The sequence below is a fragment of the Mytilus edulis genome, chromosome 5 (assembly GCF_963676685.1).
Source record: "Mytilus edulis chromosome 5, xbMytEdul2.2, whole genome shotgun sequence".
Lineage (NCBI taxonomy): Eukaryota > Metazoa > Mollusca > Bivalvia > Mytilida > Mytilidae > Mytilus > Mytilus edulis.
Window position 1 is genome coordinate 61560994 of NC_092348.1, and position 144179 is coordinate 61705172.

Genomic DNA, 144179 nt, shown 5'->3' on the forward strand with positions numbered 1-144179 from the left:
TCACAGGTACCAGAGAAGTAACCAGTTGTTACTGACTATATATTTCGTTCTTGTATAAAGTTGTAGATAAAACATAGTATCGTTATAACAGTTATTTGTTAAACTATTGTTATATAAATCGTATAAATATGTAATGCTGAATAACTCGTCAGTCTAACTTATTAAATTACACATATTAAGTTCGAGATACGACTTTGTATTTATTGAAACGCCAAACCGCCATTTATACAGCTAGTTAGGCTACCTACCCCACCCCCTTTTTGCTATCGTAACCTATACAAACAAGACTACGGCGGCAGTTGAGCTGAATATTGGTTGATAAGTGAGACAACTGTTTACCAGAAGTCTAGCAGTATATATTGACCTCCGCATAGCAGTCACAGTATCAGATATACCAGGCAACAGACAATAAAGAAACGCTACCAACCCTCGACCCGCTACAATATATTATGTCAATAGTTTCAATACATGAATTGATTTGGTCGTTTGGAACCTATTGATTTTGTTAATGCATTAATATAAAACATTAGTTATTTACTTATGTAGATATCTTTCGGCCATTAAAAGCAGGTTAACAACTAATACCATATAAATTGACAACAATATGGAATGTTCAAGATCGTGTGTACTAAATATACATATCTCATTAACCCTTTAAAAGATTTTTATTTAAAGGTTGTGTAACGTTACGTTTGTCATATAAAATTTTTCGAAACAAATCAGTTCTTTGAAAACATTATTTTCAAGGAGAAACACGAAGGATTGGTCTATTCAGGAATTAATATGATCGTTTAAAGAAAAAAAATATAAGATAACCGAAATGTAGTGAACAGATACTAGTAGGTATCAATTATTTTATCAATAAAATATACGTCATACATTTGTACTACATGATGTTAATTATAGGGGAGATACAAGGAAGATATTTTAAACATTCAAAAGTAAAAGGAAGTCAGGCAGCATTATGGCAAACTGATAAAGACGAATAGACAATCAAAAGCCAACAGAACTCAAAGTTGAACATAAAAGATTTGTCAACACAAAGCCCACTAAATATCGAGAGGGAATAGAGATTCTGGGTCAGGATATATACAATTAGCACCTGTTCTACTTGTGAAAATGGGAAAAGGGGACAAGCGCTTTTTATTTGAGGGTTAAAAAGATAAAAAAAAAGATTGAAGCGGGAAAAAGCAAAGAAAGAAACAGGTTTTGGGAAAGAAAAACCCTCGTGTCATCTCCTCTTACCAAACCACAACCACACCACGGACGCACACATTACTGATATCCGTCGTGCTTTTTTTCGCAGCCATTTTACAAATCTGCTGACTAGTTATACCAGAAAAGAATAGGAAGAAAAGAGTCAGGAATACGGCTTAAATAAGTGGAACTTATAAATTGTCGTCTGTGATAACGGTCGACCAAATCAAGAAAAAAAAATCAAAGAAAAGTAAATGTCTCCAACCATTTAGAACCATTTTACAATAGTTTCTTCGTAAACAGCGACATTTTTTAAGCAAATCGTGACAGGAAATATAGGCCCTTTTGAATGTTGTAGCACATGTCCGAGTGCTGCTGTTAGGGTGGTGTTATAAATGAATTTAGGTAAGCTATAATGCATAAACACTTTGTCTTGATATAAAAGAAGAGTAGCAGCCACAAAACAGCTGCACATATAAAAGAGTAGATTAGCGCAAGCATAGAGAATTGAGCGGCACATACATAAGAGGAGAGTAGCGAGCGGCACATACAAAGGAGTAGAGCAGCGAGCAGCACATTCAAAAGAGCAGAATAGAGAACGGCACATACAAAAGATGACAGCGTGGTATTTATAAACTTTATTCAGTACAATATATTGTCTTTGTAATAGCGACAGAACATAAAACATGGAGGTCACAACATATTTATACTAACTTACTGCATCTACATGTTTACTTTTTAAATATATATTTATGATGTTCGGCTTATTCAAACAAAACATTACATTCAAAATTCTAACACTTGGTGCACTTGAAACACCGTCAGTTTAAAAAAGTTGTGTGTTTAATATCAAATTGCCTAGCTGGACTAATTAAGTTAAGGTTTATTACATGTATTTCAATCTTCATAATGTAAACGCGTTGGGCTCATATTTTATGTTGCATTTTAATTTAAAATTTTATTCTAGAGATGTTGTCATTCTATACCAATAAAAGTAATTTTGAATCGGTATTTTATAGACTGAGATACATACATTGTATAACGATCACAGGCACTTGTCTAAAAAAAAATCAAGAATGTGTCCCAAGTACACGGATGCCCCACTCGCACTATCATTTTCTGTGTTCAGTGGACCTTGAATTGGGTTAACAACTCTAATTTGGCATTACAATTAGAAAGATCATATCATAGGGAACATGTGTACTAAGTTTCAAGTTGATTGGACTTCAACTTTATCAAAAACTATCTTGATCAAAAACTGTAACCTGAAGCGGGAAGAACGCACGGACGAACGAACGGGTGGACGAACGGACCCACAGACCAGAAAAACATACTGCCCCTCTACTATCGAAGTGCATGGGGCATTAAAATCCTATATACCTTTAGTGTTATATTATGTATATAGGATTATTTTTTTTGAGACAAGTGCCTGTGATAACGATGTATAATATCACCGCGGCTGCGAGACGAGAAAGTATAAATAAACACTAAAAAGACATCTTATTTTCATGTCATGTTGACATTATGTACTACGTATGAATATTGTATTATAGTAGATTATCTATCATACAACAATAGGATATCCTTCATAATACATTGTAGTTTGTATTGCGTACGTCTACGACCCTGCAGGCACACTTTGTTGAATCAACGTTGAATCTTTGTTGATTTTAGGTTATACATTGATCAACAAATATTCAACATTGATTCAACGTTGACAATGCAACGTTGAACTTAGTACATTGTTTCAACGTTGAATTGACATTGTGTTGAAATACCAACACTGAATCAACGTTGGCTAAACAATATATAAAACCCAGTAGTTGTGGATACCAGAATTGTCAAAAAAGAAGTATTTGACACATCACAATTATTTTCAAATTGAAAACGATATTCACATTAAATAAAATATTTAGTAGATTTATCAGTAATTGTTGTGGTGATTATAGAATAACACATAAAACAATCGCAGTGTATATGTTACAGGCATTTTCTAAATTTAGGCATTTTGTAAAATGACTGAAATTTTTAGGCATTTTCTAAAATGCCTGGATGATTTAGGCATTTTACAAATTGACTATTTTTTTCAGGCATTTTATAAAATGCCTGAAAAAATTGTAAGGCATTTTACAAAATGCCTAAAAGACTAAAACTGAATTGGATGTACTCAAAATTTAACAACTAGAAATATCAAATAGATAATTTTATTCTATCATTAAATATTGCATGAAATTTAAACAGTAAAAGTTTTATAATTGTAATTAAATCATTCACATTAACACTGAAGATGACAATTATTTGTTGCTACATGTAATGTTTGGATGACAGCGACTGTTACACATTTGTCCTGACTTTTTGCAAAGACAACGTTTAGTGTTACATCTAGTCTTACCACTAGCACTACAGCCACAGGAAAAAACATTACTGACAGCTTTTCTTAAGGATATTTCATTATAATAATTTACACATTGAATAGCAATAAAGTTACTGTCAGATAGTTCAAACTGATTCCTGGTGTAAAGTCCACGTAGAATTCCATCTTTCATTCCAAGTTTATAACCATGCACTTCTTTTCCAGTAACAACAGCAATAAGGTTACACGGATCTCCATTGTATCTTTTCCACCATGTCCAGTGTTCAAATGTGCTCTCATTATAATGCTGTATATTTCCTCTGCATATGCATAAAATAGGATAGGATCTGTCAATGACTGTCGCTTTTTAATCAATTTTTCTACATCACCACAGTGTAACACATCAAATCTGCAATTTCAAAGTATATAAATTTGTTAGTTTGTAACTTTTAAATAGTGGCCTTATACAATTAGCATAAGAGAATAATTTAGTAGCAGAAAAAAAGAAAGAAAAACAAAAAGTCTCAATGTTTTGATGTTTTGTCAATAAATTGGTGCATGCTAAATTTCCAGTGGCAAATATTTTATTCATAGTCAATAGGCCTATGAGGCAATCTAATGAGAGTTGTCTCATTGGCAATCATACCACATCTTCGTATTTATAATTAATGTTATTAGAAGTTTTCATATGTGATCATGTACTTTTTTTTACTTTTTTAAGTTATAGCTCAACAGAAGAAATGCACCTACCTTTGCATATGATAATAATCCGAAGAATGTCCTTTTAATCCATTCTTAATTTTGTTCAAAATAGTTTCATATTTTTCTCTGTTCCATATAATACTTTTCTGATTAGAATCAGAGTTTTCAATTAACTGGTTTGTAAATCTTTGTTCTGGTGTAAGAACAACATACCCTTCTGTCATGATGAAAAGAATATCATTAATGAAATACAGAGTGAGTACTTACTCAAAGTTGTTGCTCTATGGAGTTTCTAATTATAGACACTAAAGCTAGTAAAACATAAAAACTGAACCTGCAGGCTACATTTTTAAAGAATAATCTTAAATTTATTTTAATCAACACTTTTTTTGTAGCTTTACAATATATTTTTATCATCTAATTCATGTATTGCATATTTACACAATTTGCCTGAAACAGATCAGGCATTTTGTGAAATTTTCATTAAAAATTTCAGGCATTTTACAAAATGGCTAGGTTTTTTTAGGCATTTTACAAAATGCCTGTCAACTTTAGGCATTTTAGAAAATGCCTAAAAATGCAGTCATTTTACAAAATGCCTAAATTTAGAAAATGCCTGTAACATATATATAAGCATTACTAATTAATCATGAACTTCGCACCCCAAATATTGAAATAATAGAAAATTCAAAAATTCCCCCCACCCCAAAACATAATAAAAGAAGCATTGGTATAAAGGATCATACAGTAAATATAAAATTAAATATTTGTGAATATCTCCTTCCTCTTAAAAGATCCCTCCACCTTTTTCCTTGACTTCTGATGTCAAATATCTTGTTTTCATTTCTTTTTTTTCTATTCTTTTTATTAATTCCAAGAGAAAGACGTATACATCAGTACATAAACAATGGTTAACAACTTGAAATATAAACAACGGATAGATCTATTTAAATAACGATTTAAATTTTCGCGGCATTGTAACATTTCTATTTTAAGACTTCAGGTATGCGCATGCGCAGTTGTTTTTGTTGCCAAAGTTTGAATATCCGCCAACGAAACCACAAGTGATTTGTGCAGAGTTTTTATCAATATCTTTCCTCTATACAGCTTTTACATTTTTATCGTAAGTATTTATATTAATTGTTGTGATTACGTTATCGTATTTTAGAAATGTGAACATATCATGTTGTTATGAAACTGTACAGTACTGAAAAGTTGAAATTTTACACGTGAAAAAGGGGGATGTTTAGGACAATCTATGGATTGACCTTAGGATCAGGATCAGGATAGCATGTTACCATTCCCAAGATATCTTGCAACGTCTCATGAATTTTTATCATTGCCTATTTGAAATCATATGATTGAATCAAAAGTGAAAAGAAATTTTAATCGCATAAAAAGGGGGGCTTGTTTACAACTTTGGGATGGAAAGGTCAGAAGCTATATATGACTCACCAAGTTGAACCTTTCATTTTACTGTCAAAATTGAGGTAGAGTTTGGACAAGGTAATTAAACATAAAGGTTATATGAGGGTGGTAAAAAGTTATTTGCATTTATGGCCTTTTTATTTCACATGTTTTAGGGTTTATTTCTCGTAATTGGTTTCGACATGCATTATTTTTGTTTCCTATTATGTATTTTCCGTGTTTCGTCTGGGTACTCTTTAATTTCTCGTGCTAGTCCAACATTCAAGATAAAAAAAAAAAGTAAACCAGGACTAAATTCGAAGTCCAGTCGGGAGATTGTTTTAAATTATGTGTTCCCAGGATATTAATTGCGATCAAGTTATCTTTTCCACGATTCCGATGCAACAAGCGGAAGCGAAAAGGTGACTGCAGGGTATTCGTGTCCATTATCATGACTGTGTGATCTCCAATAATGACTGAGTATTAACTTCTAGTACTTTTTTCTTTAATAATATTCATGATTTAATTTTTCGTGCTTCCTTTATCCAAATTTTTATTTTCAGTGCAGTGGTTTTTTTTTTATTTTTATTTCACGTGTTTCCGTGTTAAGAACCCCCTTTACCATCCTCGAATATGTCAATTAGTCAGATATCCATGCCGCAGCACAAGTAATACAGAAAAAGACATAAGTGGATAAACCTTCAATTTGTTCAAATTAAAATGTAGTAGTTAGGATTTTCTTGCAGATTATACCTAAGTCCTTCTAGTCTATCTAAAAGGAAATGTAGTTGAGACTTCAAAGGACAACTGTTATTTACTTTATGCTTTTTATTTATACTTTAAAGTAATATCATTATGAAGTTAAAATAGTTAAATGTGTTGAACAGAATACAACTTTACAATGTTATAACTTTTGATTTTGTAGATGTTATCATGAAGACCTAGATGGAATCACGGAACAGCAATTCAAGTGTCTGAAAAAACAATAAACTTTCTAAAACGGGCTCCAAAAAGACAAGGTGTGAGAAAAAAGAAGTTGAAATTTCACTATTAATAAATAAATTTATTTTAATTTTATCGTATTGAATATTTCTCTATAATCAGTGGTTGGACATTAGAATACATAGGATAAGAAGTGTCCGAACAGAAAACTTTGTTTTATATTTTGACCACTCAGATATATTTCAAATAGACATTGAGCAAAATTTGTGTATTAAGGGTTGTGCACTTTCAAAATCAATAATTCTCTTGGATGATAATTTGTGTTGTTGTAAGCATGTTGTTAAATGTTAAAAAAATCTTGGTGGTTAAATTATGGTTCGTAGGATATCCCTCAACACCCATATTTGTTATTCAGTTGATTGCTGTTATCATCATCATTGTCAAGCCATGCTCTCATCACACGAATGTGGTCACTCAGTTTTATTGTTGAAAATTACTGATATTTTACAAGTAATTGGCAGTCAATGGCATCTACATTGTATCAAAAGTTTTGTGCACCCAAACACTTTTTTATTGTTGTACCTATTGTTAACAAGACAACCATCAACCAAAGAACATTATTTATATATCTTTGCGTTACCATACAGTCTTCAACAATGAGCTAAAGAACACACCATGTCAAATATAACCAGACAATGACTTTATTTAAAGATAATCAATTTTGTTTTGAGATTATTTTTCAAACTTGGGTCTAATGGAGCAGTTATTGGATCAGGTTTCCTGAGGCAGAATGTTGCTATGGCGTTTTGCATATTGAGCGCCTAGAGAAGACAATAGCTTGAACATTGCTACAGTATAAAATTATGGACTGCAAGACAAAGAAAATACAGGATGAATGAAACATATTAGTTTAGGTGGAAACACAGTTGAACACAATCACTAACCAATTTTGATTCCGTGTTGAATACTAGTATTGTATTCACCCTGAATTTAATCTGAATTCAAATTAAGCTATTGGTTGAAACAATGTTGAAGCAACTATTATTCTATATAGATTCAATGTTGAAAATCAACGTTGATTCAACATAGGATTTCAACGTTGATACAAATTTGCAAAATCTAATAATAATTCAACATTGATTCAACATAGAAAATAAACATTGATTCAATGTTAAATCAACGTTGTGTGCCTGCTGGGGAGGGTCTGGTTGCGGGATTTTAATATTTTCAGTTATTTTTCTGTAGTTTTTTTAATGTTTCTCAATTTTTCTCTATTCCTCATATCTAAGCAATCAATTATTCCATTTTCCTTTATTTTTTTGCCAAAAACTGGATCCAGACTATTTTGTTAACCCCACCAGACCCTCATCCATATAAAATGATTAACTCAACTGATTTATAATAAGAAAAGACTCACATAACAAATCAAACATAGTTTGGCCCCAATTAAAAATCGCAACAAGTGTAGTAATATCTTTTTAAATTTAATATCTATTTATACGTACATTAGTTAATACAGGATGTTTCTTACATAGGATTGAATCAATGTTAAACACTCCTGTGACTCAAGGGATGGTACTTATTACATTACTTAAAGCACATACATGTAGATTCTAAATTACGAAACACAGATTTCAATCTGTTTTTTTGTGAATTAAAATAATGTTGTAGAAAAGGTATATGAAGCGTTCTGTAAAATATGTTATACAAACGAAAGAACAAACAATTTCATAACACATTTTTGCAAGTTTTGTTTATCAAAAATTGATTTTCATATTGGTCAATATTTTTTTTCCCAATTTAAGTTAAGAGGGGTGTTAGGTCAATGAAAAAACTATGTGAAAAACTTGAGTTTTTTTATTCTACATTGAACTTTTGATGTCGTCCTTAAGTCCGAGCAATATCGATTGTAGGTCGTACGCCTGCCAAATTTGACCCTTCCTTACACAAAGACAGCAAAGTAAAGTTTAAAAACTACATATACCCAATTAAGGAATATAACGAACCCTTATTCTTACGCAACTATAAGCTAGGAAAGTTATTTTGAGAACATATTTTCATAACCGAACCTGGATGACGAACCTCCCTCATGTATGCGCACCACAGGCAAACATAGATATTAATAAAGCCAAAACTATAAGAGTGAATTACATTCCATAAAAATATCAATTTAAAGGAAGCTGAACGGATAACAATTTGTTTCAAAATAAGCGAACGCCCCAGCCTTTAAAAAATTACTTTAAAACGGCGTTTCGCATTTATCTTTATATGAATAAAAATAAAAATGTGAGTTTGCATTTAAAATTCAAATTAAGTGTAAATATACAAAGAAAATAAAAGCAAATATAAGCTCTGAAGATATTGATTTCTAATAGAAGAATACTGACCCATTGTGAGAGGTATTTAAAATAAAAGTGAACGGTCTAGTTTCATGACGTAGCTCCACTGAAGAGGGAAGATATTATTGATCTTTCGTGGTAAACGTCACTCTTGCATATCCTGATTTATCACTCCGTAAGATTATTGACTGCGGAGTTAATATCATACATTTCAAGGATTTACAAACCTGAGGAAGAAAACAATCATCCAGGTAAAATGAAAATAATATAATATATTTCTTTACATAAATATGTAATAACTAATTATTGTTCTGTGTTGAATGATATCGATGTAGCATTTTTTTTCTTCAAATGTCTAATTTAGATTAATGTCGGTGATAGCTAAATGGATTTAAAGTGAAATAAAAATCTATAATGAAGATAACTAATAGTAATGGCTTAAATGAATATTGAAATAGAGATGTGTTTCAACATATGAGGGTGAAAAAGGAATAGAAAAAAAATATTCAACTGTACATATCGTTCAACCTTTTTCATCTATTTTGATATATATGTAACGTATAAGAAACCAATAGGAATAGCTTTCTTTAATTGTTGTATAAATCAGAACTTTGATTTGTAGCAAGAATAAATATACTTTTCTATTTTTTCATGGATTTTTAAAAGACAGAAACAAATTTTTATCATTAATTTATACATAAAATTGAGAATGGAAAATACTGACGAATGATAAAATTCTTGACGGGTATCATTATTCGGAACAAAACAAATGGAAACCAAATACCTAAAAGGGTCTTTTAGACAACGAAAAAACTTTCACTAAAATCTAAAAACGTTTGAGACCCATTTAAGTCAGAAGCCGGTAATACAGTAGTCGTCTTTGGTTCAAGTCTAGATCTGTCATATTTATTTTTCGTTAATATCAGGACGTTTGTTTTTCTCGACATTGGTGGATTAGCAAACGTACACCATCTTATTATTTTTACGTTTTAATGTATTGATACCAAGAAAAAATGTTTTCAAGATGCCATTTTCATATCATTGATATTTGAAACAGCTAGTAACAGAAAAACTTTATCCGTGCCTATAAATCCTTATGAAAAAAGTATGTCCCCGTGCTCGGTATTTATACACAGGGATTCGGATTCGGATTGAACTTCGGAATCCTTGGTTGTTTCCATTTACCCACAAATCTGACGTTGAAAGCATAGCCGCTAGATAGAAAATTGCAAATTAAACGTTGAAATTGTGTTTGTTTTACATTTTCTTTCGAAACCGTATTTATAAAGATAAAATGATTTCAAACAGATACCTTATATCAGTCAAAATTAAAATCACGAACATAAATATTAGAAATGATTAAAGTTCAAATGTATACAAATTAAAGTATATTTATCGGAAATAGAGATAATACTGGCTTTGGTAAGTTTTAATTTTGAAATTGAAAAAAAACTTGGATGTTGAAACTTATTAGAATTTATTAAAAATCAACATCAATATATGCATGTGTTTAGAATTTGAATTTTGATAAAGGTTATATATAAGTGCTACATGATTGACTTCTCGAAGGACAAACTCTGATATACTGCACTGGGATGTTTGAATCGGATCGTTTAAATTCTTCTCAAAATAATTCAATTAACTCTTATATCAAGTTTAAATTACCATTAAGAATTAAGAACGGTCTTAAAGAGTCCATAGAAATTGATTGAAAAGGTACAATTTATTTTTGTTAAAGAATCACTTTATTTTGACAACAAACTGACGGCACAGGTTAATTATTCGCGCTAGGTTTTTTATTACATTATATTAAGGCGTCAATTACAAATAATTGTAAAAAAATGTGACTATCTTTAAAAGGTTTATTTTGCATGAAAATGATTAATTAAATATTAAATTCTATAAATAAAATCGGTCGCATCCAATGTTATGAGACCCGTTTTTCTATTTTGATTGTATACATCATAGAAGTTAAAAATCCCAATATGATTCTACATGTAGCTTATGAAAACCAGGTGTTGCTTTGTGCAAGCAGAATCGAAAAAAATAGCAAAAAAAAGGAAAGAATAGAGACAAATGGGCAAACAAAAATATTGTATAGACAAAATTGGGGTGCTAAAATATATATGAACAAGAATGTGTCCATAGTACACGGATGCCCCACTCGCATTATAATTTTCTGTGTTCATTAGACCGTGAAATTGGGGTCAAAAGTATAATTTGGCAATTAAATTAGAAAGATCATATCATAGGGAACTTCAACTTCATCAAAAACTACCTTGACCAAAAACTTTAACCTGAACGAACGGACGGACAGACGGAAGGACAGACGGAAGGAAGGACGGAAGGACGGAAGGACGGACGGACGGACGCACAGACCAGAAAACATAATGCCCCTCTACTATCGTAGGTAGTGCATAAAAAAGACAATAAAGGGCAAACAGTATAAAGAATAGAGAAACTACATAATTAAAATGTACCTCTATCCAGACCCTCCTTAGTTTTGTGTATTTTGATAAATCCTTTATTTCTATGACTGTCTAGTGGAACACTAACTGTTTTGAGTATTGCTGGAATTATAGGATTTATTAATGTTTGGAGTTATCGCAATCCTGCGGCATATATAGTGCTAGTGCACTTCTGTCACGATCACAAAGAAAACAATATGATTTGACATTTATTGTGTTTGAGTAGTCAACCAGTGAACTAATTTCATTAAAATATTAAACATTCATTGCCTTCACATTCTGTTAACACATTACTATATTGGTATTTTTAGCACATATTAATTATACAACTCCTCGTCTTATAGCTTTCAATAACCGCAAGTGCTCTTAATTCGTTGCTTCTTGTCTATTTGTATATTCGTTGTTTTGTGCCTCGTACCCAGGGGCGGATGCAGGAATTTTCGAAAGGGGGGGTGCTAACCCAGGGCAAAGGGGGGGTGCAGGGGGTGCAAAACATATGTCCCGATACAAATGCATTGATCGGCAAAAATAAAGGGGGTGCGCACCCCCGGAACCCCCCCCCCCCCCCCTGGATCCGCCACTGGTACCAATCTTTTGAGTAAAGCCAATTACAACTGCGTTTTACAGATTGTTCTTATATTGTGCTGTTACACCACTTTACCAGATAAGGTTGAGGTTTGAAAGCTCATAAACATGCTTATTCCACCACCCTATTCTGCATGTACCTGTCCCAATAAAGTCAAGAGCCTGTAGTTCTGCTTCGATGGTTGTTGTTCCATGGTTCATTTCTGTTATATTAAATTTTCGTAAATTCGTTTTGTTTTTAATTTAGGCCGTGCATGGTTTTTCTAGTTTGAATTGTGTCATATCGGCACATTTTATGGCTGACTATACGTTATGGATTTTCTCTACGTCGAATGCCGAACAGTGGCATATATAACTGCTTACATTCACTTCATTTGAACTTTGGTTTATAGTATTCTCATTGCCAATTATACCACATCTCCTTATTTTATTATAGAAATAAAAAAAAATGTGGTATAAGTGCCCCCGAGACAACTCTTCATCCAAGTCGCAATATGTACAATGCAAACAATTATAGGTCAAAGTACGACCTGTAACACGGAGCCTTGTCTAACACCCAACAGCAAACTATAAAAGGCCCAAAAATGACAAGTGTAAACTATGCAAACAGCAAAACCTTCGGTAAAACCTAATAAAAAAGAGAAACAAAAAACACTTATGAATCACATCAACAAACGAAAACCACTGAATAGGCTCCTGACTTAGGACAAGTGCATAAAAATGCAGCAAGTTTAAACGTTTTACAGGCGCCAACCTTTACCCTAACATGAAACAGTAATGTAACATTACAACATAAATATTTGCCAGTAGAGTAATGCGGTGCTTTGCTTTTGCGCCAATTGGCATTTCATTTGCGCAAAAAAAATCTTTCATTTGCGCCACAACCCATATTTCATCTTGCTGCAAGACTATGTGCACTCGTGTCACAATCATGAAGTAAACAATATAATTTGACATTTATTATGTGTGAGTTGTCAACCAGTGAATGAATTTCATTCAAATATAAAACATTGCCTTCACATTCTTATAAATACAATCATAATCAAAAACTATATTGATATATAACCCGTCTCAAATTTAGAAACTAAACCCAAAACCATATTGATATATATAGGTATAAAATTCGTCTCAAATTTAGCGCAACAATTTTGCATTCTTAAATTCTTGTTCTCCCCTCAGCGAGATTCAAACCATTGCGTCTGTGACATCGTGGCAAAACATCGCGTGCGCCATGAATATGGGGCTTTGTGCCTGATACTCCCACGCGATAGTGGTCAGTACATTTCCACAAAAGTCATTGTTTATTCCAAACTATATATCTACATGTATTTTCAGTAAAATCTAGGAAAAAATAATAAGAAAAGATGTAAAAAAGACTAAGTGGTACATACTAGTAACCAACTGAGGAAGCAATTTAGACTTCCTTCTTTAACATTTGTATCATGTTATCAACAGATTATATTTGTAAGATTATCAGCATTCTTTCTCTTTATCGTAAGTTTAACATTTGACCTGTTTCAAACATATTTCTTTCACCACAAATATAGCTGTATTGTCGTTAAATTTCCTGTTTACCTATTTGAAGTTCAGCCTTTACAATGGTTTTATTATTCTGCTTCCTTATTTTGCTTGAAATTTGATTATATTCTAACAACAACAAAAAGTTTTTTACATTTGACCCTAGTATTTGTGGATAAAAGTTTCCTTGTTTAGAATGATTCAGCCGTTTTACCGTTTATACCCCCACCTTTCTTTCTTTCATCTTAATTTCATTTTTTTTTCGTGTTAAAATATTTAACCCTTCAATGTGAATTCGATTCAGCTTGTTATTTTTAGAGCTATGTTTTCGATTTGCTATCTCCTTAATGTATTTTTTATCCAAATTATTTGGATCTTCTGTTTCTCTTCAAAATGAAAATAAAAGTTTTTTTTAATCTTGAAGATTTGATTAACAAACAAAAACAAACCCCAAATTAATCAAAACTTTAGACAGAAAAGTATATTATTCAGACTATGACAATAGGGTTACTCTTTGGTTAAATAAACACAAAAAGTTTATATATGAAATTATGCACGCATAAAATGAAAATTGGAATGTACTAGGTAAAAGGTAAACGTTAAAGAATTGAGACATTCTTACAAATTTATAAATAATTTTGATTTTATTTTTGATTTTACGAGTTCAGTTCAACGCACATGAATCAAATTTCATTGTTTTCATAAAATGATCCGATATTTGTTACTTACGGGCCAAATATAGTTTTGAACTTAATACACATTTAGCACATTTACAATTCTTTGTCCAATTAAAGTGTTAGTATTCACCATCTTAGTTCATTAGTACTTATTTTTTTTCTACATACTTAGTAACTATGCATACATTACCACAAGGGACAGACCTTTGCATTAAATTTCATAGAACATAACTTTCTATTAACTAACCGTTACTAAAACTAATTGAAGTTCATTCAGTTGTAACATATATGAATGAATGAATGAATGAATATTTTATTTGCAAAAGCATATAACATATATATATTAAGATTAAGATTTTTTTGAATTTTTTTATCTTATTGTTCTGTGATTACAAAATGTAACTGATTATGCTATTTATATATTTAGAATAATGGTTCATCAAAAAGAAAAGTGGTGTTTTGGTAGACATCTAATAAATTTGTTTCAAAATACTCAAAACTAAAAGTTATAATTCCGACATCTCAGTGTTATCATATCCTTAAAGCCAATTGTAATTACCGCGCGGGTATCTGATTTATCATGGATCTTACGATTTTGACAATTCTGTTTGGTTTCGGAATGTTTTGCTTTCGATTCTTTTCTCAAACGTATATACTAGTATCTAATGAAGGCTTTTCCAGAAATATAATTATGCTTTGAGCACGGAAATAGCTTTACCCGAATAACTCAAATAATATATTATCTGGACTCCCAAATCCTCTTTGATCACCTCAACTTTCAGAATAAAATTGGAAATGGGGTAATATGTCAAAGAGACAACAACCCACTCAAAGGGCAGACTACAAATATTTTAAACTTTGTTATTAAAATTGTCATTGAAAATTGCTGTTTAAAGACTTAAACATTTTTTTTAAATTTAAAAATGATCTCCCTCATGTATGTGCATATCTCATATTCCTTGTCGAGGTAATGCTTTATACGTTTGGTTCATAGTTTGGGGGAAGGGTGAATTTCGATAAAGAGGATTTTTTATCGATTTTTATTTTCGAATGTTTTGACCTTGACCATCACCACAGTGTCTTAACTGCCAAACGTGTGTCTCGTTATCAAAGATTGCAAATTTCTTGAGGTGATTCAAGTATGACTTCTAAATTGTGTAATATAAGTCCGCTTAGATGGTACACTTTCTAGAACGCATTTACCAGTTGTACGGCACACACACTTCCAACTTGTATGCAGTCTAGTGCGTCTACATACAAGAAGTCAACTGGCACATATTTTCGACCCAAAAGCATTACATGATACGAACCCCTGTGATATGGCGCGGTAAACATTAACTCTATGTAATGGTATTAAATATTTTAAACCATGTAAATTGCGAAAAAACAATCTGTAACTGTTCGCCGTGTGGTCGAAACACTCAGACATGCGTGAGAAATGATGGTTATCGATGATATGTAATTGTATTGATAAATTATTGATAACAACGGCTACGCTTGAAGGATGTTTGATAGTATTTAATTAATTGAAGGAGAAAAAAAAAAATTTCACGAATGAAAATAGTTATGTAATTATAACTACTAAAGGGGATCATTAAAATGAGTGATTCGAATGGCATATATTTAGTAATATAACAAAATATCGTAAGAGTAAGATTCTTTTTATAACAAGACAGTACTAAAATAAAAGCACTGTGTCTTTGCTTGTGTTTTTTGTTGTACTGAATTTGTGTCATGGATGTATACTCTTTATCCTTTGTTTTCTTTCATTTTACCCTCAATGTTCTTCAAATTCGTCCTTTATTTGGCCTTTTAACTTTCATTGAGCGCCACTGATGGTTTTATATGGTAAACGGAACGCCTGTTATTATCTTTGATATCGTTTTTAACGAGAAAAAATGAATTCTATTGCGGATGTGCCCGATTTTCACTGTTTTATATGATGTGGGTTATTTTTTCACACCGGTGCCGCTCAGTTTTTAAACGAATATTATTATTTAAAAATAGAATGAAATGAATGAATTGTACAAATCAACTGCGATTGGTTTTCTCTTGGTACTACGCTGTCCTCCACCAATGAGAACTGACCACTACAAGATAACACAATAGTGATAAAAGTGGCGTTAAACAATCAATCAATAAGGTGCATTAGCTACGAGATATAAAAGAAAAAGAAAATAATATGTTTATCTTTCTGTTCAATCATTAATCATGTTAATGAACGTGAAAAGTGGAATAATAGTTTGCTTTTAGCAGATATGTATATTTTGTTTCTTTTTTGTCACACTGAGCTAAGAAACTTCGCTTGTAAGTGAATAATTCAATCAATCTAATAGCTACTATAAGTTAACCCCTCAACTAGAGATGGGTAACAATTTCAACACATGAATTGTAATTTATTAAAAGGAAAAGAAATGTCAACATTGAAAGTCAAACAAGATTAAAACATTTCATTGACTGATTTTTTCGACAAAAACTCATTCAATATGAAATCAAACAAACCTAGAAATATCCAATTGCACGAGTTCGTTATCTATATATATGTTTGTATCGGGAAACATGACCGGCATCAGTCTTTAAAGGTCAGGTCGATGGTTATTGAGTTGACCTCTGGACTAAAAAAACTCGAGAAATGCTGATACATATTATCATTTGGATATACGTTTTAGGGTGTTAACCAAATATGAGAATTTGAGTCAAACCAGTGAGCCGGAATTTGACAGGTAATGACCGTTTAAACAGCTCAAGCAATAATAATAGCAATCTTTTTTGGGAGTATTTCATTTACAAAATGCTTTTGTATGTATAACATCCTTTTAATCAAAAATGTATAATAAATCAATGATAATATGATCTCATCCAAACCTCATTCTTGGATGCGAAGGATACTATACGTTATATGGTTCGCTACTGATCCCCTACGGATCCATAGAGGGTTAGTAAAACCCATAGGGGTGAGGCCGAATGGATCCGTAGGGGGTCAGTAGTTAACCGTTTAACGAATTTATCGTACGCTAGACTTTTTCTGCTGCGTTTTGTTGAAAAATAAACAATGAAACACAGCAACATTAATAGATGACGTCACCCTTAACGCGTCATGAACCCCCTATGAAATTTACTATCCCCTTACGGTCCCATAGGGGGTCACCACGTGACAGCGTTAAACCAATCACAACGTGATAATTTACCCGCGGTGCGATACATAACTTTATTCCCCTGCTTACAGTAATATGTCTTCTTTGTCACGAACTCCACTTTTAGATGATCTTGAAAATAGACAAAGAGATGCATGTACAGTAGCCTGCATGGGATCTCGTCCGCGGCTTCCCGCCGCACTGCTCCCCTCCCCCCGGGCGCATAGAAGTATGAAGCAGACATAATAGTCTCACATAAAAAATTAAGAGATTATATTCGATTTATAATAAACTCAATTTTAGCGAATACATAAGGAGAATTTCTGAGCAATTGCTGAACTTAATTTGTCTCATTCAATGATGTGTATAGAATTATATCAAAATTAATGATATGGACAGTTTAAACGTTAATGAATATCCCAGGATGATTTCTAAGCACTTTGCTCAACTTGTTCCATCCAATGACGTGCATAGTAGATGTAATCTTTCTACACAAATCCTTGTTCTAATGAATTAATAGCAATACTATCTCAAATTCTCAGTTGTTAGTTTTTAATATGTTGTATTCAGTTAATGAAGCTTCAGTGTAACTTAAAGACATGATTAGAATTACAATTGATCTGTTCATAACCAACATGGCAGTGTGGATGGGTTCTACAGAATAGCGAATGATGGACAAAAAGTGCAGAATAGTTAAGGGCATAACAATTTAAAGAATCGAGAAACATAGGCAAACATATAGAAAGTAATTATGGGTTGTTGAAATATAAATAACCGAAGCTATATGGCAACATTTATAAAGTGTAATGAAAAACGACTGAAAAATAAAAGAATACATTGAAGGGCCCGCCATTCAGACCCCCAATCATTGATCGTCTGTACCATGCAAAAAGATGTTTGTTAGTATTGCTATCAACACGCTCACCTGACGAAAGGTAAATTGATTATGTCTCAGCATTCTGTTTATTTCATTTGAATAAAGTCTTGTGCATTTCTAAAAGAGATCTTACAAGAGATTGATTTTTTGCAGTTTGATAAAGACATTAAGATAGCTGGAGTCGAACTTACTTGTTTTGTGTTCTTAAAGATAACAATAATTATCGATTGGGAATTGACCAGAGAAATAAAAAATAAAAGACATTGGGTCTTTGACTGTTAAAGATATTATTAGTTTATAAACATCATGGTATATTTATTAGTTGAAATTGGACTTTGAACTAATGTAGCTTTTTATGAGTGCGAGTTTTTTTTTATATATCTCGTAGCTAATGCCTCTTTAAGTAAATGCCCATGTGCACGTTGTTTAAGTCTATATTTATGACATAATAAGAATCTATGACTGCTGTACTATTGCTCTATTCTCACAGTAGCAGCAAAGGTACTATACTAGAGCATAGCAGTGTGAGAATCTTGACTTCTTATATCTGGCAGTGAAAATTAGGTTGAAGAGTGCGTCTGTTTTTTTTTTGGTACCTAACGTTCGGATTAGGAATAAGGTCGTGTTACAAAGCAAAACAAAAATATCCTCTTTTCCTTTTGCATTCCAAATTTCCTGGTTTTACCCCAGTTGACCTACTTTTCAGATTCTACCAGTATCAAAAGCTGTTGTTGCAGCTTCAAAAGCTGGTGTTTCAGCTGCCAAAAATGTTGTTGCAGTTTAAAAAGCTATTGTTTTTAATTCCATACTTATTTTGTTGTTAACTTAATGAAATATTTTCCACTAGACGTTCAGCAAACACCAAAAAGTTCTCTCAATGTTTTCACGATTTCTTCCTACATATGAATACATGTAACCTGGTATCAATTTAGAGAAATACTACTTTGCGGTGAATATAAGACTAAATAAACTGTCATTTTAAGTATATATATTAAGACTTTAGGGATACGTCCATGTTCACTGAACTAGTAAACAATTTTATTGAGGGGCCAGTTGAGGACCACCTCTGCATGGGTGCGGGATTTTCTCGCTGCGTTGCAGACCCTTAGGTGGCCTTCGGCTGTTGTTGTCTCTTTGCATATTTCCCATTTCCATTCTCAATTTTATTGACTCGTAAAATTGTGTTTAAATTTTGCATTGATCTTATCACACTAATTTTCCGTGTAGTATCCAGCTTATTAGATGAAAACGTTTGAGCTTTTTTAATTTAATTTCATCTAGCATATTCAAAGTAATATTACGTACAAAATTAGCTAACAGTTTATGTCAATAAAACGTATTTAGATAAAGTCTTATTATTCACCTTTCTGATAATGAATATTGCGAGAGTTGATTTTTTCAATCATGATTTTGCATGTATGGGATTGTTGATGCATGCCGCATATTTATTTCATTTACTAGATATTAAATTTGATACAGTTCAACTTCAGTTCACCGTTAATTCATTTTCAATAGAGTAATATGTGGGAATATTTCGTACACTGAGAGTCCTAGATAAATTAAATTGATGTTTCATAATATATTAAATATTAGGAGCTGCGTAAGGTTATACCTTACTAGTTGAATATCATGTTCATAACATAATAAAACCGTACACCAGGTCGACAAACGGGCCTTTTCATCTTTTAAGTATGCACACTTACCTATATCATGTATATATACTTATATAAAACAAAAACCCAGAACCTTCAGTTGAGGTATAGATAGATAGATAGATATTTTTATTTTAAAGTACTACTTGGTAAATATACATGAAATAAAATATATTACAAATTTAAACTTATATATATCTTTCTTTATCCTTTCTCACGGAGTACAAATAATAAAATAAATTTTATAATTTCCAATTAGTATTTTTTTCGTATTATATTCTCAATTAGTTGAACATGTTATTACATGTTATAAACATGATATATATCTTTTTGAAATGTGTTTGTTATACGTCGTTCTTACGTCAGGAAGTTTTTTCAATGATAGATATTTAATCCATTTATCTATACTATATACTTGAGATATTTTGAATATTTTTTTTCAAGAGAAACACAATTGAATTTCGAAATAACTCGCTATATATAGTGTAGAGATACCATCTACGGTGTGTGTTAAAACAAAAACATAATATATATGTTTAGAGGAATAGTATCAGTTTGGGGATCGTTGGATACAAACAATGTAAGTTGATTCTTTTTTTTTTGAAAAGTTTAAAATTTAAAACATTTTCAACATTTTACTACGTTCCACAATTTGTATTTTAGTTGTTTTTAATAGTTTGTATAGTTGTATAGAATGATATAGTGGCTCATACACCTGTTTAGGCTTGATATCTGTCATATTTTATAATTGTGCAATGTACATTGTATATCCTAAAAACTTATTAGACGAATATCACATTTTTAGTGCCTTTCTCCCTCCCCAAATCAAAATAAAAGGCGCAAATTACTGGATATCCGTTTTATATATAATCAATCACATGTTGAAGGGTTTTAAACAGAGAATATATTTATCTTTGATGAATCATGGAAATATTTTGTCACAAAGTTCGTTTTTATACTGAAATTATAGAGATGTGACGTCACTACAAAAATATAAGCTAGTGATTTGCAAACTCACAGACAAAACATAATAGTGAAAAGCAAGCGCTACCTATATCAGTCTAACTGTTTATATGCAGCTCAAATCAGAAAGGTACATACAAATGTATGTAATATAACAGTTTCTATGAACAAGTATTTTGAAGCTTTAAAATTTTCTCGGTTTCAATTTAACCAATTGTGTTAAAAGTTTAAAGGCGAGTAAAAGTACTTTTACAGTATGTGTATATGTTTTCTTGTCCTTTGTTTCTATATTTACATTAACGATTGATACTTAATGATCTCCTTAAAATCATGACTACCGGACAAATACAAATATTAGCACAAACTAAAATATATGACATCTTTATTGAAACCAATTCTAAGGACACATTTAGTTATGATTGTTAGTTCGATTGATAAACTACCGAATGCATCACTTTAATGAGTTAATACCCAGTGCCCTTGTCTGCAGTTCATAAAATACAGAATAATAAGAAAAAAAACTTAATTTCTTGGAATTCAATTGTAATAATTATTGCAATAAACTGTTTTCTGTAGAACGAATATCAATGCAGAGATAAATTAAATATTTTGTTAAACATATATATATATATGTAGTACCATCATACTCGAATAGAACGAAAATGGTGGTGAAAATCTTGACCTGGCTGCTGGTGTATAAAAAAGGGGCAGCGTGAAATTCAATCTTGTTAAAAACCGTACTGAAACCTACACCAGTATAAAAGCTGTTCATCCTTTATGATATATAAGTAAACATTAAACGTCCAAGGAAGTGCAAATCAATTGATTTAAACTTTTATGGATTCTATCTAAACTAAAATCTAGCTGACATATCCTTTTAAGAACAACAAAATATTTATTTGATTTGTTAGAATTGCCATTTTTCGAAGTTTTTGCAGATGTCATGGAAATGTGAATGAGAATTGAAATATATATCTTCTATCATGCTGTCTTGTTTCAATGCGTGTCAAAAGTAATGTCAAGTATAACGTGTTAATTGTGTAGTAGAAAGCGACATTAAATGCTGTGTATTGAATGCGAAAGCCTATTAGCCACAAAATCTATGTCAATTCATTACTTATGACTTTTCATTGCGTACATTTAAAAAATCTTGTAAAAATTTCACGATGGTCGTTCATTTTGTCCCAAAAGTAAATTTGAAAAAATAATATTTTTAAAATCACATTAAATTCGTTCGTCAACTTGTGTCAACATTACATACATGAAATCCGGTGACCAATGTATTCATACTGTAATCAGATATGTAAATATTTTGTTACATATTTTTAGACATTTAATCTTTCAGATGTCAATTTCATATTTGTTACTTGTAAAAAAACATAAGAAAAATAAGGAAATGAAATTATTAAAAAACCCAATATAAGTAGACTGACAAACAAACCGTCTCTAAACATATATGTTTCAAACCGAGGCCAAACATGCTGGCTAGAGGTTAATTACTGTTAAATGTAAATTCATTTGTTAAAAAATAGATTACTCAATAAGTGAAAAACAAAAATTGAATTAAAAACATTACAAATTAAGACAAAAAAAAAAAAGAAGAAAAGGGGGATTGTATCATAACAAGAGGCATGTACGTAACAGAAAAAAACCCAACAAACACCAACCAAATAATCAAACAAAAACAAACAATTTTGATAAAAAGAATGCCGTGAAAACTAGCAAATACCAAAGAAACAAAACAATGTAAAACTTCCTGGTGGAAAGAGTATTCAATATATGTTTAAACAAGATCATCGGGAAGTGAAATAGGACCATATTGTCTAGATTTATCTGATCATGAATACACATAGGCCATTGGTAAATCCAAACTAAGTCAAAATTAGGCTTTAATAGATCTGCATCTAACACTGAAAGGTTTGGATAATTAAAACTCCGATAAATAATGAAATATTAGTATCTTGGGTAATTTGAATTGTACCGTTTCGTTAGTTTAAAATACGACATATGGCATGTACAAAATAGCTAAAACATTTATTAATGTTAAATTGAAAAAATACTGTGCAACAAGGGAAAAATAGCGTTTTGTATATAGTCTGATGCAGGAAGTTGACACAAATCGATTTAACCAATCAACAAAGAAGATTAAAATCTATGGAAAATATATGTCGTCCATGAGTTCTTACACTTTTACATTCTATCAAATACCAATAAAGTTATCTTTACGATTATATATCACGAAACTGACTTTTTGATTGAAGGTACAAGTCAGTCCATGTATATATTTTTGTCTTTTCATAAAACCATTAAGCGAGGTTAAGTCAAGTGCAGGATGTCATGATTTTAATGAGACATCGTGTGGAAACCCTGTGTTTAGAAATACAAATTAATTTTCAAATATCTATTTTTTTAAGACATAATCATCATCACAAAAAGCTTAAGTATTACTATTTTTTTTTTCAATTGGTAAAGTCAAGTGCTGGATGACACGATTTTAACGAGACCTCATGTGTTAAAAAATAAGAACTAAATTTCAAATGTCTACGTTTTTTTTTTTTTTAATTTGACATCAACATCAGCAGAAATCGTAACACTTGGTATAGGCTACCAATTTTTATACGCCCGTCTTTTAGACGGGACGTATAATGGTATACCGTTGTCCGTCCGTCCGTCCGTTCGTCCGTCGTCCACACTTCGGACAATAACTCAAAAACACTTTCACCAATTTCCATGAAACTTAAGTGAATTGTTTATATCTATTGACGTAAGCTCCCTTTCGTTTTTTTTTAATTTCAGATTTTAAGTTTTGGATTTATGGGGCTTTATTCATAAAAAAAGGGGGGATTTTTAACACTTCGGACAATAACTCAAAAAGGCTTTCACCAATGTCCATGAAACTTTGATGAATTGTTTATATCTATTGATGTAAGCTCCCTTTCAATTTTTATTAATTTGAGATTTTAAGTTTTGGATTTATGGGGCTATATTCATAAAAAAGGGGTATTTTTAACACTTCGGACAATAACTCAAAAAGGCTTTCACCAATGTCCATGAAACTTTGGTGAATTGTTTATATCTATTGATGTAACAAATAATACTTAATAAAATCTGATGAAAACATAAAATTTGTAAAATCTTTAGTTCAATTTAAAACATTAAATTTCTTGTAAAAAATAGGTTCCATGACTGTCATACGTTTGTACTATTATTGAATGGTTGCAAGGATGAAAGCACATTAGCAGTCCCTGAGATACTAACTGTTCCCTGAGGCATATATCATTTTATGATAACATTTTTACTGTCTAAGCTATGGATAAAAATCAAATACTGTTTTTGCATATAGGATGTTTTACTCTTATTAAAATTGGTTGCAATTGAAATCACAAATGATACCTTAGCATTGCAGCTTTTTTATAGAGTTCGGTTTCGGTGGAAGGGTTGAGCGCAATAATAAATGTTATAAAACATAACTAGTCTACAATAGCACATAAAAAGTAAACAAGTGACAACATGAAAATCCTAACATGTGACTAAATATTCCTTAAATGTTAAAGGGTGTCATTTTATGAAAAAAAATAAGGAAATCAAGTCTCCTAAACATTTATCAATATGATAATCTTGTGAATATTCTAAACAATAAAAAGGTAATAATCATTATCCACCATATTAAGCACCATTTGAACAACGTTTGCATACATCTTTGTATTATAATTTAGTATGGATTCCTTACTGTGTTCAACAGAATCTAACTATGAGCAATATACCCCAAGAAAATTACCTTCTTTCAAACTACTATAAAATTTGGAAATCAGCCATAGAAATACTAAAACCCATAATCATATATCACTTTCCTTATATTGCATTGAAGACTTCTATGTTATATGCCAATGTTAATGATATTTGTTTTTTATGCTAAATATTGAAAAGCTGAACTAGGTTTAATCATCAGTGTCTTCTTCACTGTAATCACTGTCCTCTTCATCAGGAAAATCCTCATTTTCATTCTCAGAAGAGGCCTCCTCATCATCAATGAAATCTTTATCTTCATCATCAATGAAATCCTTACCTTCATCACCTACTTCCTCATTTAGATCATAACTTTCAGTAGAGTCACTTTCACCATCTTCACTTTCCCTGTTATCTTCTTGCTGCTCCTCATTATCATTGTAGTCTTTAATGCCATTTTTATACGCCCGTCGTCAATGAAATCCTTACTTTCATCACCTACTTCCTCATTTAGATCATAACTTTCAGTAGAGTCACTTTCACCATCTTCACTATCCCTGTTATATTCTTGCTGCTCCTCATTGTCATTGTAGTCTTTTTTGCCATTTTTATACGCCCGTCGTCTTTCAAACAACGGGCGTATCATGCGCTAAAGCGCAGCCCTTTATTATATTTGTCTTTATCAGAAATTCTGTGAATGATTATGAAATCGAGATCGATTGCTAATGTAGCTATATCTTTTGTTATACACCTGTAATTGGTATTGAACAGTTAATTTTCCACAGGAATCAATAATTCCAAAGTTGGCAAATATTCTATTGATAAGCCATTTTTATTTGTTCGTCGATCTGGAACTAGACCAGAGTTAAAACTCGATATTTTCTAAAGTTATACAATTCAGGAAGACCAATGTAAAGTGTAAAGAAGCATCAGCCATGTAAGATTACATTAAATTTGTTGTATGCAGTTGCAGCAAGGCGATAGCGATAAAGTTGGTTTCACGCTTTTTTGCCGACCAGACAAGACAGAATAATTGACGTGCGAAAAATAATAGTGAACGTTTAATGTTTAATAATTTGTAAATGTGAATATATAATTTTACACTATATAATTGTGCAATTAAGTAATTGTATTTCACATGTTTTTTTTTCTTCAGAAATAATAAAACGGATTAAGCCTAGACGAAGACGATGGGTTGTTTACTTACAGTCGGTCGAATATTTTGTGTTATAGTCAATTTATTGTTTTTGGTAAGTACACACATTTATTATTTAGATTTAGATGTTCATTTACGTAGTTACAACTAATATCAACGTTTGAATCATGACACTAGTTTAAACTGTTTTGTCAGCTTCAAAAGCTATTGTCTGTGAAGCCAACTAAGGCAAGTGTATACCGAACCTCAGGTTGATACCGGATTCCACCAATATAGAGGGGAGGTACTAATATTATATGCCCAAAAGTTGTTTTTGGCATCTGATTCCGGATATTTACTAATTAATTGATATATTGACTACTTGATATAGGAAAATGTGGTATGAGTGTCAATGAGACAAATCTCCATCCAAGTCACAATTTGTAAAAAGTAAAACTAGTATCTATAGGTCAAAGTACGAGCTTGAAGACGGAGCTCACACAGAAGAGCTCCCAAAATGTTTGTTTAACGTCAAGTAGCAAATATGTAATGTGTTTTCAAAATGAAGGACGAAAAACCCGGATTGCTACTAGCAAAACAAGGGTTAAAAAACTTTGCTGGATAGGGGTAGAAGTTTTGCCTTGTAGCAAATAACCTTAAGGTTCATCAAAAAGTCGTTGCCAGGGTCTTTATTAATTAATCACAAAATTCCCATTCAACCATGCACACTTTTGTCGAGTCAAACAAAGTTTTCTGACGCTTCATCGTCATTTTTATATCAAATGAAATTGACTTGTGTTGCTGATAAAACAGACACGCATACGTTATATTAACACTATACAGTTTTTAATATTCGTCAATGAACCATAAAAAATAGGTCGAGGACATCTGACTTATGCGGGACAAAAATCTCGGACCATCTTAATGCGAAATATAAGAATTCTCTAGCACTTATACCTTCTGAAATAAAATGTTTGGTTGCGCCTGTCCTAGGTCAGGAGCCTCTGACCTTTGTTAGTCATGTATGATTATTAATTTTAGTTTCTTTTATATATTTCGGACCTCTAAATTGATACATTGTATTTAAGCGTCTTTTAAACAACAGCTTATAATTCGACCAAAGACAGTAATATATATATACAGGTATATACATACGTCAATATTTGATTTTAAATGTTGCACAGTAGTCAATGCCATGTATAAGGCTCTTTACTTTAAGCAATAGTAAAATTACAAAAACACTCAACTCCGAGGAAAATTCAAAATGGAATCAAAGTCCCTAACCAAATAGCAAAATCAAATGATAAAACCAATCAAACGAATGGACAACAACTGTCATATTCCTGACTTGGTACAGGCATTTCAAATGTAGAAAGTTTTCAAATGTAAATTTATGAAGTTTGAATGGGGTCAATTACTATAAAACAAATAGTTCGGTTGGCGTATTATGAGTTTTCTATATACAGATCAGTATTGTGATTAAAATGAGCATAAATTATTGTCAAAAATATTAGATGCAGTCAAAGTATATAACTGTAATCTTGAAGCATTTTATTTCGAATTCTTCAGATAATTGGACTAATACTATTTGCTGTTGGAATTATTGTAAAGTTTGGGGACAGTTTACTCAAATCATATTATCAACCAATCATAGACAGTCTAGAACAGTCTTTGAATGATGCAGGATATTCAAATGTAACCCTCGACTTCAGTTTATCTGACATTGTTGGAAACCTTGCTCTTGCGTTTATTCTCACTGGATTATTTTTATTGATACTGACTATATTCGGACTTGGTGGAGCATGCTGTAAAGTAAAGTGTATGCTGATTATTTACGTTGTGATGCTGTCAGTCGTTCTTGCAGGACAAATTGTATTCATCATAATCTTTTATGCGAAACAAGAATTGGTAAGTCTTTTAGAAATATGCAGCTCTTTAAAAGCTATTGTTGCAGTATCAAAAGCTGTTGTTGTAGTATCAAAAGCTGTTGTTGCAGTATCAAAAGCTATTGTTGCAGTATCAAAATCTGTTGTTGCAGATTCAAAAGCTGTTGTAGCAGCTTTTGATCAATATGATTGATTAATGTTGGAAAAAATCAACATTTATTCACTTACATAAATCCTTACATTAGCATCATTGGAAGCATTGTTATCCCTTCTCATAGCCCATATCTTTAATAAACCGCGAGTCGACAATGCATTTAAGCTCCAGCATTCCATTAGTGATCTTGAATTTACATGACTTCTAATGAGTCGATATTAATGATAATGAATCTATTCATTATAAAAAAAAGTAAGATTTCATCAAAAGTATTACGCTATTATGTATGAAATTAAGCACATTATACCTTTCAGCAACTTGCATTGGCCATTAGCGTACTACTAATATAGTCATAGCATTTGATCTCGACGTTCTCAATGAATTCGAGCATAACAAAGTTCTAATACAAAATTTTTGATAAAAATTATGTGTATGAAAATCTATTGAATGAATCTTTTATTGCAAAAGCATAGACATGCTATGGCAAAATTAACAACATATATTACATAATATAAAACACATATTGATTCGATCATAATCTAATGGAATAATTTCGTGTTGAAATCAAAACGAGGTTGTTCAATAAATCTTGTCTATGTCTATGACAACATTGTGAGCATAGCTATAATGATTCTACCAAAGAATAGATAAAAGGCGCCAGATGCCAAAATTCTTTAAGGAGATTAAAAATTCCTTTTTAATCACTAAATTACTAACTGAAATACCAAATGCAACAAGTAATGCATGTAATATATGTACAAGGAATTTTAAAGATGTTTATGTACACGCTTGCTGCCATTGCCCAAGTACTAATGCACAGCGCGAAGTATGGTGGGACATTTTAAGTGACAATTTTTCAGTGCAGCTTTTATTACTGTAATTTAAGCATGTATGACGACGAAATCCTGTTTCAAATGTTACTCGGTCGAAAATCACTGACAACTTTTTCAAGCATAGATGAATCGGTTCAATTTCTCAAGCTGTGTCATGCAAATGTCATCCAGTGTGTAGCAGAATATAGTTGATCTCTTGGACAATGTTATTAGATGTGCCAATCCATGATGTTCACTGCATCAGTATTTTAAATATTGCTTGTACAAACAGTCATGTTGTTTTGTATTTACTTTATATTTTGCTCTTATACTAATATTTTGTGTGTAATTATGTTGTAACGTTTACTTATATTCATGTATTGTATCATTGAATCTCATTTATGAGTAATTAAAGATATGAATGAATGAATGAATGAATGAATGAATGAATGAGTGGATGAATGAATGAATATTGTATTCCATTCGTTCTGTTGGTTGATATAGTCTAACGTTCGTTTAATTAAGTTTTTTCTGGACTTCCCATTTTTGAATTTTCTTTTGAAATGGATATTTTTGTTAATATATTTTTATTCATACAATTTCAGGTAACTGATAAAATAAAGGACAATTTGAAACCCGCTATCCAGACAGATTTCCAGGGTTTAAATGGAACCAATGTCGTATCTTTAAGTTGGAATTTTGTTAACCAGCAGGTATGACTCATGTATTGCATAATTAATCTCGAAACTGGGAAACATCAAGTTATTTATAGATTATCGTTAGTCATCTCAACGAGTTTGATTCCTCGCTTGAGTCGTCAGGGCGAAGTTAGAAAAGCAATCGAGTTGAGATGACCAATGGTACTGTTATTTCAACTATTAAAACGTTGTTAATTTCATTGACAATAGCGCGTGCGCCTTTAAATTCTAGCGATAATTTTTCATATTACTCTACTGTGCTGAGAAAGGAAATTATCAGTCAGTAAGATCAAAGGAAAATTTCGTAAAAATAGCGATAATATACAATAACATCAACTGTTCTAAAAAAATTTAAAAATATGCACTTAAAATTAAATTAAAACACCAATAACAAATACTATTTATTGGTAAATACAAAGTTCTAAACTGTGAAATTTGAGTATGCAAGATAGATTTACTTTATTAATTATTCAACATGAAATCTTCCCGTTGGTCTTTAATAACATTAATAGCAATAGCATTACAGTACTCTATACTTTTGATTGCCATAATGATTCAATATTTTATTAATTACGGTTGTTAATCAAAAACTTTTCTGAATACATTATTTTATTTACTTCTAACATAACTTGTGACATTTTAGAAAAACAAATTGAGGAGGAGGTGCAAAAGACAATAACAAAACCCGACATAAATCGAAAACAACATATATATTTTGTAAATGATAAAGCCGACTACGCGAGACCCTCATCGGTAGACAGGGTTGTGAGACATTCCCTGGTAGTATGTAAATAATTGATATCTAGGTACGTCCTATACTGTCTTTTAGCATGGAAAATGTAACGCCTTTCTTAGACTGCATTTGACGTCTTGACGATTTTAGTCTGGACAACCATGGTTTATTAATAAGTTGCATCTACGAACTTTGAACTAGCTTTCATTAACTGCGAACACTCTTAGATATTTTTCTTTTTATATTTGGTATTTTGACGTCTTAGCGATTTAAGTCTGGTCAAACACGGTTTATCTATTAGTTGCAGACAAACTTTGAACTAGCTTTCAGTAACTGCCAGTTCTCTTGGATCGGTATTATCATATAAATTTTGTTACTGTGATTTTATTGTGTGCTTAGAACCGATGTGACGATCCAAGCCCTTTCCCTTTCGTACTGATTTGATTGGATGCAGCATTATTCTTATGTCCTTTGTTTCGGGGCGTTCGCGTGTTGAATCCCACTAGAGTCCTTATGTGTTTATCCAATACCAGCCATTATTGACTTTCGTTTAATTGTTTAGAATAATTCAGGCCGTTGTTTTTTTCGTTTAAATGATTCCAATTTCGTCATCCCGTCAGCTTTTATAACGAACTATGATATATTGATTTTGCTGATTGTGAAAAGACATTTTAAAAATTGTTCGAATTTACGTCCTGTGTTTATTAAGGATAGTTAGCATGTATACCACTTTTTTTTTAATGAGAGCAAATTCTAAGGCCAAAATAAGATCGACAAGAAAAGACACAACAATCTACAAAACATTAATCAGAAAACTAAAGGTTAAACAACAAGAACCTCACACAAACCATTACATATAGGTGAACTTATAAGTTCGGAAAAGAAGATAAACTTCCTGCTCCACTGGTGGCATCCATTCTATTGTTTTTAAAAAGAAAAGATGTATGTTAACTGAAAAAATGATATTGTTTGTAATTATATGTAAAATTTTTCCTTATATTTTAGGCGAAGTGTTGTGGAGTTGATAGCTACAGGGATTTTACTGGCGCTTCTCAGTGGGTTACAAATTATCCAAGTCATCCATTAGTAACACCGCTGAGCTGTTGTAAAGAGCTTCCATCTGGTGTCGATTTCTCGTGCGCATCGGCACCTTCAGACTCTAATAATTATTGGGAAACGGTAAAAAAAAATATAGAATTTTGAATAAATATACTTTCAATATATTTAAACCAATACAGATGGTTAAACAACTTCAAGCGAGTGAGTTGAAACCTTAGTTTATTATAGTTTATGAATGTATTAGTAAACGGACAATTTTACACAGGGTTGATTTAAATCATGTCAATACCGAAGTACTGACCACTGAGCTGATGATACCCTTGGGGACTTTAGTTCACCAGTTGCGGTATCAACCAGTACTGTGAAAAAACAACAACAATTCTTTACAAATTCATGAGGTCGAAGCGCTTTCCTAGATTAACATTCATCAAGAACGCTCAACGACGAATTTTTAATGCCAAGTATGAAAAAGAACCAGTTAAAAATGTCTTAAATGAATTTTATTTTATTTCAACGAACACTTATTTTACTAAGGTTGAAAGAGCCAAATAATCATCACAAATCATCATCAAAATGTGTTCATCCGGGTTTATTTCAATACTCTTGAGTTGCAACATCTCATTGACGTATACTCAAACTATTTTTACATTCATAAATGATGTACAATTAACACAAATATATTATTATACCTAGTTATATATTACAATAATTTTACTCCTGAGTATTTCCTATTATCTTTTTATAACTAGTCTTGTAAATTATAATATACAGCAATTTGTATTGTTTTCAGAGTTGTTTTGACGAGCTGTGGGATAAAGTAATAGGCAATGTTGCCATTACAGCAACAGTGTTGGCAGTTGGGGCAGTAATTCAGGTAACTAGAATAATATGTTTGAGATAAGTGTACGAAATCTTTGTTGTTGCTACATAAAGATTCACTGCGATTTTGAAGTATCTTTTTCCGATTTGCAATAAAACAATTTTCGAAATTGGGCATCCATTTGGCTGTGGGTTATATAAGTACACAGTCACGGCCTGTTAGAGAATGGTGCTTCACCAAAACATATTGTTCCTTACATTTTACACAATGGGAAAATCATTCCCTTCCTTCTTTCGAATTGACTACATTAATTACAAAAAAAAAGGGATTTACAAATTATCCATATAGCTATTAAGTTCTTCAATATTATGACTTAATATCGAATGCAATGAGATGTTAAGTATTATTAGTTCAATAGTGTGTAAGTGACCTAATATGATAGATACAGGGTAAGTATCATATTAGGTCACTAGCACACTATGTAACGAATTTATCTTACCGACTATCTTTATTTGTTGAATTTAGACTAAAGTTGTCTTATTTGCTATCATAACACATCTTCCTATTTCTGTATTAAAGTGTTCAAGTGTTCAATTTTAAGAACCTTCTTCAATTGATCAGCACTAAAACAACTCATGTATTTATTATCAACAACCTTGATTTAAAACAACTCATGTATTTATTATCAACAACCTTGATATAACAATACAACAAATGGAAGTTTATAACGACCTTGACTGGCTATACAGCCCTTGCACGGTCGGCATAACAATACTAAACAGAACTTTTAAATAAATACTTTTAAATAATCAACAGTGCCCAATTCGTAAATCCACAACTAACCGTGTACTGAAATAAGCCCCGCCTCCCTTTTAACCTAATATGGAATATACACGGTCTCCACGAGGTCGCTTTTAACCAATCATATTCCTAGAAACGTATAGGAGGTAAGATAAACCTTGTCCTTCGATATATTCACTAAGGGCGCATTTTAGATCTGTATTTCTTTACATACCCAATATTCGTAGACTGTTTAAGAAATAACTAATATTTTTTCTGTCTATTCGAAATAACATAAAAAAAATTGGTGCACACTGAATAACGCGCATAGCGGGTTATTTAACAGTGTGCACCACATTATTTCGAATAGACAGAAAAAATATTACAGTCATTTCTTATTCCATTCTAAACCGTAGAAAACCACGAAAAAACGTTGATGCCGTCACGGTCACATGTCTATATAGGTTATGTCTATGGGCAAATAACAAAATAACGTCAGCCAATCAGAAGACGCGTTAAGCCTCGGTCACACCTTACCGGATAGCTCGAACGGACGCCTAACGGATAACTTTTTTTCAATCCGTTCAAGTCCGTTGGACGTCCGTCCATATCCGTTGCATGTCCGTTAAGCATCCGTTTTATCCGTTGCATGTCCGTTAAGCGTCCGTTTTATCCGTCGACGTCCGTTCTGTCCGGTGGAAAATTTTGAGCATGTTCAAAACTTTGAACGGACGTCTAACGGATAAAATGTCCGTTGAACGTCCGTTAGACGTCCGTTAGGCGTCCGTTTTGTACGGTACTCGTCCGTTTCGTTTCCGTTTTGTATCCGTTACGTGTCCGTTATACATCCGTTGGAGGTCTGGCAGATAAATTCACCAACGGACTTATAACGGACGTCTAACGGATAAAACGGATGAGAAACGGACTTCTACCGGACGTATAACGGACGATGAACGGATCTGAATCGGATAAAATTAATGCCAATTGAAAAATTTTCGTCAGAAATGCCAAAAAGATTTCTTAAGGTTCATGAATTCTTATTATTCATAATCGATCTTAAAGTAAGGGCACATATTCACAATCAAGCAGCTGTTAAACTTATTCAGGTCAGACACTGCCCTTTAGCGGCATTTTGAAGAACAAACAAAAACCAGTTACACATAACTTTGAATCTGGAGGCTCACAAATCAAATAGATTTGCTTTCATTATATTGCATGTTTTTTCAGTTTTGTTTGGTAGTATTTGCATCTTTTTTTATGTTATAGTCGGTAAAAAAGCTCATCAGAGCTCGTGTTTTTTCTGTTATTATGTATATATATGCCGACTCTAAATACAATCTACTTACTTAATTACTTAACTAGAACATTTTCAATATTAATGCGATTTACATGTATTATTATTGTCGCCTTTGATTTTTTCGTATATCTTGTTTATCCGTTTTATCCGGTACGCTTCCGTTAGGTGTCCGTTTTATGCGGTACTCGCCCGTTGGATGTACGTTCGACATCCGTTCTGTCCGTTACGTCTCCGTTTCTCGTCCGTTGCATATCCGTTACATGTCCGTTATGCATTCGTTAGGCGTCCGTTTTAGGTGGTCAGTACATCAACGGTCGCCCAACGGATAACAATTTTGTCAACGGACAACTTTTATTTTCATCCGTTAGGCGTCCGTTCGTCTCATCCGGTAAGGTGTGACCGAGGCTTTACATCCAAAATTAAATTATTTCGATATAACTTTAGTTTTATATTGACCCGAATAATTCAGTCGTTATATTCCGCTGATCTACGAAGAGTACATTAACACCTGAACGTCTTCCTCGATCAAGACCGTCAACCGGAATTTTCACACCTCTTTGCAATATGGAAATTTGATTTAAATTGGCAGCTAAAGAAGGAGGAGTTCCGGATGTTAATTGATGTTAAATGATGTAAACTGATGTTAATTGATGTTAATTGATGTTAATTAATTATTATCGGATTTGTGTTAATTGAACACACGTGTTTGGTAAAACAATTACAAGAGAGTTGCGCCGACTCATTATCCTGATCGCCGCTGATTGGCTCTCTCTCACAGAGAGCAGGCGACGCGGCCAATGATCACAAGGAGTTCAAGCCCTCGTGTGGGAGAAAATCGGACACGGAAAGGGCTTGAATTATTCGAGTTAGTTTTATATCGATTTTTATTATTCATTTACAGCTCATATTGATTATAGTAGAATTTGTGTTGTTTATGGACGTAAGAAAAAACAAAGTAGATTTGAAAGGATGATATGTAAGTGTTATAGCTATATCTTATTTTCATTAATTATATACAAGCATACACAAATAAAGGGATGTGCCGATCGATGCCTTGTTAATATAATTAGAAATTATTTAGTTTGACAATAGATAAAAGGGTTCGGAATAGACACGTCTTGTTTCCGGCACTGCTACCTCTATAAATGCGGGCCGACACACTTTAATCATGATGAATTTATGGTTATCCAAAAATCATTAAAAAAAAGCCTTTAAGTAAGTGTGACAGATTTGAGTAGTGACAAACATATTTTTTACCGCATAAGTTAAAGAGACAATTGAATTATCAGCAAAAGCTTAGACCTGTAACTAATTTGTCAGTTTCAGTTGTGGTTATAAAACATTAATTAAAGATTTGCAATATAACAACCACATGCAGGGATGAATTCAAGAAAGTGACTCAGCGGGCGTATGCCTAGTACCCTCTTAAATCGAAAAATATCATTTGTTTGCCTAGGGAATAGTCATGGAAATCAAGTTGACAAAAATAGTACTTTTAATTGTATTAACTAATTATATATATAATGACAAAGAAAGTTTTGAATTGTCAGTTTCCAATTACAACTTGAAATCAAACATGTAAAAATAACATTACAAAAAATAAGTTTGCAAATATACCAAGTCGGTCTCATTGGGTCTAAGCGTGACGCGGGATTGCCGATTTTTCGTAAGCGGGACACGTGAAAGTCAAATTATTGTGTCGGGAAAACGGGAAATGAGGTCTAGCGGGACCCGGGAAATGACAAAAAAAAATGAAAAATTGCTTACGTACATAGTGTAAGCGGGATACGGGAATCTGACAAAACAGTAAGCGGGATCCGGGATTGGAACCCCCGAATGAGACCCCCGAATGAGACCCCCTACCAAGGGCAAATTCGAAAAGGGAAAGTCAATAAAAACAAAACCAAACGACATTATTCGGACTAGGCAATTATACTGTAATATTCCTGACTTGGTACATAATCTTGAGTATTGTTGAATGCCATAATTTTTTTTATGGAGGATTGTTGCGTGCAGGGAAGCATTTGAAAAAATGGCGCTAGAATAGTGGAAAACAAAGTCTTCGAAAATGTTTGAGACGTCATCATGATTCAGTTGACTGTAATGAATTTTCTGTTCCACTAATTATCGTTATACATTTTTTCGTGGCAACCATTCCAACATCACCAATTGCTATACTCAGGAACAGAATTTTACTTGTCATGACCAAATGTACGAGTACAACTAGTAGATAATGAACTGCTCATGGCTGTTCTGACCACATTGGTACATTTTAAAAGAATTTTCTTGTTGCTAAATATTTTTTTTTCATGTATTTTTTTGTCAGTTGTACTCCCGTGTGCAATTTTTTTTCTGTTACCAATGGTGTTCTTGGGATTATGATTTTCGCCAGTTCTTCTTTAATACGTTCATAATATTTTCTGTTAGCATTGCTTTTTTCGGCTTTGCAATGAAATGTTCATGCAATAGCAAATGCATATTTTAGAAGATCGTAATATTGTCCTCTAGATGTCTTTTTGGCTTATTGTGTTTATGAGTTGTTGCCTCACAACCGCATATTATGTTTCATAATCTGTATTTTATATTTTAGAGATGTATCAACCAACAATTAGAAGAAAAGCTGTGATATAAAATTATTTACAGTTCATTTTTGTATTTGTGAGATATTAGCTAGATTCATGTCTGAACAAATTACATGTAAGGATTATCCTGTCAATGTTTTTAAATGATTATATTGTTTCCAGAGATATGTAATTAAGACGATCCCTGTTATTGGGTGATGTTATCATAAATGTGTTTGTTTTATTTAAATTGTAAGATTTATTATAGAGAAAAGAAAAACGATTTTTTAAATTGCATATTCTTTTTTGTTTTTACTTTTTACATTTTTATGCAAATATAAATGCAAGTTTTGTTCTTATTTTTTTATTTCATTATTCACACAGCTCAGATAATACGCATATGCAAGTTTACAAATTAATTTAAACGTTGAACTGTACAGAACTAAAAAGTTAATTCTAAAATAGTATCCATACCCATCTTCCTAAAATGGCAGGAGGAACATTTTAGTGATGTCGAGAAGAGACCGTAATTTTTGTTGGAACTCAGGATTGACACACTTATCTCGACTCTAAAACTAATATAGAATTTTTCGAAAAAAAATGCTATGTTTAATGGAAAAATCGGGATTTAGCGTTTTATTTTTACGGGACTTCACTGTGTTGCTATTTTGATAAGTACCTTGAATTATCCATATCTTTAAACATTTTTTGTTTTTATATTTTCAAACGCTAAGAAAATGATTAGAAGTTATTTAGTAGTAGTTGTTTAGTTATATATTTGATCCTATTTTGTTGTTATGCTGTCCGACATTGTAGATTTTCCAAGTGGTGAAAAATTCTTGTAAATTTACACTATTACTAAAATGAAAGTCACCTTTCAGATAATCGCTTTCTGGTACATTAAATTGCTGCAGTATCATGGAACATGTTCCAGTTGTTATTTTACATTGATGTTTTAATATTGATGTACATCATACATTATTTTAATTTATATGTATATATAGTTACTTGCATCTGTTACAACAGAGTTTGAAATTATAACGCATACGTTAGTGTTTATGTATTACATCTTGCAATCTACCGTATTTTTATTTAATTGTTAAAATTGTGTGTGTACATACAATATTGTAACATTTGAATGTTTGTAATCCATGCATTGTCTGCTGGCAGACATCGTGTATAATACTGTTGTGACTTTCTAAGAATCATCCATTGTTATTATCATTAGCCATGTTAGCCTTTAACAATATTTTGTTCTATAAATATAAATGTTGCTTTGTTACTGACTAGTTTTACCTTGAATTAGAGCTAATAGTGAATATTGCTATATTTTATTTTATTTACACATAAAAAAACATTAAATAATGTTGACATCAAGTTTGCATAGGCCAGCGGTATCAAAACGTCATCAACATGGTCATACATCTTTGGGAAATTTTAACGACCTTTTGTAGCTGATTTTGAATCATTTTTTACATGTATCTGCTTTTGATAATACGATCACATTCAACAATCGATTTACTTTTGCCAAACGATATGATCATTATTATAAATTAACTGTTTACACTCAAAATATTTTCGAAGTGCTAAAATCAAAAACGAAGTTCTAATCGGAAAGTCCTTAAAAATACAAAAACAAAATATCAAACACATTTAACAAATTAATGGATAACAACTGTAATATTTCTGACTTGGTACAGACATTTTCTTATGTAGAAAATGGTGGATAAAAATGCGTTATTTAGGTAGCCAAACCTCTCTCTATGACAGTAGCATGAAATTCCATAATATTGACAACATGAGTGAGCATTACAAACAGACATCATAGGTAAACACGTCAAACATTGGAGTACAGCAGTCAACATTGTAATCTTAATCACTATTAAAATAAATAACTGTTTCAAAAAAGAATCACATATGGCATATGAACAAATAACATAAACAAACATGAGTGACAAGAACTCAAAATTGGCAATAGGACAACAGCACAATGGCGAGATGTATAAATACCGATCCACGTCATAGGTATATAATAAAACAAAATGTCTGAACAGTAAAAGTTAGAAATACACAAGGACAAAAAGGAAGTTTTAACACATAATTAATATAATAACGATGTCAGTACCTAGAATCTACATTTCAATACTATCATGTATTATTTGTGAAGTTGATACCCAATTTTTATCAACAAGGTCTTATAATTTCCTATGAACATTTATAGAAACCAATTTGTTTTGACATAATCTTGACTAATCAACTTTCTGCTCAGACACTGGTTACGTTTTAAAGTGAGAAGCAGCTGCAAGCTCTAAAATACCGAATGAGTTGCAACTGCATATCCTATATACAGGTGAAGTTTGCATAAGCTGCTAAGGTAGGGATTAATTTATATAGAATGTTCTACATCATACATAGAGTACCTTGACTGTATTTGGCAATACCTTTCGGAATTTAAGGTCCTCAAATCTCTTCACCTTCTTCTTTTATTTGGATTTTTTTCTATTTTTTATTTGAGCATTACTGGTGAGTCGTTTGGTTCTTCAGGGATGGTTGTCTCACATCAACCCATGTCATTTTATTCTTGGGGAAACCTTAACAAGTATATATATCCATCTTTTGTTAGCACTAACATCCATATGAGACTTGGTTTACATCTAGGTCTAGCATATTCCATAAAGAATGGTTTTTTTGTAAATATATAAGAAGTACATATATTATATACAGTGTATATCAGTTTATAATATAATGAAGCCCTGGTGGTCGTGTGGTCTAGCGCACCGGATATAGTGCAGGCGATTTGGTGTCACGATATCTCAGTTGCATGGGTTCGAATCCCGGCGAGGGAAGAACCAAACATTTGCGAAAGCAAATTTACAGATCTAACATTGTTGGTTGATGTTTAGACGAGTTGTATATCAGTTTATACTATATTCCAGGGCTTGTATTTCTATCTTTTTCCCTTGATATAGGGTGGCCGCTCACAAGGAAATAATTAAGCCAAAAGGTCAAAGAGATGATATTGATATCACCCATTCGTAAATTTGAGGATCACCTGAGACCACCCCTGGTTTTTGGTGAGGTTGATGTTCCTCGGTCTTAATTAGTTTTCTATGTTGTGTTGTGTGTACATTTTTTCTTTAACCACGGTGTTGTCAGTTTATTTTCGAGTTATGCGTGTAAATATGCTTTTAGTATCTATTGTCTCGTTTTTTCTGACAAAATTGTGAATTTTTCTTCTATTCTATAATTCTAACTGTAATAGCAAAGTATTACATAATATTACGTTTCATGCTTTTGGGTACATATATTTAATGAATTTAATGCTGACGTGTGATTGAAATTTTTGCTTTTTACATTTAAGAAATCTTTCTAGTTGTTATCTGCAATTGTCTTATTCGATGACGGTGTTGTATGTTTATTAAAGATCGTCACATCTATCAATTAGATTTGACCCCCAATGTTATGTTTCTATGGTGAAAATATAACTGCACAAGTCATTTATTTTCATGTAAGTGTGTAAACAATAGTTAGATGGGTCTGGCCTACAAAGTAGTAACTTTACGTTTAGCGTTGGTCTAAAATGACTGTACCAAGTCAGGAATATGATAGTTGTAAAATTCGTTTTATGTGTTTAAGCTTTTGATTTTGCTATTTCATTAGGGACTTTCCGTTTGAATTATCCTCGGAGTTCAGTATTTTTGTGATTTTATTTTTTACAAGCGATGTATTCCCCGGAAGATTGAAAAATTTACATTTGAACGGAAATTAATTCAGAAACTACGTTTCAAAATGAGGTAGAAAGGTTGTATACGTTAACTTTACCAGGACATTTTTTCATGAGTATTCAAATGATAATTTCGGAATTTCAAAACTGATATTGTCATATCTTTGAAACAAATAAAAAGCATACCTGAAAATAACAGAAATCAGTAATATAAAAAAATATAACAAGATGTCCTAAATATTTTAGGCTTGTTGAATGGTTATCGACTATGTCAGTGGAAGTTGATAAAACAAGTAACCATTCGTGTGTCTATATCGAACATATATATATTTTCGTGTGTCTATATCGAACATATATATTTTTCGTGTGTCTATATCGAACATATATATTTTTCGTGTGTCTATAAAGCTTGACGTCTACAAACAATTGCAAGGACACATATCACCGTCCTTTAAATAAACTCATCACAGATAACAGGATTACATTTTGACTGTTGAGTGTTATGCTTATGTTAAGTATCTTTGGATATCGGTATAAATTTATATAAATTATTATCTTAATTATCTGATGTTAATATTGTCAACTTTTACCAAAACGATCAACTTATAGAATATGATGCTTGTGGTATACCATGACGACGATTACAAACGGATGTTGGTACATTGCATTTAAATTTTGAAAATACGGGATATCTTAAACTTTGCATTGCGCCACAGAAATATTATGATGTGATACAGAATTTAATTCGTTAACTCGATTTCTGACTGTTTATTTTAAATTGAATGTACCTTAAATTTAATAAACATGATAAAAAACAGAACATTCATAAATATACGAAATTATCTACATTTGAAAAATCTTCAGCACTAAAGTTGATCAATGAACAGTTCATAAAAACGGTTAAAACTGGGGTAAAAGTATATATGTATACCGGTCCTTGTGTCATTCCTACATACTGATGATTTATACCCATTATAGTTCATATAGTGTAAAAAGTAAAATAACAAAAATACGAAAAGTCAAAAATGGCAAAATCAAAAGCTCAGACAAATCAAAAGAATGAATAAAATGTCATGTTTCTGATTTGGTACAAACATTTTCTGAACATTAACTTCTAAATGGTATGACAGTCACATTAAATTCCCATTTCCGTAATATTTACTTTAATGCTAAGTGGGTAGTCGATTGAGTTTAGTATATGTTTTTGTGAATTTGAAATTTGTTGTGGTTTGGGTTTTTGTTTTCTCTTATTTTTTAGTGTGAATTCACATTACTATAAGACGTGTCACGGTACTTATCTATCCAAAATTCATGTATTTGGTTTTGATGTTATATTTGTTATTCTCATAGGATTTGGTCTAATGCTTACTCCGTTTCTCTGTGTGTGTGTGTGTGTGTGTGCGTGTGTGTGTGTGTTACATTTTAATGTTATGTCGTTTTTCTCCTCTTATATTTAATGTTTTTCCCTCAGTTTTAGTTTGTTATCCCGATTTTGTTTTTTGCCATGGATTTATGAGTTTTGAACAGCGGTATACTGCTGTTGCCTTTATTTGACATGTACACATTGTATTGCTAAATAGTCTAACCAGTCGTATTATAACTCTTGGATAATCTACACATGTACACATTGTATTGATAAAAAGTCTAACCAGTCGTATTAGAGCTTTCTTACAAATTGACGAAAGGTACGTATGATTGACGAATCATACGTAAGACTCGTTTTAGGGATCCGTTATTTTGACATATTTAAATAATAGTCGTGGAACTTCGGACAATTATCGTGCATGCAACGACACTTATTAAATTGGATTTTTCTTTAGATATATTTAGGATATTTTAAATATAGAGTAGTCAGACAAAACAAATGCCCCTAGAAGACTAAAAACCGGCCCCTTCCCCACTCCTAAGAAAATGTCAAAGCAAATACATTGTCTTCCTCCTTAACAGAAACACAAAAACTTCCTTAATTCAAAATTTGCAACGCTCAAAATAATAAAATGAAAATGAAGAAAAAAAATATAGTATTTATACTATGCCATATGCTGGTGCTCGTTTCATAACTTTTGAATCATCGCCTCTTCCCTGGTAATATTCATTGCCCCCCCCCCCCCCTAAATGTGTATATATGATACACCTGAGCAATAGAACGGTTATTTCAGCGTATAACTGCGTTTTGCCTTTAGTCCTGAACATTCATGAAATATTAGCCACTGGACGATAAGTGACAACATCGCGTCTATCTTCCAAACATGTGTACTGTTCAATCGTCATTATAAAATCCACAATATATATGTTGCAAAATTATAGATTTATTTTCTTGATATACAAAGCCTTTTTCTAGATTTATTCAACATTACTTTTTAAAAACATTGTAGCATCATTTTTTTTTTTAGCAAATCTCGATATTCCACTTTGACAATTTGCTGAAAGTGTACTGTAACAAATAAAAAATAAATGTGAATCTTGTCGAGCCTCCTTAAACGTACTTCAATAACGTCATTGATTAAATGTTGATCGTGAAACTCGTGCTTAAAAAATTCCTGCGGAAATGTGTGTACTCGTGGTTTACGTAAGTAACGTATCGGACGTAAGTGTATTTTACACTATTTTTCTCTGTTTGATTATATTAAAATCGTGTATTATTTACGATATTATTTTTTTTAAAATAAACTTGATTTAGAAAAGAATGTTGTTTCACTGGATAAAACAAAGACTCTTTTAACTTTTATTGTAGAAATGAAATACGTGCTCCCTTTACGTTCGTTCGTACCTTTCGTCAATTTGTAAGAAAGCTCTATTATAACTCTTGGATAATTTACACATGTACAGATTGTATTGATAAATAGTCTAACCAGTCGTATAATAACTCTTGGATAATCTACACATGTACACATTGTATTGGTAAATAGTCTAACCAGTCGTATTATAACTCTTGGATAGTCTACACATGTACGCAGTGTATTGATAAATAGTCTAACCAGTCGTATTATAACTCTTGGATAGTCTACACATGTACACATTGTATTGATAAATAGTCTAATCAGTCGTATTATAACTCTTGGATAGTCTACACATGTACACATCCAACAAGTAGTGAATTGATTAAACTTTTGCTTTGAACTAACTATTATTTAAAAGATAGATTCCAATTTTTCATTCCAAATGGTTCTGCTGGTGGTTTTTTTTTTTTATGAAATATAGTATACAATTCATTTCATTTTATAAGACTGTTTCCAAGTCAGTTTATTCTAAAAGATATTATTAAGTGTGTTTGACAATCCCGTACATTCAAAATAATTCATTGTGGAGGTAGCGTTTAGAGACAATGTGCTGACTTTGACCTTAGTCATACCCTTTATTGGAACAAATTTCAAGAATATTTCCGAGAATGTTTTTTTGAATTACTTCTGATTTTATACTTCAGCGAAAAAAATGTGTGAAGGTTTTTTTTTCGAACTTAACATTACACTCATATTGGGAAAATAAACAAAAACTGTGTTTACTTAAATTTTGTCACTCCTTCACAAAAATGTATTCAAATACCAAGAACATATAAATATGATCGTAAATTAGGTCTTGTTTTACAGGTAAATAAAACACTTACTTTCATATGAAGAGCCCGTTACACAATTAACAACAGTAAAGATTTCATCTCTTGTGTTTCTTGCGACTAATAACTAAGGGACTGACATATTTTAATTTACGACTGTGAAAAGGTTGAGAGTTAAAACAACTAAAATGAATATGGATTTATTATGTGTAAATAGAAATAGTACATACAACCATGACATTTCACAATACAAGTAACAAATGTGTTTATCAGTCATCGCCTTTAAACATGCACACACAACCAAGCAATATAAAGGAAATCAATCCTAAACTGCACATGGCCAATGTAAATTTCCATACAACATCGAGACACTGCAAAGAATTGTCATCTGCCGAAGCACCATATACCAACCCTGAAAATTACGAACAACGCATTACTTTATATGTATTTATTCATTTCATGTACCTCCGACACAAAATGATTTATACTGTTCTGGATACACATTTTGTTTGTCGTGATAATTGAAAGAATTTTTGGATCAAATTTAAAATACATGATAGTCTTTTTTTAATATAATGTTCTTTTACAATAAATTAATATGTTTCTACATCATGCACATGGTTTAAAAAAGACATGATAAATTGTGACAAAATTAAGTGTCATCGATTTATATATACCCGGTATATGAATATTAAATTAAGAAGGTCAAAGAATCAAAATGTTTATTGTTTTTATTTTTTTGCATGTTCTATTTTCCTTTGTTTCCTTACATCCATTTTGGAAAATACTCGTACGTTATTTAATTATTCATTTAAGAAATAAAATCAGATTTATCAGATAGCTCCTTGGCGCCGAGCCATCAAAACAGAATCGCTACACTTTAAATCAACCTACCAACAAAGACAAAGATGAAAAACACAAAGGACAAAGCTCCAGTAATTCCATTAACACACTTGACTGTTTCCTTGCTGCCTTCACATCGGAAACTTTTGTAACTACTCCAGAGTGTGTTGGAAAAGAAAATCATTACAGCATCAAACAGGCCAACCAGTCCGGCAGCTAACAAAAAGAACGGTAGTCTATAGCCTTCGTGAGGACAATCCGAAGCATACACTAAAGCTGTATATAAAAAGAGGGAAAATTATTTTTCTTTCTCTTTTTCATAAAACCCAATTATATGCATGTCAATCCATATGCAAATTAAATGATATTTTTTCAAATCTTTATTTGTGTTGCATTTACAAATAGTGACAAACGCTTCCTTTCTCAGTTGAAATACAAAAAAAATTGAAATATAAAAAAAAAAAAAATACTGTATGTTTGTGCTTTATTTTTAGTTCTGAATAATGCGCAAATCTTATATCATTTATCCTTGCGTCTTTTCTTTTCTATAAATTCTTAGGCACTATATTGCATGAAACAGTGTTACATCTTTAATATATGATGTGCTTGAAATATAATTTGAATATCGGACATGTGAACAGTGTAAGACTTATATGCTGTTCCAAGTGCGTCGGTTACAAAATATTTCAAACAAATTCAGACAAAAGTTAAAAGACGAATGTGGAGTCCTTTCCGAAAAATAAGTCAAAAACTAATTGAAAATATAAAGTAAGATGGAACAGTCGTAATCTTAAAGTATTGAGGTATACTATTAAGAACAAAGGCTCTGTGTAGGACTTTAATATCTTACCAACAGCTATACTGGATACAGAAAAACAAAACAGCACCAGGGCTTGAACTAAAACAAACGATATTAGATATCTTCAACAATTAAGAATCATTTCAATTACTTATTTACAATATTCCGACATGAAATATGTGTTACATATAAACTTGTTGAAAATACAAATCAAACAAAATAAATGATAGAATAGATCTGGAGCTAATAACAAAATTATACATGCCAAAGGTTACAAAACTATATATATATAATCCCGGCGAAGGAAGAACCAAAAATTTGCGAAAGCAAATTTACAGATCTAACATTGTTGGGTTGATGTTTAGACGAGTTGTATATACATTATGTACACAGCCATGTATCACCATCTTCCCTAGCCGGGATTCGAACCCATGCTACATATATATATATGTATGTGTCAATGTATTTTTTTCGAGATGACATTGTATACGATTCCAAATACAATTTCATTATTAAAGTTGATTTTATTTATACCGTCTAAGTATTTCATATTACCTTCCGTCAATTCTCGATGTTCAATATGATATATGATAGAAAGTAAACAAAGGTATGTCTAGCTTTCCATTGAAAGACCTTGTATATTTTCTTCTAAATACATTACTTTCTGCCGTCACGTTTTGCTGAAAAGTCGCTTCTGTTTTGCAACACGTCGAACATTGTGTTTTCATTTGTATATCTTTCTGTCGAGATGGAAATGGTATTTACAAATTACACTTGCTTGAAAACACTTGAAGATTTGACGAATATGTATTTGTAGTACCTTGAAGAATTGAATTATATAAAATAAAAAATTGATGACTTTTTGTTGGATATTTTGTTTTCGATTAAAGGCGACAGAAGTTTGTCGATGTTCAAATCTGGCCTATTAAATTGATAAAGAACACACAAATGAAAAGTTATGGATGTTCATAAGTTAGAAGAGAGAGAGAGAGATGGAGTGCATGGACAGGATGAGTAGTTATCAAAGGAACCAGGATTATAATTTAGTACGCCAGACGCGCGTTTCGTCTACATAATACTCATCAGTGACGCTCATATCAAAATCCATTTAAATCCCGGAGGTCATGTTTTGACATACATGTGTATTAGTTCGAGATAAAAAAAAATGAATTTTGAATGCTTTGTTAACCTTGGGACCGTAAATTTAGTTCGACTCAACCGAAATTTCGACTCATCAGGAGTCGAAGTACATACTTTTGTATGGAATAAAGTTCGGGACCACGTGAAAACTTCGACTCATCCGAAATTTCGAGTCAACCGAGTTCGAGACAACGAGAGGTAACTGTATGTATAAAGCCAAACAAGTGCAAAGTTGATGAGCATTCAGGATTCAAAATTTTAAAACGTTGTGCCAAATACGGCTAAGGAAATCTATGCCTGGGATAAGAAAATCCTTAGTTTTTCGAAAAATTCAAAGTTTTGTATATTCTGTTATAAATGCCTCAGTCGTCACGCAAATCTACACTCAGTCAACATGTCACAATAGACAATTAGGAATAGGACACAAAGGGTAAGAATGGATCAGACGCATATACTGTTAGCTATTTTTTTAAAGCTCTAAGACTGCGAAATTTAGTTGCTCAAGCACAAAAAAAAAAATATAACACAAATAACCAACAAAAAAAAATCGATGTTTACATGATAATTCACCCCCTTCTAGTTGTTTGTTTTTTAGAGTGATTATGATAATAACACAATATTGACTGATATACCCGTATTATTGACATTTATACCTATTATAGATATAGGAAGATGTGGTGTGAGTGCCAATGAGACAACTCTCCATCCAAATAACAAGATGTGGTGTTAGTGCCAATGAGACAACTCTCCATCTAAATAACAATTTATAAAAGTAAACCATCATAGGTCAATGTACGGCCTTCAACACGGAGCCTTGGCTCACACCGAACAACAAGCTATAAAGGGCCCCAAAATTATTGTTTTGTCCACACATCGTTGTCAATGTAATGGAATTTTATGTGACTGTCATACAAGTGAAAGGTTTGACTAGCTATAAAACCAGGTTAAATCCACCATTTTCCACGTAAGAAAGTCGGAAATATGACAGATGTTATCCGTTTGTTGATGTGTTTAAGATTTTGATTTTGCTATTTGATAAGGGATTTTCCTTTTTGGATTTTCCTCGGAGTTCAGTATTTTTGTGATTTAACTTTTTGCTATCAATGAAAACGTTTAAGAATTCAAGAAGAAATATGCAGAATTAAGCATACACTAAAGCTGTATATAAAAAGAGGGAAAATTATTTTTCTTTCTCTTTTTCATAAAACCCAATTATATGCATGTCAATCCATATGCAAATTAAATGATATTTTTTCAAATCTTTATTTGTGTTGCATTTACAAATAGTGACAAACGCTTCCTTTCTCAGTTGAAATACAAAAAAAATTGAAATATAAAAAAAAAAAAAATACTGTATGTTTGTGCTTTATTTTTAGTTCTGAATAATGCGCAAATCTTATATCATTTATCCTTGCGTCTTTTCTTTTCTATAAATTCTTAGGCACTATATTGCATGAAACAGTGTTACATCTTTAATATATGATGTGCTTGAAATATAATTTGAATATCGGACATGTGAACAGTGTAAGACTTATATGCTGTTCCAAGTGCGTCGGTTACAAAATATTTCAAACAAATTCAGACAAAAGTTAAAAGACGAATGTGGAGTCCTTTCCGAAAAATAAGTCAAAAACTAATTGAAAATATAAAGTAAGATGGAACAGTCGTAATCTTAAAGTATTGAGGTATACTATTAAGAACAAAGGCTCTGTGTAGGACTTTAATATCTTACCAACAGCTATACTGGATACAGAAAAACAAAACAGCACCAGGGCTTGAACTAAAACAAACGATATTAGATATCTTCAACAATTAAGAATCATTTCAATTACTTATTTACAATATTCCGACATGAAATATGTGTTACATATAAACTTGTTGAAAATACAAATCAAACAAAATAAATGATAGAATAGATCTGGAGCTAATAACAAAATTATACATGCCAAAGGTTACAAAACTATATATATATAATCCCGGCGAAGGAAGAACCAAAAATTTGCGAAAGCAAATTTACAGATCTAACATTGTTGGGTTGATGTTTAGACGAGTTGTATATACATTATGTACACAGCCATGTATCACCATCTTCCCTAGCCGGGATTCGAACCCATGCTACATATATATATATGTATGTGTCAATGTATTTTTTTCGAGATGACATTGTATACGATTCCAAATACAATTTCATTATTAAAGTTGATTTTATTTATACCGTCTAAGTATTTCATATTACCTTCCGTCAATTCTCGATGTTCAATATGATATATGATAGAAAGTAAACAAAGGTATGTCTAGCTTTCCATTGAAAGACCTTGTATATTTTCTTCTAAATACATTACTTTCTGCCGTCACGTTTTGCTGAAAAGTCGCTTCTGTTTTGCAACACGTCGAACATTGTGTTTTCATTTGTATATCTTTCTGTCGAGATGGAAATGGTATTTACAAATTACACTTGCTTGAAAACACTTGAAGATTTGACGAATATGTATTTGTAGTACCTTGAAGAATTGAATTATATAAAATAAAAAATTGATGACTTTTTGTTGGATATTTTGTTTTCGATTAAAGGCGACAGAAGTTTGTCGATGTTCAAATCTGGCCTATTAAATTGATAAAGAACACACAAATGAAAAGTTATGGATGTTCATAAGTTAGAAGAGAGAGAGAGAGATGGAGTGCATGGACAGGATGAGTAGTTATCAAAGGAACCAGGATTATAATTTAGTACGCCAGACGCGCGTTTCGTCTACATAATACTCATCAGTGACGCTCATATCAAAATCCATTTAAATCCCGGAGGTCATGTTTTGACATACATGTGTATTAGTTCGAGATAAAAAAAAATGAATTTTGAATGCTTTGTTAACCTTGGGACCGTAAATTTAGTTCGACTCAACCGAAATTTCGACTCATCAGGAGTCGAAGTACATACTTTTGTATGGAATAAAGTTCGGGACCACGTGAAAACTTCGACTCATCCGAAATTTCGAGTCAACCGAGTTCGAGACAACGAGAGGTAACTGTATGTATAAAGCCAAACAAGTGCAAAGTTGATGAGCATTCAGGATTCAAAATTTTAAAACGTTGTGCCAAATACGGCTAAGGAAATCTATGCCTGGGATAAGAAAATCCTTAGTTTTTCGAAAAATTCAAAGTTTTGTATATTCTGTTATAAATGCCTCAGTCGTCACGCAAATCTACACTCAGTCAACATGTCACAATAGACAATTAGGAATAGGACACAAAGGGTAAGAATGGATCAGACGCATATACTGTTAGCTATTTTTTTAAAGCTCTAAGACTGCGAAATTTAGTTGCTCAAGCACAAAAAAAAAAATATAACACAAATAACCAACAAAAAAAAATCGATGTTTACATGATAATTCACCCCCTTCTAGTTGTTTGTTTTTTAGAGTGATTATGATAATAACACAATATTGACTGATATACCCGTATTATTGACATTTATACCTATTATAGATATAGGAAGATGTGGTGTGAGTGCCAATGAGACAACTCTCCATCCAAATAACAAGATGTGGTGTTAGTGCCAATGAGACAACTCTCCATCTAAATAACAATTTATAAAAGTAAACCATCATAGGTCAATGTACGGCCTTCAACACGGAGCCTTGGCTCACACCGAACAACAAGCTATAAAGGGCCCCAAAATTATTGTTTTGTCCACACATCGTTGTCAATGTAATGGAATTTTATGTGACTGTCATACAAGTGAAAGGTTTGACTAGCTATAAAACCAGGTTAAATCCACCATTTTCCACGTAAGAAAGTCGGAAATATGACAGATGTTATCCGTTTGTTGATGTGTTTAAGATTTTGATTTTGCTATTTGATAAGGGATTTTCCTTTTTGGATTTTCCTCGGAGTTCAGTATTTTTGTGATTTAACTTTTTGCTATCAATGAAAACGTTTAAGAATTCAAGAAGAAATATGCAGAATTAAGGACTGTAACGACTCAGACCAGTGCGGAATATTTATTAAGGAAGGTTGAGCGCTTACGAACATGTTTTTCGTCGCCACATCCTTTATATAATCCAAATATTCGCACTCTGTTAAATTTTTGTTATAAAATGTCACTGGCCTAAATAAGTTAGTTTTTCTTTGTTGTATTGCTGCACATTTTTATCAGGAAAATTGTTTCCTCTTTATACGGTTTGGATTCTGGAAAATATGGAAGGCCGGTCTATCGGAAAAGGTGAAATAACAGAACTCTAGGGAAAACTCAAAACGGAAAGTCCGTCATCAAATGGCAAAATCAAAAGCGCAAGCACATCAAACGTTTGAATTACAACTTTCATATTATTGACTTGGTAGAGGCATTTTCTTATCTAGAACATGCGAAATAAAGCTGGTTTTATAACTAGCTAAACCCTTCTCTGATATGACAGTCGATGTTTGACCAAAACAAAAAACCATAACGGTAGTTTATTTAAAGTTCATGTGTTTTGGTTTCTTTTGAATAGTTGTCTCATTGGCAATCATACCACATATTGGCCTTATTGTTATATCAATTTCATATAGTTGTGTGTAATAATCAATATAAATACATGTAAATCTTATAAAAAAAAAAGAATTATAATTTCTGTTTAATTTATTGTAGCAATGATTGTGAAAGAGATATATTAATCCACACTTTACCCACCAAACAAAGCTCTCCTCCAACATTCTCCAAACTGACAGTATTCCGCCATATTAAAGTATTTCAATAACTGACCGTCAATCTTACTTATTTACTTCCTAGTTGAAGTAAATTCTCCGAAGTAAACATTTGGTTAATTTCCAAAGAATTCATTTAAACATAGTATGGCTTTATAGATTGTTAAAATATCTATACCTATTAAATGTCAGGTACTTCTAAATGTACTCATTAAATATCGTTGGGTATACATACACTTCAATAAAGTATATTTTAACATTGTAGACGTGAGGTTTATGTTTATATCAATCATGAGGGTTAATTTGGAGGGGAATAATTAAACTTGAAAGAATGGTGGCGTGGAAAAATATAAAGACGTTTTTTTTCAAACAAACAGCGACATAAATAAACAAAAGTACTGAATCCAAAAAAGTTCATAATATTTAAATATTTGCTGACTTCAAATTGAATAAAAAGGTGAATAATTATGGCGCGCTTAAAGACAGTGGTATCTTGAAACTAAAATGACAAATGCTAAGACTAAGACTATAAACATGTGTCAAATCTATGGAATATGATTTGAAAAGTCAACTGTTCCGAATTTCAAAAACACTGGGTACGATACGGGCCAGATGAATTTCCACGTTTTAAACAATGAGTTTGTATTTGAGCCTATATTAATTACCATGTATAATAAGCGTCTGCTTGCACTGTCCAAAAATAAATGTATGGATAACCAATTATTTAAAACTTTTCAAATATCTCGAAGCTCCATACTATAATTTAAGTAAAAACATACAAGATGCATAAAATTCTAAATTAATCATCTTTATCAAATTTTAAGGCTTATTCACAAAAATACTGAACTCCGAGGAAAACTCAAAACGAAAAGTCCCTAATCAAATGTTAACACACATCAAACGAAAGGATAACAACATATTTCTGCCACGGCCAATCTAATTAAAAACCAATCTCTCATCGCTCCTGTTTCTGATATGTCGCGTGGGAGATCTAACGAAACCCGCTTTGAGGTCACATGTGAGTGACCTCGTAGGTGTGTCTTTTTCGACCAATGAAATTGAGTCTTCCACGATCTTGGAAGTTTAACGTAAGGCAAAGGGATGTAACTCATTTCATTTACGACGAAATCGTCAGTCAAAATAATTCATAAACTTTTTTGATTGGCTTATTTTAAAATAGGTCGTCAACTCATTTGCATATCTTTATAAATTCATAACTTTTAGTTCACTCACATGTGACCTCAAAGCCGGTTTCGTTAGATCTCCCACGCGACATATCAGAAACAGGAGCGATGAGAGATCGGTTTTTAATTAGATTGTGCCACGGCATATGTACCAAAAAAATACAAAAAGTCACATGTACAAAGCACCCAAGCTAAAATGAATAGAGGATAATACAGAAAACACATTGACGGGATGCATAAGTACCGAGTCACGTCAAATGAATATCACCAAAAAAGACCAAACAGACCAAACTGTAAAATTAATATTAATAATAGAACAAAGACAAATAAAAGAACAATATAACACGTTATTAAGATGATAAACAACGTCAGTACGCAGAATCTATACACCAAGACCATCATGTATTATTCGTGAGGTTGGTATTTATCAACAAGGTATTGGTACCTTCCGATAACCTTTTTTTTTTTTTGAAAAAAGCTGAGATGTTCATTGACATAACCTTGTTCGTCAACTTTCTGCTCAGACAGACACTGGTGACGTTTTACAAAGTCTGAGTAGGAGCTGCAAGCTCTTGAATATCGAATCAGTTGAAAATGTATATCCCATATGCAGGTGAAGCTTGTATATTTCTACTAAGGGGACGAATATTTGATATTCTGGGGAGGGGGTTTGTCTTGGATCGGTTATTTATTTTTGTAAACTAAGAGGACAGGTTATTTATTTCCTGCACTATTGATGCAAGATTTTTCATTTTTCATTAAAGCAAGGGACTGATTATATTTTTTCACAACTATATTTATAAATTATTTGTTTATTATAAATAATACATGTATAGTTAAGTCATTATGTACCATTTAATCAGAATTAATCATTATCCTCTGCAGAAATGAATCTTCTATATTCCCAACTACATATACATGTACATTTACATGTACATGTATTGCATACTTACACAGTATTGGTTGTATCTAGCCTTTTTTTTTAAAGTATTGGGGAAACATTTTTCGTCGAGCGGAGCGAAGCAAAAAAAATTTTGAAGGGTTTTGGAGCCATTGAACATTGAAGGCCCAAGAAGCTATTGGGGGGGGGGGAGATGAATTTATGATGAATCTAGTGCCATCTCATACTTTGGATAAGACCTGCTGAGTTATTTATTTTCAATACATTGCAAGTCAGGTAATTTATTTTCTAACTACCACAGAACAAACATTTATTTTTGTGATTATTAAGGCTGAGTTATTTATTTTCAAAATCCTCCTGCCCCCCGGAATATCAAAGGGTCGTCCCCTAAGGTGAGGGGAATTAATAATTTCAAAATTGAAATCGTCTCGTTTGTCATAGATTCTGGTACTGAGATGACTGTGTATGTCAAATTCGAGGTATAAGTCTAAAAATGATGCAGAGGAAGCCGTATGTGTTGTTTTTTTAATTTCTAGTTCTAGGGAATATATTAACGGAAGCATGTAAACAATTCAAATACACAAATTTTACTTTTTTACCTTCTCTAACAAAGAGTTCCATTTCTTTGTTTAATTTCAGCTGGGTTTCGCCTGCATAAACTCCAGTTTGAATAAAGTTATTGTCATACAGTCAATACTAGACTGGGATATTCATTAGCTTTCGATAAGATCTATACATGTAGGTTTGCACTTCCCCTCAAGCATCCATGATGTCCTCAATCAGAAACTGAGATCCTCTCACGCATGAAATAATTAACATTGAAAGACTTCAGATTTATTAAGACATGTCTATTAACTTCGGACAGAGTGTTAGTCGTTCAAAACGACATCCAGACCCGTGTACAGAAAAAAATATATTTGAACTTGTAGGTCTATTAATAGAAATATCTCAAGTTTAATGTCACTTTTTTCGACAATTTCTCGATTGATTTGCAGTGGTTTAAACTCCATTCAAAAACAGTAAACAAAAAAACGTGTCTTTAAATGAAAGCATTCACCACAGCATAGCAGTCTCCGAGTTGCAATATATGATCAGTTGAATTCGCAAATTGCGATTTTAAAAATGAACATGCCTTGCGATCAAGTGAAACAGGAGGCAAAAGATACCACAGGGACATTAAAACTCGAAACTGAAACAAAATCTGACAACGCCTTGGCTTGAAAAGATATACTAACAGATAGACAATAGTACACAAAAAACAACATTCAAAACTAACGACTGAGCAACACAAACCCATCAAAAAGGTGCTCAGGGAGAGTAAGAAGATCCTGCTCCACGTCCTGGCACCCATCGTGTTGCTCATGTTAATACAACTCCGGTAAATTATTGATTACACTTTCTGTTGTCCATGTTTTTAAAACTTACAAATCAACAGATATGGATTATCTTGACAATACATCATGTGCATCGACGTTGTATAAAGTTTACTTTTTCCAAGTCATTGCAAAAGGTTGTTTTAGTCTTTATCTGCCTGCGACAAATTTTAAGATAAACAAGAAACACGCAAACTAGTTTATCACTTTACAGAATGATGAAAATTCGATAGAAATACCTTGTATTTAGGAATAATGAATAAAACCAATTCATAAAAATAATTGTTTAATAAACAAATTATTTAAACTCAAATATATTTAACAATAACATACAGCACAAACACCTCCTCACTCTCATTTTCTCTTATCACACACACAAATACACACACTCTTTCACACGACTAACTCACACAAACGTACACAAACAGGTTCTCTCACATATACAGGCACGAAAACTCCCATCTTTTAATACTTCGATAGTCATTCTATCAATCGCACAGACTGAAACACATGTACTCCCACATCTCAATAATGAAACACGATAAAAATAAACTCTTCAAATGTAGTTGTGATAATTTAAAAATATGTAATCAATTTCATCTGTGTTTATGTTTAGTTCATGTTTTCTGTAGACTTGCAAAAGAACCCCCATCTCTTTTGATTCCATGGGTCTGTCTTATACCATCCAAAGGCAACTTCTGACACATCTGTAGCGACCTTCAACTTAACAATCATTCCTGAAAATGGAAATAAATAGTGACGAGGTTACGTTTTTTACAATCACAAAACCTGAGAAAAAAATCGAATATTGTATAAAACCAAATGCCAAACTCTATCCTCCGGACTTTGATTTTCGATTATAAATAATCGATTTCGTATATAGCATGTATAGTTCAATTATTTATATGAAATAAAATGGAAAATGAAAATGAGGAATGCGTCAAAGAGACAACAGCCCGATGAACCCTACCAGGGGCGGATCCAGCCATTTTAAAAAGGGGGTTCACAACCAAGGACAAGGGGAAAGGGGGGGTCCAACTATATGTCCCCATTTAAATGCATTGATCGTCCAAAAAAAGGGGTTCCAACCCCCGGAACCCTCCCCCTGGATCCGCCAACGCCTACACACTTGCAAACAAAATAAACTGACATGTCACATTTTATACATATTGATAAGACTGCATTTTCTGATGTTTTAACGTTGAAATAGCATGTAATGTCCATAAAGATTAAGTTATAATAACTTTACCTTCTTTAATTTTGACAAAGCACTCGTTTGTTGTATCTGTCAAATCCTTTGCCTTCACATAAGTGTTGCTTAGAAAATTGAACTGGCTGTCTTGGCAACTGATGTCTGCAAAATGAAATGATTGGAACGTTATTAGAAATGTTCCAATTGTCAAAACGAATATGGTGCATTGTATTTGTTAATTGCAATTTGGGCTTATGAAAAACTCAGATGTCTCTAGAATATTTATTTATAATTGTAGTTGTGGTGTATTTTGTTTGACAGATTTGCTCTCGTTCTATGTTGTGTTTTGTGTACTATTGTTTGTCTGTTTGTCTTTTTTCTATTTTACCCATGGTGTTGTCGATTTATGAGTTTGAATGTTCTTTCGGTATGTTGTCTCTCTTTTATGTGAATGGCCGTCGCAATTTAAAACTGATCAAGTTTTTAGGTAAAAAAGTTTTGCGTTTTTCAATCAAAATAAATTAACGTTACAAATTAAAGCAACTGACTTACTATTGTTATTGCGTTGTTCTTTTGTCGGCTCAGATGGTTGTTTTTTCGTTGTCTGCATGTCTGATTTGTAATTAACATATTGTGTATCTGGAAGCTTGGTTTTAAATCCGTTGGTAGTTTGAAATTCCTACATAAAAATATTTACTATAATCGCATTGCAAACAAGACTAACAAACAGTATGTATTGGAAGAGATCAATTTGTAAGTGACAGTTCAATATGTTACTTATTCTATGCACAAAATAGAACAATCAGTGATTGAATAAGATTATTTTCTAGTTTGTAATCTTTGAAGGGAAAACTCACTTTTGTGAAATTGAAGATTGTTGATAGATTTAAACAGGATCGAAATAATGAGACAAATGTGAATGCTCAACACTACAATGGAAACACATATTGTTTGAAAAGTTACCTGTGGTGAACTGAACTGGTATTTGGAGCTTAGTTTCTCAATAATTGATTCTGCAGCCAATCTGCAGTCAAATTCATCAATGTGTGGAAGTACTTCATACAGTCTACAAGACAAAAGAAAAGTCAATCAGTAAACTGATACTGTGTAATAGATATATCATTAAAAACTTAGATACATCGATAAAGCCTAGATAAATCAATCAAATGTAGATCAATAAAACTTAGATAAATCAATTAAAAACTTAGATAAATCAATTAAAAACTTAGATAAATCAATTCATTAAAAACTTAGATAAATCAATTAAAAACTTAGATAAATCAATTAAAATCAATAATTATAAAATGTATTCCATCATTGTTTAACATATGTTTACTCGTTTAAAATAACAGCCGAAAACAGACACGAAACAGTAAAAGGACACCGAACTTCTACCATTGGCACTTAAAGTTTCCTTTCTACCTTTATATTGTAGGAGTGCTGCCTCATTGATACTCGCCGTTTTGTTGTCGTTTACACTCGTTAATACAAACCATGCATTTGCTTTACATTAAACAAACTACTTACTTGTTGGTATGTGCTGCAAAGATATACTTCATAGACAACAATCCACTGTGAATACGATCTGTTAGGTTAAATCGTATATCCTCCGTTAGGTCAATTTCAAGCTAGATAAAACATAAAGTAAAACATTGTATCAAGACGAAATCTTTATACAACTTGGACATAAAAAGGATCACACACTATGATAAAAAAAAACGTAAATTATTATTGACTCTGCAAGTTAAAGAACCAAATAAAGTATTTTCCACATACATTGAAAGAGAAATCTACAGATTGAAGTTCGGAGTTATTCTGTTCCTTTTAAAATAGACAAAAACACTATGTTCTTGACTGAGTTTTTTTTTTTATTTTATGATTCTAGTGAACACAAATAACATTTTATCGATTCGCCTCCCTTACATTCCACTAACTTAACAAAATATTCTGAAATTGATTAAGCAATAAAACTTTCAACATTGACTTTTTTCTGTTAAAATTACCAATTTCAAAGCATCTCTAGTATTTTTTTCTTTTGTCAGCAAAGTTTGATATCTCCTGTTTGATTCTTCTGCTTTCTGTATTTTATAATTCAGTGTCGTCTGCAATTGATTAATGCTGTTATCTCGAGCTTTAAGGTTTTTACTTGATAATTTGTCCGCTAAGTGATTTCTTGACAATTTAGCCGTCTTCAGGCATAATTCATACTTCTGTACTTTACTATGAGCAATCCAACACACCTTTAAATGTATTTAAAACGATTTTACACATATTGTAGTTTTACCTCTAAACAATTTACCACAAAACTAATTCCCTTTTTTTCAACTCCTAAATTGGTATGCAAACACTTAAGATAAGGGAGTATTAATATTTTTCTCATAAAAACATTGTGTAAAAGACTAAAAGTCACCTGGTAATATGTCCAAGTACTATAATTTTATTATAATTTTTGAATAAGTTACTTGAAACTGATTTAATTGATTTAATTGAACTAATAACTTGCTAAAAATATTATCACATGTGTGGTGTGTGTGTGTAGTAAAATTACCTCTTGTTGTCTTTGAAGATCTTTGTACAAATAAGTGTGGGCTCTCATGAGTTTATTCATTTCATTGACCTGTTTTTGGTATTCTTCCACTTTTATCTGATCAAATCTGAAAATATGCAATCATTTATGAAATCTTGCTTCTGTAACAAAGCACATGGAGTTTAACAATTATGTTCATTCGTAAAACTTTTTACGTTTGTGTGAAATTTGACTATGGTATTTTTCAGAAAGGATACCTTGTTTCCTTTCTTGTTTAACAAAATTGTTTCTTAACAATCTCAACTCGTGCAAGAGACCGTCTCGACTCTATGGAAGACCTTGCTGTGACCCTTAAAATGAAGAACAGCAATGAACGCGCAGTTCCTATTCTTTTTATTCATTTGTGTGTAGTGATTTATATAGATGTGTTACGAATTGATGAATTTATTTCTACTATAAAATGAGAACACAAAATATCACTTTTGTGTAATGGAACCTTTGTTTGAGAAAAAAATTTACACAGTTTGTACTATCTAATTGAAATAACTTACGTTGGTATTGGTAGAATGCTGTCAGATGACGAAACCAGTTTAACGAACTTGTTCTGGATTCTGTCAGCAACGGACTCCTTCTTGCTACTATTGCTAGCTGTCTCGTGTGCTCCAACAACACCCAAAATCATTTCAGACAGTAAATAAAACAACATGTTTATTTCTGGAAATTCTGGAAAATAAAAGTATCCACGTCTGAGTCTCTCAAGTGAATGTACTAGAAAAATATGAACAACATGCATGTTGTATTGCATTTCATTCAGAATTTATTGATATAAATTTATAGAAAAAACTAATGGTTACAGATCGTATTACAAATAAAAAAACAATGGACATACATATTATATTGTTTAATCTAAATTAATTTAAACAGTCGATAAAGGCAAAATTAACTCGAAAGACACTGCTAATCGAGAGAACGATTGGGTTATGTATATATACATATATATATTTATTTATAGCACTGCTTTTAAATTGCACTCTGTCATATTTGAAAGCGCTTAACTGCATTCCTATGGAGGAATTATCCAAAATTATGTGATCATGTCTTGGTGTCGAAAAACATTCTTCTTTAATCTTAATATTTTACACATCTAAAAATAACATAATCTTACCCATATTCTGTCTGTATGCCATCATCTTGTGCATGACATTTTGAATTTGTTCTCTTGGGAAATCTGCAGTTTCCGAATTGAAGGTTACTTCAAGAGATTCGCTTATTGTAGCGAAAACATCAATTCTGGAGAGAGAAAAAATATCGTGCTTGATACAGCAATTAATCAATTAGATTCAGTTAATAATAATAATCAAATATATTTATATTATGGAAAAAATAAAGTTGACCGGTAAAATAAATGAAAGGTAGATTCTTAATGAAACTATATAAAATCGACGAACATTTTTAATATAAAAACTTACGTTCTGTGCGAAACAGATGTAATACTGTAAATATCCGGAAAATATAAACAATCCATCTTCTCTTCTTTGATTTCTTTTAAAAAGACTGCTACTCAAATTTTATAGCTGGGCTTTCCTTCGTAGTGAGGGAAAGATAGCCCGGATAGCGGCGAGAGTTAACGTCATAATCTCGACGTCTTTTTGTTGGACGTTGGAATAAATGTAGAACGTCACAGTTAGAGTTATTTTTAGTTGGTTGCTGGACAAAAATGTAAAACACGGCGAATTTTTTTCGGCAGAATAATTATCTAGTATTTTGGATTTTTAAAGAAAACGTTAACTGCATCTAAATAAACTTCAACAGATAAAATCCATTATGTGAAACAAACCTATAAATGTGCAGAATCCAAGTAATTGCGTCGATGTTTTTCTCATTTTTATTTACGATTTCATGAAAACCTGCTTCTAGAAACTGATCGAAAAGTGACCAGTCAAAGCTACATTTACGACCATAAAATGTTCCGTTCTAATGACATATAAATGTTTAAATGGGTTCAGCGGTTGTTTTTTTTATATATTTCTTGACATAATGTTTATATGGGTTCACCGTTTCTATATTTCTTCTGTAATATCGACTTGACGAATGAAAAAAATGTCAAAAAGGCAAAATAAACGAAGCGTAAAATGAAAAGATGTGTCTTCGCTAAGCCAAGAAATGTCATGAAAGGGGTTTGGGGTCAATATACTGTTATTTATAAATCAGATTATACTGGTTTTCGGAACTTTCGATACAGCAAACAGGCAATTTATGTCCTAATTAAATTTTAGAATTCATTTTTGTTTAATTCAAAATTATCAGTCATTATTTGTTCTACAAGGATAACCAGTACTTCACCTTTCATTTGATACCATAACTGCTTAACGTACTACTGTAACGTACATGATTCTACATAGTTTTATTGAAACCTATACGTAGAGACTATTTTGTTTCAAATATATGTCACCACTTTCCAGTATGTTCTTTTTTACTAGGCTCGATATGGTGATGTCACATCGTACAGAGTCTATCCGCGGAATCATTTTGTAAAGAATTCCGCTCAAACCTGTGTTTAGTCAAAAATTTGCAGTGAGATGACATTGTTTTTTTGTTGTTGTTGTTTTTTTTTTTTTTTTTTAGCTCCCTGTTGAAGGCCGCACTTTGACGTTAAAATATAAAACAGCGATCTAAGTGCGTTTCCTTTGCGTTCGTGTGTTTTTGCTGTACCGCGACTTTGTGTCCCGATGATAGATCAAGGATTCACCATGTTCACGACCATCTATGATTCATCTATCCTTAATTAGTTTGTAGATCTATATTTTTCATAATTTTCTTATAATAAAAACAAAAGACTAATGATGGATGGAATGATTTTTAGAATCTACTTAGTTTTGGTTTGAAACAATCATGACCGCATTATATTACCAATTAAATGTACATTTTATTGTATTTGTATGTTGCTATATTATCATGCTATATGAAGGCAAATTAAGGTACGAGCTGGCATGTATGCCGGGCCGAGTTGGTATCTGAGTTATGTCCCTTCCAAAATGGATGCGCCCATCACAATTTCATTGCGTTTCTAATTTTGAGAACATTTTATCATATATTGAATATTTGTATTGTTGGATAATGATTAATAACAACAAACACAATTATACTGGTTTATTTTGAATTATCAATACAGACTTCTGAATCTCTAGGCTTTAACAACTAACGTGAATGAAACTTGTATTTACTTCATGCACATTCACCTGTTCACTAAACATGGAAGGAATACTTCAAGTGTATTGTTAAATTGCCTAAAAACTCTTAAACAGTCAGAGACATTTATATCAACAATGTCAGATTTAACAGCACCTAAGCCAACCACAGATGGAGATGATGCAGTTCAGGAACCTGTTCTCTCCAAAAGAGCCCAAAGAAAACAGAAGAGGGTATAACAAACTGATAAGCAATGATAAGGGGACAACTATTTTAAAATTCTAGAATTTTTTGTTGTTTGATTATTTATTTATTTATCTGCTGCTCATGCCTGACTGCAGCTTAATTTTTCAAGGCTTTGTTCATGTTGTTGTGCTATAGTTTATTTTCATTTTTTACCAAAAAAAAATTATAATAAAATTAAGAAAGGAAATGGGGAATGTGTCAAAGCGACAACATCCCGACCATAGAGCAGACAACAGCTGAAGGACACCAATGGGTCTTTATAATATAGACCATTTTGAACTTAAACATGTTAAAAGGTTTATAATTATTTTTAGAGTGTTTTAAATTAGATTCTAAACAATGGGGTTATATATAGTACATATTAATTTATATTTAAGCTTGTTGCCAAAGAAAGAAGAAAGGAGATGAAAAAACTAACAAAAGGATTAACAAATAACAAACAAAATCCAGGATTTGACAAAAACCTGTTTGATGCTGCAGAGTATTATTTTGAAAATGGTAATACATACATTTATATGTAATATATTAGTGTACAAATTAGATTTCCACATGACATTCATCAGGGTTCACCAAAGACTGAAAATTGAGGGAAGGGATGTCACATTTCACAACTAGTGTGTAGTCAGTACTGATCGTTTGCATTCCTCGTTCGACATACATTTTTCAAGAAAAATAGATACATGTACATCTTTATCAAATTACTAATTATATGGAATATGTTCAAATTGGTCATACATGTCATAGCACAGCATCCAGAACCATATATACATATGTATTATACATTAATTGTCATGAGAGAATGTTGAAAACACTGAATTCTACGGCAAAACAGTCAAATCATGTTAAAATTAGTCACAACAGAACAGTCAAAATCATGTTACAATTAAAGTCACTTTAGAACAGTCCAAATCATGTTACAGTTAAAGTCATGACAGATTGTGGAAACCATATTTCATGTAATGCAGTATATGGGTTTTGCACATTTTGGAAGGCTGTACTGTGATTTATTGTAGTTTACATTTGTACATCTACATCATTTTGTGTCTTATTGGCAATTATCAGATTATACCACATCTCCTTATTTTTATTACAAGAGAGGTCTTGACAACAGTCAAACTCATGTTTCATTATCACTTGAACAATGTTGAAGAGAGTTTACTGTAAATTTTAGAAATAAAAAATGAATTCTAAATTCTAGCCAACATGCATATTTACAGCATTGACTTATTCATGTTATTGGATAGATATGATAAATTTTAGGACAAGCATTCAACATGTTTAATCGCTATAATATACTATATAAATATTGTATTTTAGGATTGAGAAAAGTGTACCCATACTATTTTACATTTTCATCATTTTGCAAACAGCGATGGAATGGTACAACAGTACTAGACATCTTTACTAAAGATTTCCATGGAACAGAAACAGAAGAATATGTAAGAACTCATAAAAGCAGATGTACTTCTAATTTATATTATACTTTAATCTGCATAGATATAAGAATATGTGGTATGAGTGCCAATGAAATAACTCTCCATCCAAGTCATCATTTGTTAAAAGGAAACCATCGTACATTTAGGACAAAGAATGGCTTTCAAAACTGAGGCTTGGCTCACACCATACAGCAAGCTATAAAGGGCCACACAAATGACTAGAGTGAAACCATTCACAGGAAAACTAATGGTCCAATCTTTTAAGAAAAAACCAGGAGCACTTATTATAAACAGCATCAACAAACGACAGCCACTGAACAACAAGCTCAGACCTAGGACAGGTGCAAATAAATGCATCAAGATTTAACAATCCTCAACCTTCACCATGTTCACTATAACCTGAAACAAAAGTGAAACATTACAACATAAAAAGACAGACTATTAAATATCAATTGAAATGGCTTACTAGATTAAAAAAACATTAACAAAAAAAGTAAACATACACTGAACAAACAAATTTGATTTATAACACAATTTAAATACAATATTAATAAAAAAAAATGGGATATAATACAAACATGTATTTTTGTAACTTACATGACTTATGGGAGTAAAAATTTGTTTGCAAATGAATCACAGAAAGTAAAATATTTATCCCTAAAACTTCCCATTTCAGGAATACGTACCACAACATACATTTTTCATTGCATAAACTTTATTATTACCAACCTAATCAAGCTTCTTTTATGATAACACCTTGGGGATGTGGTGAGTCTATAAATGATAACACCTTGGGGATGTGGTGAGTCTATAAATGATAACACCTTGGGGATGTTGTGAGTCTATAAATGATAACACCTTGAGGATATGGGGAGTCTATAAATGATAACACCTTGAGGATGTGGTGAGTCTATAAATGATAACACTTTGGGGATGTGGTGAGTCTATAAATGATAACACCTTGGAGGTGTGGTGAGTCTATAAATGATAACACCTTGGGGATGTGGTGAGTCTATAAACAAATCAAATACAAATCTTCTTGACCTATTTACCATGCTATTTACATCTTTATTTTATTATTAACTATGTTACTGTTATCTTATAGATTGATGCTATAGAGAGTGGTAGAGTAACAGTAAATGGTAAACCAGTATCTATAGATTACAAAGTAAAAAATCATGATTTTCTGGAACATACTCTTCATAGGTAATTTGTTACAAACATGTCTTCAGTAGAATTAAGTCGGTATGATGGCAGTTAAAGAAATTTGAAGAATTAGGAATGGATACATAGAAAACAAAATCAATTCAATTAAAAAGTCAAGCACAAGTACCTTATGTTTTAAACATGGCTTTCTTTAAAAAGCAGAAAAAAAATATGTAACTTTAGCATCTATGATAATAGTATATAAAGATATGGCATAATTTCAAATTGATTTTCATCTTCTATAATATATTAAAACTGCATGCATTTCTTCTTAGTTAAAACTTGACTTTCATGACGAATTAGTTACCAAAAGGTATACCTTACTGGAAAATTAACTTTTCACAAATGACTTAATTAAATATACATAAAACTAAATATAAATAACAGTAGTATACCGCTATTCAAAAGTCATAAATCGATTGAGAGAAAACAAATCCAGATGACAAACTACAACACATCAACTATAAAAAAAACCCAACAAAACAACAAAAATTCTAAAGTGCAACAAAAACAAACGCCAATGCTACATACATAGAAACAGACTATTTGATAACAACTGTCATATTGCAGAATTGATACACAACATTTTAAGAAAAATTATGGGGGGGTTGAACCTAATGTTTTGGCTAGCAAAACCTCCCTCTTATATGGCACAAATGTCATTGATTGCCTAACAATGAAAGTAACAATTGCATAATGTTATTGTATAACAAACATAATAGGGGACAATGGTACTACATAATACTTCTAAGAACTGATATATTTTTTAATCATAACTTTACCAATTTCAGACATGAAAACCCTGTCAGTGGTAGTCCATTGAAGATTATCCATGATGATAAAGATGTTGTAGTTATCAACAAGCCACCGTCCATTCCATGTCATCCCTGTGGAAGATATAGATTTAATTCTATAGCCTTTATACTAGGCAAAGAATATGGATATCCTAATCTTAGAAGTAAGTTTTTGTACATGTATGTTCGTGTAGTTATTTATGACTCAATAATTGAAAAGTTTTGTCTGCATAAGACTCAGGAGGGGCACTCAAATCTGTTGGAAAACCAAATCAGTAACGAAGTTGAAGGGCATTTAACACAAAATATTTCAATTAGTTGTCACCATCTAGCTTAAATCACACTAACAATAAAAAAAGAGGAAAAAAACATAAGTTTTGGACTGATTACCATGTGGTGTCTTTATTGCTTATTTCATGCTTAGATTGAAATTCATTCTAACATTAGTGATTTTACATCTTATCTAGTTCATGAAATTTTTATTTTGTATTTACAAATAGAAACTTTTTCAATTAAAAAGGGGCAGCCAAAAAGTTGATTAATGTATATATGAGTTAAATCTCACAGTTTGTACATAGATTTTCATCAATTACTTTCCTTTGTTTTGTGGCACCTTTTAATTTTACAAATAAATAAACAAAAATTATAATTTTTGATAAACCTTCCTCTCTTCCGTGCGATCAGATGTAATTTGTTTACACACGTGACCTAGATATATGGGGATATATCCTAAGATTAAAACAGGGAACCAGTTTTACATCAGTTATCTCCCTTAGTATTGGAAGTAACATTTAAAACTTTTCATAGTTATTTATCTGTCATGTCAGTGAATTCAATATATATACTTTGACTATCTTGTTTTAGATATTTATAGATTAGATCGCCTGACATCAGGTGTTTTAATATTAGCTAAAACACCAGAAAAAACAAGGCAACTTGAAGATGAAATATTTGGTAAACACGTACAAAAGGAATATGTTTGTCGTGTGGTGGGAGAATTTCCACAGTAAGTATAATGTCATGGAAATTAAAATGAAGATAAAATGTTGATGATTTTGTTTGTACATTGCTACTTCTAATATAAGTAGTATATATCTTTTTTGTTTGAATTCAAAATCATAATTCTAAAATTAATGAATGTAAAAGATTTCAGTTTTATAAATTTGATCATTTCAACCCACATGACCCATACGGGCGGGCGTATCCAACTATTTTTAAAAAGGATGGTTCCGAACCCAGGAAAAAGTAGGGTTCCAACCATATGTCCCTATTTACAGATTTAAACGCATTGATCAGACCAAAAAAAGGGAGGGAGGGTCCAAAATCATTTAATAAATTATTCAATTCAATAAAGTTGAATATATATCATTGCTAGGTTATGAACAAAAGATATGAGGTATGATACTTCAATGAAAAGGCAGACCTAATTTACAAAAAAAAATAAAAAAGACGTCTACTTTCATTTGTATTTCATTCATTTTTTTAACACACAGGCATTGAAAGTTTTTTGGAACCTACAAAATAGTTTATCCACAATTATGAAGAAAATTATTTCTCAGAACATTTCTCAAAATTGTATATTGAATAACCAATCTGGCTGCAAGTGTTCATGTTTATAGATGAAAAATGCATCCACATCTCATCTGATTACGGAATATATGGCCCAAGATTCAAGGGGTTCATTTTGGTGCGCAAGTACAGTTACATTGATTTATACAGCTATAATTAATAGAATTTTATTGAACATCTAAATTTTCATTTAAAAGGAATATTTCTTTTCAGAGAAGAAATAACTTGTGATCAACCACTTGACTTAATCAGCCACAAAATTTCCATGATGAGGGTAAAATCTCCTGGCAAACCAAGTAAAACTGTCTTTCAGAGATTAAGTTATAATGGAAAATCCAGTGTTGTCAGATGTAAGTCCAGGTTTAAGTGATTGATTTAATATTAAGTAATTATATGTATAAATTTGTGGTGGTAATTATAGAATATTGCTATTTTAGATTTGAGATGATCAACGATAATCTATAATTATCATTGGTCATCTCAACAAGATTGTTTTTCTCGCTTGAGCCTGTATGGCAAAAGTGAGAATAGCATTCAAGTTGAGATGACCAATGCATGCAATGATAACCAGTTTATCACTATTCTACATAATTTCATTGACAGCCGCACGTGGACTCTTAGTTTCTAGCAATAATTTTTCATATAACTCTACTGTGCTGAGAAAGGAAATTATCAGTCAGTAAGATCAAAGGAAAATTTTGTAAGATAACAATAATTTAGATTTATCAGATAATTTTCTCATACTTTTGAAAAGACTATTGTATTAGTTTTATGAAGTGTTTCAGGGGTAGAGATGGATATCATCAAAACAAGAAGAAAATGTTTAAATCATCAAAAATATTTTTTAACATTTGGATATTTATTTCAGGATTTATGAATCTTTTTCTTACTAGAGCCTTTTATTTCAGGTTTACCCTATACTGGAAGGACACATCAGATAAGAGTACACCTGCAATTCTTAGGTAATACTGGTACCAGAAAGTCATTGTTATTTAGAAACAGATCCTTTTTTATAAATCCTTTGATTTTACCATTTCATTAAGGACTTTTCGTTTTGAATTTTCAATGGATATGAGTATTTTTGTGATTTTACTTTTCTTTTTTTTATGAAAGAGACATTGAATAGATCAATACATAGTAAATCCTCCAGCATGCTCAAAGCATCCTCATAAGAATAGATTTAGGACTGTTTTTCCCTCATTATAAATTACAAGGGGTTTATAGGAAGAGAGCTATCTGCACATACATAACATAACATCATGTAAAACATGTCTATACCAAGTCAATATAACAGCTAGATTAATAATTAAGAATATTCCATTAAAAATTGAGTCTGTTTAATGGCATTCTTCAACTGCCCCATGACTATCCATTAGACAAAAAGTAATATGCAACGAACATGGTCTTTCAACTCTTTTTATAAGGCTAAATCCATTTGTGGGTAAAATTTGGAATAACAAATTTACTATAAAAACCAAATTTAATCACATTCCAAAAAACAAGACCTGCATGAAGAAATGTTATTTCACTACATGAACAACTGATTTCAAATTTATTCTTAAATTAATAAAAGATGCAAAGCTATATGTGTTAAATTTGTGCTGTAATTTTTGTTAAATATTAACTTGTTTCAGTTTTCCACTGCACATATTCTTTCCATAAATTCCTTGTTTGAATTTGCCCTTTAGCTATAAACATCGCAATTAAAGACAGGAAATTTTGTAACAAAATTATTGTATATTTATGGTGGTACAAGATCATAATATTACTATCGTATTTTCAGGATATCCGATAATAAATGACCCATTGTATAATAGTCCAGCTTTTGGTCCAAATAGAGGAAAAGGAGGTGAATTCTGGAAATCTGATACAGAGGTAGGATCTAATGAGAACAAAAGATAATTAAGGAACTTTTCAAAAATATGTTTGATTTGAAAGACCCTAAAGATTTTATTATAACAAATGTTAGAATTGGAAAAAGTTTTAAATCCAGATTTCTTATATCTGGGTTTTGAACAATGTTGAAAGAGAGGCGAAGACCAAAGGGACATTAAAAAGTTAAAAAAAAAACCTGACAATGTTGGGGCAAATATAAAAAATGACAAAAAGACTATGAACATATTATACACTAAAAACAACATACAAAACTAAAGACGGCAACATGAACTCCACCAAAAACTGGGAGTGATCCATGCAGGTGCTGCAGAATGGTCAGCAGATCCTTGAAATTATGATATTAAACTTAAAATTGCTTGTTGAATTCAAATTCATGATAAATACAGAGTAAATTGGATGTTGAATAACTTAAATTGCTATCATGATTACAAATATTTACCTTTCTTTAAAATCTGTTACTATGAAATTAAAATTTTACAATTGATTTTTATTAAAGATAACAGATGAAATACAGAATTTACATAGTGTTGGTTTATGGTATAATGGTGAAAATCCTCTATATCATAAAAGATTGAAGGAAATAAAAGAAAGTCAAGATAGTAAAGTGTCTGAAGAAAAAACAGATGGCACAGACTGTGATGTTAGATGTACAGATTCAGAAACAAACACTGAAATAGAGAGTTCAGAAAGTGGGACAAGAAAAGATTCTATTTATAGTGATACAGAAATAGATAGTTTAGAACCTAAGGAAAAGAAAGCTAAAATTGATCATACAGAGACAGAAGATAAAATCTCTAAAGTAACACTCTCAGAAAAATCTTCAGGTTCAGAGCTCAAATCAGAATCTGACTTAAACGAGGATAAAATTTTATGTTGTAATTCTGAATCCCTTGACAATGACAGAGAGATGGCATGTACAGTAACAAAGGATGATGCGCAAAAGACAATTGTTTATCAGACTTTTGATGAATCGAAATGGCTTCCTAATGAACATTGTAGTAGCTGTAAGAGGAATTATATAGATCCTGGACCAAAGGATCTAGTCATGTATCTCCATGCATTGAGTTATAAGGTAACTTATTCAGATACTGTGGATTCATTTATTTTCGTGGGTACCAATTTTCGTGGACAGAGGGAAACTTGCATATTCGTGGATATTTAATTTCGTGGTTTTGACAAAATTCACATACATTCCTATAGAAAATATGCAGTTCGTTAAACATTTAAATTCGTTGTTTCCCTGTCCCACGAAATCCACGAAAATTGGTATCCAACGAATATCAATGAATCCACAGTAACATGTATATTTAAGGATGTTTGCTGCTCAGTTTCAAAATAAATAACTTTCCATAAAACTAGTATATATGGATAGGGGATTAATTGAGGAATCAAAAAAGCAAAAAAAAATATAGGGGTCAATGTGCTTGTTTTCGAGATATTAGCCATTGGAATATTGGCGGGAAAATGTTCTCTCTTGATTTTTCATTGCTTTATCCTTGACCATTTAACGTTCTCAAAAACTCTTAAAAAATAAATAAAATTTTATAAGACTTTTACAAATGGCTTATAATTATACATGTAAAAGATTTATAAAAAGAAAAATGGGGGTTCATGGGCAAATTTTTTTAAGGCATTCAAATGGATAAAACCAGAGGATTTCGAAAATCTGACAAAAATTCCAAAACATGACAAGCAAACATCCTTAATTAAATACATATGCTATTTGCAAATTTTATTGCACCATCCATAACCTGTGTATAAATCATTTCTAATTTATAAAACACATCATTTATACATCATGCACATGCTATAGAATTTGCACTAAAACAGAGCTTTATTTTTTATTTGAAATTTCATTCAAGTAGGACATGTAAGGACAAAACATAACTAAAGAAAACGTAACACCTGCACTATTATTAAATCTTGGGCACATATATAACTCTGTAAACAAATTAGAAGATGTGGTATGATTGCAACTGTCCACCAGAGGCCAAAAGGCATAACAATTTAAAACATACTATACATATTTGAAAGTATAAGAAATAACACTATTTAATTTAATCTTTTATTCATGCTGTATATTTGCATTGAATTATAATCAAGATAATGAAAGAACTCAATAATCTTTTAGTGTAATACATTAATACACATAGTTATGTTTGGCTGATTTAGTAACAAAGTAATTGTTTTTAACCGGATTTTTGTGACAAAAATGTCGGTTATTGATTTGGGGATGTACGGCGGGCGGGCGGGCGGGCGGGCGGGCGGGCGGGCGGGCGGCAATCAAATGTTGTCCGTGCATTAACTCATGAACCGTTCAACCAAAGCTTTTAAAATTTTAATATGTTATTACTGACAACTATACGAAGGTCAAGTTCAATAATGGCGATTTTGACTTTTACCGTTCAGGAGTTATGGTTCTTGAAAGGCGGCAATCAAATGTTGTCCGTGCATTAACTCATGAACCGTTCAACCAAAGCTTTTAAAATTTTAATATGTTATTACTGACAACTATACGAAGGTCAAGTTCAATAATGGCGATTTTGACTTTTACCGTTCAGGAGTTATGGTTCTTGAAAGGCGGCAATCAAATGTTGTCCGTGCATTAACTCATGAACCGTTCAACCAAAGCTTTTAAAATTTTAATATGTTATTACTGACAACTATACGGAGGTCAAGTTCAATAATGGCGATTTTGACTTTTACCGTTCAGGAGTTATGGTTCTTGAAAGATTGAAAAATGGAGTTTTCAGTCATGTCCATGCATTTACTCATGAACTGTTCTACCAAAGCTTCCCAAATTTTAATATGTTGTTACTGATGACAGAATGGAGGTCAAGTTCAATAATGACGATTTTGACTTTTACCGTTCAGGAGTTATGGTTCTTGAAAGATTGAAAAATGGAGTTTCCAGTCGTGTCCGTGCATTTATGCATGAACTGTTCTACCAAAGCTTTCCGAAATTTTAATATGCTGTTACTGATGACAAAATGGAGGTCAAGTTCAATAATGACGATTTTGACTTTTACCGTTCAGGAGTTATGGTTCTTGAAAGATTGAAAAATGGTGTTTCCCGTCGTGTCCGTGCATTTTCTCATGAACCATTCAACCAAAGCTTTTGAAATTTTAATATGTTGTTACTGATGACAAAATAGAGGTCAAGTTCCATAATGTCGATTTTGACTTTTACTGATCAGGAGTTATGGTTCTTGAAAGATCGTAAAATGGCGTTTCCATTTACGTTGTTGCATTTACTCATGAACCATTCAATCTAAGCTTTTCAAATATTATTATTTCAAAATGTTGATACTGATAACAAAATGGAGGTCAAATTTGATATTGATGATTTTCACTTTCACCATTCATCAGTAATGGTTCTTGTGATATTGCCAGGACACAAATAAATGTAAATAAATCCGGTTTGCTGTCGTTGTGACAGCCTCTTGTCTATTGCATATAATCATGATAATGTATACCTAAAATTTATGAAAAGTAAACCTTATCTAGTTTAAACATATTTTATTGTTCAAAACAACAAATTGATCAGACACATGTTTTACAACTTGGTAACGTCTTCTCCAACCTACAATTACAATAATACTTTGTATTTAAGGAACTAATAAAATTAATGAAATTATATTTGTGGTATTTTTTCAGGGATCAGACTGGGGATATAGTACAGAATTACCAGAATGGGCTAAGGAGAACTGGGTAGATGACACTTCTCAATAACACTAGCTATTTTAGAATAAACACATTTAAATTGTAATTCTGATATAGTTTTATCATTGTAACTTACATGTACCTGGCCTAAAAGATCATGTGAGTGTTTGCCAAAACTTGGCGTCTGTCATATGTGTAGACTTTTTTTAGGTGTAAACTTGTTTTAAAACCTACTTCATTGAACCTACATGTGTTCTGCTCAGAAATTTCTTATATCATCCAGCTGGTAAACAGGGAATTGTAAAATACCTTCTTGTTTCTATAAAACATGGCATCACATTTATAACACTATCTGTATTACAGTAAGAAACTAATTTCAGATAACATCACAATCCAGCAATGCAGTTTTTGAACTATATAAAAAAAACTAGAGCAGTAAAAGTAAATCAGACATAAAATATTTAGTAGGATAATTTTTATCCCATGCAGAATTTTTGGACAACATATTTTAGAGTTATTGCCCTTGAAATGTCAATTTCTAGTATTATCATGGTTTTTAGCTTATATTTCAAAAACTAAATCAGTTAGAGCAAATTATTCATGCATTTTTAGTAAGAATTGATCAGCAGGTTAAGGTTTCAAAAGCCAATCTCATTTGGAAATGTTTGGGGAGATATATAAATTATAATATTCAAAGATATTCTGTTTGTTTACGTACTGGTTCCAAGATACGATCTCTATGTTTCATCTCATAGAGAAATACTTTTGGAATGTTACCAGTATAAAAGCACATGATACAGGTGTTAATTTAATATGAGGTAGGCTTAAAGTGAAGATAGGGGTATAGAAAGTTTAAACTTTTAGAAGTTAGGGGAATATAAATGTTGAAAATATGCCGCACAGCCCTATGTTTTTACTGTTGAATAAAAAAGTAGTGCATACCAACTTGTGTTCCAGGATATGATTTTTTACGAAATTTCATAGTAAAAGTGGTACAGCTTGAAGCACAAAGGGAGTTTCTATGGGAAATTGCATTGTCTATGTTAACAGAAGGTCCATCACCTGCTGAATTTTCAAAAATTCTAGAAACAAATTTTGGAGTTATTGTCCTTAAAATCTTCCTTTTTTTTTCTTTTTTTTTTTTTAAATTTCAGCAACTAGTTGTTATCTTGAAAACTATAACAGATGTTAAACAGAATATGATTCTACAGGTAAGTCTACATTAAGGAATTGTCCTAGGACCTCACTTATGGGATTATTGAACAGCTTATTTAAAAGAAAAAAATCCAAGAAATTATCATGATTATAATGTTAGAGAAAAATTCTAAATAGCAAATTTAAAGAGCTGAAAATTAGTAGACTTGGCTTAAATTGTGGTTTGATCCCTGATAAGATTTATGGCCCTTGAAAGATTATATTTATCCATTTTTGCAGAAATTATTATAGATAGAGAGAAACTGTAAATAGCATAGATGTTAAGCACAAATAAGAGCAACCAATATGCATGGATGACATTTTAAAGTTAACTGACTCTTTTTAGGAGTTATTGCCTCTGAATGACCATGTGCAACCATTTTAAAATTCTTACCAAAAACAAAGACAGAGAACAACAAAATAGATAAAAAAAAAACTGTGCTTGTCCCAAGTTAGGAGCCTGTAATTCAGTGGTAGTCATTTGTTGCTGTGTTACATATATATTTGTTTTTCCTTCAAACCTTTGTTCATAAATTAGGCCGTTAGTTTGTTCGTTTGAATTTTTTGAGATTTGTCATTTCTGGGTCTTTTACAGCTGACTATGTGGTATGAGCTTTGCTCATTGTTGAATGCCATACATATAGTTGTTACTTTCTGTGTCATAAGGTCTCTTGTGAAGAGTTGTCTCACTGGCAATCATACCAGAGCTTCTTTTTATTGTTTGAACACTGTACAATGTATAGTGAATAATGGCTACATGTATGCTAGTGATGTCAGATATCAAGTGATTGGGATTGCTCACAATGCCTTGAATGTGATAGGCTAACATAGCAAAATAAAGAAAATACTAAGGATCAAAAAGAAAGTTAAAACATGAACCTTACTAAACCTTTTTAAAATAACATGTATGTCACACAAAATAAGCTAAATATGACCGTTGATGACCCATGATATGTGTGCAATCAAGCATGTAAACCATATACTTAGATTATGATGAATACTTATGAAATATTTGCCACTGGTCGTTGACACAAAAGGTAGATATTCGACGCTCTAGTTTAAAAAAAACCTGCTGACATATGTATGCACTTTAGAGAGAAAACATGGACTGTGTCGAAGAGACAACAACCGACCTAAAGATGAAGGTCTTGGTTCACCAATGTAACATAACTTGTATTTTTTCTCTAGCAGTAGTGATGGGACATTTTCTGTTTGCCGATACATTATTATGGTTTTTTTTTCTCACAACATGCAAGTATTAGGGAGCTACCATTTGATTTTTATGGGGGGGCTAGGATGAAAAATTTTGTCCTGCTTTTTTTTTTAGTTGTAATCTCTGTCCTGCCTTTTTATTTTTTACTCTATTCGGTCCTGCCTTTTTTTTTTACTAGTTTACCCTGACTTTTTTTACCCAAATTGTCATCCTGCCTTTTTTTTTTGCCAAGATGCTCATCCTGCCTTTTTTTTTACTCAAAACTCCTGTCCTGCCTATTTTTTTCAAATTTCATTCTAGCCCCCCCCCCCCCATAAAAATCAAATGGTAGCTCCCTTATTGGTTTATTAACTGTTTATTTAATCGGGTAGATTTGTATAATTATAACAAAATTAAATGTTATTACATTCTGTTATGTGGTATTAATAACTGTGACGTAAAATGCAATATTATTAAACCTTTAAGAAACTAATACCACGGTTAAATGGGTTTATAATATGCGATTGGTTTCTCTTTACCTGTTTACTGTCAGTACAATTGAAAGCACATAAGTAGTCAAGGTCAGATAAAACAAAAATATGCTCTTTAAATTATATGCAGGAACAGGGTCGCAGAAAGTAGGGCACGGGTAGAATTTTTAGAATATTAAAGCAATTCCTTTTTCGTATGCATCCGAAAAATGGAATGCTTTTTTTAATGAATGATTATATATAATCGATTTAATATTCATATTATTAAAACGCTTGATATGATTTATTCTGTCAATACCCGTGACGTCACAGCTGACTGTCCGGAGTCATTCAAACAGTTATAAATAAACTATATCTATATATTTAGCTACAGAAATAGAATATTAACATTGCATATAGAGTTTCAGGATATAACATTTAAAAAGAAAGGCTAACAGTTTAAATTACGTCTTTAACAGTGCATTTTAAATATAAAGATGTCCTTCGCAAATATTGATCTTGAATGTGTTGTTGATTAAATTCATTTCTACCCGAGTAAACACGTCCTTTAAAAATGATGTGCGAGTAACTGGGGAAACATTGGTTATAAACAAACAACTTTCAAACACATATATCATAACATTTAAAAAAGCTTGAAACAGGTAAGGCAATAATTTATTTGTATCTTGTACATTTGTATATATATATATTTCTATACAAGTATTTTTTTCAATATTAATTATTGAATCCCGATAATGTAGTTATTGAAAACCAATATCTAAATGGCATCAACATGCAACGATGGTAATCTTACAGCATCCTGATGTTAAAAAAATTACAACGATTCCTTCAAATTTAACATTACTGAACATCGGATTCCTGACTTAGGACAGGTGCAAATAAATGCAGTGGGTTTAAACGTTTTTTAAATTATATACAACCTTCACCTTTATCTGAAACAATAGTGTAACATCATAACAGAGAAAGACACACTATAAAAATATCAATTAAAATGCACATTTGCCATGATTGCCTTATCAACGAAATTTCAAAGCGATTCTTATATATGGACTACATCGACATATATATGCAAGACTGATTTATTCTTAAGGTCCGAGGTCAAGGATGAAGGTCAATTCTTAGTAGAATACGATTGAACGATTTGGTTTAATTTGAGTGTTAACATGTTCACTGCACGTTATTGTTTTTCAAGGAAAAAAATGAAAGGTTGTAAAAAAGTAATAAATCATTATTTACTGTGAAAGAGAAAACAATTCATTCAAAACTATGTTATATTGTTTGAAATATTTGGACTTTTAGTTTAAATAATTTAGATAATTTTTATTATTAATGTTTATTATTTTCTGACATTTTATAATCCGAAAGCCGTATAAATGTTTTGAAACGTGTATAAGTTTCATTTTATTTAGTATTAATCAGGTCTTTGTCTCATTGTAAAACTGTCATGACTGTACGACCCCCAAATTAAAGGTATTTTGTGAATTAACGCTAATTAGTTCTTTTTTAATCAGTAATTCATATATCTTTTCGATATCCTTGTCCAGGGCATGTCAAGCTTATCCGTTTGTCAATTAGCGTCTATTGTTACTCTTAAAGTGATAATTGTATGTGTTGTAAATTTTCTCAATTTTGTTGTTATGTATAATCTTAATTTTGTGGCGATGTGCTAACATTGTCCATCTGCATAAATTGTAGACTAAAATTTGGATTTCATTCGAAGACAGTCTTTTAAACTGATACCATCTGTCATCCGGTAAGTAATCTATAGGCAAGTGATCTGTAGGGTTTGTGTTCTATAGGCAAGTGCTCTGCCGGGTTTGTATTCTGTAGGCATGTTTTAGTCGGGTTTTATATTCATAGGAAAGTGACCTGTCGGATTTTTATTCTATAGGCAAGTGATTTGTCGGGTTCGTATCCTATAGGCATGTGATCAGTCGGGTTTTAATTTCATAGAAAAGTGATCTGTCGGATTTGTATTCTATAGGCAAGTGAGGCAAGTGATCTGCCGGGTTCGTATCCTATAGGCATGTGATCAGTCGGGTTTTAATTTCATAGGAAAGTGATCTGTCGGATTTGTATTCTATAGGCAAGTGAGGCAAGTGATGTGCCGGGTTCGTATCCTATAGGCATGTGATCAGTCGGGTTTTAATTTCATAGGAAAGTGATCTGTCGGATTTGTATTCTATAGGCAAGTGAGGCAAGTGATCTGCTGGGTTCGTATCCTATAGGCATGTGATCAGTCGGGTTTTAATTTCATAGGAAAGTGATCTGTCGGATTTGTATTCTATAGGCAAGTGAGGCAAGTGATCTGCCGGGTTCGTATCCTATAGGCATGTGATCAGTCGGGTTTTAATTTCATAGGAAAGTGATCTGTCGGATTTGTATTCTATAGGCAAGTGAGGCAAGGGATCTGCCGGGTTCGTATCCTATAGGCATGTGATCAGTCGGGTTTTAATTTCATAGGAAAGTGATCTGTCGGATTTGTATTCTATAGGCAAGTGAGGCAAGTGATCTGCCGGGTCGGTATCCTATAGGCATGTGATCAGTCGGGTTTTAATTTCATAGGAAAGTGATCTGTCGGATTTGTATTCTATAGGCAAGTGAGGCAAGTGATCTGACGGATTCGTATCCTATAGGCATGTGATCAGTCGGGTTTTAATTTCATAGGAAAGTGATCTGTCGGATTTGTATTCTATAGGCAAGTGATCTGCCGGGTTCGTATCATATAGGCATGTGATCAGTCGGGTTTTAATTTCAAAGGAAAGTGATCTGTCGGATTTGTATTCTATAGGCAAGTGAGGCAAGTGATCTGCCGGGTTCGTATCCTATAGGCATGTGATCACTCGGGTTTTAATTTCATAGGAAAGTGATCTGTCGGATTTGTATTCTATAGGCAAGTGAGGCAAGTGATCTGCCGGGTTCGTATCCTATAGGCATGTGATCAGTCGGGTTTTAATTTCATAGGAAAGTGATCTGTCGGATTTGTATTCTATAGGCAAGTGAGGCAAGTGATCTGTCGGATTTGTATTCTAAAGGCAAGTGATCTGCCGGGTTTGTGTTATATAGGCAAGCGACTAGACGAGTTTGCTTAATATATATAAACGTATATTGACAAGTGATCTGTCGGGTTTGTACTATATAGGCAAGTGACTGCCGGTTTTGTATTTTAAAGGCAAGTGATTTGTCGAATTTGTATGCTATAGGTAAGTAATTTGTCGGGTTTGTATAATATAGAAAAGTGATCTGTCGGGTTTGTATTCTATAGGCAAGTGATCTGTGAGGTTTGTATTTTATAGGCAAGTGATGTATCGGGTTTGTATCTATAGGAATGTGATCTGCCGGGTTTGTCATGATTCTATAGGCAAGCGATCTGATGAGTTTGTTTAATAGGCAAGTGATCAGTCGGGCTTGTTTGCTATAGGCAAGTGACTGTCGGGTTTGTTTCCTATATGCAAGTGATCTTTCACGTTTGTATTCCATAGGCAAGTGATCTTTTGGATTTGTATTCTATATGTAAGTGACCTGTCGGGTTTGTATTCCATAGGCAAGTGATCGCTTTGGTTTGTATTGAATTTCTATATGTAAGTGATCTGTCGTCGGTCACTCTCTGTCGTTTCTGCATCTGCAACGGAACCTGCTCGTAAAAGATTTGTCCCACCGTTTCGAAAATATGTCTTCACCATTTATAATGTAAAAAAACTGAAAAGAAAAAAAAATGATGTGCAATAACTTTAGTAATTTTTTACACAATTAAACAGGAAACTGAAAGAATTTAGTTACGTTTCAACGTGTTCGGTATTAAGTTTACCCATATTCGAATAAAACTTCCCGGTACTTGATAACTTTTGTCAGTTTACAACATGATATAAGTCCATTGCTTATCGAGTGCGTTAACTTGCGTCATTCTGTACAGGCAATTTCAAATTATAACCCTCACGGAAATGAGTTAAAAGGTAAATATATTGACTAGATTTTCTGGTATGTTTTTGAGTTCAAAGTTATACAGGAATTATTATACACCAATATTCTGTTACACATACAATAGAATGACGTTTTATTTTAGAGGGCTGTTATAAAAAATATTTATGGTTGAATTTGTATGACGAGCACTTTTAAAGAATATAAAAAAGAAGATGATTGTCAATGAGACAACTTTCCACAAGAGACCAAAATAACACAGAAATTAACACCTATAGGTAACCGTACGGTATGTTTGCAATAGAATGTATTTATTACACTTACTGAATTCCCTTTCAGGACCAATATGTATAGAAGAACTTACTACGACCGGGACCCCTACAGGTCGAACTACACACGTCGTTCATATGATGATAGCGACATCCGCCCATATAGTAGCCACGCGAACAGATACAGAAACAGTACATTTAACCCCCTGTATTATGGATATAGCCGCAGACCTGATTATTCATATCCATGGGAGAGGGACCACGAATTGAGGACAAGACGGGAAGAAAACAGAACTGAAAGCCGAGAAGTTACGCGAGAGGAGAGGGACGAGGAACTTAGAGAACCTGGTAATTTTGAATTTTTGTCTTCAGTGTTTAACAATTATATGGAACGTTTTGGAAAAAGTTGTAAATTTAAGATATATTCTTACAGTATTGTATGTATTTTTCAATTCTCATAATATGTTACTTATTGACCCTTATTTTTAAGAGTAGAACACTGAGGTAAATATTCATAAACTATAAACGACGTCGGAGTACAAATACAAACATACAAACTATTGCCTCAAGTGAAGAACATACAATTTATTTATCCACTCTCATTTTAAGGTAGCACAATACAAAGATTATTTTACTTCCAATCACTAACCTTTAAAATGCTGTAACTTTCTTATGAATGCATACAAAATTAAAAAAAAGAGTTATATATAGATAGATGAAAGATTAAACTTTCAAATTAATGCAATATTTTTTATGCAATCATTATGTAATCAATTATTATGTAATAAGTGGCAACATCTCGGTCAGTTCACTTGAACGAATTTAACTCTTTCATCTCTTTAACTATACAGAAAAATTAGTGTGAACATCCTAACCACATAAAAGAAGATAATGTTTAACTAGGTGTAAAATTTGTTCTATACATTCTATCTGAAATCTGAGACACCCTTTTGTAGATAATGGCCATAGGAACAACATATATAATAAAATCCATCCTCTAGAAATACCTATGAGGAAGCTAATTTCAATTAAAGTGGAAATTTGAGGAAAAATATTTTAGACACAGTTAACATTATAATTGGTTACATAATTGTTGCATTATACTTACATTGCATTTATCTGAAAGAGTAATCTGTTAGCTATCCATAACTACCACTTTTATAAATTTTCAAGCATTATTAAGAAAGTTACAGCATTTTAAAACTTGGGAGTTGGAATTATAAAATCTTTGTATTGTGCTACCTTAAGATGCCGGAGAACACTGAAACCACAAAGTTTCATTAACTTGCGATGTCTTTGGACATACAAACATACACATTAAAGGAGTGTTTGTGATACAAATACCAAGGATTTGTCGCCATTTACAATTACATTTTACGAAAAAGTTGTGTGATGTCAATTAATGCTCTATATGCTCCTTTTGTGTCTCTTTATGATTTATCCAGATACTTTAATAGACTATAAGTTTGCAGTTATTTTTAAAATAAAACAAATGAGAAGACAGAATAAGCCGCGAATTATAAAGTTTGGGCATTTATACTGTGTATAGATGAGTTGTCTCTTTTATTACATGCACTCGTGCTTTCCAAAAATGCATATTTTTTTTACACCTTACACAATTGATTCGGAATGTAAAGGAAAAAAGAATTCATACATTAAAAAGCATCCTCATATATTATTCTATTACAGAAAAAGATAAAGAAGTCAACACGAAATTTCACGTGAACAAGGTTGATTTGAATATCAAAAGTAACACGGCAGACCACCACACAGATAAATACATGTGCACCAAGAGGAAGAAGGACCCTGACTTTGTAATACGGAGAGGACAATCATTTAAAATGACCATTACTTTTGACAGGCCATATAATAACGAGCAAAATGAAATTTTGTTCACCTTCAAAACAGGTAAAACATTTGTATATGATCAAGTATCATTCGCCTTTCTTTTACTGTAAACCAACTTATTTTCGCGTGCGATTTATTTTCGAGACTTTCGTGGATAAAACAATAACGCGAATACCAATTTTCGCGCATAACACATAGATCTTAACTTATTAAACTACACAAAGTGAATTTGAAAATTGCGAAGTGTGCTAAAAAGGGCGAAACGCGAAACGTGAATTACAATATCTGTGAAAATGATTTAGTTCACAGGCTGTAATGAAAATATGTTTATTAGAACGTGTGCTATTTAAAAAGAATTCTTAGTAGAAGAAGCATAATAAACGTTTATAGTTGTGATTTTTCTAAAAAAAAGATAACTGTGTTAAATCTGAAATTTGATCTACTGCATTGTAATTAGTTATCAAAGGTACCAGGATTATAATTTAGTACGGCAGACGCGCGTTTCGTCTACTTAAGACTCACCAGTGACCCTCATATCAAAATATTTATAAAGCCAAACAAGTACAAAGTTGAAGAGCATTGAGGATTCAAAATTCCAAAAAGTTGTCCCAAATACGGCTAACAATAGATGTTGATGACTGCATTGTGTCAACGGCAATGAGACATTAACCCAACAGTTTAAAAACCTGTAACCGATTGACATCTAATTGTCTTCTTACAGTCTTTATCTCAATAGTAAGTGTTCATACAATATTTCATCGACGTAGGTCTAATTTTGTCTAATTTATATCATAATATGGTCATTTTATAAGAATCATTCTATCTGTTACCGTATACCGGGTTATTTTCGCGGATGTAAAATTTCGCGATTTTCATTGCATAAGGTATACGAAATATTTTGGCGATTATTATTTTGGCGGATTTAAAACATTTCTCAATACCTTTGCATGTGCACTTTAAAATTGGTGGAATTTATTTTGGCCATTTTGTTCTATCCTCGAAAATAAGCGAATATTTACACCCCGCTAAAATAACCCGCTATACGAAAGCCTGCATCAAAGCCCAGTGTGCGTACTTGATCAATAGTAAATTGACCTTTAATGGTTTACTTTTATAAATTGTTATTTGGAAGGAGAGTTGTCTCATTGGCACTCATACATTGTACCACATCTTCCTATATATATTTGATCTTTACAATAGTTTGGTTTATCACTAACCAGAATTACATAATTACAAACGCAAGAAAATAGCTCCAAATTGTAATTTTGAGCGATTTTGGCAAATTTTGATTTTAATTCCCAATGGTTAGCAATGGCAATGACTCGTTTTTATGACCCATTTATGGGCATTATGTTTTCTGGTCTGTGCGTCCATTGGTCCGTCCGTCCGTCCGTTCGTTTGTTTGTCCGTCTGTTTGTCCCGCTTCAGGTAAACGTTTTGGGTCGAGGTAGTTTTTGATGACGTCCAATAAACTTGAAACAAATTTCCCCCCATTTTCACGGTCCATTAAACATAGATAACGATAGTGCGGATGGGGCATCCGTGTACTGGGGACACATTTTTGTTCAAAATATTTACAAACAAGTAAAATTGGCAATTTTGTACCAAAATGACTTCTATGTTTATAAATATAGCACTGAATAGCATTTTGATTGTTTGTATCTTTATAGTTTGATACTGTGGGTGAAACAAAAGTTGGCCATACCATTTTCAAATCGCCCCAAAAACGTTGTGAATATATATTTAACGGAGACCTGCCCCAACAAGCAAACATTTTCGAAATAACAACACAATTAAACATCATGACAAAAAGACAAACCATTTCGAGGTTCCTGTATCGGAGAAAATGTCCACATAAACTGACCTATCAAAGGGAGATTGACAAGTCTTTCAAATGCACGGCCTTCTACCAAAAACAATCTTTAATATGTAACGTGTTATAACCTATATGATCCTATATTATATTCAGATGTTTTTATTCTGCGCATTTAGGTAAATCATCAAGGCCTTCCAACAAAACACAAGCCCAGATCATCATGAATGAAAACACAAGTAGCAGAAGTAAAGATAAAAAAGAATGGTTCGCTAAATTATTGAATAAGAAGGAGAATAGTATCGACGTAGAGGTTACACCGCCTTGTACCTGTATCATTGGAGAGTGGAGGTTTACTATACAGACAGAATCTAAAATAAAGGACGACGGAGACAAGTTAATACTTATGTATAAACACAACGAGGATGTTATTATTCTTTTGAACCCATGGTGCCCAGGTCAGTTTATGAAAAAGAAATTATCTGGTTTTTGTTGTTTTTTTTCTACATATATTTGCACTTGCACTCTCAATTTATATTTAATGTTCCGAAGGTAAAAAATGAGTTATAAACTTTTACTGCAAGTCAACAGCTATATGTGAATCTTTTGTTGAACGTTCATAGAACCTAAAAAACAGTAACTGTTATTGTTTTACTCTCTTTCCCCTGTCAATAATGTCATAAATGTCGCCTTATTCTTACGTTCAAAACGATTCATCACTGATAACAATTTAACAGATGATCAAGTTTTCATGGGAACAGAGCAACTATTGGACGAATACATACTCAATGAGTCTGGTGCCATATGGAGTGGTAATTACAGACAGATGGGTGTCAAACCATGGAATTTTGGACAGGTAATTATTCTACTTGGAATTGGTGCCCCAATTTTGATGACGATGTCGACAAAACCCATTTTTCTGGTCATGATTTCGCGGTATAAATTGAAACTGCAACTAATTTGTATAATGTTTATATCATCCTGAATATGATTGACATATTTGCCACTGGACGTTAAGCAACCAACGATCATCAATTAATGTACTATTTTAATAGTTCTACTTAAATATTCTAGTTGTTACACGTTTTTGTATACGTCTATGTATCATAATTTGTACGTAAAAAGAGGAATGAATAAAAGACATTTTTTCATTATTAAAGGAATAATTTTTCATATAGAGCGAATTAGTCATTTCGTCTATTACAGTCATCTACACTGATATTATTTTTTTTTTATTAAATATATGTACTTATATATTTTAGAAAAGTAACCCAGGGCCTGTCTCATCTAAAACACATACATCATCAATAAAATTTAAAAAAAAATAAAATTCGGACGTTAAACTGAGTTAATTACTGTGGATTCATTTATTTTCGTAGGAATACATTTTCGTGGATTGCTAAAAACTTGCATTTTCGTTGATATTTGATTTCGTTGTTTTGTCGATTTCTGTATACAAAGCCCCTTGAAAATATGCTATTCGTTGAACATTTGAATTCATAATACTAGATATACTTTTTAGTTCAGAGATGGCATACTAGACACATGCTTACATCTTATCCGGAAGGCCTACAATAACTCAGTAGATCCTGCGATGTCGGACCCTGTTAAACTCGCTCGTGCTATAACAAAAATGGTAAGTACTTGTAAAATATTACTCGTTGTCACACTTTACTTTTAAGTATTGTAGGTGATTTCGTTTTGCACACATTAGCAACTTTTAATTTGAAGAAAATATGATAATTGGGTGACATTCATTTAAAAGAATTGAGAATGGAAATGGGGAATGTGTCAAATAGAAAACCCGACCAAATAAAGCATAAAACAGCCGAAGGCCACTAACGGATTGAGAAAATCATGCATGGTTGTTTAACTTGCGTCATACAGTTGCTGTTTCATTAAAAGTTGCCTCATATTGTCATTGATTCAGGTAGCATAATATAAGACCACATAATAATAATTGGGGATAAAGCTTTACCGATGATTGATTAAATACAATTTTTAAAATAGGCAAAAACTCTTAATCGACGGTTACGTTTCTATGCCTTTAACTATATGCTGTAAAAAACTGCTAAGTACTGTAATATTTTGTTCAAATGTTCACATTCATAGACATAACAAAATCAAAATGTACCGTATTTTAATATCTGAGTACATTGATTGAAATTGAAATTGCGTCATGATTCAATTCTGTGTTTGTACTGATAGGTGAATGCCCCCGATGACAATGGTGTTCTGGTTGGTAATTGGAGTGGTGATTACAGTGGCGGAACTCCACCAATGAAATGGGTCGGAAGTGTGGCAATATTGGAGGAATATACTAAAAACCAGGGTACACCCGTTCAGTTTGGACAATGTTGGGTATTTTCAGGACTGACTACTACAGGTAACAGCATAAAAGAAGAGAAACGCATTTAACACCGACCGTGCGAGGGCTGAAAGGCCAGTCAAGGTCGTTAAACACCACCACATATATATATAATTGTTTTATATTCAAAAGTAAAAAAATCAAAACGGAAAGTCGGTAATCAAATGGCAAAATCCTACACCTCAAACTAATGGATAACAACCGTTATATTCCTGACTTGGTACAGGCATTGCAATTTTCTTGTGAACAATTTAGAAAGGCAGGATGACATTTTTCACAGAAGTATGAATCCTACTAATTGAACATTTTTATTCTTGAATTAGTCCATTCTTTCATTCTTAAAACAAATGTAAAAATATGCTACCTTTTGTATGAATTTCATGTTACGATACTTTCCTCTAAGTTTTCATATTAATATGGATCGTTACGGAATATGCATGAAATATTAGCCACTGGACATTAAAAGCAACTAGCAACTAATCTTAATACCATGAAAAGAACTTTAACTTATAACAATCATGATACAAATGATAATGTCTGTTTCAATATTTTAGTGTGCAGAGCCATTGGATTGCCAGCACGCAGTGTAACAAATTTTGCGTCAGCCCACGATACAGACGGATCAACGTGTATTGATAAAGCATTCGTAAAGAAAGGCGAGGATTTGGAGAAGGTTGACATTGAAGGTTCAAGTGATTCCATATGGTATGCATATACATTTTGATTGTCAATATACGTTCGAGTTGAATTTAAAGATAAGTTTATCTGTTTTTATGCCCCACCTACGATAGTAAAGGGGCATTATGTTATGCCCCACCTACGATAGTAAGGTGGCATTATGTGTTCTGGTCTGTGCCTCCGTTCGTCCGTTCGTTCGTTCGTCCGTCTGTGCGTCCGTTCGCTTCAGGTTAAAGTTTTTGGTCGAGGTAGTTTTTGATGAAGCTGAAGTCCAATCAACTTGAAACCTTATACACATGTTCCCCATGATATGATCTTTCTAATTTTAATGTCAAATTATAGTTTTGACCCCAATTTCATGGTCCACTGAACATAGAAAATGATAGTGCAAAGTTCAGGTTAAAGTTTTTGGTCAAGGTAGTTTTTGATGAAGTTAACGTTACATCAACTTGAAACTTAGTACACATGTTCCCTATGATATGATCTTTCTAATTTTAATTCCAAATTAAAGTTTTGACCCCAATTTCGCGGTCCACTGAACATGATAGTGTGAGTGGGGCATCCGTGTACTATGGACACATTCTTGTTAATAATCATTTTTTTCCAGTTCAGAGAGAACAATTACATATACATATAGTATACAAACAATACAATAATCAATATAACTTTTGGAAAGCTAATTATTATCTCTATCAATTTTTAATGCACAGATATAGCTTTTATTAGATTCAAATGAAGCATATTATATACGTATATTTGAATACTTATAGAGTATGCTACTAAATACTTAGTTGCAAGAAATACAAATCTTGATGAAAGTCAATCGAAAAGTCAATATTATATTTCAAATACAGGAATTTTCACGTATGGAATGAAGCGTGGATATCAAGACCTGATCTCGGTAAAGGTTATGACGGATGGCAAGTTATTGATGCAACACCACAAGAATTAAGTTCAGGTAATTAGTATAGATTATCTGATGTTTTTGCGGATGTACTGTATATGACTTTACTTGGAGATGTTGCTGAATGATAAGATAATTGTTTAATTAAAGAATTGTTGATGCATACGTATGGAGTACTTATGCCAATATCAAATATGTTTATATACATTACAAATGATTTGTATAACTTGACATGACTATTTTACAGAGCTCAAAATGGTAAAATAAATTGATAAGGTCTCTTAAATTTATATAAGGTTTACCTTATCTTGTCTGTACATAATTTGTATAACAGATAACTTGTTCAAATTTCAAAAGGGGTTCTTTTTATTTAGGTGTTTACCAGTGTGGACCAGCACCTGTTACTGCTATAAAGAAAGGTGAAATTGGACGACCATTTGATGCACCTTTTATATTTGCTGAAGTTAATGCAGATATTGTTCATTGGGAGATACTTCCTAATGATTCATGGGTTATCATTAAAACTGACAGTAACGAGTATGTATTTAAAATAGTTATAAATAGAAATGCCTTTTACAATATATCATATATTAGCAAAGTAAAAAGCAAAAATGCTAAAGCTCATGCATATTTATCATATTAACGTTTATTTTATCCCATTAAAGTTTTTTACGCTGATTATGAACCTCGACCATAATACCATATACTTAATTTATGACCCATTTATTTTGGTAAGCGAAAAAATTCTTCTGTGCTTTCATTTTTTCTTATGGACCTCCACTTTATTTTTTCCCTCGAATAAAGGGAAGGTTATATAAATGTATTTCTTCTAAACAAGTGCTCCATAGGAATTGTTAATTTCCCTTGTATACCGTCTATACTTTTCTTTGTTTCCGAATAATTCTGGCTGTTTTTAAAGGCTAAATGCATTGTTTTCGGAGGTGACGGATTTAATAGATTAGGGTAGAATGTTGAAATGTCCAATATGTTTGTTTTGGTAGTTTCTTGTAATGTTATATTTATATTCAAGTGTTGGCAAAAACATAAGTACAAAGAAACCAGACGGAAAACCATATAACGGAGAAGCATCTGTATGGAGAGGATATGGAGAAAAGTATCGACTAGATGTAACAAGCGAATATAAGTATCCCGAGGGTAGTTTAGAAGAAAGGCTTGCAGTTCAGAATGCTGACAATGAGGCGAAAGGGGGGCGTGATGTATTTGCTACCGGTGACACAATGGTATGTTCACTGTAGGGGTGTTTTGTCTTATTTGAAGATGTCTTAATGAAACATGCATTACCAAAAAAACATATTTTTCTAGTAAATTTGATGATGATGTCTACTTAGTATTATTAAAATAATCGTGCTATGGGCACTGAAATCCACACAACTGGCTGGTTATAGTAATGCACTTGTATCAAATGATATGCGATATGCATTGTTTGTTTTCTATTTAGATGCTTTAGTGATTGACCACCAAGCTCTCAACCATAAAAAATAATAAATCTGTCGATTCGTCTGCAGACACCCATATTTTTATCAACAGAATTACACATTGACATGCTTAAGATAATTACATAAATTTATGATAAGTAGTATATTTTTCAAATCGTACATTCGAATGTAATACGAAGATGCCAACCATGCTAGTAACAACAAAATGATGATACTAAACTAACAATTTTCAGGATACGTCACTTTAGACTTATTATATCACTTGAAACTGTATAAATGTAAAAGTAAAACGTTATACAGGGATAGACTATTACATTACTACTTTTAAAAGTCGAGCATCACAATTTTTTTTTATCATCAATACAGTTTAAACACACACACGCTTGTAATCTCCAAAATAACATGAATACCATTGCTATTACAAAATTATCGAAAAACAATCAAAACTTCTGTTAACAACTTCGATTCACATTATCATCAATTCCATTCACTTAAAGTAACAGAATATTTTTTATATAATAAAAACTTTTGTATCTTTTAGGATATATCGGTGGAGATTGAAGAAAAAGATGGTGTTTTGGTGGGCAATGACTTTGAAGTAGAACTCAAACTGAAAAATATTAAAAAGAAAAAGGCACTGAGAACTGTAAAGCATTTACAAGTAGTTGTAGATAGTGTAAAATATACTGGGGATGGGAGACGTAATGTTATAAAGAAGAGTTTTGATGATATCCGTCTTGATTATGGTGAAGGTAGGTTTCGTCAGTCATAGTGTTGATGTTTACAAATATTAAAGTAAGTATTGACAAATCCGGCTGCGGTATATACATCTATGAATAAAGGCCACAGTAAAAATAAAATGATAAAAATACCGAACTCCGAGTAAAATTCAAAATAAAAACACCCTAATCTAATGGAAAATTTTGATGAAGGTAGGTGGCTCAGTGTTGCTGCTGTTTACAAATATTAAAGAAAATATGAATAACCCCGGCTGCGGTATATACGTCTATGAATAAAGGCCACAGTAAAAAGTAAAATGATAAAAATACGGAACTCCGAGGAAAATTCAAACGAAAAGACTAATCAAATGGCAAAATCAAAAGCTAAAGCACATTAAACGAATGGATAGCAACTGTCGTATTCCTGACCTTGTACAGAATCTTTCGTATGTAGAAAATGGTGGGTTGAATCTGGTTTATAGGTAGTTCATTTGTCGATGATCATTTATCGATTAGAAAGAAACAACTCATGGTAACAAACCGAAACAGAGGTAGTCGCATGAAGTCTAAAAGTAGCTGTGTCAACAGGGGAGACTATATTGCTAATCGATAAACATACTGAACTCAGGCAAACTATGTATTGGAATTATCACTTTTAAAACAGTCTAAGACCTCTTTGTAAACACAATCATATAGATATAACTAGGAAATGTTCACTCAATTAGAAAGAGAGAAGAAAAGTAAAATAGAAAATAAATTAGGCTTGGAGATTATCATGCAAAATCCAAACTTCAAGGTTTGAAGAGTAAAACGAATCCTATTTACGTTGAATTTAAGGAACGTATGTTCGGATGCTATGTTTTGAAGAAATACACAAAGTGTTGGGTGGTTTAATCTTTGTATATCTTTCAAACTTATCAAAAAATGTATATTCCGTCTGGAAGATACAAAATATGTGTTGATGTTCTACTTGATTTATATATTTTTTTTAGAGAAGACAGTCAAATTTACAATTAAAACAGATGAATATTTGGACAAAATGTATGAGTTGTTTGGGATGGAAATAATGGCATATGCTCATATCAAGGAGACAGAGAATTGTTACGTTAAAACAGATGATTTCCGTTTGAGACGTCCAGATATTACAATTGAGGTACATCATTAATGATATTACTCCATATATCAGACCATGTACAATGGCTAATCACATTTACCAACTTAAAAGTTTACATTATGAATATCGATTTCCTAGAACATAGAATGACATGTTATCTACATGTACATGACATAACACATATATTTTGTTAAATAAGGTTTCTTTGTGATGATGTAAGAAATACAGTCTCATCGACTTCAATATGTACTCAAAGTGTGGACTGCAAATAAAAATCGTTTGGTATACATTGATTAGAAAGGAAACCAACTGCACAAAAACTGCAAGACAGATTTGAGTCAGCATTCGGTCCTCAAATACACAAAAAAACAAAGACAGACTTATATCGACATTCGGTCCTTAACAGTAGACAACAGTCTAGATTCTATAAAAAAAATCATCTAACGAAGTCAACCATAATCACGCAAGACAGACACATACTAGTACACAGTTCGCACGAACTTATGGTTTTACTACTTAGCTCTCTCTCTATTTATAATGTTTGTTCTTAAATTTTAATGACCTTTTTTATACGTTTTAGGTTCCACCAAAGGTCAAAGTTGGAAATCCTTTCAAAGTGAAACTGTCATTTAAAAATCCTTTACCTAAATCTCTAACCAAATGTTCCTACCTCATTGAAGGAAACGGACTGGAGAATAAAGCAAACTCAGCAAGGTAATAACATTTAAATGTGCTACTTTTAAAATTGATTATGTTTTACTCATAAACAACAATAACAGAACGAAATGAGACTGGAAAAAATAACCTTCCAATGCACAGACAAAAACCATTAAACTGCTTATCAAATTATTTAATTTAACTATTTTGAGCAATTGTAGTTAACCAATAAACATTGTTTTAGTTTTATGTGTATTTTGTGTATCATTAATCTCGTCTTGCAGACTTTCTAAGGATTGACAGTTCAGGATTTATTTGAGTTGAAACATTTGATATCCACCCATTCCTTTCATACTATCAAACATTCAGAATAATAATAATATACTTATCAAATTTTATAGTGATGTTCAAGCTAAATCAGAATGGAGTATCATGGAAGAGCTAGTAGCTGAAACAGATGGCGAAATTCAAATCAACTGTAGTTTTGATTGTGAAGAATTGAGGGACATTATTGGGATGGTATCTGTAAAAGCAGAGTAATTACAATGCAAGGGACATTACTGTATCAAAATCAGACATCATATACGCAAATCAAAAGCAGCATGTGATATTAAGTGTATATAAACACTAATTTTTATCTTATTTATATGTTACTATAACTAGTATAGAGATTTCTTGTAATTTAAATTATTTATATGACTTCCATTGAGATTTATTGTATTTTAGATCATTAAGATGACTTCCATTGAGATTTGTTGTATTTTACATTATTTACATGTCTTGAATTCCATTAAGATTACAACTTTTATATGTATACCTTTTACAACTTAATCTACGAAGTGAAACATGTTACATTTATATTAATTTTTACCTATTAACTGTTAAAACATTTTAATAAAAAAATGATATAAGCCCAAAATATGTGATGAGCTATATGACTAAAACTGACAAAAATTATCCAAATACATCTTGGGTCAACTTTTCAAGATGAGAACATGCACAACAAACATCCAATAAAACAAACAAAAGCAAAGGAACGACGTTTAAACTGCTGTTCTTTATCGCAAAGTCATATTGAGGACTTCAACAACAAACAAAAACAACAAACCCTCACTTCACTGCAAGTTGAAGATGTTGCACCGGCTTGAGCGGAGTTCTTTGCAAAAATAATTTGGATGGAATTTTTAAGATGAAACACCACCTAACTAGGCCCGTTAAAAAAACCTGGAAACAGTACATTTTAAAATAAAATAGTTCTCACAAACAGGTGTAAATCCAAAACTGTGTAGCATACATCTTAGTAATTTTAGAATGTATCAGATGAAAGGCGAATGACTATATTCCTTATTTGTACGTTCTGTTTTGTTTTTATGAAAATACACATTACATTGGGGCATACATGAATTGGTAACATAAATGATTAGGCTCTCCCTAATTTAGTTGTGACTGCGCTTGATTGGAAATTAAATTGTGCTCAAACGGAAAAGTGTAGGATTTAAGTCGCGAATCATCTAGTCTTTATAGGACCTCATTTACAAGGAAACTGTTTTTGTTTAATTTATAAATAGCAAACTATTACCAAATATTTACAATAATAGAAGTGACTTTAAAGTTTTAAAAGATGTGAAATTATTTGCAATGATATTGTGAATGAGGTTCATATTCAATTAGGCGATATCAAAGACCGAATACCAAATATGTGTGGGAAAGACTTGATATACAAAAAAGGATATTATAATTATACTTTGATATAGCAACATCATTACTTATATAGTTATCAAAGGTACCAGGATTATAATTTAGTACGCCAGACGCGCGTTTCGTCTACATAAGACTCATCAGTGACTTTATAATACTTCTTTATTCAAAAAGCAAGTACAGCTTATAGGATATATATTCAATTTTTGACAAATTAGTTATACATGCACCATATTACATAAACAGACATATAATAATAAAATGTTAACTACATTGAAATACATTAAATTACTCGTATACAATACAATTTCAAGTATACCGCAGAGTATGAAATTCATAAAATTATTAAAAGTTAGCAGCGTCAATCTATGTTGCTTCAAATAATTCATCTAAATATTTACAAAATAAAAATAAAAGTTATATTAGTCAAATCTTTATCAAATGCCTTTACGGATATTTTTAACTTTCCACTAAAAGATTTGTTGCTTAATAATCTAAAATTGGTGTGTGTGTGTGTGTTTTTAACTGCATCACAAACGATGAAAACAGGTTCAGTAACCGCTGGACTCCCTGCCTTCATTCTGTTATTCCATCTGACTTTGGAATACAGATGTATACTACTGTTGCCTTTATTTGGGTAGATAACTTTTGTTTTTATGCCCCACCTACGATAGTAGAGGGGCATTATGTTTTCTGGTCTGTGCGTCCGTTCGTCCGTTCGTTCGTCCGTTCGTTCGTCCGTTCGTTCGTCCGTTCGTCCGTCTGTCCCGCTTCAGGTTAAAGTTTTTGGTCGAGGTAGTTTTTGATGAAGTTGAAGTCCAATTGACTTCAAACTTGGTACACATGTTCCCTATGATATGATCTTTCTAATTTTAATGCCAAATTAGAGATTTTACCCCAATTTCACGGTCCACTGAACATAGAAAATGAAAGTGCATGTTTCAGGTTAAAGTTTTTCAGGTTAAAGTTTTTGGTCAAGGTAGTTTTTGATGAAGTTGAAGTCCAATCAACTTGAAACTTAGTACACATGTTCCTTATGATATGATCTTTCTAATTTTAAAGCCAAATTAAACTTTTGACCCCAATTTCACGGTCCACTGAACATAGAAAATGAAAGTGCATGTTTCAGGTTAAAGTTTTTCAGGTTAAAGTTTTTGGTCAAGGTAGTTTTTGATGAAGTTGAAGTCCAATCAACTTGAAACTTAGTACACATGTTCCTTTTGATATGATCTTTCTAATTTTACAGCCAAATTAAACTTTTGACCCCAATTTCACGGTCCACTGAACATAGAAAATGAAAGTGCATGTTTCAGGTTAAAGTTTTTCAGGTTAAAGTTTTTGGTCAAGGTAGTTTTTGATGAAGTTGAAGTCCAATCAACTTGAAACTTAGTACACATGTTCCTTATGATATGATCTTTCTAATTTTAAAGCCAAATTAAACTTTTGACCCCAATTTCACGGTCCACTGAACATAGAAAATGAAAGTGCATGTTTCAGGTTAAAGTTTTTCAGGTTAAAGTTTTTGGTCAAGGTAGTTTTTGATGAAGTTGAAGTCCAATCAACTTGAAACTTAGTACACATGTTCCTTATGATATGATCTTTCTAATTTTAAAGCCAAATTAAACTTTTGACCCCAATTTCACGGTCCACTGAACATAGAAAATGAAAGTGCATGTTTCAGGTTAAAGTTTTTCAGGTTAAAGTTTTTGGTCAAGGTAGTTTTTGATGAAGTTGAAGTCCAATCAACTTGAAACTTAGTACACATGTTCCCTATGATATTATCTTTCTAATTTTAATGCCTAATTATATTTTTTATCCAATTTCATGGTCCATTGAACATGGAAAATGATAGTGTGAGTGGGGCATCCGTGTACTTTGGACACATTCTTGTTATGAATGGTTCATATTTACTCTTCACCTTAGTATTGTTGGGCTGTAGCGTGTATGCAAGTGTAAAATCTACCATGTAGCTATTTCAGGTTTTCCAAAAGTTTGACATTCATATCAAATATAGACAGTTATCAATCAAAGAGAGATGCCCCTTTTTTATTGAAAAATGTTGATACCATTTATAATGCATTTGTGGACGATATTTCACATACATTTTATCATCAAATGTTTATGATACTTTTTACCTTGTAAGATCTTTTCAAGTAGAGGTACCCTTTACTGCATTCATGTTCGTTGACAAATTGTATAGATATGACCTTTGAATTAAGATAAAAAAAAAAAAAAAAAAAAAACTTATCAGTATGTACTTTGGTAACTAAATTCCTCATACAAGCTTCATCAGATTTGTATGAAATCGTACATTGTCATATCATAACAATAACATGGGCATATTTGAAAAAAAATGATCCGATGACAAAACCCAAAGTTTTGCCATTTGCAATTGTTTGTTAATTAGTTTTAATTTTGCAGTCGATATGCACGCCATATCTCGTAATTATTACAAAACATGAGTTTTGATTGGTGGCGTTTTAGGACTGATAAGATTGTATTATCTAAGATGAGTTATAAAATTCTGAACACGCTACGTATGTAAGAATCAATGGATGGACTGATAGTATGAGTAGTTGAGACCCAATCGATAGATATGATATTTTAGGATTACATATTGCTAGATAAGTGTTGAAGTCAATAACTGCTACATTTCAAATATCGCATAATAAATGTTCCTCTACTATAAAATTGAAAATGGAAATGGGGAATGTGTCAAAGAGACAACAACCCGACCAAATAAAAAACAACAGCATAGGGTCACCAACAGGTCTTCAATGTAGCGAGAAATTCCCGCACCCGGAGGCGTCCTTCAGCTGGCCCCTAAACAAATATATACTAGTCCAGTGATAATGAACGCCATACTAATTTCCAAATTGTACACAAGAAACTAAAATTAAAATAATACAAGACTAACAAAGGCCAGAGGCTCCTGACTTGGGACAGGCGCAAAAATGCGGCGGGGTTAAACATGTTTGTGAGATCTCAACCCTCCCCCTATACCTCTAACCAATGTAGTAAAGTAAACGCATAACAATACGCACATTAAAATTCAGTTAAAGAGAAATCCGAGTCTGATGTCAGAAGATGTAACCAAAGAAAATAAACAAAATGACAATAATACATAAATAACAACAGACTACTAGCAGTTAACTGACATGCCAGCTCCAGACTTCAATTAAACTGACTGAAAGATTATGATTTCATCATATGAACATCAGGCACAATCCTTCCCGTTAGGGGTTTAGTATCATACCATCATAACATATATGAGAAGAACATAACCCGTGTCATGCCAACAACTGTTTTTAGAATAAATGTGTTTAGTTCCGATGCAAAGACCTTATCAGTGACTCAATATTAACGCCAAAATATGCAATCTTTAATGACTTGACAACAGTATCGTAATTATATCCCTTCTTAATAAGTCTATTCAAAGGTTTTGTAAGTTTCTGAGGTGAATACTGACACCTTTGTGCTTTATAAAGAATATTTCCATAAAAAATTGGATGTGAAATACCTGAACGTATTAGAAGTCTGCATGTTGAGCTATATTTACGAATGATGTCTTTATACCGATGATAAAATTTAGTAAATGTTTTGACTAGTTTGTGATATCGAAAACCCTGGTGTAATAATTTTTCAGTAATACATAAATTTCTCTCGTTAAAATCTAAAACATTGTTACATACACGAGCGAATCGTACAAGTTGAGATATATAAACACCGTAAGATGGTGACAAGGGAACGTCACCATCTAAAAACGGATAATTAACGATAGGAAATGAAAAATCATCCCTTTTATCATAAATTTTAGTATTCAGCTTTCCATTAGTGATATAAATATCAAGATCGAGAAAAGGGCAGTGGTCATTGTTAGTATTAGCTTTATTTAAAGTAAGTTCAACAGGATAAATTTCATTAATATACATACTGAAGTCGTCATTATTGAGAGCCAAAATATCATCCAAATATCTAAAAGTATTAAATTTGTTTATCAGATGTTGTTTCAATGGGTCTTTGCTTATTTTTGTCATAAATTGTAACTCATAACAATACAAAAACAGGTCCGCAATAAGTGGTGCACAAATAGTCCCCATTGGAATTCCGATAATCTGACGATATACGGAATCCCCAAAGCGAACAAAAATGTTATCTAGTAAAAATTCAAGGGCATATATAGTATCAAAGCATGTCCAATTAACATAGTTTTTTTGTTTATTGCTACTAAAAAATGACCTAAAAGAGTTTGAACATATATATTCACATTCTGATTTTTTGAATGCCCATTTAATTAGGTGTGTGAATTTTTTCTTAATGAGAATGTGAGGCAATGTGGTATACAGGGTAGAAAAATCAAAACTTTGAACAGATTCAAAATCACCAATATAAGCATGCAATTTATCAAGTACTTCCAACGAGTTTTTGACACTCCAAAAGTAATTTATTCCACTATTTTCGAAGGCCTTATTTGAACAATTTATTATCAGGTTTTTAATTGTACCAAGTGCGCTGGTAAGAAGAATAGACAATTTAGTAGTTGAACAATGGCTTGAAGACGAAATAAATCTATATTTGTAAGGGGTTTTGTGTAGCTTCGGAAGCCAATACATAGTTGGGACTTTCATTGTATTTGGCTCTGCTTGTAAAGCGGTGGCTAAAAGTTTATGTTTGTTACAGATTTCGTTTTCTGAAAATGGAGTCATAATCTGTATAACACGATAGTTAATTTTGTTAACCCTAAATTATTACAATTTTGACCATGTCCAGTAGTTTCAGAGACAAATATGTTTGGTAAAATTTAACGACGACAACGACTGGTGATAAAAATAACTCAAGTAGGCTAGGTGAGAAAGAAATCTGAATTTGAAGAGATATATTTTGCGGCTAAGTGATAGTTTTGACTATTTGTCTTAATTCGTATACATTTTTGTTTCGTTTTAAAAAGGTGATCGGAGTACTTTTTTTCTTCGAAAAGATGAATAGAGGAACTCAATTTCTTATTCAGCTACAAATATAATGTGCCATCTTTAAGAAAGATTTTATTTATTTCAAATATATCAACCAAGTTAAAAAAAATAAACATGAAGGAACTGAATGAATATTAAAAAGTAAAATCATAAAAATACTGAACTCCGAGGAAAATTCAAAACGGAAAGTCCCTTATCAAATGGCAAAATTAAAAGCTTGAACACATCAATCGAATGAATAACAACTTATCAATCGTATTTCAACAATTAGGTGATAATCTATGCAAACAAATTTAAAAGTTCAAAGTTCCCCAAAACCGCTAAAAACCTGATAAAACAAAACAAGATTGAAGTTTTAGATTACAAACAATAGATAAGGGTAATTAAAAGTAAAATAACATCAATAGTTAACTCCGAGGAAAATTCTAAACGGAAAGTGAAATGACAAAATCAAAAGCTCAACACATCAAAAGAATGGATAACAACTGTCATATTCCGGATTTGGTACAGAATTTTTCTTATGTAGAACAGCAGGATATTATCAGATGAAAATACGAATACTAAAATCCCATGCCAAACATTAAGGTATCAAAAGTCATAGGTACATGCACATTGATCTGGACAGGACAATTGTTTTTCTACCCCTCCTCATTTTTTTTTAAATTCCTATGTTTTTTGTTTTCTATTCAGGAAAGCCTATCAATAGTCATAGGTTCTTGGGGACAGGACAATTGTTTTTCTACCCCTCCTCCTTTTTTTTTTAAATTCCTATGTTTTTTGTTTTCTATTCAGGAAAGCCTATCAATAGTCATAGGTTCTTGGGGACAGGACAATTGTTTTTCTACCCCTCCTTCTTTTCTTTTTTTAAATTCCTATGTTTTTTGTTTTTTTTTATTCAGGAAAGCCTATCAAAAGTCATAGGTTCTTGGGGACAGGACAATTGTTTTTCTACCCCTCCTCCTTTTTTTCCAAAATTCCCATTTTTTTGTTTTCTATTAATTTCAATATGAACATATATTTAGTATATTATGAACATTCATTACTATAAATTAAGTGTGTTTGCTTTTTACTATCAATTGTCAGTTTACTTACCAATCCACGGCGGTCATTGATATATTATATGGACCCTCTCTATTTAATATACTTAGTGACCCGAAGGATTTTTGTTAAAAAAAATTATGACCGGAGATTTTCAGAAAAGGTATCAAAAGTCATAGTTACTTTGGGACAGGACAATTGTTTTTTTTTTTGCCCGGCTCCACCTTTCATTACTTTGAATAAAGTGTATAGACCCTCTCTATTTAATAAATTCTGTGACCGTCGTGGATAGTTAACTTGAAAATGATAGCAGATAGCAAATACACTTTGTTCATGTATGCTCAAAGTATCCAGAAAAAAGGAAACTGCAAGTCTAGTCTGACTTTAAATTCCGTCCAATGACGGAAACAATATCTGGATGCCTTTTTTTTCGTTTTTCTCCCAAATCAACCCAAACTGAATAATCATCAGAATGGATGACAAATATAATGTGCCATCTTTAAGAAAGATTTTATTTATTTCAAATATATCAACCAAGTTAAAAAAAATAAACATGAAGGAACTGAATGAATATTAAAAAGTAAAATCATAAAAATACTGAACTCCGAGGAAAATTCAAAACGGAAAGTCCCTTATCAAATGGCAAAATTAAAAGCTTGAACACATCAATCGAATGATTAACAACTTATCAATCGTATATCAACAATTAGGTGATAATCTATGCAAACAAATTTAAAAGTTCAAAGTTCCCCAAAACCGCTAAAAACCTGATAAAACAAAACAAGATTGAAGTTTTAGATTACAAACAATAGATAAGGGTAATTAAAAGTAAAATAACATCAATAGTTAACTCCGAGGAAAATTCTAAACGGAAAGTGAAATGACAAAATCAAAAGCTCAACACATCAAAAGAATGGATAACAACTGTCATATTCCGGATTTGGTACAGACTTTTTCTTATGTAGAACAGCAGGACATTATCAGATGAAAATACGAATACTAAAATTCCATGCTAAACATTAAGGTATCAAAAGTCATAGGTACATGCACATTGATCTGGACAGGACAATTGTTTTTCTACCCCTCCTCCTTTTTTTTTTTAAATTCCTATGTTTTTTGTTTTCTATTCAGGAAAGCCTATCAATAGTCATAGGTTCTTGGGGACAGGACAATTGTTTTTCTACCCCTCCTCCTTTTTTTTTAAATTCCTATGTTTTTTGTTTTCTATTCAGGAAAGCCTATCAATAGTCATAGGTTATTGGGGACAGGACAATTGTTTTTCTACCCCTCCTTCTTTTCTTTTTCTAAATTCCTATGTTTTTTGTTTTTTTTTATTCAGGAAAGCCTATCAAAAGTCATAGGTTCTTGGGGACAGGACAATTGTTTTTCTACCCCTCCTCCTTTTTTTTCCAAAATTCCCATTTTTTTGTTTTCTATTAATTTCAATATGAACATATATTTAGTATATTATGAACATTCATTACTATAAATTAAGTGTGTTTGCTTTTTACTATCAATTGTCAGTTTACTAACCAATCCACGGCGGTCATTGATATATTATATGGACCCTCTCTATTTAATATACTTAGTGACCCGAAGGATTTTTGTTAAAAAAAATTATGACCGGAGATTTTCAGAAAAGGTATCAAAAGTCATAGTTACTTTGGGACAGGACAATTGTTTTTTTTTTTAGCCCGGCTCCACCTTTCATTACTTTGAATAAAGTGTATAGACCCTCTCTATTTTATAAATTCTGTGACCGTCGTGGATAGTTAACTTGAAAATGATAGCAGATAGCAAATACACTTTGTTCATGTATGCTCAAAGTATCCAGAAAAAAGGAAACTGCAAGTCTAGTCTGACTTTAAATTCCGTCCAATGACGGAAACAATATCTGGATGCCTTTTTTCCCGTTTTTCTCCCAAATCAACCCAAACTGAATAATCATAAGAATGGATGCCAAATGCGACTATCCATGGTATTAAAAGGACACAAAGGCATGATGATTAATTTATTGAGTAAAGAAGAGAAGCGACACACAATTTATAGGATATATATATGCCTAAGTTTATGATTAGCAAAAAAATATATTAAAGCTCAGAATATTGTTATCAATCTGATCTCTCATTGAATGTTTCTAGAAAAAAAAAAAGGAAACAGTAACGAATTGTAACGAATAGAAAAAATAAGGAATAAGTTACAAATAAGGAAAAAAAATAAGTAACAAATACATGAAATAAGGAATGCGTAACCAATTTGACGACCCTACCAAATATCCCATTACGCAAAATAACCTAAGTTGTTTTTACTTCCTGTTTATTATTTTTACGTTTAATATATGTACTGTATCTGTTTGTAATCCGTTTCTTGTTTATGTCTGACCACAACGGAACAAACACTTATTTTGTTAACAATACAATTTCTGTATTACAACATTTTAATTACGTACGTTGCATTTCACCGTGTAAACAAGTATGTTGAAAGGGGGAGCATCTAAACCGTCTGCAAAAACAAGTATTGTGTAGCACACTTCTGCGAGGGTATTCCACTGCACAATGTTTGGTTTCTTCCGAAATTTATTTTACGGTCCAGAACGAGACGAAGATTATCGCTTCCCTTGGGAGAGAGACGAAGATTTGGATAGAGGAAGGGAAGAAAGATTGGCTAGAAGAAGAAGAAGATTTGAAGAAGAAGATGCCTTTCATGAAAGAAGAGGACCAGAGGACATCGTAACTAATGGTATGTTTGTACTGCTTATGCTGTTTGTATTAACGGTACATGTACCAATGTAAACTAGAAATCGAAAAAAAACCTGTTTTTATTTTACGTATCATTTAAATGGATGCAAATATAAAGTCTTTGACAAGTTTTCGAGAAAAAAAAATAATTCAAGCAAAACAGCACTTCAGTATTCGTGATGCTCATGTCTTATCAACCTAAATTGATCAATATAGGAGCGTTCAAAACGTCATGAAAGCATAAATGTATGAAATATCACAACAATATTAATGTCTTTTTTGGCTGAAGACACAAATTGCATGCAACAAAATATTTTCTATTTGCTTTATTTTGAGAAATCCGTATAAATGTGGGGAGGAGGGAGAATGTCGTTTTAATTTCCTAAATGTGGTTGTTAAAATAATAAAAGGAGTGGAGAACAAAATTTATAATTAAAAGTAGAATTTAAAGTCCGATGTGGTACCTAAACAAGTCTACTATAAACAAGTTTGCCAAAACAAAAAAATTAATGAAAGCAAACTCAAAAATAAATGCCTTAAGACCGGCCCCTTAAAAGTCTTGATAATAGTTATCGGTTTTTGTATCCGTTTTTAAAGGATTTTTGTTTGTTTTATTATCAGATTCAGACGAAAGAGTCAATTCAAAGTTTCATGTAAGGGATGTTAACCTGAATATACAGAAAAACACAAAAGAACATCACACCGATGGGTACATGTGTACTAAGAGAGAGAAGAACAAGGAGCTGGTCGTTAGACGAGGACAACCTTTCATAATGACGATAACTTTTGACAGACCATATAAAAATGAAGAAAATGAAATATTTTTCCATTTCAAAACAGGTATTTATAGTACTGAAAGAAAATAGAAAGATACCAAAATGATATTCGAACTCATAAGTCGAAAACGAACTGATAATGTCATGGCAAAAAAATCAAAAACAAACCTCAACATACAAAAGACTATATAGATCGAAAACTAAATACAAGAACGACAAGAAAGACCGGGGATGATCGCATGTGCCCCGGAATGATAATCTAGTCCTGCTTCATATATGACACCTGCCGTGTTACTCCTATAATCTATGTTGATATTGAAATTCATTTTAATAATTAAGACTTTTCTTCCATTTATACACGGTTTGTTTTCTCTCTCTCTTTTACATTGCACAGCACCACTGTAGGTCCATACTATTGCATTGATAATCAACATACAGCAGATGATATGTATCTATATACATTGCCAATTAAAGTTCTACAAATATTGAGAATATGAAATAATTCTATTTTAGGCAAACGTCCAATGACATCAAAAAGTACTTCCATTAAAATAGACATGAGCGAAGACCCAACAAGCGTTGGTGAAGCGACAAAGTGGTTTGCAAAGATGGTTTATAAAACTGATACCTCAATTGATGTAGAAATACAGCCTCCATGTAACTGTATCATTGGCGAATGGCGATTCACAATACAGACAGAATCTAAACTAAAGGAAGAGGACGAGCCATTATCACTAATGTATGAACACAACGTGGATGTTATTGTCATCTTAAACCCTTGGTGTAAAGGTAGGTATATATGTCCTTATACCTAAATGACCAATAAAAAGAATTACACGTTAGCGGATCGTCAAAATATGTTACATCTACTCAGACAATTAGCCATATGTTTTGGCTATGAGCGTTTATAGATGCGTAGCCACAAAACTGTTTGAAAGAATCTACACTATTACCGTCGAGTTCTAACAGTTTGTGAACTATTCAAGTAAAAGGGAAATGAAGCTTTTTCAATAAAAGTGTGTAATTTCCCGTTATACGAAATCGTCATCCTTCTTCATCAAATCACATGATGGGGCATGCGTATTTATATATTTCCGTATAGACGTACATGTTTATTTACCTTATTAACAAAAATTTCAATGACACTTGTATTTCAGTTTTAATGAAAAAGGTTGTGTGATGAATATGGTATGAGATTAAAAAAAAAGTATCAGTTATTGTAATCATTGAGTTCCACTACTAATTATTTAAAATGATATCGTTTGTTTATATGTGTTCTACAATAAATTATACAAAACGTACACTAGTAACGGGTTTTATTACTGAAACGGTCATTGTAAACTGAACAAGTCTTAAATTCTGAATTCACCTCAAAGAAAAATGTAATCAGATAAATAAAATTATTGATTAGAGCATATATTTATTTTTAGCTTTTATGTCCATTCGTTTTTCGAGTAAGCTGTTCATTTGACTTTCAAATTTGTCTTATTTTTTCTCTCCATAAAAACAGATGATCAAGTATACATGGAAAGAGAATCTTTGCTAGATGAATATATATTAAATGAATCGGGTGCAATATTTGTTGGAAATTATTATCAACGGTCAATCAAACCATGGAACTTTGGACAGGTATAACATATACATTGGTTGGGTTGTCCTTATTATTTCAAAAATTGCAAAACCAGGAAATATTTTTTTTTATTGAAAGGAAGAAGGAGACACAAAATTTTAATTTATTTCTATAATTTATGATATCAGCAAATCAAACAAATACACTCACGCCCGCGTACACACACAGATAAACAAAAATAACGGCTGCGGTCATACTGAATCGCATATTTACATAAATACTGTTCTTATTATCAACGTATGAATCAAGAAAGGCAACGGTAGTATACCGCTATTCGAAACTCATAAATCGATCGAGAAAAAAATTCGTGTTACAAACTAAAACTGAGGGAAACACGTCAAATTTAAGAGCAGAACAACGACACAACAGAAACACAACATTAAAATGTAACACACACAGAAACGAGCTCTAATATAACAACAGCCATTTTCCTGACTTGGTACAGGACGTATGAAAGTTAGCTTTCACTTATCATCGTTATTAAGGCATTTTCTAACTGGTTCCGATTTTGCTTATATTGGTGTCAACTGGTTATAACATAACAGATGTGAAAAGTTGATCTTATTTTCTCATATGATACCGGTAAATTTAATGATAGTTTTTGTATTTTCATTGTAGTTTCACGATGAAATTTTAAGTATATGCCTGCATCTCATAAGGAAAGGATTCAATAATATGATAGATCCAGGAATGGGAGATGTTATTAAACTATCTCGAGTTATATCGAAAATGGTAATTTTATGCAATATATTAATTTTCATAAGGATGAAACCTGAAATATAATTTAAGATATAGGACAATATTTAGTTTTATACGTGTATTTATACAGCACAAAACCATATATAAAATAACCGTCTCTTGTTCTTTTATTTTAGGGTAATTTTTCTTTGTGATCATATAAAAATCAAAACTACTAGTAGATCAAACTGTTCCAATTAGATAAGTTCGCTGTCCATAAGAAACACAATGAACTATCCAAAAAGAGACTTGATCTTCATGCATTATAGACATTAACCAATAATGTAGTGTTTGATTTTGTATTTTGTTGTACCCTGATTGTCATTGTCATGATGAATGTGTGTGTTTTGGATTTTGTTGGATATAGTATATTTTATTCGACTGTATATAAGGTTGTTTCATTACATTACAAATCAACTTTGCATCAAATCTTTTTACCTCATAGCTTAAAACATAATCTAGGATCTGGTTATACAATTCACCTTATGTTATTGTTTTAATACCTACAATTGGTTAAAAATCCAAATTGCAGGTAAATTCCAATGATGACAATGGTATTGTATCTGGTAATTGGAGTGGTGATTACACTGGTGGTACTTCTCCTACAAAATGGGTTGGAAGTGTTGCTATGTTGAAAGACTATGAAGATAATAATGGAACACCAGTAAAGTTTGGACAATGTTGGGTATTTTCAGGAATTACAACTACAGGTATATTTAGAAAAATAATACATACATTGTTTTCTCTTTTTCTGGTTAAACAGATTTAAATGAAGATACCGAAAACAAACCAACAAAAACCAACATAAAACAATAGATAAAAGACATAGACGAAATATCTACAAAACACGCCGTCGAAAAGATTAAGTTTAAACAAGTAAATAAACTCATCATAGATACCAGGACTAAATTTAGTATATACGCCAGACGCGCGTTTCGTCTACAAAAGACTCGAATCCAAAAAAGTTAAAAAGGCCAAATAAAGTACGAAGTTGAATAGCATTGAGAACCAAAAGGTAATCTATGCCTGAGGTAGAAAAGCCTTAGTATTTCAAAAAGTTCAAAAATTTGTAAACAGTAAATTTATAAATATAACCATATCAATGACAATTCATGTCAGCACAAAAAGTGCTGACTACTGGGCTTGTGAATGAACCAAATCCTAAAAACAACTGGAATGTGCTAAAAAAGAATGATGGACATATTAATGATTGATTTACAGAGAACTAGAAAAACATAACGCTTCAGTTAATATACCTTTACAATTTCATGTTTATGATTTGACCGAGTTTAGTCGAAACCGATTGATGACACCATATATAACTTTGACAAATCATTTCCAAAAGATGATAAAGTTGTAGCTCAATCAAAATTGCGAGGTTATAGAAAGAAGATGTGGTATGATTGCCAATGAGACAACTATCCACAAAAGACCAAAATGACACAGACATTAACAACTATAAGTCACCGTACGGCCTTCAACAATGAGCAAAGCCAATACCGCATAGTGAGCTATAAAAGGCCGTTTTTTTACTTAAAATCCATTAATGTAACAACAATATTGCAATGTGGTTTTTTTTTGTTTTTTTTTATAGATGTTGAACGTTTTTTCTTCTGCGATGTTTGTGAAACTTGTCTAATTTGTATCCTTATTTGTTTTTATTTGTTAATTTAAACTTACATAAAAGAAAAAGTTTTTTTGCTCTTAAACACTTGAACCTATATTTATTCCCTTTCAGTTTGCCGAGCTATTGGAATGCCTGCCAGAAGTATAAGTAATTTCTCATCAGCGCATGATACAGATGGAACAACCACCATTGACAAAGTATTTGTTAGAGATGGGAATGAATTAGTCGAGAAGAAAATGCCTGACTCAATTTGGTATACATTTCAAATAAAACGTTACATATATCTTATCATTTTTTTTAATTACTACAAAAAAAAATTAAATTAAATTAAGAAAAAAAAAGACTTTATCTTTTAGTTGAAATGCCCATTGATGACCATTCAATAAATTAAAATGAGTTCCATATTTAGTTTTCCAAATGAATTTTTCAATATGATTGTAAGATGTTATGATATTTTGTGGTAACAGGAATTTTCACGTGTGGAATGAAGTATGGATGTCAAGAACAGACCTTGGGAAAGATTATGACGGCTGGCAAGTTATTGACGCAACCCCACAGGAAACTAGTGAAGGTAATAACATGTACATATATAGTGGTGTTTCTATGCATATTTTGATTTATGCTTGTTTTCTTCTTTGTTTTGTTAAAAAAAAACATGATCTTATTATATGGAACATTTTGGAATTTACATATTGTCCAGGTTTCATTGGAAGCTTAGATACATGTAAGTGCGAGACATTGAAAAAAGTCTTTATTTATTATTATTTTACAAATTAATGCAACTTAAGCGATTAAGATACACTAGTTTTGTGTCTCTTTGTTATCAAAACAATCATTTATAGCGGAAAGTGTTCATTGGAAGACGAGTTCTTTTCTCTGCTTTTTGGACTAAAGTATCATCGAATGGGCAAAAAGTTCTAAACCTTTACACCTGCGTGATATTATTAAGCTCCATGTCAAATAATACTTGAAATTTTGTTTGTAAGAACACTTATGTTGGTTGTCTTTCTTACGCCTTCTGTGTCAACAGATTACAATATTTAAACTGTTCCATGTTTAAAATATAGTATAAGTATGGCTTATATGGGATGTTAGTCGAAACTGTCTTCTTTGTTTTTCCGCCTTTTTTTATATTCCAGTCAAATAAATAAATAGTCATTGAACCGAAATATAAAATATATGAAGTTATTCGTTATAACTTGACTGTTTTTAAATCTTGCATTTAACGCGGTTGGTTAGCATCGACATCCTTACTGAAACACATACATTTTTTCCAAGTCAATAGCATGGCATAATATTGTGGATGAAGGTGTCACGTACAATTGATTATATTTTCCACATTTAAGAATTTGTCAATATCACGGAGAAGTGATCATCAGATTAAAAGATTCCGTACAATGACGTATTGTATACAGTTTCGATCCCATGATGATTTTTTTACGAAAATTTGCATACAAGCTTTTTTTTAGCGGTATATTTTAAATACTTTAAATTCAAATAATTTCAATGTTGACTTTTTCTTTAAAGTTGGTACAAATAATCTTCATACATTTTATACGTGATCAAACCTAGTGCCATTAGAGGGGTCCATGTATTCATTTTCATGTGAAATCAGTTTGAATCATATATAAAAAAAAAGCTGTCGAAAATTGCAACTTTTCCCGATATGTCCCAATTTGACGTTCCGAAGATAACATTTTACGTGAGCAACTTCATTACCTTCCCTGTAACTGTATCGAATTTGATAAATTGACGAATAGTTTACTTTCTTCCAACTAATTAAAACAGGCATATATTGTTGTGGTCCGGCACCTGTCATTGCCATCAAACATGGAGATATATCAAAAGTTAAATATGATGGGCCGTTCATATTTGCCGAGGTAAACGCAGACATTGTTAGCTGGGAGATGCGTGGTCCGCCGGCTAATGACTGGATAGTCATAAAAGCGGAAACTAAAGAGTGAGTTAAACAATGTATACATAAATTGTCGTTGAACTATTTTCTAAATATAGCTTTCAAGAATTCCAATCTCCAAATGTTGCAATAAGGATCGATTTTCCCGAAATATAACCATACCTTATAATTTAAACATTACTTTTACATTCTGACAGCAGAGTACATTCCAAATTATTATTTTATAAACAAAAACAAAAATATTAACAAAACATGAACATTTGCCAATATGAATTCCAACAAACAAACACCACAACGGTATGTAAAGCAGTGCTCTAGTCGCAGTGTTTAGTTATCGAAACCAATACACTCGTCGAGGACATGTTGTTTTATGGTGTACTAATGTTCATCCGTCTGTATATTCGACTTACGATAAATAGAATTTGCGTTTAACATGTTTAACCTATCCTGCTTTAATTTTAACATACTATTTTGAATGACGGAAAACCTACCTTCGAATTTTTAATGAGTTTTAGGCTTTGCCGTTTCAGAGTTACAGGACTTTAACCGTAAGAATTTTGGCTATTTTTCACAAATCATGGACTAACACCAGCAATCCTTGATTGAATTTCTCAATATAATATTTTTTTTCTACGGAGCCATTTTATTTGCTTAATGTCAAATGTCTATAAAATATTCCATTTTATTCCTAAAACTCTTACAATACGCATTCAAAGGATAAACCATGCTCTCTTGTTGCATCTGTTTATAACTTATAAAACAGCCAGTTTCCACATTGCGCATACTGTTACATACTTTTCAAACTACATATAATATTGGGTATTTTCGACCGGTCTTATTTTGGTATAACTACATCCATGCAGAAATACTTCATATACACATTTTTAGCGATGTTTACTTTTATTGCTAATATTGCCACGAGGTAGGTGACCTTGCACAGCATTTCTGAAATCGCAATAATTGAATACACAATTGTATCGACTTTCAAACTTTTACATAAATTTCTGAAATTACAATATTAAATGCGATATGCTAGCAGATTTTTACTTTGACCTTTTTGTTTTTTAGTGTTTAGATAGGACTTTGTCATTTTAGAGACAATGGTTTACATTTTGTGTGACATTTTGTGATACTGTTTTTTTTTATTGATAGAGTTGGTAGATATATTAGCACAAAGAAGCCGGATGGTAAACCTTACAATGGAAATGTGTCAATTTGGCGGGATAATGACGATTATCGACTTGACGTTACCAGTGAATATAAATTTCCTGAAGGTATATATAATGATATATTTTGTCCAAAATTAGAATTGTAGTACAGTAACTCCTTTAAATATATAAATAGTAAGACTATAAATTTAGAGGCAGATTTAAAGGGAATGGACCCCCCTCTTTTGTGTAAAAATTTGGTTAGTACTTAGGGAATCAAAGAAGTATGACTGGAACGAGCCCCTCTATGGCAGTCAGTGCCCTCCCATTTTTCTAAATATTAAAGATATTACAGCTATTTATCACAAAATCTAAATTAAGCAATTACTAATATTAATGTATTGAGGTCAGTTGTTTTCGTCAAGAGCAAGGTCCGGAAATTATTCGTGACTAGACAACATTTTTGATTCTTTCCTTTGAAACCTCATTTTCAAATAGAATTCATAAATTCGTTACCTTATTAAATGTCCAACCGCTGTACAGAATCCAATTGCATTTTTGTAGTCCTACATATATATAGCATATTTGCCACTGGACGTTCAACAATCAATCTTCAATTAAGGGTTGATAAAAGCAAAAGCTGCAATTATAATCATTTTTGGTTGATTATTGTTCTTCCAAAAAAATTTAACTTATTTAATAATTTTTATCAATTTTAATGATCATTTGAATTTAACACAATAGTATATATATTTCATATTTAAGAAAGGAATGTTTTTTTGTAAATTCATTGGGATGTAAAAGCGTTGACCGAAGTACGTTTTGTATAAAGCGCGGAAGCGCTTCATTTTAAAAATGTGCGCACGGTCAATACTTTTACTACCCTATACAATAACTAAAAGAAGCATTCAATAATAATAATTATATTTTTTATCGTTTTTTTTATCATTTATTTCTTTAAATAACGTGTACACTTTTTTGTGATAGCACCTGTCATCCGGAATGTTAAACTTCATTAGGATATGAAGGTGAATTTAAGTATGAACGCTCAAGCGTTATTATCCAATCAAAATAACGGATTCTCCTGAAACGCACATGTAATGTAATTATTATCACATATTTACAGGTTCTCTAGAGGAACGTTTGGCAGTGGAAAAAGCCGATAGGGCAGCCAAACTTGGAAGGGACGTGTTTAAAGTGTCCGAGTCAACGGTATGACTGTTTGATATTGCTTATAATGTTGGTTAAAATTTATTTTGAAATTTGGTTTGCAATACGTATAATTTTATGTTGATGAATATGTAAGTGCAATTTTCTATAATTTATAATAGAAAGCTCAATTAAACCAAAACTGACATATAAAGATAAAAATGTATAGCAGAAGGCAACTTGAAGGATACATATCATATGCCGTGGTCTAAATGGCAAATGCCTTGATTTTACAGAGACCATGAACGATCTGCTTTTAACAGAAACTCACTTCAAAAGATATGAGTGACGATAACCATCGAAGAGGTTCTAGATAACTGTTATATATAAGTGATTTAGATGACTTACAGGGTAACTAAATGAAATCAAATAATACGATGCAGTTATTGAAATAAATCACCGTGTATATAATCAGATGTTATGATAAAAGCATAAAAATTTGAAACAGGTATAGTTTAAAAATTGTTTACTCTACTGTATCATGCAGATATGATTGATTGATTATTGCTAAATAAGAATGATATACTTACAAATATGCAACTTATAATTGTTTGTTGTTGTGTTGTACTATTTACAGGATGTTTCAATGACGATTGCAAATAAAGATGGCTTTTTGGTTGGCAATGATTTTGAAGTAGAAGTTCAGGTGAAGAATATCAGATCGGAGAGAGGCCGACGAACTATTAAGCATTTACAAGTTGTTGTTGATTCTTTGAAATACACTGGTCAAAGCCGACAGAATATTGTCAAGAGATCATTTGAGAACATCAAATTAGATTTCAGTGAAGGTTAGCATTGCCTATAATATGTAGTAATTTGACACAGTTATAATACACTAAAAACTGTTTTAATTTTTTTTGCGGGACTTTTTTGTTGGATCGCTATGTAAATGACTTATACTATAGATGTTAACTTAAACGTCGTTGGGCTCTGATAGAGAGTTGTCTCATTGACAATCATACCACTTCTTATGTTGTATATGTATATATATATATATCTGGTGTACTAAAAAATATTGACACCTTATGTTTGTGGCTTAACATCGTGGCCACAAGTAAAAAAAAATTCTGCTTACTATTAAATTTATATTAAGATCCATTTTGTTACATCTTGTGATCAATTTTATTTGGCAATCGCCAATGGCAGTCAGCAGGGTTAAAGAACATCAGGTGTTCGACCTGTTAGTCAAATGCGTTTTGTTTAAATATACTTTTTCACTTTTTTGGTCTTTTGGAAAATGTTGTTTGTGCTGTTTTTAGACCCTTCTACAACGAAATTTGTTTTACATGCACACGTATAAAAATTGCGGTTTTTATCCAACGCAATCATAGGTTTGAACGTAGTTTTCAATTTAGACTCGTATATATATACATATATACATATTTGAATAGTTTGACATGATTCATTTGACATCGTGCTATTATTAAGGAAGGATATCTGTTATCCGAAATATCTAATATTTGTTCATTTTATAGTTATTTAATGGTGATGTTGTAACCTTTTTGACTTGTTATATATTATATTTTGTAGTGTACAGAATCATATTACATGATCCATCGCCCTGTAAGATTGATCGTTGACTATTTATTCAGTCATTTTACATATATATATATATACATATTCAACGTCTTCTTAATTTCTTAATATGATTATAAGTTACCATGGTCAATTTTGTTCCCGCCTAAAAAAGACCACCGCAAACAAATAACCGTTAATTTTTATTTATGATGAACCCTTTTAAATATTTTTTTACGATAAATAGTCTGTCCCATTTCACGATTCTGTGAAAAAAGATGGCGAATCTTTGGTCTTACTGTCGTGGTATCTATTTAATGTGATTCAGGTACAACTTGAGTGATTGTACCATTCTAATATGCTATATTCATTACTTGAAACTATCCAGTATATCGTAAAGGTGTTCAAAACTCGTTGGTGATTTATTCTGGTCATTGTAGCTAAACATTTCCAATATGAAAGTGTATGCAAGTTTTCAAAAGTTAAACCTATTTCAATTCTAAACACAAACTATTTGCTATTAACAAAACTAACATCCAATGAGGGTTTAATAACAAATAGTCTCATTGGAAATAACACTGTTAAACATAATAACACAAATTTGACAAGAGTACAATCCACACTGATCTGTGTCCACACTTACAGTAAACAAATTATTATTCTGTAAAGATGACAGTGACGTTTACGGTGAAAACGGACGAGTTAACCTATAGGGACAAGTAGTATTCGTGTTTTACATTGTAGTAAACAATTATTATATGCGAAGCAAACATCCAATGGGAAGTTAATGACAATCAGACTTATTGGAGATAACACTGCCAAACATAATAACATAAATTCAACAATTACAATCCACACTGTTCTGTGTCCACACTTGCAGTTATCAAAAAATATTTATTCTGTAGAAAAATCAGTGACGTTTACCGTAAAGGCAGACGAATATTGGGACAAAATGTATGAACTGTTTAGTATGGAAATAACAGCATTTGCATATATTAAAGAGACTGGCAACTATTATTTGAAAAAGGATGACTTCCGGTTAAGACGTCCAGATATACTGGTAGAGGTATATGTTATTGTTATTTTTTATCTAAATGTGATAACTGAAAATCTTTAAGAACTTCATGTGCTCTTTTGAGTTGAAATTTTATCAACCACGCAACACAATATCACTATCAGAAAATTCAAGTGTTATGTAAAATAATTTAAACTTTTTTCAAAAAAAAAAAAAAAAAATCATAATAAGAACATATATCTAATTATTATAATTTTGTGTATGCATATTGCCAAATAAATCTTTTAATCATCTTAATAGGCCTTATGTCTTTGTAGAGAGATAGCAGTTAAATGAAACATTATTATATTTTCATAGGCACCAAGGGTTGTTCAGGTGAAAGATCCCTTTGAATTAAAACTTTCGTTCAAAAATACATTACCAGTACCGCTTACAAACTGTTCTCTACTGATTGAAGGAAATGGAATTAAACATAAAAAGACTGAGGAGAGGTTAGTTTGACAAATTAAAACTATGTGTTTTGCAACAGGAAAAACCCACTGTACTCAGATATCGTGAGCAACATTTTCCACAGAAAGCTAGGGAAAATCACAAGAGGAACTGTGACATAAAGCACAAGTTTTGTTCAATTTTACATGTAAAGCTAGGTTCTGTGAAATACAACGTATCTCATCTTTCGGTTACCTACTCTAGTATATGACTTATTATTATTAACAAAAACATTTTAACTGACAATTTTCATTAATAAGACCTCAGTTGTTAATTATTAATCAGACGCTAAAATTTAAAAAAAAAAAAAAAAGAAGAGAAGAGATGCGTGTTGTCTGTTTTTAAACACTCCGTTAAGGAGGTAGACCTAGGTTAAGGGAAATAACTCTAAAAATCATCAGTATGTTTGTGTCAGCCATTTTCATAAATATGTTCTAAGCTTCTTGGATACATAGATTATTTCCAATCTGTTTCAGGTAAATGCTTAAAATTTTTTGACGAAACTTGACTTTTACAAACGCATAACTGATTTAAAGAGTTATCTCCCTGAACCAAGGTCTACCCCCTTAAATCAACCTTTTAAAGTTAGAGTACCAAGAACACCAAATGCCAAACATTCGGTCAAGACGTGCGATTTGTTTCATGGGTTGATTGATGTTTTGAAAACTTTATGTTTAGTGGCAAAAATGTCACTGATGTAAATTCAGTAGGATGTTCCTTCCGTTTTTAACAGTTTACCATATTTATCAATAGAGAATTCGAAATTGTATGAAAAAGCCATTACAAGTCACTGTGGACAAACTTGGTCCTCGTCGAGGATTAAATCTCTTTAAGCTGTTATTCCTGAATAAACTATATCGATCTATATCGGGGTTACGTCATTTTGCGCGCAAACACAGATTTACTTCCACCGTGATTTAACAGCATATTATATTTATCTTGCTCTTCTAAATTTAGTGATGTACCTCCAAAATCTGAATGGAGTACTTCTAAGACGTTGGAAGCAGAAACAAGTGGAGAACTCCAGATCAACGTTAGTTTTGATTGTCATGAACTGAAAGACATTGTTGGTATTGCCGTCATCAATTCTAAAGACTGAAATATACTGTGATCCATTATATAAGAATATATATATTTTCGATGAACAGACCGACTTTATTTTCCTATGTAATGTTACACCATTATAATTTATCATTGCATTTATATATTATATTTATATTATTTATGTCACCGTAATTTATATTATTTATGTATGTCTAAACTTATTTATTAAAGTGCAGTCTTACATAATATGTTTACCGAAGGTGAATGTTCATGTTATTTAAATATAGTTTTAAGTTTCGAATTACTATTAAAATATTGAAAGCGTTATCTTCGTTGTTAATGAATTAAAAACATAATTTTGATATAACATGCTATTTCTTGTATGATGCCTCGTCATTTATTTTAACTTGTAATCTGATTTCATCAAAGAAAAGAAAAAGAAGAAAAAAACAACGATATGTGTGTCACCAGTGGGACAACAACGTCTTTACAATTTATCACTTTAAATGGTTTTAAGTTTTTGGTAGGTTTGCGATACCCAATTATTCAATTGTCAGATTTCTGTATGTTGTTTTATGACCTTTTGTTAACTTTGTCTTTTTGTTCAATTGAGTAGAAATTGCAATGGTAATGATAATCTGTCATATTTCTGCACATGTTCGTGATAATTGAATATGAATTCTTATGGAAATTGAAATTTAACCGTTATATGAATAATGACAGTCATGGCAGTGGTATTTAAGTTTCCGATATATTTTCTATGAATTGTACAACCACCATAAAGCTTACATTTTTATTAACCGGATTTTTGTGACAAAAATGTCGGTTATTGATTTGGGGATGCTCGGCGGGCGGCCGGGCGGTCGGGCAGTCGGGCAGTCGGGCAGTCGGGCGGTCGGGCGGTCGGGCGGGCGGCAATCAAATGTTGTCCGTGCATTAACTCATGAACCGTTCGGCCAAAGCTTTTAAAATTTTAATATGTTGTTACTGACAACTAAATGAAGGTCAAGTTCAATAATGGCGATTTTGACTTTTACCGTTCAGGAGTTATGGTTCTTGAAAGATTGAAAAATGGAGTTTTCAGTCGTGTCCGTGCATTTACGCATGAACTGTTCTACCAAAGCTTCCCAAATTTTAATATGTTGTTACTGATGACAAAATGGAGGTCAAGTTAAATAATGACGATTTTGACTTTTACCGTTCAGGAGTTATGGTTTTTGAAAGATTGAAAAATGGAGTTTCCAGTTGTGTCCGTGCATTTATGCATGAACTGTTCTACCAAAGCTTCCCAAATTTTAATATGTTGTAACTGATGACAAAATAGAAGTCAAGTTCAATAATGACGATTTTGACCTTTACCGTTCAGGAGTTATGGTTCTTGAAAGATTGAAAAATGGTGTTTCCAGTCGTGTCCGTGCATTTTATCATGAACCATTCAACCAAAGCTTTTGAAATTTTTATATGTTGTTACTGATGACAAAATAGAGGTCAAGTTCAATAATGACGATTTTGACTTTTACCGTTCAGGCGTTATGGTTCTTGAAAGATTGTAAAATGGTGTTTCCATTCACGTTGTTGCATTTACTCATGAACCATTCAATCTAAGATTTCAAATTTTAATATGTTGATACTGATGACAAAATGGAGGCCAAATTTGATATTGACGATTTTCACTTTCACCATTCATCAGTAATGGTTCTTGTGATATTGCCAGGACACAAATAAATATTAATAAATCCGGTTTGCTGTCGTTGTGACAGCCTCTTGTCTCATGTTTTTCTCAATTAGCCAAAATGTCTAGCTAGCTTGATCCCAATAGCAGTATGAAGGCCTGTTCCTTTTCAAAAACTGGCATTAAAATTGGTCAGCGCATACATAATTTAGATTGAATATTATATTTTTTGTTTAAAAATACTAAAATGTACCCAAAACCTTAAATCAAATCTTGCCCCAAAGCTTGATTTTGCATCCTGGGCAAGTGAGGATATCGTAAACAGGATTTTTTTTAAAATTAAAAAGTATCTACAAAATCAAACCAAAATTACCCCAAATATTTTTTTGAAAAAATGTAGTTTTATATACAATATATAGCGAAAAATCTCAAGTGACGAATACTTATGGCCACACTCTGTATTTAAAAAAAAACTTGTTTTTCTTCAACACTGGTTTGTCCCCACTCATCCAATCCACTGTATAAGAAATACCCATGTCTCTAACAACCCAAGATAAGTTGTTTAGACACATGGTCATAAGAATGATGGCTCGTCATTTATTATAACTTGTAATCTCATTTTATCAAAGAAAAGAAAGGAACGAAGAAGAAAAAAAGACCCGATATATGTGTCACTAGTTGATTCCATCTGGAATAAGCAGTCGATCCAGAACAATTTCCGTTTTTTTTTTACATAGTTTAAAGAATAAAACAAATCCGGAAGAAGTAGGGATTGCAACAACCGGGTCAGTCTCATGTTGTCGCCGGTGTATTAATAGCTACCCTAAAATAGTGATAGACAAAATTTTTAAAAAGATTTAAAAAAGAACATGTGGTATGATTGCCAATGACACAACTCTCCAAAAGAGACAAACTGACATAGAAATTAACAACTAGTATAGGTCACCGTATGGCCTTTTACAATGAGCTCAGTCAATACCGCATAGTCAGATATAAAAGGCCCCGAAATGACAAAATTAATGTAAAACAATTCAAACGAGAAAACTAACGGCATAATTTATGTACAAAAAAGTAAAGATGTAAGATGCTTACTTTCATCAGCCCATTAAAATAATATAACTTTAATTTGTTTTCAAAATAATAGTAGTATTTCATGTCTTAAGTTATACACTAAGTAGTAAAAATTTATAACAGTATACGTTTGACCGGGTGCACACCATTTTATTATCATCTTACTTCAACGTTTTACTGTTACACATGGAAAACAACACTGTTTTGCAGTATATCAGAGGTGGATCCAGACATTTTGTTTAAAAATGAGAGGGGGAGGGGTCCAACCCATGATAAAGTGGGAAGGGCCAACCATATGTCTCTATTCATACAAAATCACGTAAAATAAAAGGTAGGTTTCGTGGCGTTCCATAGGTTTCACCCCCTATCTCTTGATCCGCCACTGTATAGCGTATCAGTGGAGCAAGGATGACATGCAATGCAGTTATTACTTTTTACTTTGAATTTTTATTATTTTAATCATAATACCTTTTATAATATAAAACTATAATAGCGTTAAAGCCATTGATTTTACATATAAAACCAATTGATAATATATAATTATGGATATTTTATTCAAGTGTGACAACTTAAATGGAGCCAATGATACATTACATCAATTCATCTAGCATAAACTAAATTAAATTTACTTTCGATTTTACAATTTCCATATCAATTTCATCGCGATAGATATTAGTTATGAATACAATATATGTAAAAAATAAAAACCCATCAAAGAATGTTCATCATGATAACAATTTTAACAATAGAATGTTTGTATTTTGGCATGAAATGAATTTCGAAGTATTTAATAATTTAATGATTAAAAACCAAATGCTGTACCCGCACTAGTAGAGGGTTTTGATGGGGTTCTCATATCTGTATTCTCAATTTTTATCCCGTTTTCTATATTATTTATTTATCTTGCCAATTATTCTCTAGTCGGCTATATTTTACACCTCATTATTTCTTAATCTGTATTTGTTAAATTATTTTTCTTCATTCTTTTTATTTTGACATTTTTTCTGACTACTGATCAATTGTAAATTCCATCCAGATCCTCTCAGTACTGTTTTTATGCTTTTTTTGTTGGTTTTTGGACAATGTTGGATGCACATGTCATAGTAACGCAATATTTGAGCATGCATCTTTAGAACATAAAAACAAATATCGTAGAAATCACTTACGAATTTTAAGTCAATAATGATCAATAGTGACGTACTATAGATTGAAGTAAAAAAAAACCTGTAGTAAGTGTTTCTAAGAAAGATAAGATATTGTAGATTTCTTTTTTTGTTTTTGTCTATAAGATTAATGCAAAACTTGTCTTCATGCAGAGCAGTTTAAAGTTTTCATATGAAGTACCAATCTTGTCTATAGTTGACGACCGTACTATGTTCGCCTATGGATGTCTTCTGTTTTCATCATCATTGCGTTGTTGTGCTGCTGTCTGATAGACGCATACCAAATATATCCAATATATTAATTTAAGGTAACCTAGAAAACAAGTTACCACCTACACGCTGTTATAAGTATGTATGCATATATTAGTGCATTAAACTTTGGCTATTTTTAATGTATGTACAATACATGTTATCGGTGAAATGTACTTGATATTATAATTTCCACTTATTTACTTCATTTAACAAGCTATAGAAATTAAATATTTTTATTTAAATATATGCCACGTATGCACAGTATTTATCCATATCGCTAGGAGGAGTGTGTCAAAACATTGCAATGCAAACAGGTAGCTGGAAATATATGGTTTATACCTTAATCGTAGGTGTTATGAATAAACAATACTTTAATTTATTGCACCGAATACTGTTTTTTTTATGAAACAAAACAAAGACCAATAAACTATCCGTAGTTTCGTACAACATGTACAATTATATGGTAACAGTGTTATAATGTGTGGAAGTTACTAGCCCTGTTTTATCTGTTAGTATTGTAAGATGTTGAAAATCTATTGCGTGAAAGATGCCTTTTAAAGAGAGACTCGAACATTTTGATATATATGTTTATTAAACCATATACCATCATAAGCACTTTAATACAGATATAACAATACTATACTATTTTGTTCATACTCATGATGTTGTGAAATAAAATTAACGTTTCTAAGACATGTTAATGTATATACTGTTCATGATAAACTGAATAGTTATTTGTTTGTCATACAGCCGGGTAGAGGGAATGTTCATGATTAATATCCCTAAACCAACAATTATATTAGCGGTAAAGGTAACTGCCAAAAACGAGTATGTCGTACTCAGAAGTCCAGCTTGTGGATCTGAAACAGAACAAAAGTTATGAAAACGTTGAATATTATAATATTTGTCAACAATCCAACATCGCATTGTTTTGGCATTAAAATACTCAAAGTTACAAAGTGATTTCTATTATCCGGTATGAGCAACTGATAAATCCGGACGTTGATCTGCTTCTATAAATAAGCAAAGCAAAATTTCAAAATACAATACTGAAAATAAACCGATTATGTCAATAATGTGGACAAACACGTTTATAAATGGTCGAGAAACTACAATTTACACTGTATATTATGTTTAATATCAAAATAGGAAGATGTTGTATAATTGCCAATGAGACAAGTCTCCACAAGAGACCAAATTAAATGTCAAAGAAACTAATAGCAGTTACTATAGGTCATCGTACGATCTTCAACAACGAGCAAAGCCAATACATCATAGTCAGCTTTAAAACGTCCCGAAATGAATAATTAAAACAATTCAAACGAAAAAAACAAACGTCAAAAAAACAATTAACAGAAAACATACCTTACACAGCAACAAACGAAAACCATTGAGTTACAGGCTCCTGCTTACTTGGGATGGGCGGGGATAAACTAGCTAGTTGGTGCTAACCATCCCCCTACGTGGGACAGTGGTGTAACAGTATAACATAAGATAAGAACAAACTATAAACATCAGCAGAAAAGGCTTAACTAATCAGATGGATACAAATAGAAAAAAACGTCTAACAAAAACACAGAGTTGACGTAGACGGGTACTTATACATGTACATCCACACAACTGAAAAACAGATCTGAGAGGACTCGCAGTTTCTTTCAGCTAGTTCAAACCCAATAACAACTAATGAAAAATTCGTGCATCTAAGACTATAAATCATTTTATCAGAAAGCAAAAAAGAATCTATTATCATACCATCTCATTTTATCTTCCCATTTTAAAAACTGCAGACTGTAGACCAAAGTAATTTTATGACAAAGTTTCAGTATATCACTTGCAGTCATGATTCTGGCTGGTTTTGGCAAATTCTGCTGAATGATTGTTAGATTCAAATATGTTACCCAAAACAGTCATTTTGTCAAATTAGGTGCGATTGTGTGTCTTCTAAGTTCGAGTTAGTTCCTACTGTTTTTGTTTTTAAACTGTAAATTAAAAATTATTAAGTTTGTTATTCCATAAGTGTCTGAAAAAACTAAAAAATAAATAAATCTAAATATAGTGTACCATAAAAGGTGGTAATCCTTTGTTTTGTGTTAGTCAACTGCATGAATAGGGATTTTGTTTCATAATTTAATAAATCAAATACCACTTTTCAATTATACTAGGTTCCCGAGTACCCAAATGTTTCCTTAAATGTGAAGAATATTTAAACAATCTGCCAGGGAACACCGTTCTGCATTTCAGCAGAGCATATTTTATGAGCTGTGCAATGAATAAATTAAGAAGATGAACTAGTAATACTTAACTCAAAAGACATCTCAAAGGTCATTATACTTTCTAGTTTAATAATAGTTTGTATTTATTGTTTTAGACTCCTTGTGTTATTTGACACAAGGGCATCGTCTTTATATCTGTTTCCATTTTAACAGTATTTTAAAAAGTAAAAGTGTCCCTCCACTCCACCCTTCAAAGTAAATATTTGTCAACTAGTGCAAACACTAGCAGTAATAACTACTTTAAAAAGTACACTTGTACTCTCAATGTAAAGAAATAAGAGGACCTTGTATAGCTCATTAGGAGTCTCCGAGAAAGCAACCCAACTAACTATATATAAACAAATTTCACTATGAGGAAAATATCTATCAGTAACTAGCATATGTTTTCTGTATTTAATCACATGCTTATTGATTTTACCTGTCGATTTAACTTTTTTAATGCTCATGTAAGCAAAACCAATTTCTATACCAAAGTAAAAATAAATAAATCCTTTAAAAATAGAATTCAATTTTATTCAACCCAATATATCTGAAGTGTATCCGTCTATCCGTAAAGTGATGCCAGTCTCTACGGAAACCGTATGTCAACAAAATAGAACAACAAGCAATTGATAGTTGGGTAAAAATTTAAGAGGACTGCTTCATTTCCAAATCAATGTGAGTCAATTTTACTTAATTTTTTAGTCGGTATATATTTGATCTAAATAAGACATTTAAGAAATGTTAACAAAGACTTATTGTAAATTGATTATTTTTTAAATCTACGGCATATTGAATTATTGAATTTATAACTGCTTATTTATATCTTTACAACGAAGTCAAGGACTTGTTTAAAAATCTGCTTACTAGAACAAAATAACAAATAAATAAAAGCATAAACCATGACCAGGTTATTGCAGTATAGATTATAATTAGTGATTATTAAGAAATTAAACATAACAGAGGGGAAAATATACTATATAATTATACTTAGTATTTCTTACTTAATAGTTTGCCGCCTCTTGAAAGAATATGTTTTTCGTTGATATCAAGTTTGTATTCCTATAAATTGAGTATAATGCTATTTGTTGTCTTCAATTAACCTGACAATGTCAGTGATTAATTTATTGTTGTTTGATTTACGTCCAGTGGCACATATTTCATGCATGTTCATGACGAAACACACCAGTAAATCCCTTATTATTATATGAAATGAACTATTTGAAAGAAACGAAATCGCTTCAAAATAAATGATATAATAACATGTCGCAAAGTTAATGGTTTTACGAATCATAAATTTAAGTTCAATAATTAAAGTAAGAAAAGAGCATTGCAATGTAAGATTACAACCTTTTTGAATTTAAACTAAGTTAGAATTAACTATTTAAAATAATCTCTGAGTTGAAAAGGGACATACGAATAGCTAATAATAGATTTTTTTTTCTCAGAACAGCTATAGCAGGCATAAAATCAAGAAAAATATTTATTTTTTGACTTTGTTTTATAATCGTATGCTTCTATCATTCAGATGTATAAGAGAAGGATGAAAGACAAGAGGGGAAAGCGCTCCCCACAAAGAAGGAGACGTAAAAATCATGAAAGAGATGCTAAATATTCCTCAAGTAACTGCAGAGTAGTATGTTATGGGCCACCTAAAGATAAAGTATGTGGTTGGGAAAGGAACAAAAGGCGGTGCAGACGTCGATCTGGATCACGTGGGCGCAACAGAAGCGGTAGTCGTCATAGGAGTGGAAGTCGTCACAGAAGTGGAAGTCGTAAGAGACGTGGAAGTCGTCACAGAAGTGGAAGTCGTAAGAGACATGGAAGTCGTCATAGAAGTGGAAGTCGTCACAGGAGTGGAAGTCGTCATAGAAGTGGAAGTCGTCACAGAAGTGGAAGTCGGGGCCGAAGAAGCAAAAGTCCACCTGAAAAAATACCAATAATAGACCAAAAACCCGTTGTACAAGATGAGGAAGGTACTAGCTGAATACAAATACAGTCAAACCTGTTTTAAGAGACCCTTTAAGGGAGAGCAAAAAAGTGGTCTCCTAAGACAAGTGTTTTTTTTTAGTACAGGTTAAATTTATATGAAATAACAACTACAGAGCCTGAGGGATATAAAATTAGTGGTCTTTTAACACGGGTTTTTGCTTAATACAGGTGGTCTCTTAAGCAGGTTTGACTGTATATTTTTTTTATCAAAAAGTAATGCAAGCGTTTGAATAATTAGTATATATTAAAAAAGAAGTTTCAGTTTGATTGCCAATCAGATAACTATCCACCAGAGACCAACTTACGTAGATGTTAGTAAGTAAGGACCACCACAGAGCCATCATCAACTATTCAAACACATATCACACAGCTAGCTTGCTTTCTTAACAACATCTATACTATGTATCGTACCTGTCGTTTTTTAACCGAGCAAACCAACTTTGATATTAGCAGGAAAATTAAAACAACCATTAAAAACCCGGTACAGTAGAACCTTTATCAACAATCCAGTCAATACGTGCCTTATTCATTTACGAATTATGATCTATAAAAGAAAATCTATAATCATAGTTCGGCGAATGTGTACTGATGACAAACACACAAAAGGGTAAGACAAACATACAGAAAACACCATTGAAACCTAGGCTTAATAAATTAATCTTAGCAAAGCAAAACCTAAGTTGAACTTAGTTGATCACCACTTTCTCCTTATTTTGTTTCACAGAGGAAGTCAACAAACGTTTCCATGTTCTTGGTATCGATTTCAACATTCCTCTCAACACCAAGAATCATCACACAGACAAATTCGAATGCACCGAGGAAAGAGTAAGAGAGGGCGATAGCAAAAAACTTCCAGCTGAGTTGGTTGTCCGTAGGGGTCAGTCCTTCACATTGACCATTACTTTTGACAGAGAATATGACAAGAAGGAGAACGATTTAGAGTTCTGTTTCACAACTGGTAAGCTTCTGAAAAAAATATTGATAGAATAGAAACGCTTCATGCAACCTACATATTTAGTGTATTTGGCATTGTATGTCCTCAATGGTCTTCAATTTTGTACTTTATTTGGTCTTTTTCTGTAACTTTTTCGATCGTCACTGATAAGTCTTGTGTAGACGAAACGTGCGTCTGTCGTACAAAGTTGTAAGCCTGGTATCTACGATGTGTTTAAAGCATTGAAATTATGTACCATTTTCAATTCACTCTCTGAAAGAGGTATTTAAAAAGGAGTCTGATTTTATTTCCCATTTAGTGTGGATATGGTGATAATGTACATGCTTAAATATTCGGACAGTATTGTATATATATAGAATGAAATTCAAAACAGTGTGGCTGTGGCCATTGATTGACACATTAAATTCATCCATTGACTGGGACAATTTACTTGAACGTTTGTCTGTAACGACCACTGTTCACGACGTACCTACGATAGACATTTAAACTGTGGGGTCACCAAAGGTTTCTTAACGCCTTTAATTGTAAAATAATTCGAAAAATTAATCGGGAATAACCTTTATGTTTTGATTTATATAATTGATATAAATCAAAACATCGCGTTATTTCTGATTAATTTTTCGAATTACTTTATTCAGGTGTTGAGAACCTTTGGTGACCCCATAGTTTAAGTGTCTTTAAAAAGTACATAGTGAGAAGTGGTCGTTACATACAAACGTTCACCTAAATTGTCCCAGTCAATGGATGAATTTAATGTGTCAATCAATGGCCACAGCCACACTGTTTTGAATTTCATTCTATAAATAACAGTAACGTGACGGGCTTTTTAATGATTAAGGAGCAAGACACAGAGCACCAATTATCGCCTTTCTACTTTCAAAGCTTTCTGTGTACTGATGGACGGGGCGCAAAACTAGGACAAGATCTACAAATTAGGTCAATACGTCGGATTTCATCAAATGAATTCCTTTAGGAAATTATTTTTGCGGCAATTATACAAGAGAGAATTTTAGATTGAAAAATTGATCAGTAGAATATGATATTAGAAATCTAAATCAACAGTCGATCCCTTAAAGGAGTTAAAGGAACTGCCCTTGAATAAAGACTTTTTTCAATTGTGTGTTTGCTATAAAATATACAGTAGATATTGATATCCTATAGATAGCAACAATGATACAAAATTAGAAAACAATAACATAAACACAATCATGATTTTTTTTTACCTTAATTTCTATAATAAAAAGAAAATACAGTAAACAAAAATAATCAGGATAGTATGATATTATCAATTCAACATAGCCAAAATCATCCGTCGATTTCTTTTAGGAAGTTTATCTTTCTGGATTTGATTTTTTTGTTGTTGGTTTTTTTTTAACGTTATTATCAATCTTTTATAGCTTAAAATGAAAGAAACTGTAAACAGAGGTTAATCAGAAAAAAAAATAAACATAAACAAGAAGATCTATACATGCATCTATAAAGAGTTAAGAGTAAAACACTTTTCTTAAAGAATGTTTTTTGCCATTTCTCTGGTTATTTATTAAGGGTATTTTTTTTTTGGGGGGGGGGGGGTTAAATAATAGTAGATAGCGTGCCGCTTTAAGCTAATCTTATTACAGTCCAGATTAAAGGTGTATATTCACTTTTTATCGATCGGGGAAGTGTTTCTCCTATTTCACAACAAAGATGGGAAGAAAGTTTTAATATAGAAATTAGTGACAAACAATGGAAAAATATTTATTCATTAGCTTTCAAATGTACTATAGAAAGCAAACTACAAGCTTTTCAATATAAATTACTACACAGAATAGTCTAACATAATTATCTTCTTGAAAAATATAAACTTTCCTTAACTAATGAATGTGCCAGTTGTAAAGAAACAGAAACTATAGAGCCTAAATTTTTTGAATGTACAGAAATAAAACAATTTTGGAGAGATTTTTCAAATTGGTGGTATTCAGTTTTTGGAGAAAAACTATTCTTGAATAAAGGCAGTGTCATTTTTGGTGTATTGAGTTCTGATAACTTAGTTCTAAATTATTGCATTCTACAGGCAAAATATTACATTTTATTATGTAAAGAACACACAACTAGACAGACTGTTCATATCTGTGCAAGCTTTTCTTAAATTTTTGAAAAGACGTCTGGAGATATTAGAATATTTATATATTTCTAAAGACAAACACGAGTCATTTGCCAACAGATGGGGGGAATTTATGAAAGCTATTTAATTAAATTTATTTTTTAATATTGTTATAGTAAACTATAATGTATTCCAAAGTATTCTTAAGACGTATCATATACTGAATATTCACACCACTATCTTGTAATTTTTTACTATGTCTTATTTGCATAATGTCAATAGTATAACAATGCCATACATGTCATGTCATTCACTTATGTATTGTAAAAATGTATGTATGCACTGTAGTTTGAACACCAAAAAGATCAATAAAAAAAAAAAGAAGAGCTATACATGTATCTATAAAGAGTTAAGAGTAAAACACTTTTCTTAAAGAATGTTTTTTGCCATTTCTCTGGTTATTTATAAAGGGTATTTTTTTTTGGGGGGGGGGAGGGGGGGGGGGGGGGGTAAATAATAGTAGATAGCGTGCCGCTTTAAGCTAATCTTATTACAGTCCAAATATATAAAAACAGAACATTAAATGATTTCATGCGCCCAAAGTGCAAAAATTCCTGTGCATAAATCAGTTTTTTAAAGAATAAATAAAAACCTACACAAAAATCAATACCAACAAGTTTGACCCTAACAATCAAAATTCCTAAACTGCACGAAAATAATGTTTTGATATTTGCAGTACATGTACTTATTTGTTTCAACAAATACAGATGCTATGTGGTATAATGATTAATGTTTTTCTTTAATTAAGGATCTAGACCGAAACCACCGAAAGGTACAGCTGTTGAATTCGATATGGATGAAAATGCCAATGGTACCGGTCATCATTCCGAATGGTATGCTAAGATGGTTGAGAAAAAAGGCAACACAATCAAAGTAGAGATTACACCTGCATGCAACTGCATCATTGGGGAATGGGAATTCTCTATTCTTACGTCATCGAAAATCCAAGCGGAAGATGACCCCTTGTTATTCAAGTATACAAGTGGCAGCGATATAACTATTTTATTGAATCCATGGTGTGAACGTAAGTAATAATTATATACTCCATATAAGTAGATAACCAGAAAAAGCAATTACAAAAATGTTGCGACGTAAGTTTAAGTTCAAGATCAAAATAAAAATTTCAAATTCAAAGATACATTTAATGTCAAGTAATTATACATATAACATATAACATATAAAACACGAAAACGCATATTGATGAAATTATAATAAAATTTAGAAAGTCGAAGGAAACGTAGTTATTTTTACATCTTTTGTTTCGTGTGGTTTGTTTTTGTGTTTTACAAACGAATAACTCCACGTTTATCTCTTTTAACAAAGCAATAACAATTATTGTGTTCAAGATTTTGTCTTTCTAAACGTTAACACTATTTTCTTCTGGTGCATCTGCTACAAGACTTCTTATACAGTTTGACGATACATTTTATGTAAATACTGATTTGAAAATGTTAAAAAATATAAAGTGTTGTACCTCATTTTACGCGTTATTTCAATCATAGTATCCATAATTAATAAAGCTTTGTCTATTATAGATGACGAATGCTACCTAGCAACAACCAGTCTGTTAAATGAATATGTTTTAAATGACACTGGAGCTGTTTTTCAAGGCAACTATAAACAAATCAACGCAAAAGTTTGGAACTTTGCGCAGGTATAATTTTGATTTGAAATACTTGTATAATAACATATTTATTGTATCAACTGCGTTAAAACGATGAAATACTCACAAAACGACATGGAAAAACAAATCAAGGTAACAAAAATAAAAAAAAAAAAAAATCAAATAAAAATTTGGGATTCCGGATGCGTGGACAGGGTAAGGGTCTCCTGCTATCCACCAACCACCTGACGATGGCATTCAAACTTTGTCATTATGTCACAATCGACAAGAGGATACATTGCGTATTTGCAGAACAGACGACTATCCTGATATAGCATGTCGCTAATGAGTTTTTTTAATCTGATTTTTAGCCTGTATATGTAAAAAGAGGGGAAAATACAAAGGAAGCAACCAAATACCAAAGCCAAAACAAAAATATCGCTAAAAAAACCAACTCAGTGGTCATGTGCGTACGAATTCAAAAGGATAGTTTGAAAGTTAAAAGTGATATATTATTTTTACGGAATTGTTCATATATATATGTGATATTATTTGTTTTGTTGTAGTTTGAAAATAAGGTTTTGGAGATAAGTTTGGACCTTTTACTGGAACATTTTGGTGGTCAGCCAACAATTGATATGAGCGACCCAATTAAGTTGTCAAGAGCTATTACAGAAGTCGTAAGTTTTAAATATGATATACCTTTGAGAAAAAAATGAAAAATTGTACAAGCATCGGGCATTCGGAAATCTCAGTAAACCTTTGTGAATCTATATATTGATGCTTCGTTCACTCATTGAAATACTTGACAAACGATCTACGTATAAAACAAAAGATAAAGTTAACCACAAAGTCATGTTTACTCCTGGTACATTCTGTATTTGCGCGTCCAAAGTCAGGAGCATTTTATTTACTGAGCGACAACCATTTGTTTCTGTATACCGTATGTTTTCCAATTCATTTTTATGCCCCACCTACGATAGTGGAGGGGCATTATGTTTTCTGGTCTGTGCGACCGTCCGTCCGTCCTTCCGTTCGTTCAGGTTAAAGTTTTTGGTCAAGGTAGTTTTTGATGAAGTTGAAGTCCAATCAACTTCAAACTTAGTACACATGACCCCTATGACATGATATTTCTAATTTAATTGCCAAATTAGACTTTTGGCCCCAATTTCACGGTCCACTGAACATAGAAAATGATAGTGCAAGTTTTAGGTTAAAGTTTGACAAATGATGATGATGATGAAGGTGACTTTTAACAACCTTCACTACCATGATGGTATTGCACGGTTGGCTCTTGCTTGAGCCTGTTTTTGGCATTTAAATAGTTCATTTTTTGCATAAGGTAATTAATATGATTTGTTGACAAATGTAAAAACAATTCAAACGAGAAAACTTACAGTCTGGTTTAAGTACAAAATAATAAATAACAAGAATGTGTCCATAGTACACGGATGCCCCACTCCCATTATCATTTTCTACGTTCAATGGACCGTGAAATTGGGATAAAAATATAATTTGGCATTTAAATTATAAAGATCATATCATAGGGAACATGTGTACTAAGTTTTAAGTTGATTGGACTTTAACTTCTTCAAAAACTACCTTGACCAACAACTTTAACCTGAAGCGGGACGAACGGACGGACCCACTGACTAGAAAACATTATGTCCCTCTACTATCGTAGGTGGGGCATAAAAAGTTTGTATGCATGCTAAAGATTTTATATTTTTGCTTTTTTATTTCTTTTATTTTACATTGATTGATTGATTTGCCTGTTTAATAATCCTTTCATATATTTACGATTTACGGTCCCTCGAGTAAAATTTAAAAAAGAAAGTATTTAATACTTTTATTCGACGTTCTTAGTCTGATTTACATAAAAGATAAGCTCCACTTAACGGATCATAATCATTTATATTCCTTTTGAAGGTAAATGCAAATGATGGTGGTGTTCTGATCGGAAATTGGAGTGGGAAATATGAGGATGGAATGTCACCAACCATGTGGTCTAGCAGTGAAAGTATTCTCAACAAATATGACGAAACAAAAGAGAGCGTAAAATACGGACAGTGTTGGGTTTTCTCAGCAATAACCACAACTGGTTAGTATGTCCGTTAGTTTGTTCGTATATTTCCTACAACACTACTCCCTATGTCATTTGTAAAACATTGATGAAAATCCATGCAAATTATTTTTTACACACTAAAATTAATGGCTCTTAATGTGTTTGGATGACTTCAAAATAGAATTTTACATTTTCTATTTGTATTTCAAATGCATAAGTAGTGTACGTAACTTCATTAAGAGAATTTATTGTATGTTTAAAAGCATTTAAACATAGTATTTGATACACAAGACGATAATGTTTCATTTATGTGAAATGTTGATTCATTATATTTCAGTATGTCGAGCACTAGGACTGCCGTGTCGGAGTGTAACAAACTTTAGTTCGGCCCACGACTCAGATGGGAGTGTAGCTATTGATGAAGAATATGAAAAAGATAAAAAGACTGGAAAACTTAAAAGACTTAAAACTGGCGATTCAGTATGGTTAGTTTCTTTGGCTTAGACAAACTTACACAGTAGGAACGTAATATATATATAAATTGGCTTACAACAGAAGAAAGCCTAAAATCTTGAAGGAAAAAAGCGGAGGACAAATCAAAATCAATCATTGACCTACGTAAAATGTTTAATTCATATGTATTGAAATGTTTTATTAATTTTGTCTAATTATATCTAGTCCAGTCCTTTCATTTAAAGTAACCAAACAAAGTGTTTGTAGCATTGAAATTGTCTCAGACTCTAAGATTGTTATGATACGGATGCTCAGGAAAATATCCCACAAACATAGTTAACCTTCTCAACTGTTCAGTGCTGAAGACAACTCTCTTGATTTACCGGTATTATTCCAGTCAACAGTCCATTCATTAACCGTCACTCAAACATTAAATTTGGTGATAATGAAGTATAATAACATTTTCGATTGCACATATATTGCTTTTTTACCAGGAATTTCCATGTATGGAATGAGTGTTGGATGACCCGAAATGATCTTGGGAACGGCTATGATGGTTGGCAAGTCATTGATGCAACACCACAAGAAGTTAGTGGAGGTAATTTTTATATATTCACTGTTAATTTGATTGCATACATTTGTACAATGCCGGTTACCAGAAATTGAAATTAGTAAAAAAGAATGATTTCCAGATTCTGATGCATTTATCATAAGAACAGATTTATTGTAACAATAATTTGAGATAGAATATGTGTTAAGACTACCAACATGTTGAACATTTTATTTTTATGTCCCATTTATGGGCATTATGTTTTCTGGTCTGTGCGTCCGTTCGTTCGTCCGTCCGTCTAGTCCCGCGTCATGTTAAAGTTTTTGGTCGAGGTAGTTTTTGATGAAGCTGAAGGCCAATCAACTTGAAACTTAGTAAACATGTTTTCTGTGATATGATCTTTCCAATTTTAAAGCAAAATTAGAGATTTCACGGTCCATTGAATATAGAAAATGATAGTGCGGATGGGGCATCCGTGTACTTGGGACACATTCTTGTTTCTTTGGAATTTCAATGTTTTACTTAAATCAATGCAGAGTTGTCGTCGTTTTCCAACAGGTGTTTACAGGTGTGGACCTGCTCCAGTTACTGCAATAAAGCGAGGAGAACTTGGTAGAATGCAGTATGACCTGCCATTTGTATTTGCTGAAGTAAACGCTGATGTTATTAAATGGGTTAAACTTTCATCATCGAAATGGGAAAAACTTGATGTAGACACATCTAGGTAGAGTATATATATATATATCTGTTTCGCTTGCTTAAATCGAGTGAGTTTAAATTGACAGTCTTTAAAAATACAGTAGTAATTCATTGGGGAAAGTTTCCTGGTTTTGCCTTATTGCATCTAGCTTTAAAAACTTGTGAGTGTTGATATAATTTCGATCAAATGAGATTTTGATATATGTATAGAATGTTTGTGGAGTATATTAACACGTTTATAAATAGGGCTATTGATCAACTCTAATTTGGCCACAAAAAACCTAGTTTATAAATTAACAGTTTTGACTTAAAGATAATATCCCAACTTTACATACAAGTTTAAAAAATATTTACAACACAACAGTAGTAAATGGTAGGACGATATTTCATCCTCACTTTTGATTTCAGAGTTGGTAAAAATATAAGTACGAAAGAGCCAGATGGTAAACCATACGATAAAAATCAGTCACTATTTCCATGGAATTGGGGTAAAGATGATGGACGTCTTGATATTACACATGAATATAAATACAAAGAAGGTACGTTTATAATTTATTTAGATTTTTTTTCAAATATTAGTCAAAAAAGAAAATTATAAGTATATTGCAAGACACAGAATATGAAACCGAATAAACCACTCACCATCCATGACGACTGCAAATATATAGGTATTGCAGAATATATTTATAGTTTTCTAAGTGGAGGAGTTTTTTGCTCAACGAAAAGTATACATCTCCCTACCTCTTTTTTCTTTTTCTTTCTTTCTTTCTATTAATTTGTTTTACATTTTGTCATATCGGGAATATTGTAGATCGTTATGCGATATCGATTTGGCTCATTGTTGAAGGTGCATACTGTGATCGATAATTGAAAACATCTACTTCATTGGTATTTGTTGGGTACATCATTTCCTTATTTCACATTGCATTGTATATTAGATACTGCAGGTATATACATCTATTTAGTTAGAGTTGTCCCCCATTTCACATTGAATTTACTCCGGAAAGAATAATATATTCATCGTAGAATTGAGGTTAATCAATGGTAAACGTTGCATATGACAGAACAAGAGAGTAGCAAAGCATATTTTTATTTTTTAATTCCACTGAAGTATGGTTAGTTGATTGTTGATTTTACTTAATGTCCAAACAAAGAACTGTAAAATTTGAATTTTATCTGTTATAAAATAAGGAAATGAATCATTGCTAACAAGCCCATATCATTCCCTAACACATAAATGTCTTACAAATGCGAATCAACTATCTGTCTTATGCTGTTGACAAGTAAAATGGTAAATAAATATGTGTTGTGTAAACAGGAACTTTAGAAGAACGGCTAGCAGTGCAAAATGCTGGTAAAGCATCGAAGAAAGTACGACAAGTTGACGAAGCTGAACATATGGTAATTTAAACAAGAAGTTATATCAAAGAATATGTATTTTAGATTTTACATTTCTAACCTTATGATAACAAAATGGAATTCAAGAAAAAAAAATCGCTATTAACTTATCCAGTATGGTTTTACATAGTATTCACCGTTGTAAAATTCTATACATAATTATGTTAAAGTTTACTTTGTTCAATACGTAGTATATCATATAGTTATTAAAGGTACCAGGCTTATGATTTAATAATTCAGTCGCGCATTTCGTCTGCATATAACTCATCAGTGACTCTCAGATCAAAATAGTTTGCAAGCCAAACAAGTACTACATTGAAGAGCATTGATGACCCAAAATTCCCAAATGTTGTGCAAATTACGTCTGAGGTTACCTTTGCTTTGGTTAAGAAAATCATTAATATTTCGAATATTTAATACTAACATAAAATTTATAAAAATGACCATATAATTGATATTCATGTCAACACCGAATTCAAAGTGCAGACTACATATCAGATTTACCTTGTGTACCGTGTTTACTTGAAAATTTAAACAGGATAACAGATGTGTCGTGTTTTGTGATAGGATATCTGTAAATTGTATGCAAACTGCCGAAATAAATAGTACGTTTTCAGTCCACACAATTAGGACACAAATAACACTTAAAATTAACAGGATGTGGTGATGGATATTGTTGGTAATGACGGTATTTTACTTGGAAGCAATTTTGACGTGGAGGTCAAAGTAAAAAACCAATCCAAAGATCATAAAGTACGGACCATCACGGTCCTGGATATAGGTGTAGAACCAAAGCTCTATACTGGTGAAACTGGTGACGAATTTGCTGAAAAGCGGTACAATGACATCCGATTGAAATATGAAGAAGGTATTTCATTTGGTAGCTCCTTTTAAATTTACTCGTATGTTGTATATTTTACATATAAAAGTGCAAAACAATAAAAAAAAAAAAAAAAAAAAAAAAAAATGGCAATAAATTTGAGGAGATGTTTATGATGAAGTGTACACTTTCCTGTAAACCCAACGTTTTAAGATTTTCAGTCAATCATGGTTGTCACAAGATACGCCATTTTCAGCATAGTTATTCATTTAGTCATGAAAAATAATTTCCATACTTCCTGCTTTAATATAGGAATCATTAAGTATATTTTATTATAGCTTGATATCATTTGTGATTTGGAACGATATATGTAATAAATAAAACTCCAATAGTTTTTGAAGATATCTTAATCTGATGTTATAAATATTTTTAGTTCTTGTAAAAGCGACCTGTTCTTGATATATGTATAAATGTATGATGTTCGACAACGCTATGGTTTCTTTTGAAATAAACATCACAATTATGAAAGTTCAGTCATATAATTTACCCCAATATATGAATTAAGAAACTAGTGTACCAATTTTGAATTGACATAGTTGAATTTAATAAATGGATGAGTGGACGTTTTTTTAGAGGAAACATTTAAGTTTACACTGAAACCCGATGACTATCTAGACCATCTCGAAGAGCAATATATGATGAATATAACTGCTACGGCTCAAGTCAAAGAGACTGGTAAAGTACACATCAAAGAGGAGGACTACAGACTTAGGAGACCAGATATAGAAGTTGAGGTAATAATAAACGAAGTAACATTTGCGAAATAAAATATTTGTTAATATACAAGAAAGTCTTGTACACACAAAAATATTAAACTATGATAAGAATACAAACTATAAGCATGCTAAAGTTACAATAAAATGTAAGCATTGTATTTGTTGAATTTATATTACAAAGAAGGTAACGTTTACTGGTCAAATTTTGAAGGTAACGACATTTTCAATGATTGAGTAACACACAAGAGATAATTCTTACAATGGAGATATACGAAATCTATTTTAAGAGAAATAGTTGACATAATATGTACTTAATTTTACTTTTACTAAAAAACATTAAATGTATTTTAGGCTCCAAAGTCTGGAAAAAGATATAAACCGTTTGAAATAAACGTGTCTCTGAAAAACCCGTTATCTAAACCAATGACGAAATGTGTTGTTCATGTTGAAGCTAACGGTATAGTGAACGTAGAGGAAAAAATCAGGTAAACTTGAACAAACGTATTTGTCAATTATTGTTGGATCTACACCGGTTCTTACCATTGTGATATCTTGATAAACCACACAGTGATTATCACTGCTTTACCTATTTTCCATTCATCATTATAACAGTATCTATGCACTCTTGAAAGTTACATGTTTCATTAATTTCCTCGTAATTAATGAAACATTTAACTTTCAAGAGTGCATAGATACCGTAACTATCATGTTGTTGTTGTCGAATCTTTATATATTAATAGATTTATCATTGAACAGCCTTGATAAAGGATCTGCCGAAGAGACAACAATCACCAAAGACCACGGGTCTTCAACGCAGTGAAAAAATACCCCAACCAGGAACAGGCTTAAGCTAGCCCCCTCTAAACAATAATGTATACTTGTTCATTGATATGGAAACACAATAAACTCCAAATCTTATTAATAAATCAAGATTACAATAACAAACAATACTAAAAAAGGCTGAAGATCATGATTTGGAGCAGGCGCAAATTTCGGGCGTGGCTTCACATGTTTTGTGTGAACTAAAACTTCCACCTTTACCTTCAGTCAATGTAGAATAAACAAACACACAGAAATAAGTGCAGTCAGTGAGTTTTGGTATCCGTATATTCAATAGAAGGCTCTAACATGTCTAAGACTGGCATTCAGAATATAATTCGGCATCCAATATAAGTACATTTTGTATATTGCTTTAACAAGGACACTGTTTTACTTCATTTAAATTTACATTTTTCAAAAAATCATATCTGAATGACAAAGAAAACTTTCAACTGTCTTTCTGTGACATGTTTTATCTAAGCTTCCCTTTTAGTAAATTATTTACCGTAGATTATTTTCTTTTATCGATGTTCGTCCTTGGGTTATAAATAGTCAAAAGCGTCAAACTAATTAAATAAATGGACAGCATCAAGCCCTTTTTTAAACGAAAGTGGAAATTGTACCAAAATTTGAGTTCATCTAATTGTATGATGCAAAAATATATTTCTCTTTGTAACATTCAGTCACAGATACATTTCAACAAGGTCCTTGTGTTTGATTAACTAATCCGAGATGTTAAACAAAACGTAGACTTTTTAACGAATGATTGGCAACAAAAGCCTTATTTGCGATAAACGTTGCTATTTTACACATAGACAATAGTTATTGCATCAGCATGTATGGGGTCTAACATGCCTCTTCCAGGAGAAGCAACTAAATTCTGCACCAAGTGCCTAAACATACCACCCATGACGGCTATGATTTATCAATTATGCATATTCTATACACCTGTGTCTATATATGAGTGTATTTCACATTTGTTCTTGTTTAGTTATATTTCATTTCATGTTCTAGCGACATTCCTGCAAATTCAACATGGAAGCACTCAATTACAATAAAGGCCAAAAGATATGGAAGAATAACCATGAACGTCACTCTGGATTGTGTGGAGATCAAAGATATTACTGGCTATGCAAATATTGAAATTGAGCCATAAAAATGAAAATTGTATTTTAAAGTTAGAACAATTGTTTTATTTATATTTAATGTAGTTGCATTTTATAGAAAAATAAAAACAAACTTGCTTTTAATATAAAACAATGTAGTTATTTCTTATATAAGCCGTAGTCTTCCGCTTTGATATGAGAACCATGCAATGCTCAATTCACACTGGGATCAATAATATTTGAAAATTGACATGATAGAAAGATGTATGAATAAAATTATATTAGCACAACTTATACATAAGTTTTATACTTATATTATTTACAGAGTTTACAATTATAGCAGTAGTCGGAATAAAGAATGATGAGTGAATAATTTGCTCTATCATTTAACTAAACAAATTGCAATTTTTTTTCAACCTTACTTATATAGCAGCAATGCACTTAATCAGATAGTTGTTGTTTTTTTTTTAAATTATATCATTTTGTTGTCATTATTTATATGAACTGTTAGTATTTTTTATTAATCAGATAGTTTTCTTTTATACTGATATCCTTTTGTTATATGACTTGTTAGTATTTTCATTACATATTGTTAATGTTATATGTTTAGATTAAAACTGTGGTCTCCAATGCAAATGTTGTGTTTTCCTTAATGATGACCATGGTAAATATGCTATCGGTATGACATTATTATAATTAGTTATCAAAGGTACCAGGATTATAATATAATACGTCAGACCCGCGTTTCGTCTATACAAGATTCACCAGTGACGCTCAGGTCAAAATAGTTATAAAGCCAAACAAGTACAAAGTTGAAGAGCATTGAGGACCACAAATTCCAAAAAGTTGTGCCAAATACGATTAAGATAATCTATTCCTGGGATAAGAACATCCTTAGTTTTGAAAATTTCAAAGTTTTGTAAACAGGAAATTTATAAAAGAATATGACCATATCATTGATATTTATGTCAACACCAACAAGTGCTGACTTCTGGGCTGGTTATACCCTCGGGAAAAAACGTCCACCAGCAGTGGCATCGACCAAGTGGTGTAAATAGTTATCAGGATTATAATATGATACGCAAGACGTGCGTTTCGTCTACACAAGTCTCATCATTGACGATCAGATCAAAATAGTTATAAAGCCAAACAAAGTATTATAATATAAAGTAAAACATTTTATGTTGCATACCGACAGCCATTTTTTTTTTAAATCTAGGAAAAATCTTATTTCCTATAACAATATGACATACATGTAAAACAAAAATTGCCTCTGGTTTGGTAAGTACTCACACAAATATATATACCAGTACTGAATGTCAAGCTGAATCATACATATCTCGTCTTATGTTTCAACAACTACTTCAAGTTTTATTAGTGTTAAACCACAAGGGTATATTTTTCATGACAAGACCTTTTCAGTGCAAAGAAGGGTCCTTCTATGATTAATGCCCCGCCCCTCTCACATAAAGTTTGTAATTTGTTACAAAAATGTTCAAATACCTATTACATCTTCATTGCCTCGAAAAAAAACTTTCACGCCCCAGTATATCATTAATTGTTAAGTTGAAAACCTTTAATATCGGCATCCCTATCATACAGATGTTTATTAATCAACATAACGGAAATATTTTTACAAAATGAATAATTTTGTTTTTTCATAGTACTAGAACAGAATTGAAATGTTTTAGTCATACCAAAACACAAAGCTGGCATATATTAAAAATAAAGAGACGAGATATATCACTGAATAAGTAAACATTGAATAATAAAAAATCATAACAAATTGTACAAACAGATTAAATTAACACGAAAGTACGAGTTGGGAGTACTCGCAGTTACTGAAAGCTAAAAACAATTGATAATAAAAAAAGCATGCATCAGAGACTACAATCTACTAAATAACACCCCAGAGATTTAGCAGTTTAACGTTATAGACAGTCAAAGAAGACATCACTCGTGCAATGCCAAAGGTAAAAGTATCGACAGACAGTACGGTAGGTAGGAGTTAACCGCTATATAGAAAATCGTCGTTGATGTGTATTTATAAAATCCCGTTTTAAAACAAGACACGCTAAGTTATGTTTTAATCGTTTCATAACCTAGTTATTATTATTAAAAAGAAAAACAACTCATTTCTTCTCATAGGAGAAAACAAACGGTAGCTCATAATATTTGTATTGCTATGAAATAAATTGAACAAAATTAATTCAACATCGCCAAATAAACCACTTGAGCGGCACTTAAATATATAAATTAATGTGATAAGTTTGTATCAACTATTCCATAACATCCATCTGGAAACATTTATAATAAATAAGCAAAAAAAAAACAGGACAAATAATCAGCAATTTGATAAGTATTTTACATAGTACTTTGAATTGGAGCATTGTTTTGCCATTGTTGAGATACTTCGGACACAAATCCTTCATCATCAATGCCTTGTGTTGCCTCTTTGTCTGGGTCTGCATTATTTATGGTCTCAACATCCTGTTATAACATAGCAATTAAAGTTTAAAAAAAGGAACGTGTGTTTTACAAAATCAACTATGTCATGAAAACTTTATTTATGTAATTATATGAAAATAAATTAAAACTCCAAGGAGCGTTCAGAATTGAACAATAATTAGATATAGGAAGATGTGGTATGAGTGCCAATGAGCAAACTCTCCATCACTAACAATTTATAAAAGTAAACCATTATAGGTCAAGGTACAGCTTTCAACAAGGAGCCTTGGCACACACCGAACAGCAAGCTATAAAGGGCACCAAAAAGTACTAGTGCAAACCTTTCAAACGGGAAAACCAACAGTCTGAGCTATACAAAAACGGAAAACGAGAAACACATATGAAATACATAAACAGACGACATCTACTGTACATAAAATGTCTAGTTTTAGACTCTACATTTTACTGTACATTTAGAAATTATTGCGATTTTTTTTATTTATCAATGTGAATAATGCGGCTGTTTGAGTATTACAATAATAAGGACCCGCATTCTGACAACTGGAATATAAACATGTTTGTACTTTCTTTCCAAATCGAATTAACATAACTTGCATTGTTGTCCATTTATGAAAAATCGCAATAATAAATGCATGCATGAATATCTGAATTTACAGTATCTTTTTACTGAGCTGCTGTTTAATTGACATCCTCTCTTCGATTCGTATAATTAGCTAGCATTTCTGAAATGTCGCAGTGTCATTAAGATAGTATCCAACATTTAACATGCAATATGCACATAACGACATATGTATCTGTATACAATAATGATTATCAATGAAATATACAATGTGAAAGATTCTTATAACAAACGTTCTGGTCACTGACATGACTAACGGAGAATACTTCCTTTTTAGCAGTTATTTATTTAATCTTAAAACATATTCATATTATTTTGCATGTTTTTAATTTTGAATCCATTACAATGTACATGTTGAGTGGTTATGAGATAAAATGATAATTTCAATGAGAGACTTTTAAAATTATATTCTTAATTTATGCAAGGAATACGAGTAATTTAGCTGATGCAATAGAACCGTTTGTACATTTTTATTATAATATTACCTTTACACCAACTTTTTTTAACATTCGCAAGTGTGTGGCGTTTTGAATTATCTTGAACAAGACAATTGAAGTAAGAACAGCGCCACCAACAGATACAACTGCTATCGTAGCTAATCCTGTAAAATAATTGTTTAAAAAAGATTCCTTATCTTTATTATAAGTCCTTATCATTGCAAATACAAAGTTCAACTAATGGGGTATGCTTTAAGTCTATAAGGATCGACTAGGCATTACGTTACGTACTAAATATCGTTAAAGTAGGGTGCCCAATCATCAAATTTGATAAATTTGCCTTAACGGAATAACACACGACTATATTTTATATCATTGGAAAGAGGAGAACAAGCCTCATCGAAATTCCGTTATCGTCGTTGTCTTCCGTGGTCACATTTTTGTTTAATCAGGGTCAAAAGTCAAAGCAAAAATTCCAGAAAAATGCAGTCATATTTAGATAGCTTGTTTCTCCTACATATATGCGTTTGGAGCAAAATAAAAACAACTAATTTATAGAAAAATATCTTTTGTATCTACAGTAAGAACTTATTTTACATTTTTATCGCCAAAAAATGACTTTAGATTACCTTTTTGCATATAGTGTGCAAATTTGAAATTTTCAATTAATTACAAGTAAGATTTTAAAATGATTTTTAGATCTTAACTTTAATAATTAGTCGAAAACAAAATGTGTTTTTCACGTCGTTTGATAGTCAGGTGTTCGTCAATTTCTAGGTTAATATCAAAAATCTGCTATTGGGTGTGAAAGCATATATATATATTTATAATGATTTGTTTCGAAATTTGTGTAACATTAACGTCAAACTTGGTTAAATATAAAGCTCTGTGTATAGCTTTGCTTTACAGAAAAAAAATACTGAAAACGGAGAAAAATGGGATTAAAGTTAAATGTCTATTAGAAACAGGTAAAACACTCCATCCCTACATATCCAGATGACTAAATGAGCACAAAAACAGCACCGATGTATTTCTTCAAATAATAACAAACACAAAAGGCAGGAGAAACCAAAAGGACATTAAAAACTTTAAAAAATAAAGACAAGCTAACAACAGCAAGGCAAAAAAAAAGAAGAACAAATTCAAATAGAAACTTATGATCGATGCTAGCATTACCTGCTATGTTCTATGGTCTCCTGTAGTTAAAGCCCACCAACCACGTCAAGGTTAGAGACCATATGGCAGTTTTGTATTTGTTTGTTTTACATATCTTTCCCCACTACATAGAAGAGGGACGAAAGATACCAAAGTGACAGTCAAACTCATAAATCGAAAATAAACTGACAACGCCATGGCTAGAAATGAAAAAGACAAACAGACACACAATAGTTCACACGACACAACATAGAAAACTAAAGAATAAATAACACGAACCCCACCAAAAACTAGGGGAGATCTCAGGTGCTCCGGAAGGGTAAGCAGATCCTGCTCCACATGTGGCACCCGTCGTGTTGCTTATGTGATAACAAATCCGGTAGCTAGTCTAAATCGGTAGGTCACATTTATGAAAGGGAAGGGGATTGTAGTTACGACGTAAGGAACATATTCTAAATCATTTGTGAAACGTTTATTCCATAACGGCCAACCAACTGGTGATGGTGTCCGTAAAATATACGAAGGGATGATTTCAACTTCACCATTTTGAACTCTTGGTTTAAAAGCTTCCTTGTGAGCAGCAACCCTCTATCAAGAAAATAATTATAGGAAATGCAAGCACGGAAATATCGTATCAATTGGGAGATATATACCCCGTATGCAGGTGCTGCTGGAATGTTGCTACTTAGAAATGGAAAGTTCACAATTGGAAAGCTGAAGTCATCTCTTTTGTCGTAAAGTTTTGTTTTCAACCGACCCTCATTGTCAATTTCTATATGTAAGTCAAGATATGAGGCCGACTTAACTGTATCTGTAGTATCTTTTATCTCTAGTTCGATGAGATAGATGCGTTCCACATAGTCACCAAATTTTGAATTATTTAGTGAAAGAATATCATCTATATAGCGGAAAGATTGATAGTAATAGATTATTACTATATTTTCAACGATTTCAAAATTGAGTAAATGTTTTATTTCCAATTGTTTAGAAAATATTATGGACTGCTGAATTTTCATTCGATAGCAATGATTCATAAGGTAAAACAGAATAATTAAACCTTATACATATACATCTTCGTCGTCATCAATGTTTCTAACTGCAACCAGACGATTATTTACATTTTGACATACTGTTGATTCATTTATTTTCGTGGTTATCAATTTATGTGGATTGCTGAAAACTTGCATATTCGTGGATACTTGATTTCGTGGTGTTGCCAATCTCTGTATATAAAGCCTATTGAAAATACGTTATTTGTTGAACATTTGAATTTGCCGTTCACTTGTACCCACGAAACCCACGAAAATTGGTATCTAACGAATAATAATGATACCATAGTATGTCAATTGCCTGATATCGACATAAATCTGTAATGATAGATATGGAAAGACATCAAATTTATGTCTGGAGTATAGCTCTTATTACACATTATTTTAAAGTAGATTCACAAGGAGGACGTTTGACAAGGGAACATTTTTAAATTGTAGCCAATGTTACGCTCAAATTGTTTAGGTCACAATGATCCATTTTGAGTTTTGACTTGAGATCATTCAACCTAGCATCAAGATCTCGATCCTAAACAGGGATGATGTATCGCATCATGTTACAGCATGTGCGGCTGGTAGAATGTTACAGATGGAAAACCCGAGACGTTTACATATTTCGTGGACAGGTATATAGCGGCGTAAATCTTGTGTGCAAGTTATAGTGCCTGTTTGAAAACATAACTCAAGCGTATGCTGCATGGAGGGGAAGTAATAAACGCATAAGTTCAGAACATCGGTATCTTGTGACTTTATCAGTATCCTACCTTTCATTCCTTTCCCACCGAACTCTTTGTCTAAACGTATATCATGTAAATCCATGCCAGTATCTACTTCATCGAGCGTACAAGATAACTCTTAAAACCTGAATACTCCTTTTGAGCAAATGTAGGGTCATTGGAAGTGTTAGCTAGATAAATGTCTTACTCATGTATCATAGTAACTGTTGATCTACCATGATGCTGAACAATCGATTCGCCAAGAAGTCTGATAAAGTTTTGAAGCATAATACAAAATACTAAAATATTGAAAACTTACTTTAGGGCTTGATGGGCATGATTTAACAGGACTGTGTGCCTAAATCCGGTAAACGTGCCCGAAGGATTTGATTTATTTATTACAATTATATCAAAACTATCAATTAAAAAAAATAAAGTTATAAAAACCAACAAAAAAATTTATTTCCTAAATCAAAATAACGATCCTCAAATTAACTGGACTTTTCAAAACATACAAGTTGACCATACAAGTGTAGTGAAGTAAGTGACAATTGTCCTAGTTAATGACCTGATAGTGTAAGCTACAAAATGATTAACGACACGAGAAAAGGCGTGTTTGAATCAAGGCAAAATTATCACTAAATTTGTTTTTTAAATTGCAATTTCTGCTCACCGAATAAGATTACACGAAATATATTTGGCTCGTTAACTAGACGTCTTTTTCGATACTGGGCACCCTACTATATAGAATAAGCTGACATTTTAAAGTCCTTAACATTGCACTCTATATACAATATACTTTTCAAACACATTACTGTAATTGAACTTTACTTTCGATACTTATATTTATTTAAACTTTACAAAATTATATAAATTATCTCACCAGCTGCTGTGTCTACAAAAACACCTCCTGAAAAATATACCATCACAGCAAATATAAACGAAAATCAGAATCAGAAAATTTAAACAAATTATAAAACATTTATTGTTGACATTATCAGTCAGTCAGGATATACTAAGGCTTTTCTACCTCAAGCATAGATTACCTTAGCTGTATTTGGCAAAGTTTTTAGGGATTTAGGTTCTCAGTGCTCTTCAACTTCGTACTTGACTTAGCCTTTTAAACTTTTTTGGATTCGAGCGTATCTGATGAGTCTATTGTAGACGAAACGCGCGTCTGGCGTATATACAAAATTTAGTCCTGGTATCTATGATTAGTTTATTTATCATTAAAAGTCGATTTCAATTTCATTTTGTTTTGAAGATTCTAAATTCAAGATCGAGAAACTGTTATCTTTTTTAATTTGTAAAATGATTACAATACAAGATTAAGTTGCACAAAAAGACTATAGGTGCAGAAAATAGTTTGACAGTAAATAAGAATCAATC

The 144179-nt window shown here is 31.9% G+C and overlaps 9 protein-coding genes and 1 long non-coding RNA gene across 17 annotated transcripts in view; 6 read left to right on the forward strand and 4 right to left on the reverse strand.

The window, feature by feature from the left end:
• Positions 1–3364: 3364 nt before the first annotated feature.
• Positions 3365–4556, reverse strand: LOC139522468 (KRAB-A domain-containing protein 2-like). The gene is made up of 2 exons (XM_071315971.1): positions 4301–4556; positions 3365–3959 (listed from the first exon to the last, which is right to left on the reverse strand). The coding sequence occupies exons 1-2, from the start codon at positions 4474–4476 to the stop codon at positions 3740–3742; spliced, it is 396 nt and encodes a 131-aa protein (XP_071172072.1). The 5' UTR covers positions 4477–4556; the 3' UTR covers positions 3365–3739.
• A 488-nt stretch (positions 4557–5044) lies between these two features.
• LOC139522469 (uncharacterized) lies at positions 5045–6736 on the forward strand. The gene is made up of 2 exons (XR_011664438.1): positions 5045–5375; positions 6585–6736. It is a non-coding gene; the product is annotated as an uncharacterized lncRNA (long non-coding RNA).
• A 2032-nt stretch (positions 6737–8768) lies between these two features.
• On the forward strand, positions 8769–37757 carry LOC139524135 (tetraspanin-9-like). Of its 4 annotated transcripts, XM_071318726.1 has the most exons (9): positions 17902–18067; positions 20296–20431; positions 25697–25790; positions 27245–27583; positions 29133–29240; positions 30964–31137; positions 31808–31891; positions 34816–34890; positions 36505–37757. In XM_071318726.1, exons 3-8 carry the CDS (start codon positions 25731–25733, stop codon positions 34885–34887), a joined length of 837 nt encoding a protein of 278 aa, XP_071174827.1. In that variant the 5' UTR covers positions 17902–18067; positions 20296–20431; positions 25697–25730; the 3' UTR covers positions 34888–34890; positions 36505–37757. The 4 variants fall into 4 exon arrangements, 3 of the variants coding, with proteins under 3 accessions (XP_071174826.1, XP_071174827.1, XP_071174828.1); XM_071318725.1 differs by lacking the exons at positions 17902–18067; positions 20296–20431 and adding an exon at positions 8769–9191; XM_071318727.1 differs by lacking the exons at positions 17902–18067; positions 20296–20431 and adding an exon at positions 25350–25477.
• A 6176-nt stretch (positions 37758–43933) lies between these two features.
• LOC139524136 (uncharacterized) lies at positions 43934–53960 on the reverse strand. Of its 3 annotated transcripts, none has more exons than XM_071318730.1 (4): positions 53896–53960; positions 45443–45490; positions 44644–44868; positions 43934–44161 (listed from the first exon to the last, which is right to left on the reverse strand). In XM_071318730.1, the coding sequence occupies exons 1-4, from the start codon at positions 53915–53917 to the stop codon at positions 44019–44021; spliced, it is 438 nt and encodes a 145-aa protein (XP_071174831.1). In that variant the 5' UTR covers positions 53918–53960; the 3' UTR covers positions 43934–44018. The 3 variants fall into 3 exon arrangements, with proteins under 3 accessions (XP_071174831.1, XP_071174830.1, XP_071174829.1); XM_071318729.1 differs by lacking the exons at positions 45443–45490; positions 53896–53960 and adding exons at positions 48264–48311; positions 51198–51352; XM_071318728.1 differs by lacking the exon at positions 53896–53960 and adding an exon at positions 51198–51342.
• Positions 53961–54938: 978 nt separating this feature from the next.
• LOC139524138 (uncharacterized) lies at positions 54939–60019 on the reverse strand. Of its 2 annotated transcripts, XM_071318732.1 has the most exons (10): positions 59858–60019; positions 59554–59678; positions 58940–59111; positions 58410–58515; positions 57865–58101; positions 57389–57489; positions 56825–56927; positions 56414–56540; positions 55919–56023; positions 54939–55406 (listed from the first exon to the last, which is right to left on the reverse strand). In XM_071318732.1, the coding sequence occupies exons 1-10, from the start codon at positions 59911–59913 to the stop codon at positions 55282–55284; spliced, it is 1257 nt and encodes a 418-aa protein (XP_071174833.1). In that variant the 5' UTR covers positions 59914–60019; the 3' UTR covers positions 54939–55281. The 2 variants fall into 2 exon arrangements, with proteins under 2 accessions (XP_071174833.1, XP_071174834.1); XM_071318733.1 differs by lacking the exon at positions 59554–59678 and having other exon boundaries at positions 55143–55406; positions 59858–59971.
• A 1378-nt stretch (positions 60020–61397) lies between these two features.
• Positions 61398–72493, forward strand: LOC139524137 (pseudouridylate synthase RPUSD2-like). The gene is made up of 11 exons (XM_071318731.1): positions 61398–61810; positions 62201–62321; positions 63141–63262; positions 64365–64465; positions 65257–65423; positions 66124–66265; positions 67042–67178; positions 67737–67790; positions 68612–68703; positions 69221–69796; positions 72382–72493. Exons 1-11 carry the CDS (start codon positions 61616–61618, stop codon positions 72454–72456), a joined length of 1782 nt encoding a protein of 593 aa, XP_071174832.1. The 5' UTR covers positions 61398–61615; the 3' UTR covers positions 72457–72493.
• A 3142-nt stretch (positions 72494–75635) lies between these two features.
• Positions 75636–91928, forward strand: LOC139524143 (annulin-like). Of its 2 annotated transcripts, none has more exons than XM_071318745.1 (15): positions 75636–75905; positions 79522–79799; positions 81141–81359; positions 83292–83570; positions 83850–83968; positions 84635–84748; positions 85321–85498; positions 86035–86185; positions 87013–87116; positions 87437–87599; positions 88093–88303; positions 89061–89271; positions 90231–90391; positions 90933–91066; positions 91411–91928. In XM_071318745.1, exons 2-15 carry the CDS (start codon positions 79529–79531, stop codon positions 91547–91549), a joined length of 2454 nt encoding a protein of 817 aa, XP_071174846.1. In that variant the 5' UTR covers positions 75636–75905; positions 79522–79528; the 3' UTR covers positions 91550–91928. The 2 variants fall into 2 exon arrangements, with proteins under 2 accessions (XP_071174846.1, XP_071174847.1); XM_071318746.1 differs by lacking the exon at positions 75636–75905 and adding an exon at positions 79077–79217.
• A 9088-nt stretch (positions 91929–101016) lies between these two features.
• Positions 101017–114884, forward strand: LOC139524145 (annulin-like). The gene is made up of 15 exons (XM_071318748.1): positions 101017–101454; positions 102075–102293; positions 102743–103018; positions 103740–103858; positions 104478–104591; positions 105130–105307; positions 106336–106477; positions 106692–106795; positions 108013–108184; positions 109292–109413; positions 110414–110499; positions 111074–111284; positions 112917–113077; positions 113384–113517; positions 114473–114884. The coding sequence occupies exons 1-15, from the start codon at positions 101271–101273 to the stop codon at positions 114612–114614; spliced, it is 2364 nt and encodes a 787-aa protein (XP_071174849.1). The 5' UTR covers positions 101017–101270; the 3' UTR covers positions 114615–114884.
• Positions 114885–121326: 6442 nt separating this feature from the next.
• LOC139524142 (annulin-like) lies at positions 121327–136984 on the forward strand. The gene is made up of 16 exons (XM_071318744.1): positions 121327–121647; positions 122498–122945; positions 123686–123919; positions 126808–127083; positions 127595–127713; positions 128229–128342; positions 129592–129763; positions 130065–130212; positions 130675–130778; positions 131289–131454; positions 131838–131968; positions 132748–132830; positions 133485–133695; positions 134281–134441; positions 134775–134908; positions 136257–136984. Exons 2-16 carry the CDS (start codon positions 122498–122500, stop codon positions 136396–136398), a joined length of 2643 nt encoding a protein of 880 aa, XP_071174845.1. The 5' UTR covers positions 121327–121647; the 3' UTR covers positions 136399–136984.
• Positions 136985–143005: 6021 nt separating this feature from the next.
• LOC139525175 (uncharacterized) overlaps positions 143006–144179 on the reverse strand; it is a 20330-nt gene continuing 19156 nt past the window's right edge. Inside the window, exons 6-7 of the mRNA XM_071320363.1 lie at positions 143674–143700; positions 143006–143058 (exon numbers count right to left, since the gene is read on the reverse strand). Coding sequence (XP_071176464.1) covers positions 143006–143058; positions 143674–143700 — 80 coding nt within the window. The remainder of the gene's footprint in view (positions 143059–143673; positions 143701–144179) is intronic.

What these genes read in the sequence shown, in the direction of transcription:
- LOC139524136 (XM_071318729.1), bottom strand. Translation starts at nt 51,246, where the DNA reads ATGGCGGAATACTGTCAGTTTGGAGAATGTTGGAGGAGAGCTTTGTTT. An exon ending in TGTATCCAGTATAGCTGTTG is followed by an intron (nt 44,869 to 48,263) that starts GTAAGATATTAA and finishes TTTTATATACAG; the next exon opens with CTTTAGTGTATGCTTCGGAT. An exon ending in TTTCATCTTTGTCTTTGTTG is followed by an intron (nt 44,162 to 44,643) that starts GTAGGTTGATTT and finishes CGTAATTTTCAG; the next exon opens with GGTTGGTATATGGTGCTTCG.
- LOC139522468 (XM_071315971.1), bottom strand. Translation starts at nt 4,476, where the DNA reads ATGACAGAAGGGTATGTTGTTCTTACACCAGAACAAAGATTTACAAAC. An exon ending in GATTATTATCATATGCAAAG is followed by an intron (nt 3,960 to 4,300) that starts GTAGGTGCATTT and finishes TTGAAATTGCAG; the next exon opens with ATTTGATGTGTTACACTGTG.
- LOC139524142 (XM_071318744.1), top strand. Translation starts at nt 122,498, where the DNA reads ATGTATAAGAGAAGGATGAAAGACAAGAGGGGAAAGCGCTCCCCACAA. An exon ending in CTCAGCAATAACCACAACTG is followed by an intron (nt 129,764 to 130,064) that starts GTTAGTATGTCC and finishes ATTATATTTCAG; the next exon opens with TATGTCGAGCACTAGGACTG. An exon ending in ACCACAAGAAGTTAGTGGAG is followed by an intron (nt 130,779 to 131,288) that starts GTAATTTTTATA and finishes GTTTTCCAACAG; the next exon opens with GTGTTTACAGGTGTGGACCT.
- LOC139524137 (XM_071318731.1), top strand. Translation starts at nt 61,616, where the DNA reads ATGCACATTCACCTGTTCACTAAACATGGAAGGAATACTTCAAGTGTA. An exon ending in CTGGAACATACTCTTCATAG is followed by an intron (nt 64,466 to 65,256) that starts GTAATTTGTTAC and finishes TACCAATTTCAG; the next exon opens with ACATGAAAACCCTGTCAGTG. An exon ending in GTGGTGGGAGAATTTCCACA is followed by an intron (nt 66,266 to 67,041) that starts GTAAGTATAATG and finishes ATTTCTTTTCAG; the next exon opens with AGAAGAAATAACTTGTGATC.
- LOC139524143 (XM_071318745.1), top strand. Translation starts at nt 79,529, where the DNA reads ATGTATAGAAGAACTTACTACGACCGGGACCCCTACAGGTCGAACTAC. An exon ending in TTCAGGACTGACTACTACAG is followed by an intron (nt 85,499 to 86,034) that starts GTAACAGCATAA and finishes TCAATATTTTAG; the next exon opens with TGTGCAGAGCCATTGGATTG. An exon ending in ACCACAAGAATTAAGTTCAG is followed by an intron (nt 87,117 to 87,436) that starts GTAATTAGTATA and finishes CTTTTTATTTAG; the next exon opens with GTGTTTACCAGTGTGGACCA.
- LOC139524135 (XM_071318725.1), top strand. Translation starts at nt 25,731, where the DNA reads ATGGGTTGTTTACTTACAGTCGGTCGAATATTTTGTGTTATAGTCAAT. An exon ending in TTTATGCGAAACAAGAATTG is followed by an intron (nt 27,584 to 29,132) that starts GTAAGTCTTTTA and finishes ATACAATTTCAG; the next exon opens with GTAACTGATAAAATAAAGGA. An exon ending in GGAATTTTGTTAACCAGCAG is followed by an intron (nt 29,241 to 30,963) that starts GTATGACTCATG and finishes CTTATATTTTAG; the next exon opens with GCGAAGTGTTGTGGAGTTGA.
- LOC139524145 (XM_071318748.1), top strand. Translation starts at nt 101,271, where the DNA reads ATGTTTGGTTTCTTCCGAAATTTATTTTACGGTCCAGAACGAGACGAA. An exon ending in CCCACAGGAAACTAGTGAAG is followed by an intron (nt 106,796 to 108,012) that starts GTAATAACATGT and finishes TAATTAAAACAG; the next exon opens with GCATATATTGTTGTGGTCCG. An exon ending in CAAATTAGATTTCAGTGAAG is followed by an intron (nt 111,285 to 112,916) that starts GTTAGCATTGCC and finishes TTTATTCTGTAG; the next exon opens with AAAAATCAGTGACGTTTACC.
- LOC139524138 (XM_071318732.1), bottom strand. Translation starts at nt 59,913, where the DNA reads ATGGATTGTTTATATTTTCCGGATATTTACAGTATTACATCTGTTTCG. An exon ending in ACATCTGTTTCGCACAGAAC is followed by an intron (nt 59,679 to 59,857) that starts GTAAGTTTTTAT and finishes TTCTCTCTCCAG; the next exon opens with AATTGATGTTTTCGCTACAA. An exon ending in ACCAGTTCAGTTCACCACAG is followed by an intron (nt 56,541 to 56,824) that starts GTAACTTTTCAA and finishes ATTTTTATGTAG; the next exon opens with GAATTTCAAACTACCAACGG.